Here is a 141,604-nt window from a genome sequence, read left to right as displayed (position 1 = left end):
ATAATGAGACTCTTCAAAGCCCATGCCCAAGAGAGTAAGGCCCAAGAAGAGGAAGGAGTTTTCTCCTACCCTGTTTCAGTCCTCCCTGGGGCATCCCTTTGTAGGGTCCAGAGCCTCCCTGATAACTGACATGAATACCCAAGGCCACATGCTTTCAATGACACCAGAAGGGTACGGTCTGAACATATGGCCCCTCAGGACAGGGCAAAAAAAGTGTGCACTGTGCAAAAAATGACCATTCACTGTAGAAGACAAGTATACACAGTAGAAGGGGGGTCATTTTGTTACCCTCTCAGATGTCTAACAGGAGAGATGACAGTATCATAACTACAGGAGGGAAAGGAGATTTAGAGGAGGAAGGAGTGAAAAGGGAGCCCTCTTACACTGTTGGTGGGAATGTAAATTGGTGCAGCCACTATGAAAAACTGTTTGGAGCTTCCTTAAAAAACTAAAAATAGAACTACCACATGATCCAGCAATCCTACTCTTGGGCACATACCCAGACAAAACTGTAACTCAAAAAGATACATGCACGTCTATGTTCATAGCATCACTGTTTACAATAGCCAAGACATGGAAACAAATGTCCCTCGGCAGATGAATGGATAAACTATATATACATATACACTCATGTGTTCACTCACTAAAGTCATGTCTGACCCTGTGACTCCCTGGACTGTAGCCCATCAGGCTCCTTTGTCCATGAGATTTCCCAAGCAGGAATACTGGAGTAGTTGCATTTCTTCCTCCGGGAGATCTTCCTGACCCAGGGATCAAACCCACATTTCCTGCATTGGCAGGCAGATTCTTTACCACTGAGCCACCTGGGAAGCCTTATATATAATATAGTAAATATATAAAGAATATATATAATGGAATATTACTCGGCCATCAAAAAGAATTAAATAATGCCCTTTACAGCAACATGAATAAACGTAGAGATTATCATACTAAATGAAGTAGGTCAGGAAGAGAAAGACAAATACGATATGATATCACTTACATGTGGAATCTAAAAGATGATACATATCAACACATCTACAAAACAAAAACAGTCTCACAGATATAGAGAACAGACTGTGGTTGCCAAGGGGGAGAGAGGACAGGAGAGGGAAGGGGTGGGAGTTTGGGATTCGCAGAGGCAAACTATTATATAGAGGGTGGATAAATGACAAGGTCTTACTGTATAGCACAGGGAACGGTAATCAATAGCCTGAGATAAATCAGAGTGGAAAAGAACATACATGTGTAACTGTCAGTTTGCTGTACAGAAGAAATTAATAAAACATTGTAAATCAACTATGGAAAATGGTAAGGAGCTTCTTTTAAAAACAAACAAACAAACCAAAAAGAACTACCATATGATCCAGCAATTCTACTCCTGGATGTATACCAGAGACAAAACTAAAATCAATAAAATTTTTTTAAAAATAGAGGAGGAAGGTGATTTCAGTTGGACACACTGAGTTTAAGCTGTCTGCAGGACAGCCGGGAGAGGAAACCAAAGGCCCTGGAAGCAGGATTCTGTGTATTCTCTTGCAGTGAACACACAATGAAATCGCCCCAGCCCTTCCAGAGGCACCGTTGTTCTTCCAGACCTTTCACACCCCCAGGGAGCCCCTGCAGACCCATCTCCTCCGCACCAGGATCTTCCCTCAGCTCTTCTGTCATATCAACCATTACTGTTAACAAATGCACAGCCCATGTTCTAGCTCTGGGATACTGACTGTGGTAACTTGATCATCCAAGAGCTGTCACTTGATAAATATTTGTTGAGTGGAATTGAATCAAACTGATGGGAAAGGCTAAAATTGTTTCAATTATTTTACCTGAAGCTGTTTCCAAATCAGATTGGAGGAGAAATCAGTCAGGGCCAGATTGAGCCAAAAGCAAGAAGAGACCATTTATATCTAGAGTCCTGGCCCCATACCCTTAAAATTCTTTTTGGTACTGCTACATCCAAATCCACCAGCTAACAAATGCTAATCCCCCAGCTGTGAAGAATCCAGGTGACACGAGGGCACTGTGGTCAACCAGAGTTGGCATTCTGGTTTAGAAGGAAGCAACTCACTTCTTCCCCTCCCCCTGCCACACCCTCTGGCCTGGCTGTGCTTTCCCCATGGCAGAGACAAAATGTGGTGAGTTACCTTGGCCCTCTACTTTCCTTTGAATCCGGCCAGAAGGCTATACCTGTGATGCTGGCCATATACACCCAACAGAGAAGATCCTGGCTAGTCCTTGTTTCCAATGAAGGAAGGCAAAGCTCTGAGACCTGAGCTAGACTGACCCTGGCTGGGCTGAGCTCCTCCTGGAGCTGGCCTGGCTTTTGGGGGTGCAGAAGCACTGACCATCTGGTCCCTGCCTCTTCTGGGGAGCTGAAACTCACAGGACAGAACTGAGCAGCACAGAACCTGAAAGCTGCAACTATATATTACGTTAAGGGTCCAACCCCACTCCATCACCAATTAGAGTGCTGTGTCTCAGTGGGTTCCTTAGAAATCAGAATTCAAGGCAAAGTTTAGAAGCTGTAACACTTTATCATGGGTCCAGACTTCAAAACGAAAGGACAAAGGGCAGTGAGTGGAGGAAGGAGGGCAAGCAGATTCAAAAAGGCCTGCCACAGAGCTGTCCACAGCCTCACCAGAAACACACCAGCTGCTCAGTCATGCACAGTGTCTGAGAGAGGCTTCAGAGAATCACAATGCCTCACAAGAACCTGGCAGGGACTGAAAGAGCAGGAACCTTCTCTGTTAGCTCCTTCCTCTCTCCTCTCACGCCGGTGGAGAGTGAGCTCTCCTATACTTCCTGCTTTGTTATCCCCTGCTGGGGAAGCCTCAGGTCTAACAAAGTTAGGCTGCTTTTCTAGAATCCTTGTGGCCAAAGAATATGGGAGAGAGAGCAACACAGACTTACTTCTCTTTATCTTTACCATATATATTTTTTAAACTGGCATCATCCAAAAAAAGGGTTTGTCCAGTTTGGGAGTTTAGTTGTGACGACTTAAGAGTCTTGGCCAGTGTCTAAAATCGCTGCAGTATTTCTCAAGAACTTCAAATCAGTTTTCAGAAACAAGAGAATATTAAAGAATTTATTACTTTTAAAACAGATATTTTAAAATAATATGCATTCAATTTTTTTTAGTGCACAAAAGAAGTCTAAATAAGACAACCACAAAGGCTAGTGAATTCGTCACTTTTTTCTCAGCTCCCTCCCCCACTTTTCAAAAACTTTTTATTTTGTATTGGTATATATTCGATAAACAATATTTGTGATAGTTTCAGGTGAATAGCCTGATATTAGCCCCATATATACATGTATCTATTCTCCCCCAAACTCCCCTCCCCTCCAGGCTGTCATATTCAGCTCCCCTACTCAACTGTGGAGTTGGAGAAGACTCTTGAGAGTCCCTTGGACTGCAAGGAGATCCAATCAGTCCATCCTAAAGGAGATCAGTCCTGGGTGTTCATTGGAAGGACTGATGCTGAAGCTGAAATTCTAATACTTTGGCTACCTGATGCGAAGAGCTGACTCATTTGAAAAGACTCTGATGCTGGGAGGGATTGGGGGGCAGGAGGAGAAGGGGACAATGGAGGATGAGATGGTTGGATGGCATCACCGACACAGTGGACATGGGTTTGGGTGGACTCTGGGAGTTGGTGATGGACAGGGAGGCCTGGTGTGCTGTAGTCCATGGGGTTGCAAAGAGTCGGACACAACTGAGCGACTGAACTGAACTGAACTCTACTCTTTCCATTGCTGCAGCTACAAACTTCACGCAGATATAAACTTCCTCAGTGCACTGTGTTTCTCTTGCTCTCTTCCCAGGGTGTCTGTAATGCAGGGCCATGGGACTCATGGGTGGTCTGAAAATGTAAGGGAGTTAACAAACCCTGGGGCAACCCCTGACCAATGTGGGAGGGAGTTGGTGGACAACTGATCCCCCTCCCAACCTTTGAGTGGAGAATCCAAGGTGCACTCTATAGGGCTTCTCAGAGGATGCCAATGGCTTGAGTCCCAGTCTCCAACAGTGGTGAAAAACTGGAAAACACACCTTTGCATTGGCTTTCCCTTCCTCTCTGGTTTACTTTCTCCACTACCTCCTTCCTTCTCCTGAGAGTATCCTCCAAAAATTGTCTACATGCAACCCTGTGTTGGGCTTTTACTTTTGGGGGGAATTGGAGCAGGTAGGCTAGAAGAGTTGGTACCAGAAATAATTGAAAGGAGACCCTAGGGTAGGATCCTAGATCTGAATCACTCTGTGCTCAAATGCAAGTCAGGAAGCTTCCTTGCCTGACAACATGAAGCAGGTATGACCCCTGTTGTGCCATAGAATCCCAAGATTCCGAAGATGGAGATGCAGTGCAGGGTAATCAAGTGTTGGGATACAAGGTTGCTAAGGCACTTGAACAATATGAGGGCAGTGATGATTTTAAGGACTGAGAGTTTGCTGGCTTATTAACTACTTTATAAGCCTTAAAGAAAGAAAGTAACAAGCCCAGCTTAGTCATAAGTAACAAAAGTCACTCTGTGAGTTCAAGAAAGATCCAGCCATTTTATTATTTAGATTAACTGCCTGAATTCTGTGAAATGTTGAGTTTGAAATCTCTGCCCTGGAGTCTCCCTGGGGGCCATGCTTCTCCCATCCAAGAGGCAAAGACTGCCTTTTTTTTTTTTTCCACTTACAGTCAGCATCATAGACTGAGGGAATGGGACAAAAAAAGGATATTAGTCATGACCTTTCACTTCATTTTGCAGATGAGGAAACTGATGAGTAGGAAGTCATAGAACATAGTCAAGGTTACACACGGGGTGGTAGCAAAACCAGGAGACAGTTTAACCCTTCGTTGTCTGAGTGCATAGCATTTTCCTTAGTGCACCCATCACATTTTGGAGGCCAGGGAAGGAGGGGAGGTAAGGAAAACTTCCTCACTTTTCCCTTTAGCAGTTATATTGACTTGACACCTGCTGTGCCCCAATACAAAACTATCTCTCTTGACAAATTTGGTGTCTATAAACTACCAATGTATGGCCCACTATTGGGTAATCAAGCAATTATTTTTTTAATGTAACCCAGGGATCACACTTCCCTTAGTATCCCTGAATCCCTATCCTGCTTACTCATAGAGAACTCCATTTTTTTTTTACCAAGATTTCTTGATGTTTCTGTTTATCCCCAAGATAAGCTTGCTGCTTAAAGATGCAACAATTCCATCCAAACTGTCCCTGCCTCTTCTGCCCCCTTGCCTTGGTCAGGACAGCTACTTATTTCTACCACAGGACAGTCTTTTCATCTCATCACTAGATCTCCACACATGCAGAAAAATTTCCCCTCAAACCACTTTCTTTCAAGTCTGGACACAGATATATTCCTATATTTCCCAGGCATAGAATTTCACAAAATTTTGCTTCAGCCTTATATAATAATAGGACCAAGTCACACTGCAGAAAAGAAAATGTGCAACAGGTAACTAGTTGCATTGGCTCCTAGAATGCCCAGATTATGCTCATCCATAGGAGATTACCCGTTAACCAGGGCTCTTTTTGCTCCCCCCCGCCAACTTGCAGCAAAGTTGCAGGGGCTAGAGATGGGCCATTGGCCATTTCTGTACCTGGGAACATATTTCCAGTGAAACAAAGAAAATCTAAGTTTAAGGCCAGCTTTCCACCAAGTATAATGATGTACAGAGATGCCAAATCTACGCACAATGAAGACAAATGGTTGCATTATTTCCACAGCAGTTTGTTTCTTTCCTATCCACTCCAGAGTGGCATCTTGGTTTGATTTGGCATAACCAAAGGGCCCTTGAAATATTTTCAGAATCAATAAAGCAACAGCCCTTCTCCCCAAAGATGAATTTGAACCTTCACCATTGATGAATCAAAACTTACTGGCATTGCAAATGAATGTGATTAAGAAGTCTTAGTCAATTTCCTACTGCTCAGGCTCCTGCACGGAGGTTGTGAACATTTGTCTTCTACTGCAAGGATGTTTGGAGTTGATGGCATGAACCATGTTCTTAACATCCCGTGCTTTCAGTATTTGGATGTATATTAGAGAAGGATTCTCTCTAGTTGCAAAATGTCCTAGAGTTAGTCTCAGGGCAAGGATGCTGATGTCAATGTCATTGCCTGTGCTCTGCAACAAGAGAAGCCCCACAACTAGAGAGTTGTCCCTGCTCGCTGCAACTAGAGAAGGCCGTCAAAAAGAAACGAAGACCCAGCACAGCCAAAAAATTAATAAATAGTAAAGATCCCCTGGAGGAGGAAATGGCAACCCACTCCAGTATTCTTGCCTGAAGAACCCACGGACAAGGGAGTCCATGGGGTCACAAAGAGTCAGGTACTACTGAGCCACTAAGCACACAGCATTTATTTTAAAAAGACTATCAAAAAAAGAAGAAACAGGCCTGCTTAACAACAAAACCATGCAACAGAAGCATGAGATATGCCCAGAACAATAAAATAATGGGAGAATGAGATCCGCATCCTGGCCAGTGATGTACATTAATGATTCCTAGGACATGTTCTTCTATGGCATTAAAAACAAAACTATAAGGATAAGGTGACCGTATACTGAAACCTGAGATGATTTACCATATCTTAGCATGTATTACCACACTTCTGCTAAATTGAATAGCACCATGACAGTCCTGGCTTGACCATGAGGGACAAGAAAACTCCCCCACTTGACACGAAGGAGGAGCTGATGATGGAAATTTGACATCTATTCAGGAATGAGGAAGAAGGCCTTCTTCCTCTCCTCACTTTTCCTTTGATTGGCAGTAGTTTAGTTGCTAAATTGTGTCCAAGTCTTGTGACCCCCAGGATTATAGCCCACTAGGATCCTCTGTCCATAGGCTTTCCCAGACACATATACTGGAGTGTGTTGCCATTTCCTTCTCCAGGGGATCTTTCTGACCCAGGAATTGAACCCAGGTCTCCTGCATTGCAGGCAGATTCTTCACCAACTGAGCTATGAGGGAATCCCATTTCCTTTGATTTTAAAAACATAACCCAGTAAGTTCTCATGGCGGCACTCCCTTGCCTGGCAACCTGCATCTCTCACAAGCGTCCTATATTAATAAACTCTTTCCTTACTTGTCACTGCCTCTCCCTGAATTTTTTCTGTGCTGGAACAGAAGAACCTATGCTCTGTGTATGTGCATACTCAGTCTCTTCAGTCGTGTCTGACTCTTTGCAACCCCATGGACTGCAGCCTGCCAGCTTCCTCTGTCTACGAGATTATCCAGGCAAGAATACTGGAGTGGGTTGCCATTTCCTCCTCCAGTGAATCTTCCCCACCCAACTCAGGTCTCCTGTATCTCCTGCTTTGGCAGGCAGGTTCTTTACCACTGAGCCATCAGGGAAGACAACTTAATTTCTAGGTTACGAAGTTCAAAAAAGAATTCTGTGGTTTTAGCACTACCTTAGGGAGGATGCTGATTAGGGAGAAGGAGAGATGGAGCTGGGAGACAGGGCACCTGGCGCTTCTGTGTGCTGATTGAACGCCAGTAGAGCTGTTGCGCATCAATTCTGGGAAATCCCTTCTATTTAACTTGTGGTAAAAAATTTATCATGGGACAAGATTCTGACACCTTACAAATTCTTTTTGCTTTCTTTTTAAGAGAAAAAAGATGTGGAGGGAAAAAGGCAGAGTGGGGAGTTGTTGTCTAATGGGCAGAGTTTCAGTCGGGGAAAATTAAAAAGTTCCATGGTGGTGATGGTTACACAAATATGTAAATGGACTTAATGTCAAAGAAGTGTGCACTTAAAAATGGTTACAGTGGTAAAGGTTATGTTATGTATATTTTACCACAATAAAAAAATTATTTTTTTAATTTTTATGGAAATATAGTGGATTTACAATATTGTATACATTTCAGGTATACAGTACAGTGATACAGCTATATATGCTTATTTACATGTATTATGTATTCTATTTTTACATTCTCTTCCATTATAGGTCATTACAAGATATTGATTATATTTCGCTGTGCTATACAGTAGGTCCTTGTTGGTTATCTATTTTATGTATTTGTTGTTGTTCAGTCGCTAAGCCGTGTTCAACTTTCTGCAGCCCCATGGACTGCAGCACGCCAGGCTTCCCTGTCCTTCACTACCTCCCAGAGTTTGCTCAAATTCTTGTCCGTTGTGTTGCTGCTGCCATCCAACCATCTCATCCTCTGTCACCCCTTCTCCTCTTGCCCTCAATCTTTCCCAGTGTCAGGGTCGTTTCCAATAATTGTCTTTTCCCATCAGGTGGCCAAAGTATTTGAGCTTCAACTTCAGCATCAGTCCTTTCAATGAATATTCAGGGTTGATTTCCTTTAGGATTAATTGGTTTGATATTTGTGCAGTTGAAAGCACTCTCAAGAGTCTTCTCCAGCACCACAGTTTAAAAGCATCAATTCTTTGGCACTTGGCACTTCAGCACTCTTCATGGTCCAACTCTCACATCCATACATGACTACTGGAAAAACCATAGTTTGACTGTACAGAACTTTGTCAGCAAAATGATGTCTCTGCTTTTTAATACACTGTCTAGGTTTGTCATAGCTTTCCTTCCAAGGAGCAAACATCTTCTAATTTCATGACTGCATTTTATGTATAGTGGTGTACTTTAATCCCAAACTCCTAATTTATCCTTCTCCCCTCCCCTAAAAAAATTCAAGGAAAGAAGATGCCATCACCGGAAAGGACTTTATCCCCAGAAGCCATGGACAAGCTTGTCAAGGGAGTTGCTACTTGGACCACTTGAAGCAGCGGAGAGATTAGGAGCTGCCACCACAGCTATCAGCTCCAGGAGGAGACACTTGGACCACAATCCATGCTTAGCTACCCCCACGAAGCTAGGGACTGGGTATTCATAATTCTTTAAAGCCAATAATGACAGTCTTCACATTATTAGGTATTTAGATCCCATTGTATACATTTAAGAGAGTGATATAAGTTTTATTTCAAAATGAATATTTAAGTTATGCCAGAAATTATTTTCTTTATAGTGATTTAAATGTAGATGTTAACTCAAGAATGAGTGAGCGCTGAATTCGTTTTTCAGAATTCTTTCCAGGGTTCATGGGCATGTGTGGGGACCACCACTTTCTCTGGCACTGTGATTACCTTCGCACGTGTGAGAGTGATGTAGACAAGAGAATGCTGGACTTCATGCCAACTGGGTTCAAGTACCAGTGCTCACAGGCTTGCTCTCCCACATGTGTCATTTGGGTCTCCACTCAGAAGTCACCTGGACCTCCCTGGTGGCGCAGTGGGTAAGAATCCACCTGCCAACGCAGGAGACACAGGTTTGATCCCTGATCTGGGAAGATCCCATATGCTGCGGAGCAACTAGGCTGGTGCTCTGCAACAAGAGGAGCCAGCAAATCAGAAGCCGGCGCACCACAGGGAAGAGTAGCCGCCACTCGCTAAACTAGAGAAAGCCCGTAAAGCAATGATGACCCAGCACATCCAAAAACAAATAAATAATTGATTTTTTAGAAAAGAAGTCACCTCCTCAAAAGCCTTCTCTGACCCCCTCAGAAAGCAGCAAGCCAGCACCTTCTGCCCTAGATTTTCCTGTCTTGACCTCCCAGCACTTACCTCTCAGCAACATGGTGTGTATTTCTTTGTTCACCATCTGTATCCCCACTAGAAGGTGAACTCCTTGAGGGCCGGACCTGAGTCTCTCTTGTTCTCTCTGGCATCTCCTGAGCTTAGGACCATGCCTGTCAGGGTGAGGTAGACTGGTTCACCCAACATTCCAGCCTCAGGACTCGCCTGATCCTTATTGCTTGGGTTCTATGGGACATGATGCCGCCCCCAAGCAGACCCCCAGGCAAGACATGGCAGAGAGAAGGGAGGCACAGTCACCACCGCAAGTAACAAGCAACTCACAGCCCTGCTTGATGAAGCTCAGGGACAGAGCCACACAGTCGCAGCCCCCACCTCACTTCTGCTTTCCTAGCTCTTAAAGAGTCTTCACAGACCAAACACAGTTTGAAAACTGTGAGACAGAGAATGTTTTAAGCACAAACAATAGGAATAGGCAATTTAAGAATGCAAAATAATTGTTAGTTGCTGAGATAACACAGATAGTGCCAGTGGTGTTCCAACCTCAGAGCTGGGGGCCTGGGGCGCAGAGCAGGGTCTTAAAGAACAGAATGCTCTTCAGGCATGATCTGGCAGAGAAACATGTGAGGCAGGTGCAGAAAGAGGTCATTGACATCAGCTGGCAGGGAGCAAAGTGGGAAGCTACATATTAGATCTGACATAACCTCCATCAGAGACCGCCCCAGTCCAAGTTCATCAAAAGGGTGACCCGAGAGAGGCCAGCATGTTTTAAGACAGCAGCCTAGGCCTCTACCCCTCGCAGTCTCTCTCCTGGAGGAGCACCAGCAGCAGAGCCAAGAGCAGAAGGACATCGGTCAATCAAGTTAATCAGCCAGGTTACTGTGATCACACGGTCCACAGTGGGTAAGAGCCCCTCTGAGGGGGTCCATGGGGTGACGAGTGACCCTGAGCTATTGGCTTCATGCCTTGACTCACCTCATCACTCCTAGCCCTCTCACCATCCACAGGTAGAGAGAGGGCTCATCGGCTCTGGACTGTGGAGGAATCCAAATGGCAGCGGCAGGGGACAAGGTCTCAGAGAAAGAATAGCCTGAAGAGAGGGGCTCAGCCCCAAGCTGATTTGTCATTTTCTCCACTTCTGCTCCCAGCTTTGGCTTCCCACCACCAGGCATCTGTCCCGGGATGGATGGGGCCCATGTGGTGATCAGCAGCAAGAAGCAACGGAATGTGGGCCCGGCGGCGGCAGCGCTGCAGGGGGAGGGCCTGAGCGTGAAAGGCACCATGTCCCATGTGAGGAAGGGCAAGCGCCCAGACAGTTGATGGCCACTCTGAGGTAGAGTGACTATCTTAAAACTATAACTTGGGGGAATATCCTCAGGGGCCCAGAGGCTAAGATTCTGCCTTCCAGTGTAGGGGGTGTGGGTTGGATCCTTGGTTGGGGAACTAAGGTACCAATGTGCTGCTAAAACAAAAAGAATTTAATGTCAAAAAAAAAAACCCCAAAACTATAAACTTGGGAACATGGAACTTCTGGGACTGAGATTCCAAAAGATCCACTGGGAAGAGCTTTTAGTATTGCTCCTAAACATGACTGGTAGAGAACATCCTCACGCCAAAAAAGATATTCAGTTCAGTTCAGTTCAGTTGCTCAGTCATGTTTGACTCTTTGTGACCCCAAGCACTGCAGCATGCCATGCTTCCCTGTCCATCATCAACTCCCAAAGCTTACTCAAACTCATGTGCATTACATCAGTGATGCCATCCAACCATCTCATTCTCTGTCATTCCTTTCTCCTCCCGCCTTCAATCTTTCCCAGCATCAGGGTCTTTTCCAATGAGTTGGTTCTTCACATCAGGAGGCCCAAGTATTGGAGTTTCAGCTTCAGCATCAGTCCTTCCAATGAATATTCAGGACTGATTTCCTTTAGGATGGACTGGTTAGATCTCCCTGCAGTCCAAGGGACTCTTAAGAGTTTTCTCCAACACCGCAGTTCAAAAGCATCAATTCTTGGGCGCTCAGCTCTCTTTATAGTCCAACTTTCACATCCATACATGACTACTAGAAAAACCATAGCTTTGACTAGATGGACCTTTGCTGGTAAAGTAATGTCTCTGCTTTTTAATATACCATCTAGGTTGCTCACAGCTTTTCTTCTAAGGAGCAAGTGTCTCTTAATTTCATGGCTGCAATCACCATCTGCAGTGATTTTGGAGCCCAAAAAAGTAAAGTCTCTCACTGTTTCCACTGTTTCCCCATCTATTTGCCAAGAAGTGATGGGGCCAGATGCCATGATATTAGTTTTCTGAATGTTGATTTTTAAGCCAGCTTTTCCACTCTTCTCTTTCACTTTCATCAAGAGACTCTTTAGTTCTTCTTCACTTTCTGCCATAAGGGTGGTGTCATCTATGTATCTGAGGTTATTGATATTTCTCCTGGCAATCTTGATTCCAGCTTGTGCTTGTAGTCTAGAATAAAGGCTGACTTTGGCTATATTTCACAAAAGTGTCCACACACGTGCTCCTTAGTGGATATTGAGCATTCGAGGGCAGCATGAAAACTGAAAGGTGGCCCTGACCCTCAGGATGCTCTTAGAAGACACAGGCTGGAGGAAGGCAGGAGAGGGCTCTAATCCTGACTTAAGCTCCTCTTGCTCTCCTTCACTGTCCTGTCTCCACTTCTGTTCATGCCCCAGCTGTCTGTACTTGCCCCATTCATATGTGGCTCATTCACATGTGGCTCCCTTCTTTCTCTTTCCAGGGGAAGCTCTGTGGTCCTGGTTTCCTCCACTGGGGTGTACGCTCAGAAGCTGTAAGTATGAAGTTCTGTGGCTTTAGACTCAGAGGCAGGACACCACTCCATGTGCCAAGAGAAGTGGAGAGGGCCAGGAAGATCCCAGGGCAGGCCATTGCTGGGTGGGGCACATCTCCATAAAATTTGGGTGGGTGTCTCAGATCTTCCTTCTCCAGAAAGGACACACATGGCAGCCTTTTATTTTTTTTTTAATGACATTATCAATGGTCTCTACAATTGCTGCTGGAGGGATATATTTCTAGACACAGCCTAGAAATTCAACTGAAACTCTTCTCCCAGTTACCGTGTATGTCATCTGCTTTCTTTTCTGTTCACAAAAACAAGGGTCCTACAGTGTCAGTAAAACAACCCTGCTGGGATACACCAAGAACTGGCACCAAACATCTGGGTGAACGGTCTGCTGCCAGGAGTTTTCAGCCAGGTGGTGAGAACCAAGAACAGCTCCTGCTCCTGCCTCTCTGAGCGCTAGGGTGCCTTCCCCTGCCAGGCCATGTCCCACAGGGACCTGGACTCTCAGGCCTGGACCTGTGGACTCTCTTCTGAGGCTCTCATCCACAGCCTGTGGGATCAACAGTAGAATCAGGACTTTAGTCCTTTGTGAAGGACCAGCTCGGAGTGTCCCTCATCAGCCCTTTCACAAAGACACAGGCCTGTATGATGTGGAGCCCATGTGACTCCATCTGTATAAGCAGCGGTGAACTTTTGACTTCTTCTTTAGCTATTTGAGGACTCAGCCTTCTGCCTCACATAAAGAAACTCCATGAAATACAGAGGCATGCTGTGAGTGAGGCAGTGTCCTTTGTAGATTTGGATTAACATGATCCCAGAAACTTCATGATGGACAAAAGACCATATACCATCTCTCTGCAGGCTGTTACCCGTTCCGCTTTCTGGGATCTGATGACTCACCAAGCCCTGGGATGAGTAGAAGTCCCTGCGGAGTCATGTCTCCATTTGCAGCCCTCCACTCATCCCCACGGGGGTCAACTTCACAGCATCCCAGAGGAGCCCAGGGCTCGTGGGGAGGTGTCATCACTCTCAGCCCCATCTCATCTTTTCATGCAGAGTTGGGTGGCCTGGGGACTGTGCAGAACCTGTGTCCTTCCTGTGATCTCCAGAGGCCAGCTGGATCACCAGCAAGAACATCATGGTAGCAGGCTTCTCCCCCAACCTCGGAGGGACGTGAGCTCAGAGCTCAGGCTTGCCTCTTGATGTGACAGCTCCATGTGATTCTGTGTTAGAATGCCTCTATTAATGATAAGCCTGTGCTCCAAATACACACTCTACTTCAAAACCTTCACTGCCAGAAATAATAAAGGACAACAGAAAAGAGGGCTTGGGGTATGAAACTACCATTAAAACCAGCTAAAATAATGTCAGCTTTGCCAGAAAATAAAATATGTGCTTGAGAGTCTAGGAAAGGGGAAGGAGCTAAAGATAGGAAGAGAGAGGGCTATAAGGAAGGGGGAAAATGCATTTTGAGCACACCGGAAAATGCTTCATGTACATTATCTCCTAAACATCTCTATGAGCCCGATGTTTGTGTCTCTAATTAATTCTATGGTTAAGGAAGCCAACATTTAGAGAGACTGAAGGAAAATGCTCTGAAAACACAGAGCTAGTCCATAAGCAATAATTGAACCCCAGGCCTTGGCACAACAGAAAAAGACGCAACAGAGCCGGAGGTGTCAAGGAGTGAGACCAGCTCTTAGGATCCTCATTCTTGCCCAGATGCCCATCCTAAGCTATCTGTATTCATACAACTCAGCATTCCACAGACATGTGCCAGAGCAGTAACTATGATCTTTCATACAATGAATTTAGATATTTGGTACCTGAAAGTCAGGGACAGCAGACCTTATGGGTATCCCACCCATATCCCCTCGGCCCACACTGAACTCGCAAGCATCTTCAATGGACAACTCCCATACATGCTGAACACTTCAAACTCAAACACCTGTGTCTCCCTCCCTAAGGGCTTTCTCTGGTCACAGTAGTGTGACTCTGCACAAGAAAGCAGTTTATGTCTGCAGAGCTGCCCACCCTAATAAGGGATGTGAGTTGGAAGATCATTACCCCAGCTGCTTGTCACTTGGTGGGACATTGCTGGAATGTGTTCTGGAATGTGTCTCAGAGTGTGCCCCGCAGTGGGCACTAGCCCACAGCTTAAGAGTAATTTGCTTTTCAGTGGACACAGACATAGAGAACAGACTTATGGACACAGGGGTTGGGGGGAGGAAGGAGAGGGTGGGATGGATGGAGAGAGTAACATGGAAACTTACATTACCATATGTAAAATAGATAGCCATGGGAATTTGTTGTATAACTCAGGGAACTCACCGGCTCCCTAACAACCTAGAGGGGTGGGATGGGGAGGGAGATGAGAGGGAGGTTCAAAGAGGGAGGGGACATATGTATACCTATGGCTGATTCATGCTGATGTTTGGCAGAAACCAACAAAATTCTGTAAAACAATTATCCTTCAATCAAAAAACCAGATCAGATCAGATCAGATCAGTTGCTCAGTCGTGTCCGACTCTTTGAGACCCCATGAATCGCAGCACACCAGGCCTCCCTGTCCATCACCATCTCCCAGAGTTCACTCAAACTCACGTCCATCGAGTCGGTGATAAATACATTTAAAATTAAAAAAAAAAAAAAAACGAATCTTCAGGAAAAGGAGTAACTTGCTCTTAAACACACACTTTCCTGGCTCTTCTCCCTTCCCTGTCTCATTCCTCCTTCTCTTACTATTCTCCTCTGATTTGTTTCCTGAAGAAACTACTTACACCCAAATTTTAGTCTGAGGATCTGCTTTTGATGGAATCCAAACTAAACTGGGGACAAAACCTTTCATCTCACATTTATAAACAAAAGGCTAAAAATGCAAAAGTCTCATTGAAGCAGCACCGCGGCTGAAAATCTTTACCCTAAAGAATAGTAAGTCAATTATTATTTATAATAAAGCACATATAGTTGGAATCAGATTACTTTTGATTGTTTGAAGAGTTAGATATCAGGACAGTTGTTGCTTAAAGTTGAAGAGAGATCATCAAGTTTGAAAAGAAGCAAAGAAAAGTAAGAATTTATGTAAATGACTAACATCAAACCCTTTCTAAGGTTATTAGGGAAGGAGATAATGAACAAGATGGTACCGAGTACTTAAAAGCTAAGGAGGAGGTAACCCTAGAGAGGTGATACACAGCAGGGACAGAGAATGAGATGCCAGAAGCCCTGAAGGTCAACAATGATGTCTTCACATCTTTTCTGAATCTCTATTTTCTGATTTTGTTCTTGGATTCACAGAAATTTCCTAGAGGTATCCGCAGCCTATAAAACTGTATAAACAGTGAGGAATCTGGAAGATGGCAGAATAGGAAGGACCAGGAATCTGTCTGCCCACCTAAATAACAACTGCACCAGCAGAATCTGTCTGATGTAACTATTTTGGAACTCTGGAGTTTATGGAAGGCTTGCAACTTCCAGGGGAAGACTTGGATAGTAATTCCAGTTAATTCAGTCAATTTCAGTTCTTAGCACAGAAGCAATTACCAATCTCCTACCCTAACCACCTGGTAGGTAGGTAGCTGTGCATTTGTTCCTAGAGGAGCTTGCCTACAGCTTCCAGGAGCCAGTGTGAGCAAAAAGGACGCTATCCTCCAAATATCAGGGACCAGTGATCTGATTGCTGCTTCTGATCACAGAAGCGCAGACCAAGAGGCAAACAGTCATTGTGATTGCACCTCCTCCCATTATCGCAAACCTCTCCCTTTCTGACTGAACAGGTTTCTGGGAGAATTTAAAAGGTGAGGGAGTGCTCTCCACCAGGAATTCTCTGGTGGCCTATTGGTTAGGATTCTGAGCTTTTACTGCCATAGCCTGGGTTCAGTCCCTGCTTGGGGAAATGAGATCCTACAAGCTATTTAGCACAACATATATATATATATATATATATATATATATATATATATATATATATATATATATATATGTAAAACACACGGCATATATATATATATTATATATATATATATATATATAACACATATAAGCATATATTTATATAAGCATATAAATACATGGCTTTTATAAATAAAAGGCTGACACTCTCCCCCACACACTTCGTTTTTTGCTTTTTTTCCCTTTTTTGGGAGCCAGACATTAAAGACTAGGACATTCAAAAACAACTGTATCTATAAGGAAATTTAGAAAGCAACTGTGCAAGCCAAAGGCTCAGAAAAGACCTAAGAAGACCTTTAAGTTTACATCTCAGGCTGATCCTCAGCACAGAGACAACTTACAATTAAAAAAATAAACTAGCAATCCTTGCGGAAAGGGGAGAATCTGACTTTCAGAGTTTCCACATTATTACATTCAAATATCCAGTATTCAGCTACCAAAAAAAAAAAAAAAGGCATACAAAGAAACAATAAAGTATGAGCCATTCAAAGGGAAAAAAATCAGCAGAAACTGACCTTGGAAAAGCCAAGATGGCAGATATACTAGACAAAGACCTTAAAATAACTGTCTTAAAGATGCTCAAAGAACTAAAGGAAAATGTGAAGAAAGTCAGGAAAACAATTGGTGAGTGAAATAAAAATATCAAGAGATAGAAAACTTTAAAAAATAATTCTTGAGCTGAAAATAACAATAACCTGAAAAATTCACTGGAGAGATTCAAAGGCAGATTTGAGCAGGCAGAAGTAAGACTCAGTGAGCTTGAAGATAGGACAATGGAAATTATCAAGTCTGAGGAACAGAAGAAAAATTGAAGAAAAGTGGACAGAGCCTGTGGGTCAACATCAAGTGGTCCAACTTATGGACCAGGGGGATCTTAGAAGAAGATGAGAGAGAAAGGAAGAGAGAGAATATTTTTTTAAATAATGATTAAAAATTTTTCCAAATTTGACAAAAGATATGAGCATGAACATCCAAGAAGCTCAATAAGCTCTAAGTTAGATGACCCAGAGACATATTAAGTTGCTCCACAAATCTGTGCGCAGTGTTCTTTATGACTTTTCTCTACCACACACCACCTCACTTCCAATTTGACTCCACCCTCCTCCCACCATTTCCCCCACTTCTTGGTGTTAGTCTAAAGATAAAGATAAGACAATGCACTCAATTCAGAGAAGTGCCACTTGGGCAGTTGAAGTTGACATAAACTTATACACCAGAGATGAAATCAGCTCTCCAGAGGAAAACTTCTTAAAGCTACTCATGCCTGCAGTCTGAATTGAAGATACTTAAGTTGGAGTTACGGAGAAGGCGATGGCACCCCACTCCAGTACTCTTGCCTGAAAAATCCCATGGACGGAGGAGCCTGGTAGGCGGCAGTCCACGGGGTCGCGAAGAGTTGGACATGATTGAGCGACTTCCCTTTCACTTTTCACTTTCATGCATTGGAGAAGGAAATGGCAACCCACTCCAGTTTTCTTGCCTGGAGAATCCCAGGGACAGGGGAGCCTGGTGGGCTGCCGTCTATGGGGTCGCACAGAGTCGGACAGGACTGAAGCGACTTACCAGCAGCAGCAGCAGCAAGTTGGAGTTACAGGAAGAACCACTCTCTCTATCACCAGAAAGCAGACAAATTAAGTGCAATCCATAAAACTCATCTACAAACTTGAGAAACTTCAATGTACAAGGAAGTTCTTTTTCTGGATGTTACAATAAAAAATGAAAACAGAAGTGCACCCCATTAAGTCTAGAAATAGGAGGGTTAAAATATAAAGATATGTCACTTTCTCTTGAGCAATCTGCAGGAGAAAGACAACAGGAAAATTTGGTCCAAGTTAAATATTCCTTAGCTGAGATAGATGACAAATTGTCCATGATTTTGAAGAATATGTTAACATCTACCCAATATCATTGCCCAAATGCATAATTTATATTCAAACTGGAATTTCAATTGGAAGGAAAGTTATGACCAACCTAGATAGCATATTCAAAAGCAGAGACATTACTTTGCCAACAAAGGTTCGTCTAGTTAAGGCTATGGTTTTTCCTATGGTCATGTATGGATGTGAGAGTTGGACTGTGAAGAAGGCTGAGCGCTGAAGAATTGATGCTTTTGAACTGTGGTGTTGGAGAAGACTCTTGAGAGTCCCTTGGACTGCAAGGAGATCCAACCAGTCCATTCTGAAGGAGATCAGTCCTGGGATTTCTTTGGAAGGAATGATGCTAAAGCTGAAACTCTAGTACTTTGGCCACCTCATGTGAAGAGTTGACTCATTGGAAAAGACTCTGATGCTGGGAGGGACTGGGGGCAAGAGGAGAAGGGGATGAGAGAGGATGAGATGGCTGGATGGCATCACTGACTCGATGGACGTGAGTCTGAGTGAACTCCAGGAGTTGGTGATGGACAGGGAGGCCTGGCATGCTGCAATTCATGGGGTTGCAAAGAGTCAGACACGACTGAGCAACTGATCTGATCTGATCTGATATTCAAACTGTATTTGAATATTTGAAATATTCATTCCAGTATTATTTTACCTATAGTCCAAATTCAGATGTAAATGGTCTAAATATTCCAATTAAGAGTTGAAGATCAATTAGATTGGATTTTTTTTTAAAAAAAAAAGCATTACACAACCGTCTGCTGCCTACAGGAAATGCATTCTAGATATAAAAACACAGAGAAGTTCTAAGAAAATGGGGAGAAGAAAGATACACCATGCTAGCAAATCAAAAGAAAGTTTGAGCTATATTGATATCAAAGCAGATTTCAAAGTAAAGCATATTACCAGGAATAAAGAACGTCATTTCATGACAATAAAAGTGTCAATTCATATAAACTCTTAACAACCCTAAATGTTTATGCATTTAATAACAGTGCTTCCAAATACATGAAGCAAAAACTGGTAGAAATATGAGAAGTAGACAAACCCACAGTTACAATCAGCAATTTAGTGTCTCTACAAAAGATGTGAAAGATCTGCCCATTGATAACTACAAACTGAAACTTCGTCGAAAAAATTTAAAAGACATAAATAAAATGAGAGATACACCTTGTTCATTGATTGGAAGACTCGATATTGTTAGATGTTATTCTCTCCAAATTAATTTATAAATTCAATACAATCTCAATCAAAATCCCAGCTGGCTTTTTCTGGGAATTGACAAACTGATTCTAAAATTCATATGGAAATGCAAATGACTGAGAATTAACAAAACAACTTTGAAAAAGAACAACGTTGGAGAACAAATGTTACTTAATTTCAAAACTATAGTAATCAAGAGTGTGATATTGTTCCCCAATCTTGGAAAGTTAAATATATACCTACTTCATGACCCAGCCACTTCTCCAAAAAATATTTATCCAAGAGACTCCTGCAGACACATGTGCAGAGTGAACTCAGAGCTAGGGCTTAGCTCTCTAAATAGGCACCATGTGTGGCCATGTAGATTACAGTAGTATATCCTTTTTTGACTTCTCAAATTTTCTAAATCTCTGTTTTATCTTCATGGGAACTCAAGATATGGAAAACATCTAGAGATGTCTCTGGCCTACACAACTGCACACAGATGTGGGGGGGTTGGTACACTATACAGTATCCTGTTAAGCTTTAAAAAGAACATCTCAGCATTGTAAATGATTTCCTTTCTACTTTTGCCACTTGATTCTAAGAACAATTTCTTCCCAGAAGACTCATTAAGTAAATTGTCACTGCACTTAAATTCAACTGAAGCACAGATTATTTGATTTCAGCAAAACTGTCATAAATAAGGCTCATTACAATTATAGTAGTTCATTTTCTTCTGATGACTTGGTTTAGAAGCAGTGATTAGTTTCATCCCATCACTAAGCATTTATTCATCTGACTTGTGCTCTGATCCTGGCTGTTGAGAGTTCTCTTGGTTTTCCAGCAAGTTCACCTTTATTTTCATCAAGGACAAGAATCATCATATTTCAGGATTGGGAATATTATCTAACTTTAATCCCTACTTGATGTTTGAATTCCCTCCACAATACCCTTGCAAAATGATCTTTCATCCTGTGTCTGAATAACTCTAATGTTAAAGAATTCATTATTTCTTATGGCAGTATATTTTATCTATGGGCTACTCTGGGCATTTGAAAATACTTTCTTAAACTGAGCTGAAAAATGTCTCCCTATAGCTCTTCCCCATTGGTCTTATAGCAATCCGAGAACCACCACTGATCAAGTCAATTCTCTTTTCCCCATGACACCTCCTCAAACGATAACACAGCTCTGTCATCCATCCCCATCACACTTTGGTCTGCTCTGTTCTCTGCTAAACATCTCTAGTTCCTTCTCTAAGCACCTTTGATCATCAGATAAATAACACTTACTAGCATCACTCATCCCACCAGGAAGATATTGATTCAACTATAACTAGAAGCACATGAGCATTATCAGAATCTTAATTCAGTCCACACATTTTTTTTCTGAGCTCCTAGCTCACACTTTATTTGTAGGATAAAACTGTTCTTGAAGCTACTAAATCTTTAAGTATTCTGAAAACCATTCAAGCATCACCAGCAAGCATCACTTAATTCAGATGAGTCAGAGGATTTTGAGAAGATTCTCAAGTTCTCTTGGCATCCTGCAGAGAAGCATCTTTGGACCCAGTTACAGCTGGACGTTCAGTGGGGCTGTTCTCAATTTGAGTACTTCAGAGAAGGAGAGAGGAGCGTCTTGATTTCCAAGTGAGCAGGTATCTTGCTAGTCTCTACCCTTCTCCTGAGGTTACCTTCAAATGCTAATGTCAAGTCCCCTACAGCACTGAGCCAACGAAGTTGCCCTCTGTGGGATATAACTTGATAAGGCACTCCTGTTTGGCCTCCACGTTGCGGTGATCCTACTTTCTATCTCCCCTGGTGTGTTCCTTTCATGGGAACGCTTCCTAACAAACCATTTTTACACAAATCCTTGCCTCAAGGTCAACTTTGGGGATCCACTTCACTCCCATGTCACCATCAAGCAGTCCCTGGATATCAGTGGTTATTCTAGAATCCCAAACTGAAGCTCTACTTGCTAGGTCACTCCTGAATCCAAGTTATCTTAATTTGTTCCCTTGAAAGAAGGCCCCGAGATAAAGACCTTGGTACCAATCGTTTATTTATTTATTCAGGCTATGCTGGGTCTTCGTTGCAGTGTGTGGGCTTCTCACTTTGGTGGCTTCTCTTGTTGCAGAGCGCAGGCTCTAAGGCATGCAGGCTTTAGTAGTTGTGGTGCATAGGCTTAGGTGCCCCATATCATGTGGGATCTTCTCGGACCAGGGATCAAACCCATGTCCCCTGCATTGGCATTGGCAGGCAGATTCTTAACCACTGAACCACCAAGGAAGTCCCCAGATAGTTTATTTGGTATGTGATCCTAGGAAGTAGGAGTAAAGGAGTGGGAAGTGTGACAAAGGTTTGGTGAAATCCTTTCAGGGTCCTTGGTAGAAACACTCAACTGTCACTAGCATATTCCTCCCTGCATTTGTATAACTAGTGTCTTCTAGGTCCTCCAGGGGACCACACTAGGTCAACAGATTCTTGGTCACATCCTTGAGGCCTCAGCTCAGATAACCAGGCTATCTCAGCTGTGGTCCTTCAATATGATGCTCTAGTTGGCCAGCCCAGGCTTGCCAACATGGAGGCAGAGGTCCTAATACATAGATCAGAAACACACAAGGACTCTGGAGACCAGAGCTCAGAACTAGCACATGGTCACTTTTGTACGAGGAAAGAACAAATCTGACTTCATGTTGGATCTGTCTCTTTTACTTTAACCTTTGTATTCTACTGCTTTTGCTACAAGTTAATCACTAAAAGGATGCTGCCCATAGCTTCTGTGTATAGGGAAGCTATAGGCAACACCCCTTTTAGCGATTAACTACTTAGTGCCCCCTCTCTGAGAACCCTGCCTCCCATGCCTGAGTGTTTAAGCTAAAACACCTTCGCTCAAGCTCGAAGGAAACATTCTGACCAGGATCACCTGTGAATGGCTGCAAGAAAGAGAAAATTAACACATCCCGTCTGGAAATGTTTGCAACAACCCATCCCCTTTTTTCTTTACCTCTTCACCTCCCTTCTTTGTTCTATAAAAGAGAGCCTGGGCAACATGCTTCTTTAGGACACTAGTCCATCATCTTCTCAGTCTCTGGCTTTCCAAAGAAAGTTACTATTCTTTGCCCAAACACCTCATCTCTTGACTGATTGGCCTGTGGAGCAGTGGGCAGTATGAGCCAGTAACACTTTCACTCATTCTATTGGCCAAAATAAGTCACAGTGCCAACCCAGATTCAAGGGAAGGGAAAACAGACTCCATCTTTTCATGAAAGGAGGTTTAAACTCACATTGCAAAAGGCATGGGTACAGGGAGTAGCGAAAAATTGTGGGTATTCCTTTAAACTACTACAAAAAGCTATGTAGAAACTAAAAGCAATAAATTACTGCCATACACAGCATGGATAACTCTCACAAGTAGTGCTGAATGAAATAAACCAGACATCAAATAATGTATACTGTACTATCCTATTAATGTAAATTCAGAAACAGGAAAAACTTAAGTATAGGGTTTATAGATACATGCTGAATAAAGTATTTTTTTAAGTTGTTTCAAAGTAGTTAATTTAGGGGTTCCATTTTCACTCCTCAATAGATTTTATGTATTTCTCATATGCTTCTTCACTCATTAGTTCATCTAGTTCTGAAGGGTTACTGAATGTCATCTTGATCAGCCAAACATCTTCATAATAAGACTTGTTGACAAGTCCTGGATTTTCTGCTAGAGCCTTATTAATTTCAGTTACTTCTCCTGATAAAGGAGAATAGAGTTCACTAGCAGCTTTCACACTTTCCAAAGCACCAAATTCCTCTTGTTTGTTCAACTTTGTCCCAACTTCAGGCAGACTACAGTAAACAACATCTCCCAAAGCTTCCCGTGCAAAATTGCTGATTCCCACTGTTCCAACACCATTTTCTGTTGTTACCCATTCGTGTTTTTCTGTGAATTTCCACACTGACAGCAGAGCAGGGCCGGTGCGCAGCGCCCAGACGGCATCCGCTCGCACTTCCCAGGGCCGGGGCGAGCAGGGCGCGCTGGGTGCAGAGATGGCGCGCAGGCTGCCGACCGCGGCCCGCACGCTCCGCACCGCGTGCAGCGCCATGTTTGCTGAATAAAGTATTTTTTTACTTTTTATTTTGTATTAAGGTATAGTTGCTTAACAATGTTGTGATGGTTTCAGGTGAACAGCAAAGGGACTCAGCCATACATAATACATATATCCATTCTCCCCCAAACTCGTCTGCCATTTAGGTTGCCACGTAACATTGAGAAGAGTTTCATATGCTATACAGTAGGTCCTTATTGGTTATCCATTTTAAATATAGCAGTTATGTACATGTTCATCACAAATTCCCCAAGTATCCCTTCCTCCCATCCTTCCTCCCAGCAACCATGAATTTGTTCTCTAAGACTATGAGTATCTTTCTGCTTTTAAGTAAGTTCATTTGTTTCATTTCTTTGCAGATTCCACGTATAAGGGATGTCATAATGATATTTCTCCTTTGACTTACTTTATTCAGTATGACAGTCTCTAGGTCCATCCTTATTGCTGCAAATAGCATTATTTCATTCTTTTTAATGGATGAATAATATTCCATTGTAGGTATGTCACACATCTTCTATATCCATTCCTTGTCAATGCACATTTTGGTTGCTTCCCCGTCTTGGCTATTACAAACAATGCAGTGAACATTGCGATGAACATTTGGGCGCATGTATCCTTTCAGATTATGTTTTTCTCTGGATATACGCTTGGGAGTGGGATTGCAGGCTCATACAGTAGCTCTATTTCTAGTTTTTTAAGAAGCCTCCATACTGTTCTCCACAGTGGCTGCACCAAAGATGGTGGAGTAGAAGGACAGGTGCTCATTTTCTCCTGCAAGAGCACCGTAATCACAACTCGCTGCTGAACGACCATCGACAGGAGGATGCGGGAACCCACCAAAGAAAGACACCCCACATTCAAAGAAAAAGGAGAAGCTGCAACAAAACGGTAGGAAGGGCACAATCACGATAAAATGAAATCCCATATCCACCAGATAAGTGACCCGCAAGCGAGAACAATAATACCAAAGAAGTTCTCCCAGTGGTGTGAAGGTTCTGAGCCCCACGTCAGGCTTCCCAACCTGGAGATCCAGCAAAGATACAGTCAGATTCAAACCCAGGGAATCTGACTTTGAAAGCCAGTGGGATGGAATAAAGTAGTTTTTAAAGAAGGGGAATGATTAGTGTTAGGATGGTAGTTACTTTGGGATTGGTAGTTACTTTAAGAATAGTGGAAAGACATCATGACTGACAAGCAACACGCAGCAGCTTCTGGGTTATTGGCAGTGGTCCATTTCTTAACCTGAGTAATAATTAGCTGGGTGTTCATTTAAAATCATTAAGTGGTAGATTTATGCCTTATTTGTCTTTGTGTTATATCTCATGATAAAAAAATTAAATACTGTATGATACGGGCATAAGAATAAAAAATGGACAGTGGAGCAAAGAACTGAGAAACAATTTACACCCACAGATGAGAATTAGATATACAGTAAATATTGCATCACAATTTAATGACAAAGAAAGGACATGTTGTTTAAAAGAAGATGCTGGAAAGACTGATTCACTACAGGGAGAAAAATAAAACTGAATTCCCTACTTTCTAACGTGTACAGAGAGCTCCAAAAAATTAATGACCTCAAGGCAAAAGGTTATAAGCTAATGGTAAATATTGTGGATTAATGTCTTTCTGACATACAAGGCAAGGAAGGACTTCTAAAGAAAAGTACAAGAAGAAATCATAAGGCCAAAGCTAATTAAGTTAATTGCATCAAATTAAGAAACTGTATTCACTGAAGCACATCATGATCAAAGTTGACAAACAGATGACAAACTAAACATTATTTGTTCTATCTAAAACTTATTTTTTTAAATGAATATCTAACATATACAAGGAACTCTTAAAAGATTAAAAAACAGGAACCCCAAAAGATAAATGGGCAAAGGAAATGAAAAGATGATTTACAGAAGGAGAAATAAAAAAAGCTGGCAAGCATGTGAAGAGAAGCTCACACTTACTACTTATCAGAATAATGCAAAGTTTTTAAAATAATAAGATATTACTTTACTAAGCTGGCAAAAATAATAAAGCTGAGAATACCAAGTATTGGCAACCAAGTATTGGCAGGGATGTGGGGATAGTAGAACCTCTTATACAGTTGGTGGGCGTGTGAACTGGTGCAAAAAGGCTAGAGAACAATCAGACAGTTCTTAGTTATATGTCATTGCATTTCGTGGCCAGCAAGCCCCACTTCTGGATGTATGTTTCAAAAAAAATTCCACTTAAATTCACAGGATGACATCACTAAGAAGGTTTATTCCACTGTTTGTGGTGGTAAGGAGCTAGAGGGACCCAATTGGAAAATAAGAAGGAGTACTGTACTACAGTTAGAAGCAACAATTACACATACCAGAGCAATATGCATCACGCCAAGTAAAAACAGGAAGGAAATAATGAGACTTAGAGCACATATCACTTATATAAATAAATATACCATACCCAACAGACAATAACATCTTACAAAAACACGTACAACTGAAAGAAAGCACATACATTGAACTGGATGGTTTTCTGTAAGGGGAAAGAGGCAAAGACCTATGGGACAACATTAAACTCACCAACATTCTCATTATAGGGGTCCCAGGAGGAGAAGAGAGAGAGAGAAAGGACCTGAGCAGTTATTTGAAGAGATAATAGCTGAAAGTTTCTCTATCGTAGAAAAGGAAATGGTCACCCAAGTCCAGGAAGCACGGAGAGTCCCAGGTAGGATAAACCCAAGGAAGAGCACACTGAGACATGTAGTAATCAAACTGACAAAAACTAAAAGCAACAAGGGGAAAATGACAAAGAACATTCAAGGAGACTTCCATAAGGTTATCAACTGATTTCTCAGTGGAAACTCTGCAGGCCAGAACAGAGTGGCATGATATGTTTAAAACGATAAAGGGAAAGAAGCTACAACCAAGAATACTCTACCCAGCAAGGCTCTCATTCAGATTTTTTTGAGAAATCAAAAGCTTTACAGACAAGCAAAAGCTAATAGAATTCAGCACCACCAAGCCAGCTTTTCAACAAATGCTAAAGGACTGCCACTAGGCACGGATGAGACTAGCAACTTAAAATAACCTTGCACACATATAGACTGCTATATCAAAACCTCATGGGAACAGCAAACCTCAAAACTACAATAGACACACACACAAAAGAGAAAGCAACCCAAACATGACATTAAAGATGGTCATCAAACCACAAGAGAAGAGAACAAAAGAGGAAGAGAAGGAAAAAAAGACCTACAAAATCAAAGCCAAGGGACTTCCCTGGTGGTCCAGCAGTTAAGAATCCACCTTCCAATGCAGGAAACACGTGTTCAATCCCTGGTCCAGGAGGATCACAAATGGCCCATGCATCACAACTACTGAGCCCATGAGTTGCAACTACAGAAGCCCAAGCACACTGGAGTCTGTGATTTGCAACAAGAGAAGCCACCACAACGAGAAGTCTGAGCACCTCAAGAAAGCCCTCATGCAGAAACAAATTATTTATATTTTAAAAATAAAATAAAATTAATTAATAATAAAAATAAATAAAGTGGATAACCAACAAGGACCTATTGTATAGCACAGTATTATGTAACAAGCTAAATGGGAAAAGAATTTGAAAAAGAATAGATACATGTATATGCATAACTGAATCACTTTGGTGTACATCTCAAACCATCACAACCTTGTCAATCAACTATACTCCAACATAAAATAAAAAGTTTTTTTAAAAAACAACAAAGTTCCCTCAAAACAAAGGGAAAACCTCAAAGAGAACAGGGAGGTTTGAAATGAAAAATAAAATCTTCCTTCCTCCATAGTTTTTCTCTTCATGGCATCTGCTGCTAATGTGAATGTGTGTATTGCACATTTTGTAGAAAAATACTGGATCACTTACTAGCACATTTTTTTTTAAATTTCTATCACATTATTCTCTACCTTTTTCTCTTTGCTTCAGAATCTATTTTGGACACATCCTTTTAAGCACCTACAAACCTATCTCCTTTATTAACAGCGATACTATATTGATATCCTTCAACTTAAGTGTCCTACTAATAGATATTTAAATTTGCTTTTTAAGTTGTTTGCTATTAAACAAGTTCACTCTTCAAATTGCTATTAAACAATATCTTGCAAACATTTTGCACATAAATTTCGGGGAAATTTTAGCAAGCATATTCACAATGTAAACCCCAAGTAGTGAAATTTCTCAATCCACACAGTCAAAATATACATACAATTAAATATTTGATAGATATCACCAAACTGCTTTCCCATAAGTTGCAACAAAATAAAGCCCCATCAAAAAACATCTAAAAGTACTTACTTCCCCATAATTTTGCCAGCTCTGGATATTATGAAGCTTTTCTTTTTCTCCAATCTAAAAGTTGAAAGATTATTGATGTTTTGATCTCCATGTTTTTAAATATGAATGAGATGAATATGTTTCCATAATTTTATAAACCATTTATACTTTTCCTGTGAACTGTCTGTTCTTATAACTTGCCTATATTCTTCTGAGTGGTTTTACTTTCTCTCATTCATTTGCATGAGGATTATTTTGCAAATTAAGGCAATTAGCCATTTTATCATATGTTCTGCAATTACACTTTCACAGTCTGTCTTGTCTTTTGCCAAACAGAAGTTCAAATTTTTACACAAATTTTTCAATCTGTTCCTTTATGGCTTCTGGGAACAGATATTAAATTTTATTTTGTCACTTGAAAGTTTAAGTGCTTTTCTGAGAGGGCTGATTGAAGTGTCTGAGGTAAAAGGGAGAAGGGGAATAATTGAGACAGTTGCCACTTTAAGGCAGAACAAGGAAGTTAAACCAAGAGGTGGCAGGGGTGTTGGTGGCAGTAGAAATAGTAGCCCAGCTGAGGTCCATTCCAAGGGGGAAGCACCCAGCAGAGCCTGCTGGGTCCTTTCGCTTAGTGGGAGCTCTTAGCTACACCAGTGAGCAGCCCAGACTGGTCATGAGATCTGACAAAACACACCTAGTTCTTTCTGGTCACATCAGGGAAGGGACTTCCCAGCTAACTGAAATTCATAATTTCAGTTAAAATTGATCATTATCTGGGTCTTTGGAGACATTTCAAAATAGGGTGTCATTGTTTATTAAGCTGGCAAAATTGAGCGTACTTATAAACCTCTCAGTTTGAGTTTCTCCATCAAGTGTCCAAGAGAGATGAAGACTGAAAAATAATCATAAACGTGTCTTAAACTTTGCAAATTGGGTGATGTTGAAACCGGCCAGTGAAGGCCAGTGACAGAGCAGCTCCATTAGCAATTTAATTAGAGTGCTTTTGAAACCTCCTATGGCAGTGAGGGTAGAACTGTGGTCATTTGGTCATGTGGTCATGTGGTCATTTGGTTGAACACATCTCAGTTTTGGATTTGTGATAGAGAAGGACATTGACAGGTGGTTAGCACTGTGTATCGCACAAACCGATGATGTCAGCCTCGCCCTCTGGATTTACCTCTCCAACCTTCCCCGACACACTGCTGAACATCTGGCAGGGGTGAAGGAGCTCTACAGGGCTAACAAAAAATCAGAAGGAAGTTTTCATGTCCCCCAGCTGCCCTACAAGAGGTTTGCTGTTACAAATGTCACAAAACTTGGATTACGTAGCCTGGAAGTGAATTGTACCTATATATATTAAAGAAAACTGGGGTTGAGGAGGCTTCTCTGGTGGTCCATTGGCTAAAACTTCACACTCCCAATGCAGGGGGCCTGGGTTCAATCGCTGGTGAGGGAACTAGATCCCGCATTCCACATCTAAAACTCAGTGCGGCCAAATAAACATTAAAAAAAAAAAAAAAAGAAGAAGAACTGAATTGTACTGTGGATTTTTCTGTCTCTTGCAATTCTCTCATTCTGTTTTATACTTTACTAGCATTTGTATGTTACTGGCAATTTTTGAAGTAAGGTGTGAGATGGAAGAGGAGAGTTCTAGGCTGAGCCCTATGGGCAATTCTGATAAATGATGAAGACTTACAATCTTCTGAGTCATTCCACTGCACCATTGCAAAAAAAATGGCCTAAGGGAAAAAAAAAAAAAAAAACTCCTCTTTACGATGAAAACTACCCCACAATGGATTTTACACATGTTGATAATCCAAGTCATCCTAGTGCACTATGCTTCGTTTGAGGCGAACAACTTACAAATGCAGCAACAGCTCCAGCTAAATGGAAAAACCACTTAACAATAAATTACAGCCATTTGACCCAGAAAAGGGCTGAATATTTCTAATGGCTACTGGAATCTCAAAGCAAACAGAAAATCTTTCATTTACAAAAAAAAAAAAATCAGTGAAACAGCTCAGGAAGAAAGTGATGGAGTAGGAAACTTACTGCCTGAAAAGGACAAGTTCCAGAGATATGGAAACCTCCTAATTACAGCGTGTAAAATTATAGTGAGTAAAATACATGGACAGACGCGACACAAGACACTGAAAACTGTCCGTAGCAGGATACATTGATGTATTTATGACTTCTCATATGATCCTAAAAAGGTTTTTATGTAATAAACTGAAAACAACCTCTTCTGTATCCAGGTTGGTAAGTTGACAGCTTTCACCAATGAATGTCATGCTACAACATTCATTAATGGGTAAATAACAGTAAAATTCAAGAAAAATTTTCTACTGCAAAGTGGTACCTGAGACCATCAAAAGCCAAGATAAATCTCCTATTTTGTTCAGTATCTGGAAATGAAAGGTGTATCTCGGAGGATATTGGCACTGGTACTGATGGTGCCCTGTGGACGGTTGGCTTTTATAAAACGCTTTGCCCCTTGTGTAAGACGAGAGAGTCCTGACAGAATCACAACACACTGCTTTCTTCCCAGAAAGGTGATGGTGTCAAAAAGTCTAGGAGATCAAATGAAAAAGTTCTGGATGGTGGTACAAAAATGGTCAACTTGGGACTTCCCTGGCAGTCCAGTGATTAGGGATCCATCCGCCTTCCAACTCAGGGGATGGAGGTTCAATCCTCGGTCAGGTACTAAGATCCCACAAGCTGCAGAGCAACCAAGCTGGCACGCCACAACTATTGAGCCTCCATGCCACTACTAAGACGTGATGCAGCCAAAAATAACATAAATTAAATTTTTTAAAAAATGGTAAAGAATCTGCCTGCAATGCAGGAGACCCAGGTTCAATCCCTGGGTCGGGAAGATCCCCTGGAGAAGAGAATGGCTGCCCACTCCTGTATTCTTGCCTGGAGAATTCTATGGACAGAGGAGCCTGGCAGATTACAGTCCATGAGATCACAGAGTTGGACACAACTGAGAGACTAACACTTTCACAACTTTATAAACAATGACCTGGTCACTCAAGAGTGTCTTTGAAGCTGGAGTTAAACCTGAACAAAGAACATACAAAAATCTCTGTTACATAGTGAAGCCTCTGGGCTCAGCAGAGGTAGACTTCTAACAGGGTGCTGTGCATGCTCAGTAGCTCAGGGGTGTCAGACCCTTTGCAACCCCAAGAACTACAGCCTGCCTGGCTCCTTTGTCCATGGGATTTTCCAGGCAAGAATACTGGAGTGGATGGTCAGGGTGTTTAAGCTCAAAGGTGAATGCCTGGAGTATGTTCCAGAAAGTCCTGGGCCAGATTTTGCTGAGTGCTTTAAAGATAATATGGAGAAGGAAATGGCAACCCACTCCAGTACTCTTGCCTGGAAAATCCCGTGGACAGAGAAGCCTGGTAAACTACAATCCATGGGATCGCAAAGAGTTGGACACGACTGAGCGACTTCACTTCACTTCACTTTAAAGATAATAATGACTGCAGAAACCCATCTACCTAGAAGACCCTTTTTATCACACGAGCCAGTTGAACAAGCCAATGAATGGCTGGGGAAAAATATTTTGGTTTCAATTGACAAGATTTAAAAGGAAATGAAATCTTTGGAAAAATCATGTTGTAAAAGGAGATCTTAAAGTGTTTCTGCTCCTGTTTGGACTTGAGAGTGAGGAAGAGAGTAGGTAAGTATGAAAGTCCCAGCTTACTGGGATCATTACATGGGGTAGGAAAAAAGAAAGTCGACGTGTAGAAAAGAGAAAAAAGTTGAGGTGATATGGGAAAAAATCATTGGATCATACTATTCTCCTCCCATAGGAAGCATTCTATAGGAAACTCTCTAGTGGGTGTCCTCCAAATCCACCCCGTTAGTCTGAGTACACACTTATGATGACATAAACCAGCCTTTCTTGCCTCTATCTCCTGCTTAGTTTAGGCAATCAGTGTTCAGGTGCCTGTTCCAATTCTCTATCAAGGGCTTGCCAGGTGGCTCAGTGGTAAAGAATCTGCCTGCCAGTGCAGGAGATGCAGGAGATGAGGGTTGGATTCCTGGATTGGGAAGATCCCCTGGAAGAGGAAATGGCAACCCACTCCAGTACTGTTGCCTGAAAAATCCTATGGACAGAGGAACCTGGTGGGCTATGATCCATGGGGTCACAAAGAGTCAGACACAACTGAGTGACTGAGTACATTCTCTATCAAACTATTACTCTGAGGATGAGTGTGTTCCTTGAGCTGAAGAAATGTGACTCAGTGGTACAAATTAATACAGTATCTTGTTAACTGAGGTAAATAACATGATCATCAGAAAACTAATCCACCAGGGTTTGCATACAAAGTATATCAGCCCCTTCATAGGTGAGCCCCACTAGGCATTTATAGGAAGAATAATCCCCCTTCTTCAGAGTAAACAAGTGTTATCACAGCTTTTATCCAGTCCATTGGTTTAGGAATAATCTCCCGTGCGAATGGTTCATACGTAGATATCTGTATTTGTTTAGTAGTGAGCTGTGGGTACTACATCAACAAAAATGTATTCTTCCATTTTGCAATATTCTAAGCCAAGGATGTTGTCCCTAAATCAGTGACTCTCACAATCTTTTATTTTAAATTTTTAGTTATTTATTTGCTTGTTTCATTTTTGACTGCAGAGTTTTCGTTGCTGTGCTCAAGCTTTCTCTAGTCGCAGCAGGTGGGAGATGACTACTTCACACTCTACGCTCTGGTTTCAGTGGATTCTTGGTCTTGCTGTCTTCCAACCTGGACAAACTTCTTAGTGACCAGAGGTTGTAGACATGCTGTCTGCTGTCCCAGCAAAAAATTTTCCCTTCAGAGGTGGCCCTAAGGCTAGCGACCACATCTCAGACTGGCTGGATCTGAACTTGGTTCATCATCAGATGCTACTCCATCACTCTTCTACTTCCGGTTTAGCTATTACAGATAAGCAGTCAGTTCGGTCAGTTCAGTCACTCAGTCATGTCCAAGTCTTTGCAACCCCATGAACCACAGCACACCAGGCCTCCCTGTCCATCACCAACTCCCGGAGTTCACCCAAACCCATGTCCATTGAGTCGGTGATGCCATCCTCTGTCATCCCCTTCTCTTCCTGCCCTCAATCTTTCCCAGCATCAGGGTCTTTTCAAATGAGTCAGTTCTTCACATCAGGTGGCCAAAGTATTGGAGTTTCAGCTTCAGCATTAGTCCTTCCAATGAACACCCAGGACTGATCTCTTTTAGGATGGACTGGTTGGATCTCCTTGCAGTCCAAGGGACTCTCAAGAGTCTTCTCCATTACAGATAATAATAACCACGAATTGTATATGTAACTTGCTTCTTGTTATTTTCCATTTCCTTATGTACCCAGTGAGCCAACTCCTCAGCATCTGAGTCTACCATTTCTAAATTCCAATAATAACTTTTACCTCTACCGACTGATCACAGTGCTGACTTAGTTCCATACTGTGGATAACTTGGTAGCCATCCAGGAATTGAAGGTTTGTCAATCCCTGCCCTCTCAGCCTTTTTCTTCCCAAACCATGTGTTTCAGTAAGTCAGGGTTGATCTAGCAAATCCCAATCCAGATTTCAACTGCAAAATTAGCCAAATGTGAAGCTGGGGGAATAGCTCATAAAACCACCCTCACTCCTGACACCAACTGCAATTTTGGAGAGCCTCAAATTTCAATACTTCACTGCTGCTGCTACTGCTGCTAAGTCACTTCAGTCGTGTCCGACTCTGTGTGAGCCTGTAGACAGCAGCCACCAGGCTCCCCCATCCCTGGGATTCTCCAGGCAAGAACACTGGAGTGGGTTGCCATTTCCTTCTCCAATGCAGGAAAGTGAAAAGTGAAAGTGAGGTCGCTCAGTCGTGTCTGACTCTTCTCGACCCCATGGACTGCAGCCTACCAGGCTCCTCGGTCCATGGGATTTTCCAGGCAAGAGTACTGGAGTGGGGTGCCATTGCCTTCTCCTAGAAGAATTCAAAGGGCTTGCTAGAAGCTGTTATACTCACAGTTTATTACAGGAAGGGGACACAGATTAAAATCAGCCAAGGGGAGAGACACATAGGGCAGAGTGCAGGAAAAGTGCCACATGGGGTTTCTTCTCCCCATGAAGGAAGACAGCATCACTTCCCTGGCATGGATGGATGACAGTACATGCAGAGTATTGCCAACCAGGGAATCTCAAATAAGCCTTGTTATGTAGAGTCTTCGTAACCCACTCCAGTACTCTTGCCTGGAAAATCCCATGGACGGAGGAGCCTGGTAGGCTGCAGTCCATGGGGTCGCTAAGCAGACACGACTGAGCGACTTCACTTTCACTTTTTACTTTCATGCATTGGAGAAGGAAATGGCAACCCACTCCAGTGTTCTTGCCTGGAGAATCCCAGAAATGGGGGAGCCTGGTGGGCTGCCATCTATGGGGTCGCACAGAGTCGGACATGACTGTAGCGACTTAGCAGCAGCAGCAGCATGGAGAGTCTTCACTGGGACCCCATCGTGTAGGCATGGTTGAGTGAAACATGTCTGATCTCAGTTTCCAGCCTCCATAGAAGGTCACAATGTTACCATTCCACTGGCCCAAGGCTCTCATGCAAACAAAGACACTCCATTGGGCATAACATTCCAGGGCTTAGAAATTACCTCCCAGAATCTGGGTGCAAAGACCAGACATCATTTTTGGACAATGGTTAAATTTAAACTCGTGGTTAAATTGCTCACCATCTAACAAGTCTCAAGTGTGTTAGTCACTCAGTTGTGTCCGACTCTTTGCAACCCCATGGACTGTAGCCCACCAGGCTCTTCTGTCCATGGAATTCTCCAGGCAAGAATACAGGAGTGGGTAGCCATTCTCTTCTCCAGGGGATCTTCCCAACCCAGGGATCAAATCTGTGTCTCCTGCATTCCAGGCAGATTCTTTACCATCTGAGCCATCAGGGAAGCCCAAACAAGTCTCAAATCTTACTGAAAATATCCAGGAAGAACAGTCTTCATAAGTACAAAATTTGCAGTATTTCTTTCCTTTCCAAATAAGCATATAGCTGGGTGAAGGATCGTGTGTCTGAATCTGGATTTTCTGCATATCTTGAGAACTTGACTTTGAGGAAAGAGGAAGAACTTTGTGAACTGAATGAAGTAAATCACATGAGATTCACTAGTCTGCCCTAGAAAGTTCTGGATTTATGTGAGAGAAGAGTATCCTACCACTCATTGAAAAGCAACGAACATTCTGCTTAATTTTCAACTTCTTAATGTGCAAGCAAGCTTTCTTCTGTTTAATGAGCATCAAGAACAAGGACAGGAAACATCTCAGAAACAGAAAACAAACAGAAAATGAAATCTCTGTACACGTATCACAAGTTTGACCCAGAATTGAGTATTTGTGCAGTGAAAAAGCAAGCACAGGTTTTAAATGAAAAACATAGACTGTATTCTTTCTTTTTAGCTTCAAAAATAATATTTAAATGCACATGCTGCTGCTGCTAAGTCACTACAGTCGTGTCCAACTCTGTGCGACCCCATAGACGGCAGCCCACCATGCTCCACCGTCCCTGGAATTCTCCAGGCATGAATACTGGAGTGGGTTGCCATTTCCTTCTCCAGTGCATGCATGTTAAGTCGCTTCAGTCGTGCCCGACTCTGTGCAACCCTATGGACAGCAGCCAACCAGGCTCCTCTGTCCACAGGATTCTCCAGGCAAGAATAGTGGAGTGGGTTGCATTTCCTTCTCCATTATATGCACATATAGGTGTACAAAAGAGATGAAGAAATTTATGTATGTGCATAATAAGTTCGTAATTGCTAAAATTTATTTGAGCCTGATCATGTCAGTAAGTGAGAACATTTTTCAGTCTTAATAAAATAGTGTCTTAGGGTATTTTTATTCATATTGCTTTGGCTTGTGATTAATTGTTTTACTATTTAAAATTGTAAAAATTTTTTATATTATAAATAATATTAATTGAAATAATTTTACTACCCTTGTTTAAGTTAAATCTATCAAATTGACCTTTTAAAATTTGAATCCCTACTTTGGTTTAAGTCAGGTATTAACAGAAATGTATTGTGCTTGCCTTAAGAGTTTTTAAAATTTATGAGAAGGAAAGAAAGAGATTAATTTCAAGTAAGGTTACTTAATCTTTAGCTCCCTGATTCTATTCAAGACAAATTGGCAAAAAAAAAAAAAAAAAAACAACCTTTCTGGCTTTAAATATAGATAATTACTCTTGCATATATTAAATACCATGTACCATATCTCATTAGTATTTCTTACAGTATGACTCTATGATAAAACTTTTAGACCTACTTGGCTAATGTCAGGGGACGTTCAACTTTAAGGGATCCAATATGTTTTCTTCCTTTGTGTGCCGTTTCTCAAGGACTCTCTTTTTCTTATCAGTTCCTGGAAAGCAGGAACAAGCAGAACTGCACGCTGTTCTCAGGACTGAGATCATGGGAAAGAGCACCTGCTTGGATTCCCTTCAGTGATTCTCTTCAGTGACCTTTTACTTAAAGGACTATCCATTTTGTTGCAACTGGTGGAATTTCATTCTTTTCAATGGCTGAGTAATCATTTTATTGAAGATATATAAGCATGCGTTTCTGCAGATAAAGTACCATTGTTTCACTCAAGACTTGGGTCCCCTGTGTCCTTCTTCTCATCGACTCCAGTGCCCAGGTCCCAGTCTACAAAGACCGTGACAGGCTAAGATTTTTTTTTTAATCAAGTAGGATTTTTTTTTTTAAAGGGGAAAACCAAAGTCTCCTTGTGTGTACTTGTTCAGTTGCTAAGTCGTGTCTGTCTCTTTTCGACCCCATGGGCTGCAGCCCGCCAGGCTTCCCTATCCTTCACCATCTCCTGCAGCTTGCTCAAACTCATGTCCATTGTGTCGATGATGTCATCCAGCCATCTCATCCTCTGTCAACCCCTTCTTCTCTTGCCCTCAATCTTTCCCAGCAGCAGGGTCTTTTCCAATGAAAATGTGTGCACTACTGACTTGTAATAGAGTAAATATCCTTTGTGGGGAGGGGAAATCACACAAAAAGAGTAGGGTAATAAATTGGCTATAGTAAACAGATCCACAAGAAGCATCATTCTCTACGCAAAAGAACATGACTATTAATATTGGATTATTATATCTGTAACTTACTATCATAGTAGTGAACCATCACTTCTGCTGTAACAGTGTTTATGCCGGAATTACTTGATACCTTCCCTTGAAAAATATTTCAAGCATTCCTTGCAGATAGAAAGATTGGGAATGGCCTCCCTGAGATCCTGCTACCAGTGTGTCAGTGTGACAGGTTCCCGTGCCCTCTGGCTTGCTCACTGTCTAAGCGCCAAGTGCTCTGAGGAGCAAAATTCCCCTGACAGCCAAGTGCAGGTCCCATTACAATCTGATTTTTGTTCAACCTGAGCACCAATACCCACTTGGACATCAGCTTTACTGCAAGATTGAAACACGGCTGCTCATCTCTGTATATTCTCATGAGTTCCTCAGTCAAAAAGTACAGAATTGCTATTAAATAAGGTAAATATACTAAATGCTGACACAAAAAATTTCCAGGACACCTTATAACATGAAAAAAGTGGTATATAGTGTGAAGCACATTTATATAAATATACCAAGTTATATAGTTACATGAGTTCCTAGCTGATTATATGTTCAGAGACATAGAGGTGAAGCTAAAGATAAATTTGGTGGCAGAGAGAGAACAGAAGGAAAAAATTGCCCCATCAAGAACCATGGAAAATAAAGCAATTATAGGAAAAATAAAATGTTAGATGTAGCAAATGGGATGAGAACTATTAAATAAAAAATTACAGTGTATGCATGTATATATACATATATATTATGTTTATCTGTGTAAGTATAGACATAATTATATATTTATACATAATTTTATATGATATTCCTAGGAGTCAATATCATATCATTGAATCTGATATTCCTATATCTGCCTGAAGATGGGGAAAAGTGGTTCTTTCTTGGGGCAGGAACACGGAGTTATACCTTCATGACCTGAATCATATTATTATTTGTTCTGAATAAAATAATCAAAAAGATAAACAAATACTTGCAAGAGTAGGTTCTAATGCCAATAACCTGTCAAAGACGTAAATCACTTTTCCTCTCCAAAGCATAGGTGGGGCTTCAGTGGTGTCCTGGCAGAGTAGACAGACCCCTCCTGTCGGAGTGGACAGGCCCTCCAGTTGGCGATATGTGTAACACACCAACTTACTGTGACCCAAGAAAGGCTGCCAAAGATGTCTTCAACAAAGCATATGGATTTGGCATGGTCAAAATAGACCTGAGAACCAAATCATGTAGTGGAATGAAATTCTTTACTTCTGGTCATGCTTACACTGATACGGGGAAAGCATCAGGCAACCTAGAGACCAAATACAAATCTGTAACTATGGACTGACCTTCATCCAGAAGTGGAACACAGACAATACTCTTGGGACAGAAATGTCTTGGGAGAATAAGTTGGCTGAAGGGTTGAAACTGACTCTTGATAACATATTTGTACCAAGCACAGGAAAGAAGGGTGGGAAATTGAAGGCCTCCTATAAACCGGATTGTTTCAGTCTTGGCAGTAATATTGATGTAGATTTTTCTGGACCAACCATCTATGGCTGGGCTGTGTTGGCCTTTGAAGGTTGGCTTGCTGGCTATCAGATGAGTTTTGACACAGACAAATGCAAACTGTCACAGAATAATTTCACCCTGGGTTACAAGGCCGCAGACTTCCAGCTGCACACTCATGTGAATGATGGTGCTGAGTTTGGAGGGTCGATCTACCAGAAGGTGAATGAGAAGATTGAAATGTCAATAAACCTCGCACGGACAGCCAGCAGTAACAACACCCGCTTCGGCATTGCTGCTAAGTACAAGCTGGACTGTAGAACTTCTCTCTGTGCTAAAGGAAACAATGCCAGCCTGATTGGACTGGGTTACACTCAGACCCTTTGACCAGGAGTGAAACTGATCCTGTCAACTCTAATCAATGGAAAGAAATTTAATGCAGGAGGGCACAAGTTTGGGCTGGGATTTGAACTAGAAGTTTAATGTGGCTTTGAATAAAGCATCAGCTTTGTCCCTGAAGGTGAAGAGAAATGAACCCTCTATGTTTTGGCCTTAAAATTCTTCTGTGAAATTCAAAAGTGTGAACTTTTTATTCTTCCAAAGAATTGTAATCCTTCCCACACTGAAGCTTAGGTACTGAGTCCATCCTAAGGGAGGTGATTGAAGGCATGCCCGGAAGCTATCACTTTCATGCCACGTCTCAGTTCAGCTCCTCAGGGTTATTATCAATGTGCTCCTCAGCGACGGTGTAGTGTCATGTTACAGAGGAGATGACCCGACCCTCCAGTTGTCCATCATGTTCTGCATGTCCCACACCACTTTTTCATGACCTTGTAATATATTGGTCCCTGTACGGTAGTACAATCTTTGGTTTTGCATCACAGTAAAATAAAAGAAACCATCACATTTGGAACATAAATTGAAAAAAAAAAAAGCATAGGTGGAGAATTCCCCAGAGGTCCAGTGGTTTGAGCTCCACGCTTCCACTGCAGGGGGCATGGGTTCAATCCCTGGTTGGGGGATTAAGATCCCACATTCTGGACAGCCAAAGAAACCCGAAAACAATGACAACAACAACAAGCATATGTGGACTCATAGCCAGAAAAGGCAAACTATACTAGGCATACTTTAGCAAGAAACTGCCTGATACAGAAGGATTGTCTCTGTATGTTTAAGTCTGACTCTAAAACTGGTTGCAGAATCTTTGCTAATAAGACTTAGACATGCAATATTTGAAAAAGAACAGAATTATTCCAGGTATAATTCCTATTCCAAGGAATTAGGAATGGACACCAGGAAAAGAATAAGAGCTTACGGAGGCCTAAATGAAAGCATGATGGGGAAAGAGGCTCCACAGTTTTCATCTTCAGTCCACACTTAGATACCCCCCTATGTCCATAAATGTGTTGGGTCAGAAATCAAAAGTATTTAAGCTCACACTTGATCTATTCCATTACTGAACCAATAACACACACACACACACACACACACACACACGCAGAGCTATACAAATATATTAATAGATACCTTAGAAGTTAAGAGCATGGGGCTTGGAGACAAATCCCATTACTAAGGGACAGTGATGATATGTGGTTTGGCAAGTGATTTAACTTCTCTATGACCCGGTTTCCCTATGTGTAAATGGGGATGGTATCACCTACCTCAATGGATTTTTATAAAGATGAAAATACTTAATGAATCTGAGTTTGATACACAGTAAGCACATTAAAAAAAAAAAGGCAATTGGACTCTCCTTGGAAGAAAAAGGCTGATTGTAATAGAAAACAACATCAGCTCGGCCACACATCTGATTCCTCCAGCTGAATCTTATGCTTTGACTCTTTGGGTCTCAACACACAAGACTCATGATGCCATAAGAGGCTCAAGGCATCGACAGAGAAATGTCATTTTTTAAAGAGAACTTTGAACTAAATATGCAAACTTGACCTTGGAGAGGTATAAAATATTGACTCTGCCCTTAAGATGCTATCAGCCTGAGTAGGGGTGGGAGAAAACACAGGGCTGAGACAGAGGGTTTGGTTGGAAACACCAAACAGGTGTATCTAAGAAGCCTTCCCTGCAGACAAATCACCTTCAGAGGAGATGATGCCTGTGCTGAGTCTGGAGCAAAGAGTAGGAGCAATCCAGAGGAGGAGAGTGTAAGTATAGAAATACAGGGATAGTGTTACGTTTCTTGTAAAAGGAGCTTGCGATGGCAAAGAGAAACAGGCCAGGGACAGATCAACAAAATTCCAGCCTTAGAAGCCAAGGAATTTAAACTATCATAAAAGTCAGTGGAGATGGAGAAGGAAATAGCAACCCACTCCAGTATTCTCACCAGGAGAACCCCATGGACAGATGAGCTGAGCAGGTTACAGTCCATGGGGTCTCAAGAGTTGGACACAACTTAGTGACTAAGCAACAACAACTGAATGGCACAGGGAAGTATATTCAATTTTCTGTGATAAACCATAATGGAAAAGAATACTGAAAAAGAATAATATGTATGTATGTGTCTGAATCACTTTGCTGTACAGCAGAAATTAACATGTTATAAATCAACTGTAGTTCAATAAAATTTGAAAAAAGAAAAAAGTTGTTGGAGAGCCATTGTTGAATTTTAGCAATGAGATGGACTTGATCAGATTTTCATCTTGGAAAGATCACCTCAGCTTAGTTTGGAAGCAACAGCAGAAAAGAAGCTACAACTCTACTCCAGGCAAGATACATGACCACCTCAAGTAAGATAAAGTAACAGTGGGATGAGGAGGAGGTCAGCTTACACAGAGCAGATATAATTTTGGCAGGACTTGGTGACAGTTGGATGTGGAAGAAGTGAGAGGAAGAATCATGGCTGATTCTGAGGTTTCTGACTTGGACGACTGAATGAACAGTGGTTAACACAAAATACAAGAAAAGGAACAGTGGTTTTGGAAGCAAATGAGTACAGTGCTGTAGAAATTCACAGAGGTCACTGTGCACTGTGATGGTAACAAAGGTGTTTAAGAGGCCTAGTCTGATGGACACAATATGATTTGGTGTCTTTAAATACCTGGTATGGGGCTTTGACGACTCAACAAAGTGATGGCTGGAAAGAGAGCATGGCGATCTGTTGGGTGTGTCCTGGGAGGAGGAGAAAGGCATGGCCTGAGCTAAAGCACAGAGAGGAGTGGCCAGCTGCCCAGACCCTGAGGTCCTGCACACCTGACAGCTGTCAGTGTCACTGAGATTCTCTCCAGGCATCAAGCAAAGCACCTGGGGCTCACCACCAAGGTAAGAAGAATATGTGTAAACAGAATGTTTTATACAGATATATATTCTTCCCCATGTTACCAAGTGTCCCACCCACTTGGCCAGAGAATGCTATAGAACAACCTGAGCAAAGACTTTCCAAGTAGGCATACATATTTTCAAGAAATTGATTTCCTCATTTATATGAAAGTTTAGAGCTTCCCTGGTGGCTCATCTGCCTGCAATGCAGGAGACCTGGATTCAATCCCTGGGTTGGGAAGATCCTCTGGAGAAGGAAATGGCTACCCACTCCAGTGTTCTGGCCTGGAGAATTCGATGTATTGTATAGTCCATGGGGTCACAAAGAGTCAGACACAACTGAGCAACTTTCACTTTCATGAAAGTTCAGAAAAGGGAAATATATATAAAATTAATAGAGGCAGAAGGTAGATCAGTGGTTGCCTGGGGCTGGGGGTGAAAATGGGGATTAACTATAAAGGACTGGAAGGTTCTTATTGGAGTGATGAAAATGTTCTAAGACTGTCTTAATGAGATTGTTGCAATGTCACTGTATACTTAATTTTTATAGGTAAAATATACTTCAGTAAATTTGCTTTTTAAAAGGGAAATCAATCTGCAGATCTTCAACTTCTATCTGTGGTCTTTTTGAAAAATGATCTTCCTGAGAATGCACCTGTGTTCAAAGTTATGCAAAATCTCCTTTTCTACCTCCCCTTCCCATTAGCCAAACTTTAAAAAGGAAGAAAGTCACATTATTCTGCTATGACTCAGAATGAAAAAAGTTCCCAGTTGCCAAGAAAAACATTCTGAATATCGGTTTCTGGGATGCTTCATTTAATATTTAAATGCCTTAGGGTTTCTTATCTTTCTCTAGTTTACATTTAATTTTGTTAAGAGTATAGCCTGGTATTAAAATTAAATGTTTCAGCTTGTGTTGGTCTGTTGTGAATTTAGATAGAATGGGGGTGGGCAGTGGGTGTGTGGATAATTTTCATTTAAGGACCTTTCCACACCTCAGCTCTCATCAAGGAACACATATGGGGGGTGGGATGGGGAGTTATACAGGAACAAAGCAAAGATAATATTGATACAAAAAAAAGTCGGTGTTGAAACTAATGTTTTCAAGAATTGGATTGGCTAGATATTGAAGAGGTTCAGAACAAGCTTCCTCAAAACATGCCACTTTGTCATTTGGATTATTTTGACTTGAAATCAATAAAAGCCTAAAAGACTCAGGAAGACCTTTTTATAATACCTCTACCTTCGATGCCTAAAACAACTTAGATAGAGGGCCTAGTCTAGGAAGAGAACTATCACCAAAGATAACCACAAAGAATATGGGCCAAAGATATGGGAAGCTGGCAGGGAGCTTCAAAGTCCTCTCTGTGTCCCCATTGTCTCTTCATGGCAGGGCAATAATTTATTTACCAAACATTTGCTCTTCCCATCTTCCTATGAATTACCTTCCTTCACTTTGAAGCCCAGACCCCTACCTTCTCTCCTTAGCTCAGAATGACATACAAGCCTCAATTACCTGACTGTCTGTGACCCTCTTATGTCTATGTGAGGTTCCCACAAGTATGAAGTTACATTTGTTTTTCTCCTGCTAATCTGTCTTATGTCAATAGAGAGGGCATATGTGTGTCTTTGGAGCCAGATGGCCTAGATTCAAATTCCAGGTCTGACTCTTACTAGCTGGGTCACCTTGGGAAAGTTCTTTAACCTCTCTTTGCCTCATTTTGCCCATGTGTAATATGGGGATACTAAGCCATGCCGTGTGGGGCCACCCAAGATGGATGGGTCATGGTGGAGAGGTCTGACAGAATGTGGTCCACTGGAGAAGGGAACGGCAAACCACTTCAGTATTCTTGCCTTGAGAACCCCATGAACAGTATGAAAAGGCAAAAAGATAGGATACTGAAAGGGGAAATCCCCAGGTTGGTAGGTGCCCAATATGCTACTGGAGATCAGTGGAGAAATAACTCTAGAAAGAATGAAGGGATGGAGCCAAAGCAAAAACAATACCCAGTTGTGGATGCAACTGGTGATAGAAGCAAGATCCAATGCTGTAAAGAGCAATATTGCATAGGAACCTGGAATGTCAGGTCCATGAATCAAGGTAAATTGGAAGTGGTCAAACAGGAGATGGCAAGAGTGAAGGTCGACATTCTAGGAATCACCGAACTAAAATGAACTGGAATGGGTGAATTTAACTCAGGTGACCATTATATCTACTACTGTGGGCAGGAATCCCTTAGAAGAAATGGAGTAGCCATCATAGTCAACAAGAGTCCGAAATGCAATACTTGGATGTAATCTCAAAAACAACAGAATGATCTCTGTTCGTTTCCAAGGCAAACCATTCAATATCATGGTGATCCAAGCCTATGCCCCAACCAGTAACACTGAAGAAGCTGAAGTTGAATGGTCTACTGCACAATTGCACTCATCTCACACACTAGTAAAGTAATGCTCAAAATTCTCCAAGCCAGGCTTCAGCAATATGTGAACTGTGAACTTCCTGATGTTCAAGCTGGTTTTAGAAAAGCAGAGGAACCAGAGATCAAATTGCCAACATCCACTGGATCATGGAAAAAGCAAGAGAGTTCCAGAAAAACATCTATTTCTGCTTTATTGACTATGCCAAAGCCTTTGACTGTGTGGATCACAATAAACTGTGGAAAATTCTGAAAGAAATAGGAATACCAGACCACCTGACCTGCCTCTTGAGAAACCTGTATGCAGGTCAGGAAGCAACAGTTAGAACTGGACATGGAACAACAGACTGGTTCCAAATAGGAAAAGGAGTACATCAGGGCTGTATATTGTCACCCTGTTTATTTAACCTATATGCAGAGTACATCATGAGAAACGCTGGACTGGAAGAAGCACAAGCTGGAATCAAGATTGCCAGGAGAAATGTCAATAACCTCAGATATGCAGATGACACCACCCTTATGGCAGAAAGTGAAGAGGAACTAAAAAGCCTCTTGATGAAAGTGAAAGAGGAGAGTGAAAAAGTTGGCTTAAAGCTCAACATTCAGAAAACGAAGATCATGGCATCTGGCCCCATCACTTCATGGGAAATAGATGGGGAAACAGTGGAAACAGTGTCAGACTTTATTTTTCTGGGCTCCAAAATCACTACAGATGGTGACAGCAGCCATGAAATTAAAAGACGCTTACTCCTTGGAAGGAAAGTTAAGACCAACCTAGATAGCATATTCAAAAGCAGAGACATTGCTTTGTCAACAAAGGTCCGTCTAGTCAAGGCTATGGTTTTTCCAGTGGTCATGTATGGATGTGAGAGTTGGACTGTGAAGAAGGCTGAGCGCCGAAGAATTGATGCTTTTGAACTGTGGTGTTGGAGAAGACTCTTGAGAGTCCCTTGGACTGCAAGGAGATCCAACCAGTCCATTCTGAAGGAGATCAGCCCTGGGATTTCTTTGGAAGGAATGATGCTAAAGCTGAAACTCCAGTACTTTGGCCACCTCATGCGAAGAGTTGACTCATTGGCAAAGACCCTGATGCTGGGAGGGATTGGGAGCAGGAGAAGAAGGGGATGACAGAGGATGAGATGGCTGGATGGCATCACTGACTTGATGGACGTGAGTCTGAGTGAATCCTGGGAGTTGGTGATGGACAGGGAGGCCTGGCGTGCTGCGATTCATGGGGTTGCAAAGAGTCGGACATGACTGAGCGACTGATCTGATCTGATCTGATCTGATGAAGACGTACAAGACCTTTTAGAACTAATACTCAAAAAAGATGTCCTTTTCATTATAGTGAAGTGAAAGTGACTGGAATGCAAAAGTAGGAAGTCAAGAAACACCTGGAGTAACAGGCAAATTTGGCCTTGGAGTACGGAATGAAGTAGGGCAAAGGCTAATAGAGTTTTTCCAAGAGAACGCACTGGTCATAGCAATCACCCTCTTCCAAGAACACAAGAGAAGACTCTACACATGGACATCACCAGATGGTCAACACCGAAATCAGATTGATCATATTCTTTACAGCCAAAGATGGAGAAGCTCTATACAGTCAGCAAAAACAAGACCAGGAGCTAACTGTGGCTCAGATCATGAACTCCTTATTGCTAAATTCAGACTTAAATTGAAGAAAGTAGGGAAAACCACTAGACCATTCAGATATGACCTAAATCAAATCCCTTATGCTTATACAGTGGAAGTGAGAAATAGATTTAAGGGACTAAATCTGATAGACAGAGTGCCTGATGAACTATGGACAGAGGTTCATGACATTGTACAGGAGACAGGGATCAAGACCATCCCCATGGAAAAGAAATGCAAAAAAGCAAAATGGCTGTCTGAGGAGGCCTTACAAATAGCTGTGAAAAGAAGAGAAGCAAAAAGCAAAGGAGAAAAGGAAAGATATAAGCATCTGAATGCAGAGTTCCAAAGAATAGCAAGGAGAGATAAGAAAGCCTTCCTCAGCGATCAATGCAAAGAAATAGAGGAAAACAACAGAATAGGAAAGACTAGAGATCTCTTCAAGAAAATTAGAGATACCAAGGGAATATTTCATGCAAAGATGGGCTCGATAAAGGACAGAAATGGTATGGACCTAACAGAAGCAGAATATATTAAGAACAGGTGGCAAAAAATACACAGAAGAACTATACAAAAAGAGCTTCATGACCCAGATAATCATGATGGTGTGATCACTTACCTAGAGCCAGGTATCCTGGCTCTAGGTGAAGTCAAGTGGGCCTTAGAAAGCATCACTATGAACAAAGCTAGTGGAGGTGATGGAATTCCAGTTGAGCTATTTCAAATCCTGAAAGATGATGCTGTGAAAGTGCTGCACTCAATATGGCAGCAAATTTGGAAATCTCAGCAGTGGCCACAGGACAGGAAAAGGTCAGTTTTCATGCCAATCCCAAAGAAAGGCAATACCAAAGAATGCTCAAACTACTGCACAATTGCACTCATCTCACACACTAGTAAAGTAATGCTCAAAGTTCTCCAAGCCAGGCTTCAGCAACATGTGAACTGAGAACTTCCAGATGTTCAAGTTGGTTTTAGAAAAGGCAGAGGAACCAGAGATCAAATTGCCAACATCTGCTGGATCATGGAAAAAGCAAGAGAGTTCCAGAAAAACATCTATTTCTGCTTTATTGACTATGCCAAAGCCTTTGACTGTGTGGATCACAATAAACTGTGGAAAATTCTGAAACAGATGGGAATACCAGACCACCTGACCTGCCTCTTGAGAAACCTGTATGCAGCTCAGGAAGCAGCAGTTAGAACTGGACATGGAACAACAGACTGGTTCCAAATAGGAAAAGGAGTACGTCAAGGCTGTATACTGTCACCCTGCTTATTTAACTTCTATGCAGAGTACATCATGAGAAACGCTGGGCTGGAAGAAGCACAAGCTGGAATCAAGATTTCCGGGAGAAATCTCAATAACCTCAGATATGTAGATGACACCACCCTTATGGCAGAAAGTGAAGAGGAACTCAAAAGCCTCTTGATGAAAGTGAAAGTGGAGAGTGAAAAAGTTGGCTTAAAGCTCAACATTCAGAAAACGAAGATCATGGCATCTGGTCCCACCACTTCATGGGAAATAGATGGGGAAACAGTGGAAACAGTGTCAGACTTTATTTTTCTGGGCTCCAAAATCACTGCAGATGGTGATTGCAGCCATGAAATTAAAAGACGCTTACTCCTTGGAAGGAAAGTTATGACCAACCTAGATAGCATATTGAAAAGCAGAGACATTACTTTGCCAACAAAGGTCAGTCTAGTCAAGGCTATGGTTTTTCCAGTGGTCATGTATGGATGTGAGAGTTGGACTGTGAAGATAGCTGAGCACCGGAGAATTGATGCTTTTGAACTGTGGTGTTGGAGAAGACTCTTAAAAGTCCCTTGGACTGCAAGGAGATCCAACCAATCCATCCTAAAGGAGATCAGTCCTGGGTGTTCTCTGGAAGGACTGATGCTAAAGCTGAAACTCCAGTACTTTGGCCACTTCATGCGAAGAGTTGACTCATTGGAAAAGACCCTGATGCTGGGAGGGATTGGGGGCAGGAGGAGAAGGGGAGGAGAGAGAATGAGATGGCTGGATGGCATCACCGACTCGATGGACGTGAGTTTGAGTGAACTCCGGGAGTTGGTGATGGACAGGGAAGCCTGGCGTGCTGCGGTTCATGGGGTCGCAAAGAGTCGGGCACGACTGAGTGACTGAACTGAACTGATCTGTGTATGGGGATAATAAAGCACCTATCTTCAGATTATTCTGTGGATTGACTTGACTCATATAATGTATTAGAATAATATTAGCCTTATAGTAAATATTTGATAAATGTTAGCTGTTGCTTTGTGTGGCTGAAGACATTATATAAATGGCCTTATACAAGTAAAAAAAAAATCTGTCTTATGTCAGTTTAATGAATACACCAGCCAATAGGTAGGAGAAATTTTTTTCCTCCCCAACACTATCTTGTACTTGCCCCTTCAGAATTATGCCTTCCTGGTCTCTACTCTGTTTTGTGTTCTTGGAGGCTGTCTATACCTGACCTATATAGATTACACCTGGCTTCCCAAAGGGTTCTGACAATGGAGGGCACCATAGATGGTAATAGTATTGATAATAGTAGGTCAGAGAAGGGAAAGGAATGAAGTTGTAGATTCAGAAAACGAAATCTTGAATCACTGTTTTGGCTCCCTCCTGCAGGGGTGCCTGAATCTTGCCAAAACACTTGACCTGAAGTCACAGCTCCTGATGTGCAGCCCTCTAGCTCTCTTTGTTGGGGTAACCCACTTAAAGATGCTTGCTCCTTGGAAGAAAAGCTATGACAAACCTAGACAGTGTATTAAGAAACAGAGACACAACTTTACCAACAAAGGTCTGTGTAGTCAAAGCTATGGTTTTTCCAGTAGTCACGTATGGATGTGAGATTTGGACCATAAAGAAGGCTGAGTGCCGAAGAACTGATGCTTTCAAAATGTGATCTTATCACTCATTATCAGAGAAATGCAAATCAAAATCACAGTGAGGTACCATTTCACACCAGTCAGAATGGCTGCCATCCAAGAGTCTACAAGCAATAAATGCTGGAGAGGGTGTGGAGAAAAGGGAACCCTCTTACACTGTTGGTAGGAATGCAAACTAGTATAGCCACTATGGAGAACACTGTGGAGATTCCTTAAAAAACTAGAAATAGAACTGCCTTATGATCCAGCAATCCCACTTCTGAGCATACACACTGAGGAAACCAGAATTGAAAGAGACATGTGTACCCCAATGTTCATCACAGCACTGTTTATAATAGCCAGGACATGGAAGCAACCTAGATGCTCATCAGAAGACGAATGGATAAGAAAGCTGTGGTATATATACACAATGGAATATTACTCAGCCATTAAAAAGAATACATTTGAATCAGTTCTGATGAGGTGGATGAAACTGGAGCCTATTATACAGAGTGAAGTAAGCCAGAAAGAAAAATACCAGTACAGTATACTAACATATATATATGGAATTTAGAAAGATGGTAATGATAACCCTATATGCGAGACAGCAAAAGAGACACTGATGTATAGAACAGTCTTTTGGACTCTGTGGGAGAGGGCGAGGGTGGGATGATTTGGGAGAATGGCATTGAAACATGCATATTATCATGTGTGAAATGAATCGCCAATCTAGGTTCGACGCACAAGACAGGGTGCTCGGGGCTGGTGCACTGGGATGACCCAGGGGATGAGATGGGGAGGGAGGTGGGAGGGGGGTTCAGGATGGGGAACACATGTATACCCGTGGCAGATTCATATCAATGTATGGCAAAACCACTACAGTATTGTAAAGTAATTAGCCTCCAATTAAAATAATAAATTCATATGAAAAAATTTAAAAATAAATGTGATGTTAGAGAAGACTCTTGAGAGGCCCTTGGGCTGCAAGGAGATCAAACCAGTCGATCCTAAAAGAAATCAGTCCTGAATATTCATTGGAAGGACTGATGCTGAAGTTGAAGTTCCAATACTTTGGTCACCTGGATCCGAAGAGCTGACTCATTAGAAAAGACCATGATGGTGAGAAAGATTGAAGGCAAGAAGAGAAGGGGATTATAGAGGATGAGATTATTGTATGGCATCACCAACGGAATGGACGTGAGTTTGAGCAAGCTCCAGGAGTTGGTGATGGAAAGGAAGCCTGGCATGCTGCAGTCCATGGGGTCGCAAAGTGTCAGACACAACTGACTGACTGAATAACTTCCTCTTCTTGTCCCTTCAGGCCTGGATGGTAGCTGTTGCTGACTCCCCTGTTGCTGACTCCAGGTACCACACAATCCCTGCACCTTTCCTACACCGTACCTCTGAAAATAGTCCCTTCATGAAAACTCTCTTTAATTTATCCAGTTTGATTCTGTCATCTATTTCCTGACAGTATTCAATTGATTTAGGACCTTCGTATCTCCTGCTACAGTAATCTCTTAGCTGCCAGATCAAACTGTGCATAAGCACGTACACACACACACACAAACAGAGAAATTGTCTCTAGAAGGCAAAAATCTAACCATGTCAATAGCCAACCCTTTCACCTTCCTTATTAAATTTCAATATCTCCCCTCTGTCCTCTAGATAAAGCCCAGGCTCTCTATCTCAGCATTCAGTAAGTGCCACCATCTGGCCCTTAACTAATTCCCTAGCCTCATCTCCAGCCCATCCCCACTTCACACTGGATGTTCCAGGAATACCGAACTCTCTGTAGTTTCTCCCACTATGCTTTTTCTCCTTGCCACCTTCCTTGCACTTGGTGTGCCCTCTCATATTCCTAAACTCCTTATTTCATTCATCCTTTAAGAATCAGCTAAGGAGGGACTTCCCTGGTAGTCCCGTGGTTAAGAATCTGCCTTCCAATGCAGGGTATACAGGTTCAAGCCCTGGCCAGGGAACTAAGATCCCACATGCCTCATGGCCAAAAAACTAAAATGTAAAGCAGAAGCAATATTGTTAGGGGAAGCACACTGATTGAAACTGCCCACCCTGGCCAGGCACCATAGTAACCATTTGCATGAGTTGTTTTATGACAGGAGATCCTGATAAGGAATACAGAACTAATAAGCCACCACCAACCGGAAGAGTTAGGGAAAGGTCGAAAGGAAACACCACGTGTCTGTCCACTTCCCAGAATCCCTCTCTCTAGCATCCATCTTGGCTGAGCAATGCGTGCACCACCAGGAAAGACTCTGAATTAGAATGATTGGCCAAAGACCACCCGGAAACTAATCCCATCACCATAAAACCCGAGACTTCAAGCCACGCGGCAGAGCAGTTCTCCTGGGTTCCCTTACCCTACTGCTCTCCACCTGGGTGCCCTTTCCCAATAAAATTTCTTGGTTTGTGAGCATGTGTCTCCTTGGACAATTCATTTCCGAGTGTTAGACAAGAGCCCAGTTTCAGGTCCTGGAAGGGGTCCCCCTTCCTGCAACAATATTGTAACAAACTCAATAAAGACTTAAAAAATGGTCCACATCAGGGCTTCCCTGGTAGCTCCATGGTCAAGAATCCACCTGCCAATGCAGGAGACATGGGTTTGATCACTGATCTGGGGAAATTCCACATGCCATGGAACAACTAAGCCCATGCACCACAACTGTTGAACCTGTGCTCTGGAGCCTGGGAGCCACAACTACTGAGCCCACATGCTGCAACTACTGAAAGCCTGAGTGCCCAGAGCCCGTGCTCCATGGCAAGAAGCCTCCACAAAAGAAGTATACACTTCTTACCAAAACTAGAGACTAGCCCTCGCTCTCCACAACTAGAGAAAAGCTGGTGCAACAACAAAAGACCGAGCACAGCCAAAAATAAGTGAATAATTTTTTAAAAAAGGCCCACATCACAAATAAGTAAATATAAGAAAGAGAGAGAGAGAGGAAGGAAGGAAGGAAAAAGAAGAAAGAAGGAAGGGAGGAAAGGAAAAACAAAAGAAGAGGGGAAAAGGTGGGAAGGATGGAGAAAGGGAAAAGCCATCTGTACTGTGATCCCTTTCTGCAAAATTGAATACATGGATTTTATATGAGAATGCATATGCAGAGAGGTAGCTAAGGGAATTGTTAAAAAAAAAACAACAATATTTAACTTGATATCAAATTTTTACTTTCTTCTGTTGAAGGATAATTTTTTATAAGGCAAAGTCATACTGTCATACAAATATAAAATAAACAAGTACCAAAATTTTTACTTAACTCAATAATTCATGAAGGGAACCACTAAGATATTATAACTGATTCAAAAGTGAATTCAAAGAACCACACATAGAGGGAGACCATAAGGAAAACTAAAATAAATTTGCTTAATAGATGCAAAGCTGATTTCTTCCACAGTGGAGGGAAGGAAACCAATTGAATCTCCTCCAGACAACATTTATTTGCATAGGATATAAATGATGGATAGGCATCATTTGCATTGCTATCAGTTGTAAATAACTCAAAGGCAATGAAAGGTGCAGTGACCCCAAAGATCTGATTACCTGAAGAGTGTGCTAGACAAAGCCTGGCTTACCATGGAAGACATCAGTCCATTTCAAAGTCAGATTCACTATGAAGCCTTTCACAACTTTTCCCTGAATTTTCTCATGAATTTTCTCAAATATATATTTTTTAATTTTACAGTGAACATTTACCCCTTTTTTAAAAAGCATGCATCTTTTAAAGTAAAAATCACAATAAGAAAAGCTCCTTTTCCTGAGTCCACTCTGGTATTACTTTTCCCAATATATTTTACCTAACCACTGCAACCTCAATGTTTGGAAACTGTGTTCATCATATTTACCTCCTAACACTATGGATAATAACCATTTTTTTGTCTGCAGACCCAGTTCAGAGTATGAGAACTTTTGAAGCAGGGGGGAAGAGGGCAGGGCATAAACTTTTAGGGGCTTCCTGCATAGCTCAGTTGGTAAAGCATCTGCCTGCAATATGGGAAACCTGCGGTTCAGTTCCTGAGTTGGGAAGTTCCCCTGGAGAAGGAAATGGCAACCCACTCCAGTATTATTGCCTGGAGAATCCTATGGACAGAGAATCCTATGGACAGAGGGGCCTGGCATGCTACAGTTCATGGATCGCAAGAGTCGGACACGACTTAGTGCTATCTTTCCTTCTTTCACAACCTTTAAAAGAGTGACATAGCCTGAGGACACAACATAAACTGATTAGAACCAAATAGGTCCAAGATGGCAGATGAGTCTACTTCTACTAGCCCTTGAGCCTCAGACTATGCTCACTTTAACACATCAGCTAAATGACACACTCACAGGCTCCATGGCAGTTCCAAGGCCAATCATAAAGGTCAGAAAGTGGGCCGCCATGGCCCAATTCCTGGAAATGCCCACCCCTTTCCCAAAATAGCTAGAATACTCCTCCCACTCATTAGCCTGTGAAATTATCCACTCCAGACTGTGGAGTTGCAAGCAGTTGGACACAGCTGCGCGACAAAACACGCACATAAAATCTGACAACCCCATACCACGGTGCTGCGCTTGCCTTCCGAGATGGCCCACGTTCTGTCCGTGGAGTATGTTTCTCTCTAAATAAATTCACTTCTTCATCATTTTGTTTCCTACTGAATTCTATGTCATGACATCAAGAATCTGAGCTTCACTGAGTCCTGAGACCAGGTGAGTGATCTCAATTAGAAGGCCACGGGTTCAAGCCCCAATCTGTGTTGCACAAGTTCACTTTGAGTACCAAAGGTAAAACTATGATAGAGGCGTCTTTGTATTCCACGCACTCAGTACATAGCAGGTTCCCATTAAATTTTTGTTGGAAAAAAATGAGGAAACTAGTACACTCCTAGATTCTGTATCTTTTTTTCCAAAATAAAGGAAGATGTGAAGGAAACAGGCAGAGGGGTGAGGAAGAAATGCTTAGCTTTTTGATTTCCCCAGGTAGATTCTTCCTTGTCAAAAAGACTGAGAAATGGTTTGGGGAACGGAAATCGAGGGATTCTGTTCTTGGACGAGATGAAGCCCCAGAGATTTAAGAATAAACTGCCTGGAGTGACACTGACAAAAAGTTAAGTAGGAGGATGAGGAAACCCTTCTATTTTGAATCCCTGGCTACAGGGGAGGTAAGGAACCATAATAAATGAATAGGAACCATAGGAGCTAAGTTTCTGAGATAAAAGATTATGAATTTTTGTGTATATAGTTTGCTTCAAAAGCACTACCTGCTTTGATATTTGCCTAAGATTTACTAAAGTTTAAGTGCTTAAATAAGGGAATTGGTTTTATGTAAATCAGTTCAGAACTATAGATTTGTGGAGATTTGAGCAGAGGGTCAGAATCCTAAACATCAGGAAAACACAAGTTCGCTGTGCACACAAGGCCTGATGCCATTCAAAGCCTGAGCACTTAAAAACCAAAAATGGCTTCTTGAAAGTAAATGTTTGCAGACACAGCCAGACAGCACAGGGGAAGAGTGTGACTAAGAAATTTAACCCAGGGGTCTAAAGGGGTCCCTACAACCTCACTAGCTCACTGCAGCCAAATCTCCATTCATTCATTTTTTTTTCATTCCTTTAACAAATATCTGTTAAGCAAGTACCAGGTGGTGGGCACCCTGTTAAATGTGATAAATGCAGCACAGTCCGTTAGAGTCAGTCCCATAAATGCTAGAAGGGGAGTAAGCACAGGACCACTAGGTCACATGGAGGAGATAATACATCAGAAGGGATCCCCTTGATGCACTGAAAACAGAGAAGAGGCCGGGGGAGGGAAAGCAGGCAGGCCAAAGCACTGCAAGCAGGGTGAGCTGCATCCAGAGGTTCAGGCCAGGGGTCTCTCAAGGATAGGATGATGAAACGCACATCAACCCTTATAAGAAGCTACAGAACTGCTTATATTTAGGCAGTTTACAAAGCCCTTTCACACCTCAATTTGTTTGGTCTTCAGGCAGCAAACCTGTATAGTACATGTTCATTATCCTAAGGGTCTCGATGAATAAATAATTTTTGAACCTGTGTGAGAATAGGTTAGGATTTGCTTCTAAACAGCAGAAACCACTCCAGTTAGTGTAAACAGAAAAGATTTCATATGGGAAAGTCTGTGTTCAGAAAACCATGAGAAGGACTAGAAGAACAGGCTCTAGGCTGAGCTTCCCAGGGTGATCCCCAGACCGCCCGGGATCTAGCCCAACCAGGGAGGTGTTGTATCAGCTCCTTAAGCAGAGGTGCTGCTGCCTGCAACTGATTAACTTTCTAGAAACCTCTCTAGACCAAGCTCACCAAGAGAAAGACCCAACAGAAACCAGTATGTTTAGGCCCCTGACCCGAGCTTGGAGAGGCCTCCTGCCCTCTAAGGCCTCGCTGTCCATGAGGAGCATCAGCAGGGGAGCCAGGGGTAACACCAACCCCATCAACAAAGTCGCTGTGGTCACAGGCTCTACAACTGCATGAGAGAACGTTTGGGGGACCTGGGAATTGTGGGCATCTCTAGATTTTGTCAACCTCGTTGTCTTAATTCATCCCCACAGAGCAGAGCCTACCAGGTAGAAGTGGCGTAGTTTATTTGGGAATGTGACCCTAAGGAGAAAGAGGAGGGGAGCAGGAAAGGAGAGAAAGCCAGCATGGGCCGGTCATGGAGTTGGCTGCCACTACAGGCCACCAGGTGCTAGATTCTACAGGTCCTCCAGGCAACTTAGGAACTACATCTCAGAGCATCCATCAGGGAAAGTCAGGGGGACAGTTCAGCCATTCGTACCCTTCCTCCACTGATCGAGAGACGCCCTGGATGGAGTTAGACCCCATGCTTCCAAGTTGCATGCTTGTAGGTGCCCAGTGGTTTCACAGACTGGAGGCAACAAACTCTCAGGTTGCAGTTGTTTGAATAGAAAGTGAAGCTAAAATCTGATATACACAGGCAGGCTGTCCAACACACCCATGAAGGAAAGTGCCCTCTTGAGTCTCTCCGGTCCTCTGATCATCCGTGAGCAGGGCACAAGGTTAGCTGCTCCAGGATAGTAGGAAATTCACTTGGGGCCTTAAGGCTAGAAATGCAGCAAGAAAGGAAGGGCTCAGCCCTGGGCTGACTGTCACATCTTCTCCATCTCTCCTGCAGGATCAACTTCACCATCGCCCAGGGTCTGGCCCAGGATGGGGCCCACGTGGTGGTCAGCGGCAGGAAGCAGCAGAAGGTGAACTGGGCAGTGGCAGCACTGCAGAGGGAGGGGCTGGGCATGACAGGTACCTTGTGCCACACGGGGAAGGGCGAGGACTGGGAGGGGCTGGTGGCCACAGTGAGAGGCAGTCAAGGAGGTGGAGATGGAGTCACAGGGATACTGCTGCTTATAACCATTCCTAGGGAAGGACATGACACGAATCAAGTCAATTCCGTTTCATTTGGCTCCTGCCCAAGAGGTCCGCAGTCTGCCCCACAGATCTAGGCAGGAAGAGGAGATGCTGGTGTGCAAGAGAAGGTGTGCATGCTTAATTCTAGCATCAATATTGGCAGTATATACAGAGTGTTGTCGACTAGGGAAGCTCACTCAACCCTTGGTGTCTAGAGGTTTTATTGGGAGTCGGTCACAAAACACTCACATGATTGATCTTAGCTGCTCACCAGAGATCAAACTAATGCGGTGTGTCACCATGAAGGGATTTAGTGCTTTTCTAGATATGAAGACTAGGAGAAGGCAATGGCACCCCGCTCCAGTACTCTTGCCTGGAAAATCCCATGGATGGAGGAGCCTGGAAGGCTGCAGTCCATGGGGTTGCTGAGAGTCGGACACGACTGAGCGACTTCACTTTCACTTTTCACTTTCATGCACTGGAGAAGGAAATGGCAACCCACTCCAGTGTTCTTGCCTGGAGAATCCCAGGGATGGGGGAGCCTGGTGGGCTGCCGTCTATGGGGTCGCACAGAGTCGGACACAACTGAAGCGACTTAGCAGCTGCAGTAGCAGATATAAAGAGATGCAAGGATTGGAATCATGAAATCGGTTCCTAAAAGCATTAACTTCCTAAAGACTTGTTCTACCAGTTTCCCTGGAGCACAGAGTGCCTCACTCTCCACCCTGCACTCCCCTCAGCGGGTGTTGAAGGTCAGCAGCTGCAGCAGCACAGGGTTCAGTCTCTGCAGAGGCAGATGGCAAATGCCCTTGTTGTTGCTGTTCAGTCGCTGGGAAACGCTCTTGGCAAGAGCCAATTTGTAGTTGACAGGCAGTTTGTAGTTGACACTTTAAATTTGATTCCGAGACGGCTTCTCCAGACATCCTTAGCCTTCTCCCTTCATTCAACTAAGCAAACATTGTCAAACAACTTTCTACATGGTGGTCATGGTACCACACAGCACCTTAAGTCTCAAATATTTATGCGCGATCAGTACACAGGTGACCATTAAAGTTTTAAAAAATCAAGAAAGCTTAAACTCTGTAATGGAGAGGGAGACCGGTCTGGAGGGACATCTGAAAACTAAGTAGTTGCGACAGCTGTGGGGGCTGAAGACTCTGCATGAATATAACAGACACAGGCGTGGTGCTGACCATCCCATTTCCTCTCCTGCAGACATGGAGAGACTAGAGCTTCAGCCTCCTTGACGGCTAAATTGAAGCTACGTCATAATTTCTGCCTGTGCCTGGCTTTCTTAAGATTCCCCCAAGGAAAAAAAAAAAAGATTCCCCCAAGAACCTTGGCTCACCCTCTCACCTGTTGGTATGATTGGAAGTAAAGAATTCTGAAATGATGGCGTTGCCAGGTAGAAGCAACCAGATTCCTTGAGTTTCTACTTGAAGAACAGCTGCCCAGGAGGGACACAGAGCCTGCACTCAACTGTGACGCAAGCAATAAATTCTTCCTGGGTTAACCCACGGAGATTTGGGGGTTGCTTATTACCTAACCTAACAGCCCGCCCGATTACCATAAGTGAGTAGGGAGGGGGAGGGTCAGGCAGTCACTTTTCCCCATCACTAGTAGTAATCTCAAGCATAGACTCCCTGAAGCCCAGAAAAAGGAAGGAACTGGACTCCCTATGCAAGTCTGAGTCAGGGGCAAGAGCCTCCTCATAGCCTCTCGCCTTCCTGGAGACTATCTCTAAGATAGCCATGACTTCTCCTTCTGGCTAACTCCCTCCTACTCACAAAGGCTATGGCCTCCCCAGTTGACTTCCCAGAGAGTACCACCTGCCACCAACTTCAGAAGGAAGAACAGCTTTAGGGGACAAGCACGTGCAGAGACTGAGATGCCAGAATATGACAATGGACAGGTACCCACTGGGGCACTGGAGCAGTGGAGCTGGGAGGCTATTTCCAGAAGTCACCCAGGATATGAGTTGAGCAGATTTCTTTATTCCTCCTATTTAGAACCTACCCCAGTCCTTCCCAAGTCCATCCTAGCTATCCTGTGGCTTCATGCCCTGAGGGCATTGAAGCTATAAACAGGTTCTTGGATGCCCTTCTCCACCCCTGGACACTTGCCTCATTTTTCTCACTGCAGTGATGTTGTTTAGCAATGGCATATAAACTTTCTAAGCTGAAGGCAGTGTGGGGTCATTCGGCCATCACGTAGCAGCTTCTTGATAAACTCTTGTTGAATCATTAGGATAATTAAGGGAGCTTGGATCAGAGGCACACCCTTAGCATCTCCAAATCAGATGTGAAGAGAAACCAGTAGCCACACTAATCCCCAAACAGAAAACAGCCAATCCCACAGCAGGACCAGTGTTCCACCGTCAAAGGCAGAGTCGTGAAGTTCTGGCTTAGAACTTAGAAGGAAGAACTCTTCCCTTCTCCAGCCCCACACACTGTCCAGTTACGTTTCCTGTGTCTGAACCAAAATGCTGAGATACAGAATCACTAACCTTCCCTCAGGGCCCCTGAGGAATTAATACTCCCTGGGAAGGCTAGACATTCCCTGGGAGACAAAGAGAGAGAGAACCTGAGGGCACTGACCAAACCTAACAATTTTATCTCGAATCTAACTGGTTACCAGAAATGTAACAGGAACAATGGAGCAATTCCTCCCTTTGTGAATTATTGTTATACCAATAAAGGATATTAAACTGAATGAGGGCCTGGATTCAGACTCTGTAGATAAATGGTGCCCCGCTAGCCCTCCCCTGATGTATTATCCACTAGGATATAGTACATGGTTCTTGGATGCTTGCAGGCATCCCAGCAGATCTCTCTTTGCTCCTACACATTTGCACAGAAGCAGAACTCCTAAGAGGAAGGAAGCTGAATCCCTTTGACAACCAAGGTTCCTACAGAATCTCTGAGGAGCTAGAGTGGCCCTGACCAAGACCAGCTGGCAGGTCCACTGATGTGGCCCCTGAAAGAGAATTGTGTAGGGAGAGAAGGAGGTAGACGCGGTGGAAAGAGGACTCAGCTGATGCCAGAAACTGCCCTGACCCTGTCAGCCCCAAATCAGGTTTTTGCCCCCCCACCAAGGGCTCAAGGCTGTTTTGAGCAGGTGTAACCCAGAGGAGAGGGCGTTATCTCTCCACACTACTCAACACACACACACACACACACATTTTACACCCACCCATAACCCACTAGGAGGTGGCTGCTCTTACTGGGAAGGCGGGGGTGGTGGGTGAGGGCTGGAGAAGCTGCCACGTGATGACACACAAATGGACTCCACCAGGCTCCTTTGTCTGAAGTTTTAGAATCTAACTGACAAATATTTGCAGCCCAAAGACAGGAACAAAGTAGTAACCCACTCCCCAGTTCTTTTCCTGATTTCTGGATATTCTTAAACCTCATGCAATCATTTTGTTTTTAAAACAAAAAAATGTAAAGAATAAAATTTAAATGGCTTATAATACCACATCTCAGACATTTTCTACTAACCATTTACAAATGAAAGCAATATGATACCTGGATGTAAGTCAAATATTACAGAAAGGTATAAATTGCTTTTTAAAAACCTGCCATTTCACAGCCTGGATGGGAGGGGAGTTTGAAGGAGAATGGACACATATATACGTATGGCTGAGTCCTTTCACTGCTCACCTAAAACTGTCACAACTTTGTTAATTGGCTATGGTGGTGGTTTAGTCACTGAGTCGTGTCTGACCCTTGGGACCCCATGGACTGTAGCCTGCCAGGCTCCTCTGTCCATGGGATTTCCCAGGCAAGAATACTGCAGTGGGTTGCCCTTTCCTCCTCCCCAGGAAGATCCTTCCTGACTCAGGGATTGAACCTGGGTCTCCTGCATTGCAGGCAGATTCTTTACCAACTGAGCCACTAGGGAAGTTGATGGCTATATGCCAATATAAAGTAAAAAGTATATTTGCTAGGTACCCCAATACAAAATAGTTTAAAAAAGTAAAATAAAAACCCTGCCATTTCATTCCCAAAAGGAGAATCACTCCAAACAGTGATGCCAGCTGGGTAGCCAGTAATCCAGTTCTAAAACCCTGTGCCATCATCTGCTTTTTTAGAACACCCTGGTGCCCACCATCCCTGCTTGAGTTTCCCAAGAAGCCAACTCTGAGACAGAGATTAACATGTAGGAGGTTTGCTGGGGAGTGCTTTTGATACCAACACCTGGGAAAGGGAAGAGAGGGGAGCAGGGTTGGGCAGAGGATAAGGTCTAGCTGAAGGCAGTCTCAGTGGAACATCTCAGTTGGTCCTGCAGGGAGCTGAGGATGGGATGACCCTTCAGAACTCCCCTGAGCTGGAGTGAGAGGCCTGGGCTCCATACCATTCATTCACCGACCACTGGACGTGGGTTGCCGGAATGGGGGGTTCTCTTTGGCTCTCTTCAGAAATCCCTGAAGGGTGTTGATTGCTGAGGACTTTCTGCCAGCTGCACTCCCAGAAGTTGAGATAATAAGTGTTCTTATCCTGAAGGGTAATTTTGGCAGCAAAGGTAAGCAACCACCACATAACCCAAGCTCTGGGACTAGTCTTACCTACTATATAAACTCTGAGGTACTCTTTGTCAATAGAAAAATGTCCCTGGGGATTATGTGCTCTGTCCTCTGCTCATTTCCAGGAACACAGAACCTTGACATCATGGAGCCTGTGCCCTCACCAGTCTCAGAATCTATTACAATAATTTCTTTATGGCTCAATCTTACGGCTGTTGGCAGGAGGCCTCAGTTACCCACAATATGGGCCTCTCCTTAGGTCTACCTCGCAACATGGTAGCTGGCTTTCCCCAGAGCAGGTGGTCCCAGAATGAGGGGGAAAACTCAATGTCATTCCAATCCCAATCTCAGACACCACAAATCACTACTTCTGCCACATTCTATACTTTAAAAAGCAAGTCACTAAGTACCTCCTACACTTAAGGTGAGGAGAATTAGGCTTCACCTTTTGAAGAAGTAGTATCAAATAACTGTGGACATATTTACAAACCACAACATATATAGAGAAGGATATTTCCCAAATCAACAATGATAGATACTTCTGAGAAAGGGAGTAGATCAGAGGAGTCAGGTAAAATGAAGCTTTTGTCTTCTCTGTGTTTTAATAATAAGATTGCATTCTTGTCACACTCTTGTAATTGAAAATTAAATATTTTTGACTACTACACATATGGCAAGCAATGAAACCGGTAGGAAACCAGAAGCTCACCTGAGGGACAGACTGGGACTTACCACCCACCTCTGTCATGGTTTCTCCTGCCTGAACCCACCCAGGAGACCCAAGGGAGCAAGGAAGAAAATGAGGATAGCTAAGAGCTTCTCAGAGGAGCCATCATTTTCCTAGCACACAAACGAGGAATCAGATGACTGCACTTTACTGAGAAATGAAAGGTTGGGAAAAAACATTAGAACCATTAGTCTGTTTCCTCCATCCCCATTCTTCATCCATAATTTCATTTAATGCGGAAATCATCCTATTAGTTTTGATGGCTTGATTACAGACTTTGGATGGGGTGCAGACAACCCAGGGAAAGTGTCCAAGAGGGCCGAGCTGGGGGATTCGACACCCTGTGGCCCTCCTCAATCTGGGCCCGCAGGTCCACTCCCATTCCTGTGTTCCACATAGACCTCTCATTCTTCAACAGCTAGGGCCAGCGCCAGCATCTCCGCGCAGTTAGGGGAGCCCTGTGGGAGAATCCGTCCCTGCCCCAGCAGAGAAAGCACAAAGCGGGTGGTTAGGGGCTATCCCCCGGGAACTGAGGGCCTCCTTGGCGTTTTCTCCCTCCTGGGAGGCAAGGTGTCGCCACCCTTCCTGGGCCTTTGCTGACCCCTTCAGGCGAGGGAGGGAACTTCAGCTATGTCTACACAAGCACAACACTCCCACCTCTTCAGGCCCCAGAGCCCCCAGGCTCTGTCCCACATGGATAAAATCTTGCCCATCAGGGCATCAAGGAGGAATAAATAGGACCTTCTCTCCTTCTCTTCCTATAAAGGAAAGTAAATGTGACTTATTCTACTCATTTTACAGATTAAGAACCCCTCTGTGGACCCCAAAGGCATTGCGAGAGACACCCAAGGTTCAACCACTAGCTATCTCTAATCTAGATTCACAGCTCGTTTTTGTCTTTTTTGTGTGTGACTTACTTTTGGAGGAGATCATCACTGGATAACTTCTGGTTTGGAAGACTTTGGGGATTTGAATTTGACATTTTTTAATTTTGCAGTATCCAACAGTGGATGAGTTGGACTGTGAAGAAGGCTGAGCGCTGAAGAATTGATGCTTTTGAACTGTGGTGCTGGAGAAGACTCTTGAGAGTCCCTTGGACTGCAAGGAGATCCAACCAGTCCATTCTGAAGGAGATCAGCCCTGGGATTTCTCTGGAAGGAATGATGCTAAAGCTGAAACTCCAGTACTTTGGCCACCTCATGTGAAGAGTTGACTCCTTGGAAAAGACTCTGATGCTGGGAGGGATTGGGGGCAGGAGGAGAAGGGGACGACAGAGAATGAGATGGCTGGATGGCATCACTGACTTGATGGACGTGAGTCTGAGTGAACCCTGGGAGTTGGTGATGGACAGGGAGGCCTGGCGTGCTGCGATTCATGGGGTTGCAAAGAGTCGGACACGACTGAGCGACTGAACTGAACTGAACTGAACAATGGATACTTCTGGCTTGAAGAGTCTCAGAAAGGGAGATTTGGAACACCCAGAGAGTAGCTACAAGGAAAGAGCCACCCATGGGCAGTGGAATGCAGGCATCCGTCTTGAGTTGGAAGGGAACATGTGGGTGTAATAAATATCTCCACCTCCCTCTGCGCCCTCCATCTCCATGATCTGCTGATGCCAACAGCAGCTGAACCCAACCAGAAGCCAGAACCCATCAAAGTATGTTCATGATGTCCATATGGGCTAGCCTCTCTGTCTGGGAGTGGATGGGTGGAAAGTGAGTCTGGAAGGGCAAAAAGAAGACACCCAGAGCAGGAGCCAACGGAGGAAAAGAGCTGAGCTGCTTTTTGCACCTGTCTCTATTAATGATGTGAACAAATTGAGAAAACAATCCATAGCGATTCAGGAGCACACCTGGGAAGGCAGTGGTTTGTGGGCCACGGGGCTGTGCACCAGAATTTTGATTACAGTTGGTCCACTTGGTTTTGAGATTTATTTTGAAGGAGTTATTAACTTGAGCTTTAAACACGAACAAGCGGAATGATTAATTCTAAAACTGCTGCTGTTGCAGATCTTATCCTGAGTGCATCCTCATTAAAAAGAGAAAAATTCTTCCAAGTCATGAAACACAGTACCAGTCGATTTGTCTGAATGTGGAATCAGGAAGCAAGTGTCTATGTCAGGAAGGCTTGAGTGAGGACACCGGAGAAGTCCAATGGAAAAGACAAACGTCTTTAGACCTTAGAGGAGATGCAAAAGATTTAGGACAGGTCTTCCTAGCAGATGGTGATTCTTCCTCTTGGCCAGACGACCTGCCTATTTTGGGGTTAATCATCTCCATTTTACTCTTTTCAACATGAGGACTGTTGGTGAAAGAACAAGATGACTGAGAACTCAGTCATCTCTTTGATCTACTAGGAAAGCTGGAAACTTTCTCTGTATGCTTTTTTTTTTAATTTCATACAACCCTAAACTTGATCTTCCATCTTCCCTAAATTCTATCTGTGCTTTATTCTTTTGTGGAATCTTTTGGGTGTCCACAAACAAGTCCTTCATAATAAGATAGTTTGAGAACACTTTCTTATTTTAGGTGGGTAAACCAAGGTCTTTTTCTCATTGATTTTAATAAAAACTGAGGGTATAAACACATCAGTGTCTAGTACAGATGACTTCAGCAGCCATTTTTCACAAAGAGGACATGGAAGGGAGAAATTTCAGGTGATTGTCAGCAATTTTAACATCTGGGTATACAGTCAAGTTTCCTTTAATTGGAGCCTTCGGGTGAGCTGGGTTTTTGTCTCTTTGCTCAGAACCTCTGAAGGGGAAAGTTAAGAAAAGTTGAGTGTATTGCTATTAATTGCTTCTTCCCATTCCTGCAGTCCAAGAATCTAATGAGGTAAAACTAATAGGAAAACGTTTGCTGTGCTTCCACATACTTTGATAGGTGGAAAGACAGTCAACACAAATTTTCTATTCATTTGCTCACAAATGTGAGCCAATTTGGAGGTAGACTAGAAAGGATCGTTAACTCTGAGGTCAGGAGTTTGGTGTTCTAATTCCACTGTTTTACTAACTAGCTGTGTGTGCTCAGGGAAATTTTACTTAATTTTCTATTTCTTACAGCTTTCCAGCAGAATGATCAGAACATAGCAATCAATCTACATTCAGGAAACTAAAATGTCAGGTCCTAGGAGCAAGGGAGGTGGGGTATGGTAGCTGAGGGTGGTCACAAGGACAGGGTCACACCACACAGGACCTCGAAGACCTGGTTAAGCATGTTACTCTTTATTCTAAGATCATCAAGAGGGCCCTGAAGGATTTCAAGCAGGGGCTGACATAACTACATACTGGCTTGAAAAGATCATCCTGGTTCCATTTTGAGAAACGTATCAGAATCCCCTATATAATAATTGAAGTTCGTTATGTCAAAACATGTTCACATTACATGTGTTCCTATGCTATGGTATAATAAAGAATGTGTCTGGTCTTTGTCCCTGATTCATGGCTCAGAGCTTTTAAAACTCTTGGAATTCCCCAAGTGATAGAAGTATATTTGTTATTCCTGAGCCCCTGGGCCATACTTAAGTTTATATTAATAAGATCTGTATCCCGATCTGCTCCCGACCTGTATCCTTTATAATAAAACTGTAATAAATAACTATAATAAAACTGTGCTTTCCTGACTCAGGGACTTCCTTGGTTGTCCAGTGGCTAGGACTCTGTGCTTCCAATGCAGGGGTCACAGGTTTGATCCCTGGTCAGGAAACTAAGATTCCATATGCTGTGTGATGAGGTCAAAAATAATAATAAGATGACTTGAAGTAAAGTGAAGTCGCTCAGTCGTGTCCAACTCTTTGCAACCCCATGGACTATAGCCTACCAGGGTCTGCCGTCCATGGGATTTTCCAGACAAGAATACTGGAGTGGGCTGCCATTTCCTTCTTCAGGGGATCTTCCCAACCCAGGGATCGAAGCCGGGTCTCCTGCATTGCAGACAGACGCTTTATCGTCTGAGCCACGCTTCAGGATGGGCTGGCCACCAGAAAGACCAACCACCTGATCAGAACTTTAAATGATGTGTGACCAGTCTAGTCCTACTCCCACCATGGGGAGACCGGGACTGGCAACTGCATTTAGTCACCTGGTCAACTATTTAATCAATCATATCCATGCAATGAAGCCCCAATAAAAACTGAACCCTGGAGCTCAGGGGAGCATCCTGGTTGGTGAACACATCAGTGTGCCAGAAGGGTGAGGCATCTGGTTCCCTGGACACAGCAGAGAAACTGTGTTCAGGACCCTCCCGAACCTCACCCCATGTATCTTGTCATCTGGCTGCTCCTGATCTGTACCCTTTATAATAAAACTGTAATCATATAGTGCTTTCCTGAGTTCCATGAGTCATTCTAGAGAATTACCAAAACTGAGGAGAGTGTGGGAACCTCCTGGATTCGTAGCCAACTGGTCAAAAGTGTGGGTGACTTAGGAACCCCCACAGTGTGCCTTGCAACTGAAGTGAGGGCAGTTTTCCAGAGAACTGAGTTCCCACTGAAGGGGGGGGGGGGGGTCTGCACGAACTCCAGGGGGTTAGTGCCAGAATTGGATTGCAGTTCACCAGGTGGCGTCAGACCAGTGTAGGTTGAAACAGAATCCCAGGTTCTTTTGTTTTGCATGCTTGTGTGCTAAGTCAATTCAGTCATGTCCAACTCTTTGTGACCCCACGGACTGTAGCCCGCCAGGCTCCTCTGTCCATGGGATTCTCCAGGCAAGAATACTGGAGTGGGTTGCCATAGCCTCCTCTAGGAGATCTTCCCAACCCAGGGATGGAACCTGCGTCTCTTATGTCTCCTGCATTGGCAGATGGGTTCTTTAGTCATTCTCAATAACTTTCAAGTCAAAAAACCTTTTGTCAAAAGGAGTTTTTTAAAAATTGTACCCAAACTAAGAAATGGACATACTAATGCTAATGCTAAGTCACTTCAGTCGTGTCCGACTCTGTGCAACCCGATAGATGGCAGCCCAACAGGCTCCCCCGTCCCTGGGATTCTCCAGGCAAGAACACTGGAGTGGGTTGCCATTTCCTTCTCCAATGCATGAAAGTGAAAAGTGAAAGTAAAGTTGCTCAGTGGTGTCCGACCCTCAGCGACCCCATGGACTGCAGCCCTCCAGGCTCCTCCATCCATGGGATTTTCCAGGCAAGAGTACTGGAGTGGGGTGCCATTGCCTTCTCCGAAGAAATGGACATATTTGTCTGCATTGGAGAAAAACCACTGGCTTTGGGTAGCTCAAAATTCAAACCTGGTTACCTGGTGGCCCCCCTGAAGCCTCAGTGCCATTCATGCCTCTGGTTATTAGCCCTGATGTAACTTGGGAGTGAAATCTTGCTTTTCCATTACTGGCTATACTGCAGCCCCTGATATTTGCTTCTGAGATGTGTTACTTTCACTGGGCCTGGGAATCTGCATGTCTGTCATCTCCAGCCATGCTGTGTGGACTTCCTTCCCAACAAACAATGTGGGCTGGATATTTCGGTGACCTTTGAAATGAAACTTCAACCTTTCATAGTTGTTTAAACTAGTTGCTTACATAAGCATTGTTTGCCAACTCTAAAACCCCTCCATTTTCATACCCTTTCTGAACCAGCACACTCCTTGATTTCCCTGCAAATTAATAAATATTGAACTATGCTTGCAATCAATCTAAAATTTTATTGAATATCTTCTAGAAATGACTATAGTAAAATTTCAGGTTAATAGTGGGCAGGACAAATAAGTGTCTTCCGGAATACTGTCTTAACACGGCCTATTTCAGTCCAGACAGATCACAGGTTACACATTCAATATGCCCAAGTTAGGCACTGAATTGGAAAGGTCCTTTTTTTTTTTTTTTTTTTTGGACTGTGCTGCATGGCATGTGGGTCTCAGTTCCCTGATCAGGGATCAAACCCATGTCCTCTGCATTGCAAGTGGAGAGCCAGGGAAGTCCAAGATACTGGTATTACATGATTTAACAAATTCTGCCATTAAAGTTCTTTAGACCTTTTATGGACTTCTCTGGTGGACCAGTGGCTAAGATTCTGTGCTCCCAATGCAGAGGGCCCAGGTGGGATCCCTCGTCCGGGAACTAGATCCCACCTGCCACAACCAAGTGTTCACGTGCCATAGCTAAAGTTCCTGCCGGCCACAACTGAGACCCAGGGCAGCCAAATAAATAATTTTTTTAAGTTTTTAGGCCCTTTTAATTATTTGTATTATAAATTTGGTTATCAAGTTTTCCATAACTAGAGATAAAAACCCATTACAAATGATTCGCAAGAACAGCTCTCTTCTAAGATACCCACAGCATCAATGCTTCTGATCCCAGTAGCATAATAATAATTGTCCAGGAGGAAAATCCTCAATTGTCCATCACCTTTATCATAGATCGAGCTGGAAGAACTCCACCTGGCCACAGAGGAATTATGTTTTTTTTCTGCCTCCCATTATATTAAACACCCTTTTACATTTTCCTCTTTGCCTTACCATCCTAGACATTCTAATCATTCCTCCCAGAAAAACACAGAAAAAATAAATTTTTTAATGTTTAGAAGTTGTTAAAAGGAAAGGGTTGACTGGCATTGTCCTTGTGCCACTGGACGCAGGGCTCTTGATAGTTCAGTCTCTGGGCCTCATTCTGATTCATCTCGAGGTTCAACATCGCTGTCACTGCAGTCATCAGCCTAAGGCTGGCTTTGCAAGAATCACATAGAACCACAGGGTAGAGAAGGAGCTGGTGGATCCTGCCCTCAGCTTCCTGTGTCACCTTCTTTATTTCATGCCACCAAGACAAAGCTTAATTACAGGTTCTTACCCTTTCCAGCTGAGCTATTTAAAATCCTAAAAGATGATGCCGTTAGAGTGCTGCATTCAACATGTCAGGAAATTTAGAAAACTCAGCAGTGGCCACAAGACTGGAAAAGGTCAGTTTTCATTCTAATCCCAAAGAAGGGAAATGCCAAAGAATGCTCAAACTACCATGCAATTGTGCTCATTTCATATGCTAGTAAGGTTATGCTCAAAATCCTTCAAGCTAGGCTTTCAGCTGGGAAAGACTGAAAGCAAATGGAGAAGGAGGCAGCAGAGGATGAGATGGTTAGAAAGCATCACCTGGACATGAACCTGAGCAAACTCTGGGATATAGTGAAGGACAGAGGAGCCTGGCCTTCTGCAGTACATAGGGTTGCAGAGTAGGACATGATTTAGCAACGGAACAACAAATCTTAGTCCACTTTATCAAGACTTCCAGGGAATCATTAGAAATATGTCATTACTAATTGTTCCTGAGTATATAAGACAAGGATAACATTCTCTATTTTGGAGGAGTAGAAGGAAGAAAGTATATGGCATATAATATATGTCAGTTCAGTCCAGTCACTCAGTCGTGTCCACCTCTTTGTGACCCCATGGACTGCAGCACGCCAGGCTTCCCTGTCCATCACCAACTCCTGGAGCTTGCTCAAATTCGTGTCCATATATATATACATATATATAGTTATATATGTGCGTATGAGAGGTGAAAGACCTCACATGGGCTCAGTGCGTGTGTGCTCAGTCGTGTCCGACTCTGTGTGGTCCCATGGACTGTAGCCTGCCAGGCTCCCTTGTCCATGGAATTTTCCAGGCAAGAATACTGGAGTAGGTTGCCATTTCCTACTCTAGGGGGTCTTCCCAACCCAGGAATGGAACCCACACCTCTATGTCTCCGGCATTGGCAGGTGGATTCTTTACCACTGGTGCCATCTGGGAAGCCCATTGCACAGAATAATACCAAGATCTTATGAAATGGCTTGAATATATTAGCATACCCATCACAATCAAGTCCTGTACTGGAGTAGGTAGCCATTTCCCTTCTCCAGGGGATCTTTCCAACCCAGGGATTGAACCAGGGTCTCCCTCATTGCAGGCAGATTCTTTACCATCTGAGCCACCAAGGAAGCCCCTATCTGTGTGCGTATTATCTATATATAGATACACAAATACACACACATACATATTTTGGCTCTTTTTGTTTGTACGTGATTTCTATACCTTCTCACATAATTTTTCCGAAATATTTTCCCTTAGAGTATTCAGAGGTATTTTCAGGTAATAGTTACCAGAAAAAAGAAAATCAGAGTGCTTTAATAAGCTTTTATGGTTTTCATCAAAAGTAAGTATCTTTTTAAATATAACTGGTCCTTGTAATTGTAGAAATGTAGTCATATTAAACCCAGTAATGTAATTGATGAGATGTTTTTGATCTCCAATAATTGGGCCAACTACAAAGCCAACTAAGATATTTAAGTGTTATTTTCATTCCCAAAGAAAAGAAAGGGGAATGAAAAAAAGATAAAACCTTCTTGGTCACAGCTAGAACCCAGAGGACTATTTCACCTGTCTCTTGGCATGAATTTTACCTCAAACGCACACATACAAAAATCTGCTTCAAACAAACATCTACCATTAGCTCAAACCTGATCAATAAAGTCAGCAGAAGCGGGGCCCTCTTCATGCCATTAGAAAGAAAATACCCGCATTATTCAGGAGATCTGAAGAGAAAGAGATCCAAAAAAAACCTTCCCCTTGAAAATAGTAAGAAAAGTAAATAGTCATCTTTTAGATTCTGTGAATGGGGTGATATGGCTGAAACTTATTATACAGGTCTTCAAAAGATCCTTGTGCTGCTTTAGTTTTTAACCATTTTTTAATTTATCTATAGTTAATTTACAATGCGTTAGTTTTGGGTATACAGAAAATGACTCAGATATATATATACAGCTTCTTTTCCACTATTGGTTATTACTACATATTGAGTATACTTCCTGTGCTGTACACTAGGTCCTTGTTTTTATCTAGCTTATATATAGTAGTGTATCTGTGTCAATCCCAAACTCCTAATTTGCCTCTTCCCTGCCTGCTATCCCCTTTGGTAACCATGTTTGTTTTCTATGTCTGTGAGTCTATTTCTGTTTTGTTAACAAGTCCATTTACATCATTTTTTAAATTCCACATATAAGTGATATCATATATTTGTCTTTGTCTGATTAACTTCACTTAATATTTCATTTCACTTATTATACAGGGTCTTCAGAATATCCTTGTTCTGCTTTAGATTTAACTCCAGGGCTTTGTTCATTCTGATAGTGGGATAACACATGTGTTATGAGATGAAACAGAAAATTCTCTTCTGCTAGCTGAAATGGACTTACTCTCTTCAAGTCATAGGACAGGGTTTGTCCTCTTAGCTACAGAAATCGTTTATTTCTTCAGGATCTGAACTAAGACAGCACAGCTGTTCTGTGAAGGGCTCAGGATACACACCAGCTGGTGTCCCTTGGTGTGAGTGGGACTCACAGGAGCAGGGTCAGTGGGGCCCGGGGTCCCTCCCATGTCCTGTAGAGAGATGTGCTGGGGCCCAGTGAAAGATATGTGCTGAGAAGAGCCCCAGAGGGCTTGACCCACCCCTGGTATCCCTCTGTTTTATGAGATGTGTATAAAAGCATCCTCACATGAGGGATTAAACATTTTATTTATGCACACCAAACATTTTCTTTATGCACACCAAGGCCTTCCCTCCCTGGTGGCTCAGATGGTAAAGAATCTGCCTATAATGCAGGAGATCCGGGGTTTGATCCCTGGGTTGGGAAGATCCCCTGGAGAAGGGAATGGCTACCCACTCCAATATTCTTGCCTGGGGAATTCCATGGACAGAGGAGCCTGGCGGGCCACAGTCCATGGGGTTGAAAAGAGTCAGACACGAATGAGCGACTTTCACATGCACACCAAGCAGTTCTCATCGTAGGCGCCCACTGTCTAGGAGGATTCTCTGATGCCTCGGTTTCCAGATCCTGGAAACTTCAAGTCCCCGGGGGGACATTGAGTCTGAGAGCTGGCTCACTGCCAGGCAACTTAGACAGGAGCCCAGTGTCAGAGTCACGCACCAGACAGTGCTGCTTGTCTCCACAACACACAGCAGTACATAGCTGCACATACACACCTCCACAACATACACAAGTCTACTGTTGCTGGGGAGAGGTGGGAGTAATTAGTAGACTTTATTTTTTTAAGCAGGTTTTTAGTTTCAGGCAATGATGGTGTGTCAATGTACAACAGGTGCATCGGTTGCAACTATATCAGGTCTCTGTGTTTAAGGCAAACTTACATTAGAAGCAGTCCCAGGCTAGTTGGAATAAGGTGACTGGTTGGATTTCTAAGACCTTATAGAGCTTATGAGTCTGTTGCATCCCACATGAAGGGCAGTTTGGCAAGGTCAAGAACGAACTGTCTCTGTCTCTCTCTCATTCTTGATGTTAGAGTTCCACATCCACCAAGCTCTTTTTTTGTTACTAGAAAAGACAATAATCTTTCTAATTTTCATTCTTTTAAAAGTACCTTCTCTTTCTGCTTGTTATCAAACATGTATTTTCCTTATTGTTTAAATGTGTGTAAGAGGGGACTAGGAGAGGCGTTGGGACGCTATTACCGGGTTGGGCGGGCTGGGCTGGGGAGGGGTTTGAGGGTGAGTCCTGGGTCCCCCGCCCGCTGAGGAGACGGATGAGGATGGGCTTCCTCTCATGGGCTCAGGCATAGGCCTGACTAAGGTGCCAGCTATTCAACAGAAAAGAACGGTGGCATTTCTAAGCGAGTTTGCGATGCACACTGTACAGTTCCTCAACCACTTTTCTAGTTTGTGAGAAGAAACTAGCAGACCTTTCTCTTCGTATCCAGCAGACTGAAACAACTCTCAATATTTTAGATGCAAAGTTATCATCTATCCCAGGCCTAGATGATGTCACACTTGAAGCATCTCCTGTAAATGTCACTAGGATCACAAATGGAACACATTCTGAAGCCACTTGAGAGCAATCACAGCAGAACAGTTTGCAGGACTCTGGACCACAGCAAAGTGAAGTAACACCAGAAAATCTCTTAAGTGTAGCCAAGGATCCAGGATATGCCAGATATCTCAAAATGCTTCAAGTGGGTGTTCCAGTGATGGCGATAAGAAACAAAATGGTATCCGAAGGACTAGACCCAGATTTTCCTGAGAGGCCAGATGATCCAGTGCCTGATGGTGAAGGTGAAAAAAACACAGAAGAAAGTTCAGATGGCGAGTCTTCTTTTAGTGACTAAGCTTAATTTTCCTAACAATTACATATATGTGTGTTAGTGCACCTTTACATTCTACAGCAGAGAGAGCCTGAACTATAATTCTTAGTTATAAAAACATCAAGTGGCTACAGATCTGCCACCAAGCTTCCTCTATGTTAAAAAAAATAATAATAAAGCATTTATTTAAAAAAATATGTGTAAGACCCTCCCACTTTGGCCAGCAAGACCTGGACTTAAGCTTGGACTCTTCACTCACTAGTTCTAACTTACGAGGGATAGAACTAGTTTATCCCTAGTAAGTTACTTAGACTCTCAGAGGTTATTTTCTATCAGTAAAATGAGAGATTGATGATATCTGTCCACCTCATATAGTTATTGGGAAGATCAAAAGGAAAGATGCATGAACATAATTAACAAAATGAGGAATAAAAACCGTCTGGTCATTGCACAGAACTGTTTTATAAACAGAAGTCACTCTTCAAATGTTCATACATGTTCTACTAGCCCATATGACTCCTCTCTATTTCAAATCTAATCTCTTATTGGTTCTGGAAAAATGTGTTATTGCTTCTTTAATTATTGATTTCTTGCCTTTGATTTTGATTGCTTATTCAGGAGACCTAAGTATTCAGAAATTGCAATACGGAACTCTATTCCCCAGATCTGCCTTCTTGAAATGTTTCATTTCTCAGTTTCTTAAAATTCTGGATATATTGCTCAGGTTGTCTTCTTATTTAAGTGCCATTTCTGCTGTGTGCAGCTGAAACAATATTTTTAGTCTGTCTTTCACAATGATTGTTACTTTCATTCTTTTTCATTCTGACCTTCACTCACTTGAGAGGAAGAACAGTCCATTTCATTTCTTTGAAAAGAGGCTCCAACCAGTTTCTGAATTCTCTGTGTGGTTCCCCACGGTTGCTCTTTTTCAGGATTAATTAAAATAAAGTTTTCTGTACACTCTTTGGTCTTTTTGGAGTGATAAAATCTTTTTCAGGGAGCCCACATTAATTTTTCCTGTTTAATACATGCTCCCTTAAGTTATCTTAGTGACTGATCTCTGCTCTACTGCTGAAAATTCTTTAGTAAAATTTCTGATTGATTTTGATAGAATCTGTGATTAAGAGTTTGATTGGACTTCTGCTTACTCAACCATCTTCCTGGATGATTTTCCTACCATGTCAGATCTTTCTTCCTTCTGGTTCAACAGTCTGGAAAACTTCAACAACAAAGGATGGGATTAAAACCAGAGAGCCAAGCATTTTCAATAGAAAACTGGAAAATGCTTTTTGGTTCTGCTGTCAAGACTCAGGCGAACCTAGGAAGGGGAGTGTAAGGGTAGAATGTTGAAATAAAATCTTGCCACAAACCCCTTAATAACGCTACTAATTAACCTCATTCCTTAAGTTTCCGAGCCTTCCAGGCATCTTGCAAGTAGCAAAGTTTGCATTGATTTCCTTAGCTATAAATGAAGGAGTACTAAATTGTTTCCAAGGTCTTTTTCCAGCTCTGAATTTCTACATTAAATAATACTTAAGCTACAGGTTCATACGAATTGGTGACCAGAATTATCCCCACTTCCTGATACCCCACCTTCAAAATGTACACGTGTCTGTGCACATGTGCTCACACACACACACACCGGCCTATTTTGATTTCCCCATTTGTAAATTTTTAAAATCAACTCTTATTAAATGTAACATGAAGCAGTGAAAGGGGGAAATAAGAGAACTGAATAGGAAATTCCTCCCTCTGGAATCAGGGCAGCCTCTGCACCCCCAGATCTACCTCAACACCGGAGGTACCCTAGAATAGACCCCACAGGCAGCCAAGGCCTGGATGGGACACCAAGTCTCAGCCCAGTCTGGACTCTGCAAGGGGAGGCCCTGCAGCCCTCTGGTGGACACACTGTGGAACTGCAGCCTTCTCTGTATTTTTAAAAAAGCTCCAGTGACCTGAAACCCTAACCAAGGGCCTCCTAAGGGACAGGCTAGGTCTTTGCTTCGAAAATGGTGCCTTGTGTCATTTTGAGGCACATTATCCCCGCAGCTGTTAGATATGAGGCTTAAGAAAACTCAAGGATGGATTTCAAACGGTACTGTTAAATGACCTACATCTTTACTAGTATTTTGGGTTCTCCCAGCTGAAGAAACAAATTTTAATTCAAGTGTTTCAGGCAAAGCCTCCAGCCTCAGAGCTCTTGTCTCTCCTCTGAATTTCAAGTACTCTTAATTTGCATTGTCCAAACCCACGTCTCAAGAAGATATCTGTGGTAACTAGTAGCAGAAAACTGAGGGCTGAAATTGTTTTGACAGGCTCTGAATGGGAGAGTTGTGACAACTTTAAATTATTGTTCAGCCAGTGCTTAATGCATATCTATTTGCGTATTCATTCATGTAAGCTACAAATATTCATTAGCTCATGCTGCATCAGTCATTGCCTGTTTGCTCTCAGGCTTCTTTCTCATCCTTCTCTTAAAAACTGTTTCCTGCTTATCTTTGCCAACTATCTTCCAGTAAGAAGGGCCAATGGGAGGCAGTAGCAAGAGACTGGAGACTGAGAAGTAAGGAGAAGCCAGATTCTTTTTGTTGACCATCTCTCTCTGTTTTGAGCATCATTTTCCCATAGTGGTTCCCGTTCCCCATCAGCCAGCCCTTCCCCCCAGGGTCCTTGCCAGTCCCAACCATGGGACAGCCTCAGCCTCTGATTCTGGTGACACCATCCCTCTCCTGTGTGCTTCAAGCCCTCGTGGTGGTAGCATTCAGCTTCTCATCTCTGTGCACTTCCTGTGTAATCAGTTCCCTGTTTCAAATTCCCTCTTTGAAATTCCCTCTTTGAAATGCCTGGGATGATTCTGCTGTACTTGGTAATAAGGATATTGCAGTGGGCAAGACCGGCTCCATTCCAGATAGCATGGACCACACAGTCTATTGGGGAAAACCAACATGAAACAATCAGTAGCATGATAAACATTTCAAAAGAGAAGTATATAAGAACATACATCAGAGGGACCTAACCTAGAATAAGAATAAATTTTGTAGTTCCATAGGCAACACTAGAAACCCTAAGTCAATGGGTCCTTACCCAATGACACAGTCCCACGAGAGATGGTTGCAGCACAGCAAGTTTTAATGCTACCTCTCTCCCTTCCTGGATCCAGCAGGGAAGAAAAGGGTCCCTCACCAAAGAGGGACGTCAAAGGTTTCAAGGAGGATTCAGTGCATAGTAGTGGCAAAGAAGCAGAGATGGAGTAATTCTGACACTCTGCAGGGGTCCAAGAAAATTAGGTTCTGCCTGGTCCAGGCAAGGGAGAAACTAGAATCGTGGAGGAATGTATCCTCCCCCTGGCAACCACCAAAACACCAAAGTCAGGCAATGTCCAGGCCAAGCCCGACTTAGAGAAAATGCCTTCCCAAAGATTTAAACGCTAACATTTCAGTATTTCCTGAGCCTCCTCCCACCCCATCACTGCCCCCAGCAGTCCAGTCGATTGCTGTGCTCTTTTGTCCTAACAGGTTTCTACCTGTGCCTTGATGGGCTCGGGGCATTCTTATCCTCTCTATATACTCCTCCATCCTGAAGAATTCCAGAATTACTCAACACTTTGACTTTTGACTTCTCTTGCCAAATCATAAGAGGTCTAGATTAATGCATCAGACGTGGGAGGCAAACTCTCTTCATTTGTGCCACTTAAATCACTGTTGACCAGATCTAAAGTGTGTTTTTAAATGGAGGTTTCTAATTCCACACTGTAGAGGAAAATCATCACTGAAATGCACGGCCATTCAGGGCCACTGTGCCTTGCAAGGGCTCCCCATATGGAAGGAGGGAGAGAGCAAAGTAGGAGGATCTGTGTCCTCCTCCAGATCACTGCCTACCCTAGGTCAATACTGGAACTTGCACTCATGCTAAGTCGCTTTAGTCGTGTCCAGCTCTTTGTGACCCCATGGACTGTAGCCCGCCAGGCTCCTCTCTCCATGGGATTCTCCAGGCAAGAATACTGGAGTGGGTTGCTGTGCTCGCCTCCAGGGGTTCCTCTCAACCCGGGGATTGAACCCATGTCTCTTATGTCTTCTCCACTGGCAGGCAGGTTCTTTACCATTTAAGCCACCTGGGAAGCCCAACTAGAAAGCATATCTAAAAATGTTATGACTCAGCATACTACACCCGCCTGTCTCTCCTTAAACTTCAATTATACTTAGGCTACACCACCAAAATTCATGACTCTGGGAGCCATTGTGGGTCGGTTATGGCATCTGAGGCAGCCAAGAAAAGGAGGGAGCTCAGGTGTTGCTTGAGTCACTGGGACATAGGCCTGGAGCAGCCCTTCTCAATCTGGGTTCCATGAGAGAACTAAGCCCTAAGGCATCTATTATATGCAATGAATTATCTTGTATCTGTTATGCTTCCAGAATGGAACTAGCTATGTGCCATCCTTGGGAGACCAGAGAAAATAATCACTCTAATAATGTTCTATAGACTTTTATTCTCTCTAGGAACTCCTGTTGAGAAAGGCTGATAACCAATAACAAAAGCTGGTCCCAGTAATGCTTTTGTCTCTCTCTTGGATTCGTCTGGTTCACAGGGTTACATGTGAATGATCCCATCCAGGGGAATTCCCTGGCCATCCAGTGGTTAAGACTCAGCACTCACTGCTGGGTTCCTGGGTTCAATCCCTGGCATAGAACTAAGATTCCACAAGCCACAGGGCGCAGCCAAAATACAATGATTCCACCACAAACATTACTGTGAGTTGCGGAGGGATGTGTTTAAGAATATGGTTACAGGGGACTTCCAGTAGTTAAGGATTTGCCTTGCAATGCAGGGGACATGGGTTTGATCCCTGGTCAGGGCACTGAGATCCCACATGCCCCAGGTCAGTTGAGCCCCTGCACTCTGGAGCCCACATGCCACAACGAGAGATGCTACAATGAAGACCCAGTGCAGTCAAATAAATAAAGAAATATTTTAAAATGTAAACGTCATGAAGCCTATACCTAAATTAAAAAAAAAAAAAAGAATAAAAAGCACAGTGAGAGAACACGACAAAGCAACCAGAGGAGCTCCCAAGAAGTCCACACCCGGGTCTCCTAATGGCCTTTTATCTTCCCTCTGACCATTCAACCAGCCAAACCCATCCAATTTCAACAGAAGATGAGCGAAGAATTAAATCTATTTTCACCTCTGAGCAGGATCCCCTTTGCCTGATCCATTTTCTGGAATTATCTCCACACAAACCCCTATCCTCAGCACTGAGCCCAGTGAGAAGATGGGGACTAAGTCCCATGATGTAAGAAGGGAGTGGGGCACGGAGGGAAGATGCCTATCACCTGCCTTGGGTCTCCAAGTTTCCACCACCTGGAATGGGGAGAGCCTCCCTCTGAGGGAGATGCAATGGGAAGGGTGGGAAGGAGGTACAGATAAATAACACTTAGCTGAGCACTTTTTTAAACTGTTGTTTTCTAACTGTTTCATTGACATGTCCAATCTCTGCAGCTAGGCTGTAAATTCCTTGAGTGCAAGGACTAAGTTTACGCTGTAAATCTTTAATCTCCTACAGAGTTCAGCCCAGTGCTTCTCCTGCAGATGCTTCATCAGCATACTGTTGATTAATTAGCATCTGCTTTGGGGGGAAAAAAATGGTGCATCCTTGAAACAATTACAGTGTAAGGTTTATTCAAAAGTATTGGATGAATATGATAATGTTTAAAACATTGAATACTTGTGCGCCATGAGCCAAGGATCTCCCCACATCACCCCACACTGGGTCTCATAGGAGCCACCCACCCCACCCTGGACATCAGACAGAGAAGCCTGCATAGGGAGAAGCTCATCACAGCTGAAATTGAGCAGAGCTTCCCTTGCAGACAGAGCCCAAGACTTCTTTCTCATGTAACTTTCTAGGATTAGCCGGCCACAAAGAAACAGAGGACAAAACTGACCCCATCCCACCCCATCTTCCTTCCACTTCTGCTCTGCTACTGAGAGTCGAAGGTTGCTCTCACCCACCCCGATGTGGACACCCCTTTGTTTCTGGACTTCAAAGTCTCACCAACAGTTCAAGCTTGCTACTCTCAGGAATCAGTGTGTACCGCCTGCACCCCCTACCGCACCCCCACCGACCCCCCTCAACACACACACACCCTGGGACTCAGCTCAGCCTCTGAATGAGGCAGGGGAGTGGCACTCCTAAGTCTGTGAGATCTGACTGCCCACTTCAGGCTGAGTCCCAGTGGGCCCTGAGCCCCATGTGACTGTCAAATTGATCAGCCAGAAGCTTGGACAGTCAACACTTCACAGTGGGAGGGGGAATCAGGTAATGACTCTCAGACCCCAAATTCACATGAAGTTGATTTAGTCTCAAGCCAGTGGACTCAGTTTGGGTGGGGAACAGGCAAATGATGAGAAAACAAGCCAGTGTGAGAAAAGGTTGTCTGCGATCTTACCTCCTTCCTGGAGTAACAGTCAGAAGGCAGTGGAGTGACTGGAATCAGGAGAGATCGGAGGACCCTCCAGCCAGACCTTGACCATGCTGGTGAGCACCCACTCCCCACCCTGAAGCACACCTCTGGGTGACCAGAATGTCACGTCTGCCAGAAAGCATGGCTCTTCCCTGGAACAACACTAGAGACCCTATGAATTCTTAACTCACTATGTCTCTATCCTAATGAGCTACCCTTGATGAGCCAAGGTCACCTTCCTTTTTCCTTAATCATTCCACTAGATTATCCACATATCCTCATTATTTTCTAAACATGGAACCAATCTTAAATCATTTGTACTGGCAAATAGAATCTTCAGCTGGTACCATCAGGCAGGGCTCCCAAGATTTTCCTGGGAAGATGGGTATTTTGCTCTCACCTCTGCATTGCCTTCCAGAATTCATCACCACCGTATTTTGGGGACTGGGGCTCTCTGCCTTCCACTCATGGCCTCCAGTGAATTCTGGCAGCCAGGCTTGCCCCAGGTTCCTGCAGATTTGACCAACAGCCTTGCCTGACCACTTGGCTAGGTCTCATTTGTTGTTTCTGAGCGTGTGATGTGTTCTCTGCCCTTCCTTTAGCTGCACTGAGTTTGTGGGTAAATGTAGAGCATTTCTGAACACCCCGCTTTTCCCCATCCAAGCCAAGCCTAGAACCAGAGCTCTGGGGTGGCCACCCTGCCATGTACGTCGTCAGGCACACCATCTGGCTCTGCTACAAGACAAACTTGTTCTTCCTGCTTCTGCCAGTTGGCAAAAAATTAATAATCAATCATCATGACCTTTATATCACATTTATCAACCTTAGCAAAGGGAAATCTGGACTTTGAAAGCTGTTTGGCAAGCTTGACTTCCCAGAGAAGTTCAAAGAACAGCCTAGCCAATTGTTTCATAGTTCATGGCATTCTCTAGACCCATGACTAAAGCATTTTTTATTCAGTACATTTTAAGTCGTTGTACTCAAACAGGCATTAAGATCTGGAATCTAATGTGCAGTTCCGATCCTGGGGTGTCCAGGAAAATTTCCAGCTCAGTGAGCCCCACAGAAATAGAGAGATAGTATAATGTGGTAAAGGACATTGGCTTTCACACTTTCTAGCTCCATGGTAGTTGATGCATGTTAAATGGCAACACAGATAGATAGACAGACCAACAGATACACACACACACACACACTTCCACATAAGTGAAACAAAAGTTTCTTGAGGGACTTCCTTGGTAATTCAGTAAAGAGTTCAACTCTCAACACCTAAGAATTAGCATGAAAAAGTGTTAGTCACTCAGTCATGTCCGACTCTATGCGACCCCATGGATATAGGTTGGCAGGCTCCTCTATCCAAGAAGTTCTCCAGTTAGGAATATTGGGGTTGGTTGCCATTCCCCTCTCCAGGGGATCTTCCCTACCCAGGGATTGAACCTGGGTGTCCTGCATTTCAGGCAGATTCTTTACCATCTGAGCCACCCAGAAGATTAAGAATTAGCATGCCACAACTGAAAAAAAAAAAAGTTCCTTCATGCCACAACTAAGACCCGGCGCAGCCAAATAAATACATGGTTTTTTTCTAAGTTTCTTGAAACAATACTGCCTTAGAGGAAGATGCATGTGAAAGTAATTTACTAGGAAATGTTTCCAGGGGAAAGAGTTAGACGAATGAGGAAGCTGGACCAGGAAGGGGCCAAGTAAAGGGTGCTACATCAAGCCAAGTCACACAGAGGGTAATTTTGACTCATTCCCCAGGGGACTTCAGGGAGCACTGTGGGTCACACCTCAAAATCATTCCAATGATAGGGCAATAGAGCTGCGTACATCCCAGTGCCAGCATTATCACTAGCCAAGGGCCACTCACATTGGAATTCAGTTGGTGCACACAGAGAGGGTAAGGGGACTGACACTAACATGATATTGTAAGTCAGCTACACTTCCACAAAATTCTTTTTAAAGATTCTCTCTGGGAATTCCCTGGTGGTCCAGTGGTTAGGACTCTGTGCTTCCACTGCAGGGGGCCTGGGTTCAGTCCCTGGTGGGGGAACGAAGATCTTGCAAGCCTCTCACTTTGGCCAGGAAAAAAAAAGGATTTTCTCCTAGATCAAACTCTAAAAAAGTTTAAAGAAAAAAATCAGTAAGAATGATCCCAGGTGGGATGGGCAGAGAAGGGACAGGATGTGCTCCAAACACCCTAACCTCTAACCATGAGTGATCCTCTGTGATGTTTTCTATTCCGGTTCTGTTTTGTCTAGTTCTTTAACTTTTTGGCTATGGATTTAAATCTCAGTGCAGCCACTTATGAGCCGCCGTTTAACCTGTTTGAGGTTTTTCCTCATTCCTAAAATGCGAATAACAATATCAACTTTTGCTCACTGTGATGAAAATAGGAATCAATATAGATATCCCTAGCAAATAATAGGTGCTCCATTTGGAGCTACTGTGATTCATAAATGTATCCTGAAGGGGACTTCCCTTGTCCCTGGTGGTACAGTGATTAGGACTCTGACCTTCCACTTCAGGAGACACGAGTTCAATCCCTGGTCAGGGAAATAAGATCCTGAAAGTCACACGGCATGACCGAAAATTTTTTAAAAATAAATAAATATATCCTCAAAATTCCTGTAGAAAGTAATACCAAAACATCTGTGTGTGCTTGACTGTATGTAAGACAGGCATGCATAAAAACACAAGTGCGCTCCTTGGCAGAGATACAACAGACACCTACACAAATCTTCACCCTCTCCTGCCTCCACGCCTTAGCACTTTATTCCCTTTGACTATTGCTGCTCATCATTCAAGTTATGTCTTACAAGTTCCTCTTTCACGAAGCTTTTCCAGACCACTGCAACTGAAAACTCTCCTTCCTCTGAATTGCCATGCTGTTCTATTTGAAATTATTTTTTTATTGGAGTATAATTGGTTGACAATATTGTATTGGTTTCTGGTGTACAATGACATGTATCAGCCATATGTATACATGTATCCCCTCCCTCTTGAGCCTCCCTTCCAGCCACCATCCCACCCCTCCAGGTCACACAGACCACCAAGCTGAGCTCCCTGTGCTATACAGAGCTTCCCCCTGGCTGTCTATTTCACACATGGTGGTATATATATATATCAATGCTACTCTCATTTTATGCCTCTCCTCTTTCCCTCCTGTGTCTGCAAGTCCATTCTCTATGTCTATGCTTCTATTGCTGCTCTGCAAACAGGTTCACAGTACCATCTTTCTAGATTCCATATATATACATTAATATACAATAATTGTTTTCTCTTTCTGACTTACTTCACTCTATATGACAGACTCTAGGCTCATCCACATCTCTTCAACTGACTCAATTCTGGTCTTTTTTATGGCTGAGCAATATGCCATTGGGCTTCCCTGCTGGCTCAGTGGTAAAGAATCCTCCTGCCAATGCAGGAGACGTGGATTTCACCCCTGGATTGGGAAGATCCTCTGGAGAAGCAAATGGCAACCCACACCAGTATTCTTGCCTGGGAAATCCCATGGACAGAGGAGCCTGGCAGGCTATAGCCCATGGGGTCACAAGAGAGTCAGACACAACTTAATGACTAACCAACAACAACAAATGCTCCACTGTATATATGTAATAAATCTTTTTTTTATCAATTTCTCTGTTGATGGACATTAGGTTGCTTCCATGTCCTGGCTATCGTCATAATCACTGGAGTGCATGTATCTCTTTGAGTTATGGTTTTCTCAGGGTGTATGCCCAGGAGTGGGATTGCTGGCTCATACGGTAGTTCCGTGTTTAGTTTTCTAAGGGACCTCCACACTGTTCTCCACTGTAGCTGTACCAATTAAATTGCCACCAACAGTGTAGGCGGGTCCCTTTTTTCCACATCCTCTCCAGTATTTATTGTTTGTAGGGTTTTTTTACGTGATGACCATTCTGTTGAAATTAACTTATGAAACTTTTTCCACTTTCCTTTTACCTCTTTGCAGCATCTATTAAAATCCTGGTATGGGAACAGATAGAGAAATCAATGGAATGAAACAGAATCATTCAAATAAGGCATGATGGGCAGCAGAGAAAGGGTTTACTGATAATGTTGCTGTTTGGTGTTAAGTGATGGGGCTTTTTCTTCTCTTTTTATTGAGGGCGTGGGGGTTGGGTATGTAATTTGTAAGTACTTTTGTGCATGATCTGTCTCTCCCTTTTCACACCCCTACAACTCTCTAAAGAGGCAAACAGCCTTCCCTCTGCCTTGGATTCTGAAGTGTTCCTGTTTGTCTCATCCCAGCCCTGGCCAGATTTTTTTTTTTTATTAAAAGATATCCAATATGAGATGAAACCTTTCAGGAATTTGTCCCATGATGTGCTGTTCAGTCCAGTAGGTTGGTCACTTTCACTGCAGGGTGCATTTATCTACACATTATATGCTGGACATATAATATGTAAATAAATGACTTTTAGAAGAGGCAAAAAAAAAAAAGAAACAGAATCCAGAAGTAGACTCCAATACATATGGGAATAATAAAAGTAATAAAGGCATAGAGGGATAATGCAAACAGTGCTGAGATAACTGATTGACCATTTGGGGAAAAAATTAAAATGGATCTCTATGTCACTTCCTATATAAGAGCAACTATCAGATGGCCCAAAGAGTTTAACAGACACACACACACACACAAAACCACATTCAAGAGCTACACAAAAACATGAGTAAATTATTTATGTTTTTGGAGTAAGCAAGGTTTTTCTAAACATGATCTAAAACTCAGAAGCCATAAAATAAAAGGTGAATAAATTTGATTCCATAAAAATTTAAAGCAGCTACCTCAAATTAAAAAAACATGAACTCAAAAGTCAAACTGGGAAAAATATTTGCCCCACATAGCAGTCAAATGGTTAAATTCCTTTCATGAAGCATTTATAAGAAAAAATGAAGCAACAAATCAGTTCAGTTGCTCAGTTGTGTCCAATTCCTGGCAACCCCATGGACTGCAGCACTCTAGGCTTCCCTGTCCGTCACCAACTCCCAGAGCTTGCTCAAACTCATGTCCATCGAGCTGGTGATGCCATCCAACCATCTCATCCTCTGTCATCCCCTTCTCCTCCTACTTTCAGTCTTGCCAAGCATCAGGGTCTTTTCCAAGAAGTCGGTTCTTCGCATCAGGTGGCCAAAGTATTAGAGTTTCAGCTTCAGTATCAGTCTTTCCAATGAATATTCAGGACTGATTTCCTTTAGGAGGGACTGGTTGGATCTCCTTGCAGTCCAAGGGACTCTCAAGAGCCTTCTCCAACACCACAGTTCAAAAGCATCAATTCTTCAGTGCTCAGCTGCTTTATAGTCCAACTCTCACATCCATACATAACTACTGGAAAAACCATAGCTTTGACTAGACAGACCTTTGGCGGCAAAGTAATGTCTCTGCTTTTTAATATGCTGTCTAGGTTGATCATCAGAGAAGACCCACTCCAGTACTCTTGCCTGGAAAATACCATGGATGGAGGAGCCTGGTGGGCTGCAGTCCATGGGGTCGCCAAGAGTCGGACATGACTGAGAGACTTCACTTTCACTTTTCACTTTCATGCATTGGAGAAGGAAATGGCAACCCACTCCAGTGTTCTTGCCTGGAGAATCCCAGGGACAGGGGAGCCTGGTGGGCTGCCGTCTATGGGGTCGCACAGAGTCAGACACGACTGAAGCGACTTAGCAGCAGCAGCAGCAGATTGATCATATCTTTTCTTCCAAAGAGCAAGCATCTTTTAATTTCATAGCTGCAGTCACCATCTGCAGTGATTTTGGAATCCAAGAAAATAAAGTCTGTTACTTTTCCATTGTTTCCCCATCTATTTGCCATGAAGTGATGGGGCTGGATGCCATGATCTTAGTTTGTTGAGTGTTGAATTTTAAGCCAGCTTTTTCACTCTCCTCTTTGGCTTTCATCAAGAGGCTCTTTAGTTCCTCTTCACTTTCTGCCCTAAGGGTGGTGTCATCTGCATATCTGAGGTTATTTATATTTCTCCTGGCAATCTTGATTCCAGCTTGTGCTTCATCCAGCCCAGCATTTCGAGTGATGTACTCTGCTGCGGCTGCTGCTAAGTCGCTTCAGTCTTGTCCGACTCTGTGCGACCCCACAGATGGAAGTCCACCAGGCTCCCCCGTCCCTGGGATTCTCCAGACAAGAACACTGGAGTGGGTTGCCATTTCCTTCTCTAATGCATGAAAGTGAAGTCACTCAGTCATGTCCGACTCTTAGCGAGCCCATGGACTGCAGCCTACCAGGATCCTCCATCCATGGGATTTTCCAGGCAAGAGTACTGGAGTGGGTTGCCATTGCCTTCTCCGGATATACTCTGATATAAGTTAAATAAGCGGGATGACAATATACAGACTTGACGTACTCCTTTCCCAATTTGGAACCAGTCTGTTGTTTCATGTCTGGTTCTAACTGTTGCTTCTTGACCTGCGTACAGATTTCTCAGTAGGCAGGTGAGGTGGTCTGGTATTCTCATCTCTTTAAGAATTTTCCACAGTTTGTTGTGATCCACACAGTGAAAGGCTTTGGCATAATCAATAAAGCAGAAGTAGATGTTTTTCTGGAATTCTCTTGCTTTTTCTATGATCCAATGGATGTTGGCAATTTGGTCTCTGGTTCCTCTGTCTTTTCTAAATCAAGCTTGAACATCTGGAAGTTCACGGTTCATGTACTCTTGAAGCCTGGCTTGGAGAAGTTTGAGCATTACTTTGCTAGCATGTGAGATGAGTGCAATTGTGTGGTAGTTTGAACATTTTTTGGCATTGCCCTTCTTTGGGACTGGAATAAAAACTGACCTTTTCCAGACCTGTGGCCACTGCTGAGGTTTTCAAATTTGCTGGCATATTGAGTGCAGCATTTTCACAGCATCATCTTTTAGGATTTGAAATAGCTTAACTGGAATTCCATCACCTCCACTAGCTTTGTTTATAGTGATGCTTCCTAATGTTGTAGCCACGCATTCTGGGAAACAAACTCACTCAGAAGGACGATGCAGATAGTGGACTGCAGTTTATTACACCGGCGGGCCCAAGGCAGAGTCTCCTTTTAACCAAGGACCCCGACCAGTTTTTGTGAAAACCTTATATACCCTAAGTGTACATGCCCAAAACCACCTTCCCAAATTCCCTGAAACTAGTCTGAACAAAGGAAATGAAAGATACAATTAAAGTTAACCCATGATTCATATGCCTTAAGCCTAGGTAGTTAACAGTGGACAATTATCAATAGGCCTGTGGTCATACCCCAATAAGCATAATAGAATTTATGATTCTATTTGGTTACACAGATATTTAGGGTATTCTTTTAGGCAACAGGGAGTCTAGGTATGAGCACTGGGGCTCTTCCATCCGGGGAGACTGGTTTTCCAGTTGGTATGTCATTTCCATAGATACCGGGCATTTAGCTCAAAGTCCACGGTCCAGCCCAAGATGGACTCCTGCTTTCAAGATGGAGCCTGTTCTGTCTGTTTCTTCCTTCCTTCTGCTCTCTTGATGCTCTTAACTCATAGTATGAGCATCACTCATAGGGATTTATTGCACCCTGGATTTCTGACTGCCGATTTGGGAGAACAACACCAACCTTTGGGTTACAAAGTTCATAATACTTTGTAAAATGCAGGGTCCACAAAGCAGAACTATCAAGGCAACTATAACAATGGTAAAAAAAGTTTTCCACCAATCACCCTTCACCCAAGACCAAAGTCCAGAAAAGAATGTTTTCATTTGACATTGCTTTTACCTGGTTTGTCATGTCATCTAAAGCAGCTGATACATTGCCAGATAAATCAGGAATATGTACACAACATTCAACCTTAATAATAGCACAGGTCCCTCCTTGAGCAGCTGTGAGCAAGTCCAAAGCCATTCTATTTTGAATTACCGCTTTTCTCATTTGGATTTGTTCTTCATTTAAGGTTTGGATGGCTTTAGCATATGGCACCCCACTCCAGTACTCTTGCCTGGAATATCCCATGGATGGAGGAGCCTGGTGGGCCACAGTCCATGGGGTCACTAAGAGTTGGACACGACTGAGTGTCTTCACTTTCACTTTTCACTTTCATGCATTAGAGAAGGAAATGGAAACCCACTCCAGTGTTCTTGCCTGGAGAATCCCAGGGACAGGGGAGCCTGGTGGGCTGCCGTCTATGGGGTCGCACAGAGTCAGACACGACTGAAGCGACTTAGCAGCAGCAGCAGCATATATGCAGTTCAGGAAACAACAGTTAGAACTGGACATGGAACAACAGACTGGTTCCAAATAGGAAAAAGAGTACATCAAGGCTGTATATTGTCACCCTGCTTATTTAACTTCTATGCAGAGTACATCATGAGAAACGCTGGGCTGGAAGAAGCACAAGCTGGAATCAAGATTGCCGGGAGAAATATCGATAACCTCAGATATGCAGATGACACCACCCTTATGGCAGAAAGTGAAGAGGAACCAAAAAGCCTCCTGATGAAAGTGAAAGAGGAGAGTGAAAAAGTTGGCTTAAAGCTCAACATTGAGAAAACAAAGATCATGGCATCTGGTCCTATCACTTCATGGGAAATAGATGGGGAAACAGTGGAAACAGTGTCAGACTTTATTTTTTGGGGCTCTAAAATCACTGCAGATGGTGACTGCAGCCATGAAATTAAAAGACGCTTACTCCTTGGAAGGAAAGTTATGACCAACCTAGATAGCATATTCAAAAGCAGAGACATTACTTTGCCAACAAAGGTCTGTCTAGTCAAGGCTATGGTTTTTCCAGTGGTCATGTATGGATGTGAGAGTTGGACTGTGAAGAAGGCTGAGTGCCGAAGAATTGATGCTTTTGAACTGTGTGGTGTTGGAGAAGACTCTTGAGAGTCCCTTGGACTGCAAGGAGATCCAACCAGTCCATTCTAAAGGAGATCAGTCCTGGGGGTTCATTGGAAGGACTGATGCTAAAGCTGAAACTCCAGTACTTTGGCCACCTCATGCGAAGAGTTGACTCATTGGAAAAGACTCTGATGCTGGGAGGGATTGGGGGCAGGAGGAAGAAGGGACGACAGAGGATGAGATGGCTGGATGGCATCACTGACTCAATGGACGTGAGTCTGAGTGAACTCCGGGAGTTGGTGATGGACAGGGAGGCCTGGCGTGCTGCGATTCACAGGGTCACAAAGAGTCAGACACGACTGAGCGACTGAACTGAACTGAGGAGGGCCTGTTTTGTGAAATTAGTCAAGGTTTCTACTTTAATCATAATATCTGTTGTCCCTATAAAAGGTACTAATAAGGCAACAATACACTCATACCACTGAAACACAGACCTTGTCCACCTAGCATGTAAATAAGGTATTTACCGGAACTTGTTGTAGGTTAGGCTTTTTGCTGCCATGGGCAAAAGTGAATCCCAGTGTGCAGTAGCCTACCCAGCCGATTGGTAACCAAGGCCAAAGGTTAGACCCACAAAACCACTGGGTTCCGTTAGGCACCACCCAGCGGATTCCAGGGTTATATTTCCAATCAGAGCCTGGCCAATGGATAGACCGGTTGGGGTGGTATGTACCTCGAATGTTCGTTTACATTGTTTGGGGGATAGATACCCCATATATTTTAGTTCTTTTTGGTCTAATGGATGGTCACCAAACCCTACCCTTTGTTCTTTTTGTTCCCAGCATATAGCAGGGGGAGTCATTAATTGACCCTTTTCTGAGGTCATCCAGAAATACTCATTCCAGACTTGGTAGAATTGTTCAACATACCTAGTGGCCTGCCCTCCCTTGCTGGACAGGGAGCTTTTTCCCTTTTTGTTCTTTAAATATGAGGTATAGGCTTTTGTTACTTCTATGAAGCTGGTGTTTACATCAAATGTAACACCATGACCCGAGTCTACTGACTGTAGGTCTGGCTTACACCTAGAGAGCAGGGAGAGGTTATGATTGACAAGAGAAAGGAAAGTCTCTTTTTGTCATCCCAGAAAAGAGAAGAGTGGTTTAAAATCTCCTTGGTGGAGCAGTAACACCCACCAAGGAAGTCCATCCATCACAGACAGAGGCACAGCCCCACATACATAGCAGTTGGAGGTGTTGTGGAAATCCGTGTAGGAATGTGTCCATGAGATGAAAACATTGTCCTGAGTTGAAACGGAAGTTAAATTCAAAATCACGTTGATGAGGCCAAGTGGCAGGAGTTGATTATGCGGCTTCATCCTGAAGGGGCTCGTCAGGGATCTTCTTTTCCTTCTTCTTAAGGATGATCTTAGTCTCTTGAGAGTAAGTGGGGTCCCTTTGTGTAGTCCACTCAGCGTTTTCTGGGTCTGCATCGTATGCTCTCTTCACCCTCATGTGGTGGATTCAAGGAGTGATACCTGCAACTTTAACTGCAGTAGGGCTGGTTAGAACAACAGTATATGGACCCTTCCCATGTGGGGCCAAGGAGTGGCATTTCCAGTCCTTGATGCACACCTGATCCCCGGGCACAAATTCGTGATCTGTTCCCCAAGGGGAAACAGCACGCTTTCTTGTACAAACTTAGTTACCTGATTTATTACCTTACCCAGCTGTTTCATCTGCTATGAAATCTCCTCTCCTCTTACCTGAGGCAAATTTGTTGACACCTGTTTTATTATGGGAGGGGCCTCCCATACACAATTTCATGAAGAAAGTAGCCATGGGACTGTGGGGTCATCCTGAGTCTGAGCAGAGCTGTCGGAAACAAATCCACCCAAGAGCGCTCAGTCTCTATGATCCACTTGGAGAGTGTAACTTTAAGTGTCTCTTTAAGTGTCTGGTTGGTTCCTGCCACCATCCCAGAACTCTGGGGCCTATATGCTGTGTGTAATTTCCACTTGATGTTTAAAGTTTTGCTTACTTGTACTAAATCAGCTACGAAAGCCAGGCCATTGTCCAATCCAATGCTAATAGGAAATCCAAATCTGGGAACTATCTCCCTAAGCAGGCACCGGGCTACTTCTGATGCTCTTTCAGCTCAGGTAGGAAAAGCTTCCACCCATCCTGAGAACATACATACCATGACCAGCAGGTAATGGTAGTGTCGGTGAGGCTTCATTTCAGTGAAGTCCACTTCCAGGTATTCAAAGGGCAGCGTGCCTTTTAGCTGATTCATATGCCTTAAGCCTAGGTAGTTAACATGGACAATTATCAATAGGCCTGTGGTCATACCCCAATAAGCATAATAGAATTTGTTATTCTATTTGGTTACACAGATAATTAGGGTATTCTTTTAGGTGATGGAGAGTCTAGGTACCCTGGGGCTCTTCCATCCGGGGTGTCTGGTTTTCCAGTTGGTATGTCGTTTCCATAGATACTGGGCATATAGCTCAAAGTCCATGGTCCCACCCAAAATGGAGTTCTGCTTTCAAAATGGAGCCTGTTCTTTGTTTCCTCCTTCACTAAGGCCCACTTGACTTTGCATTTCAGGATGTCTGGTTTTAGGTCATCGTGGTTATCTGGGTCATGAAGATATTTTTTGTATAGTTCTTCTGTGTATTTTTTGCCACCTGTTCTTAATATCTTCTGCTTCTGTTAGGTCCATACCATTTCTGTCCTTTATTGTGCCCATCTTTGCATGAAATGTTCCCTTGGTATCTCTAATTTTCTTGAAGAGATCTCTAATCTTTCTTATTCTATTGTTTTTCTCTATTTCTTTGCATTGATCAGTTAGGAAGGTTTTCTTATTTTTCATTGCTATTCTTTGGAACTCTGCATTCAGATGGGCATATCTTGCCTTTTCTCCTTTGCCTTTCTTTTATTTTCTCAGCTATTTGTAAGGCCTCTTCAGACAACCATTTTGCCTTTTTGCTTTTCTTTTTCTTGGGGATGGTCTTGATCACTGCCTCCTGTACAATGCCATGAACCTCCGTCCATAGTTCTTCAGGCACTCTATCAGATAGATCTAATCTCTTGAATCTATTTCTCACTTCCACTGTATAATCATAAGGGATTTGATTTAGGTCATACCTGAAAGGTCTAGTGGTTTTCCCTACTTTCTTCAATTGAAGTCTGAATTTGGCAATAAGGAGTTCATGATCTGAGCCACAGTCAGCTCCCACTCTTGTTTTTGCTGACTGTATAGAGTTTCTCCATCTTTGGCTGCAAAGAATATAATCAATCTGATTTCGGTATCGACCATCTGGTGATGTCCATGTATAGAGTCTTCTTTTGCATTGTTGGAAAAGGGTATTTGCTATGACCAGTGCATTCACTTGGCAAAACTCTGTTAGCCTTTGCCCTGCTTCATTTTGTACTCCAAGGCCAAATTTGCCTGTTACTCCAGGTATATTTTGACTTCCTACTTTTGCATTCCAGTCCCCTATGATGAAAAGGACATCTCTTTTGGGTGTTAGTTCTAGAAGGTCTTATAGGTCTTCATAGAACCGTTCAGTTTCAGCTTCTTCAGCATTACTGGTTGGGGCATAGACTTGGATTACTGTGATAATGAATGGTTTGCCTTGGAAATGAACAGAGATCATTCTGTCATTTCTGAGACTGCAACCAAGTACTGCGTTTCGGATTCTTGTTGACTATGAGGGCTACTCCATTATTTCTAAGGGATTCTTGCCCACAGTAGTAGATATAATGGTCATCCGAATTAAATTCGCCCATTCCGGGCCGTTTTAGCTCACCGATTCCTAAAATGCCGATATCCACTCTTGCCACCTCCTGTTCCTGTGCGAACAGGAAAGACCTGCGGCATGTGAACAGGAGATGGCAAGAGTGAACATCGACATTTTAAGAAAAACAAACAAGCCGATAAAAGTGGACAAAGGACATGAACAAGCAGTTTACGAAACAAGAAACACCAATATCTATAAACATATGAAAAAATTACCTTTAATAAAGAAATATAAATCAAAAAGAGTTTTTTCACCTCGATTGGCAAAAATTTAAATGTTTGGTGAAACTGAGTGCTATGAGGATGTGATGAAAGGGACGCTATCACACAGAATTGCCTTCTCAGGAAGGGACCCAGAGGCTGGAAAAGGGCACAGCTTTTCTGGAGGGCAATTGGCAATTTCTCTCAAAAAGTCAAAGAAACATAATCTTTGCACTGTGGCTTCAACTATTTATTTGGGCCCAGTATAAAGAAGTTCTCCTAGCCAAGTGAACAAACATGCTATTGCAACATTATATATATTAAAGCCATAGTCAACTGAAGCGGACTTCAATAGGTAACTGATAAATCATCCAGATAATGAAACAAGGAATAAGGATGAAGTATGACCTACTGGTCAAAGATCTGCAACATATGTCAAACAAGCATGCATTGACACACACAAATAAGGACACATAAAAAAAGATGGACACAAAATAAGGTCTATCGTCTAGTTAACAGTGTTGAACCAATGCCAGTGTCCTGGTGTTGACATTGTATGACTGATGTCAAGAAGTCACCCTGGGGGAAGTTGGGCAAAGGGTACATGGGAACCCTATGTATTACTTTTGAGTTTATAATTACCATGAAACTGTAATTACTTCAAAATCAAAAGTTAAAAAAAAAAAAACACAAGGTGGGGAAAGTGTGTAGCATGTGATTATACAAAGTTTCAAAAGGTAAGAACAATCCCTTTGTCATTAAATTCAAGATGAGTGAGGAAAGCTTATGTAAACAGAGGACAATCCCACCCACCCCTTCACTCCTGAGGGTTTGCTTTCAACAGAATAATAAATTAATCTTAAAGTTCCCCTACTTCCTCTGCAGAGATTAAAGAGTGCATGCTGCTCAAGAATTTGATCTGGCCCAACAAAGAGAAAGCCCTCAGAAGTAGACTGCTCTGTCATTTTGGCAAGGTTTGTGATGGGCCTTATTCATTTCATACTAGAGGCCTCTTTCAATGCTCTAAAAGCAGGACAGGGTAACTGAAACTGCTTTGCATAATAAAGGCAAATGTTATCTCCAGAGAGGGCAGGCTGGAACCTCTAGGGAAATGTTTCCCTTTCTTTTGTGGATTCAGCTGCATTGTCCCTAGGAACTTCTGTCGGTTCTTGGAAGATGTGTGTGTGTGTGTGTGTGTGTGTGTGTGTGTTCAGTTGATCCAGAAATTTACAGGAACATGAAATATTTCAGGGAACATTTCTTCATCTCACACCAGCAGAGAGATCTCAGGGAAATACATGGAGCTCCAGGGCTGGCCTTGCACTATTGTGCTGGCCTGATATAGCCAAAGCCCACCCTGCTGTTTTCTCCTCAGTCCCTCATAGAAAAATTCAGACTGGCAGGAACCACAGTTACAGAGGATTCTTGCTTCAGAGTGCCCTGCTGCTCAGACAGTGGGGGAAGGACAGATTCTCTGGGAGAACACCCGCTGTGTGTTGGGAGTGGGGTCTTGCACTGCAAAGATTATGAAGGAAAGAAACTGTGAGTACCCAACAAAGCAGATACCCGATGGAATTAGGAGTCCAGAGGATTTAGTCAGAGTAACATTCGTGAAAGAAAGGGGAGGAAGCAGGATCAAGAAGGAGGAGCTGTGAGACACTGAGATGCAGATCTGACAAACGCCAGACCTACAGGAAGCTCCAAAGCAAAGAGCCCCTTAGAGGAACCCCGTGTTAGGCACAGAAGTGGCAAGGTCGTTGCGTCACCGTCCTGTCCAGGCACTGGCTGAGGCCATGCTCGGAAGGGGTGACTGCCAGCTGGTGACTGCTAATCATACTCCCCGCAGCAAAAGTGAGTCCTTTCTAGAAGAAGGATCTGAACAGTATCTGCATCTCCACGCCTGCCACAGGGACTGTCTCTGAAAGAGGAAAGGGGGAAATCACAGTTTTGAGAACAGGGCTAAGAATTTGGTTGTGCTCATAAAACACTCAATGTGAAGTCATATTAGGTATCCTATTTGGGGGGTTGTCCCCTATATTGTATCCCAGGTGGCACTAGTGATAAAGAACCAGCCTGCCAATGCAGGAGACATAAGCAAGGATACCCCCACCCCTCCCCAAACGCAGCAGAAGAAAGCAATCCTGGGCGTGAGGGAAAAGAGAAGCCAAGGCCTGTCTTTCATATATATATAAGATCCTCTGGAGGAGGCCACAGCAACCCACTCAAGTATTCTTGCCCGGAGAATCCCCATGGACAGAGGAGCCTGGCAGGCTACATAGTCCATGGGGTCGAAAAGCGTCAGACATGACTGAGAAGACTTAGCATACAAGCATACTTGCACATATTTATTTATTTTGCATATATTTATTTACTTATCTGGATGCTCCAGGTCTTAGTTGCAGCCCGCAGGATCTTTAGTTGTGGCATTCAAACTCTTCGCAGCCTGAGGTATCTAGTTCCCCTGACCAGGATCAAACCCAGGCACCCTGCATTGGGAGCAGAGTATTAGTTGCTGGATCACCAAGGAAAGTCCCCAGTGTCTGTCTGTAAAAACCTCTGCATGCTGCTGTGCAGAGTTCCTGAAAAGAACCTGAACGAACACTGGGTGGATGACTTCCATACGGTGTCTACAAATAACTGCCTAAATATAGGGCAATAGGTGGAAAATTTTGAAAAACAAGAAGTTGAATGAACTATGCATTAGAGTCATGAGATTCTAGATGGTGCGATATCTCACAAAATTAATAATCCATTACCTGTGAATAGGCAAAGACTGTGTCAGTCTCTGGCACCTACAATAGATTCACTGTTTTTGTTTTGTTCTGTTGTCTTGGTTGGTTGATTAATTGATTGGTTTGGGGTTGTTGTTTTTTAGTAAATTTATTGCCAACATTTAAAAATCAAACATTTCAGGATTTCCCTGGTGATCCAGTGGCTAAAACTCTGTGCTCCCAGTACAAGGGTCCCGGTTCAGTTCCTGGTCAGGAAACTCACTCCACATGCCACAACTGAACATTGAAGATCCCCTGTGCTGCAGCTAAGACCTGCTGCAGCCAAATAAACAAATACATATTTTTTAATCAAATATTTCGTATTAAAACCCAGATTCCTACCTTCTGTTTTCAGTTCCTAAAATCTGGCAATCCTGGGTTGGCCTTGTCAATTACAAACATGAGGGAAACCAGGTGCACCCCAGGTCTGCAAGCAGCAGGTTGGGGGAGTCACCCATCCCATGGGTTCCCAGGCACTGAGACCAAGGTATGCTGCCCCTTATCGCCCTAAGCTTACACCATCAACCACAGTTTAAACCATTCTACACAGAATATATAAAAGGACAGAGCAGCAGGTAAATTCAGTTTAGAAAAAGTTTCATCAGAACTGATTAAATCTCTTTTAAGGTCATTTGACCATAGTCATCAATTGAAAACATTTGACCCAGGATGAAATATACATATTTGTACCAAATACAATATATATATATATATATATATATATATATATATATATACATCCAAGGTTGTTCATTGTAGCAGTGTTTGAAACGGCAAAACACTGGAAGCTATTTAAATGTTCATCGGTGGGAGACTGGCTAAATAAATTATGGAATATCCACACAATGGAATATCTTACAGTTATTTTTAAAAGGGAGAGACAGAATAAAGGGGACTATTGTGAACTACTCAGAACAATCACCAAGAATGTATTTTAAGAAATGAAAGACAGAAGTGGGGGAAAAGAAGAAAGAAGAGAAACAAGCAATTTGAAGGACATTATGTGTAGTGCCATTCCATTCATGGGAAACGTTTAAGGGGAAAATATGCATGTAAATGCCTAGGAAATTTTTAGAAGGATACACAAGACTAAGAGCTATAGGGGAGCAGGTAAAAGAAGCATAGGGAAGAATTTCTTTTTTACTTTTCACTCTATAACCTTGTGTCTCTTTTAAAAATTGTGAACATGTGTTATTTTTGTAACTTAAAAAATAGATATTTCAATGATTAGAACAAAAATGCATTGATGCAGAAAATAAAATTCCAATTTAGAGAAAATTAATTTCCAAGAAAACTCATTCTCTAATGTCAAAAAAATTAAGAGTAGCTATTCAACACTGACAGCAGATCAGGTTGTCATGACTCATTTTGATTTCACATATGGAAATAAAACTGCCTACTTCACTGGATTAGACATATTCAATAAAAATTATAAAAAGCACCCAACAGTTGCCAGCACTTAGTAAGTGTTCAATAAAAGTCACTGTTATCACACAGTCCTCCCACACCACACAAGCCTGACTCGTGTCAGGGATGATGAATCAATGACCGAAATGGAATAGCTATAGCAAGATGCAGGACTTGAATTCCACCCCAGGTGAACTTCCTTCCGGACTACAGTCAGCCTTTGAGGAAGATGAGAGTGCAGTCCTCAATCACAGAGGCATCTCCTCAAGATCTGCAGATGGTCCCACCTCTATATAAGAACAACCCCATTACCTATTAAAATCCCCACTTAAAAGAGACTCCTACACATATATGTATTTCCCCCCCAAATTTCCTACCCTCTTCTCCAACAAACCATCTTGATGAATAGTAGAAGCTGAAGACTCTCACCCTTTTTTATTTCCTTCTACATTTTTCTGTTCACAGATTCCCCCCCTAATATCTCTGGCATTCTCTGGAGGCTAAATATACCTCCCGCCCAGACAAGGAGGCTATGTGCTGTTCATGAGCTCCCAGGCCAGAATTCTTTCCCCATACCCTTTGCTCTTTGAGAGGGCTTCTCTTGTTGCAGAGCGTAGGCTCTAGAGCATGTACACTCGGTGGTTGTGGCACAAGGGCTTAGTCACCCCAAGGCTTGTGGTATCTTAAGGCAGATTCTTAACCACTGGACCACCAGAGAAGGCCCTCAAACCTTTTGCTCTTTGGGGTGTGACCTCCCTCAGCCTCCACACACCCCCTACCCCCTGCTAACCTCAACTCCTGGATTTGGCTGCTCACCTCTGGACAGGAAGTGGAGAGAGATCAAATATGACTTATAGGCCTGTCCCTTTGAGCCAAAGCCCTGAGAGGCTCTGCATCAGTCCTAAATCCCCTCCCCCAGCCCCACAGGCAGGTGGCAAGCCCTGGGAAGGGTTCCCACAGTGCATTAGCTCTGAACATGTCAGGAGGAAGAGGAGTGTCATGCTATCCAGCCTCTGTTGTCAATAATTCATGAGGTTCAGACTGAGGGGCACCAGTCAGTCAGTTTTCCCCGCACATGGGGAAAATTAGACTCAAGCTCTCTTATCTCATCGGGATATGCTGAATATCGCAGCTGTATAACATCTCGACTGAGGAATAAACTATAAATCCAGTGCATGCTTGTTATATCATTCACTACTCATACACTTTTAGATGCTGAAATCTTTTTGGCTGCTCAGCTGACTTACACATATACTACCTGAACCTTTAGCAAGTATGAATTCTGTTAAACAGCAATCCCCGGAACTGAATTTCACAGACCGGGATTCTCTCTCCTCTAATTGTAGGGATTGACATCAGGTTGCCAGACTGGTGATTTCACCAACTAACAACCCTTTTCTTAACCTACCCCATCTGCTTTCATCACCTTCTCTTAACAGAAAGACTAACACCAAAAAAAAAAAAGAGCAAAAGCATATCCCAGAATAAAGGACTATCTGTTAAATTAAATAAGCTTAGCTTTATGAAACACTGTATTTTCTTTTTATTTTTTGCCTTGAACTAGTGAAAACTTTGCCTTGGATCTACACAGCTTCTCAGTCTGGCATTTGGAGGCCACAGGGTTAAACCAATTCAGACGCTGACACTGGGTCTGTCGGGGCCTTTCTTCAGTGTATCATAAGCCATCCAGATTTATTAATTCTCCCAGAAACTCAGGAGGGAGATCATTTCAGCCCACTTGGCAGAAGTAGGGGCTGAAGTCTTGGACACAGAATTTATAGCTGGAGAGGACCTTTATCTATCATCTACCCCAGCACCCTCAGCTTACAGATGGAAAGCCTGGCTTGTGGCAGCAATAATAATTACTCTATGGTGGCAATAATTACTATGTGTTTAGTAGTTCAAAGTTTATAAAATGCTTTTACATTCAACAAATATTTATTGAACTAGGATGGAGGCTAAGACCTGGGGACACAGTGATTATGGAGAACTTGAGTGCTCCTGAGTGCTCTGAATTTCCACCACCGGTTCGGGGACACTCTAGCCTCCTTGCTACCACTTAGGCCTAGAGAAGTCCTCTAGAGTGGAGGATATAAGAGATCCTGTCAGGTCAGGATCTTTAATTCTGCACACTGGTTACCCCTGGTGATGAGAGTCTGCCCTCGAGGCCTACGGGGATGGAGGAGAACTTGAGCCAGAGTGAAGGGCAGTGCGGGCCTAGCCCTGCTCCTCTCCCATCAGGTGTCTCTCCTAGGCTCCTCCAGGCTCCCCTGAGACCCTCAGGAGGTGAGCTCCCTGGGGACCACGGGCCTCACCCCCATGAGCAATCTCAAAACACCTGCCCTCCTGTGGGCTGTCACAAACGTGGACCCAGGGTTTCTCGGAAAACAAAATCCACCTTGAAGTTTTAGGAAGCAAAAGCAAACAGTTAAAGTCCCCTCTGCCCCAAAAATTGACGTGGGCAAGCAGATGTGGGAGGAGAAGCGGGAGGACAAGAAAGTCTACGAGCTCCCCGAGGTGGGGAGGGCCCTACAGGGAACCGGAACCGACAGTACCATCCCAAGCCGGGGCCGGCCCGGGCAAGCAGGGGATCTAGGGGCGCGGCGGCCACAAACGGCAGGGGGCGCTCTCGGCCACAAACGGCTCCCCTGGCCAAGGGCCCGCGCGGAGCGGGACGAGCTGTCCTGATCTAGGGCTTACGGGGAGTGGGGAGACGGGAGCCGGCAGCCGGGAGGGGAGCGGGCCGCCGAGCAGGAGGTGATTCACCCTTCGCCCTGCCCCTCGCCCTGCCCCACTATCACCTCCCCTGGGCGGTGCAGAACCCTGAACCGCCAGGCGCCATGATGCAGGTGGGGCTGCCTTTGGGTGCCTGTGCGCGGTCGTGGAAGTCGGTCCGGATGGCCAGCTGCGGGATGGCGCGCCGGAACCCGCTGGAGAATAAGGTGGCCCTAGTAACGGCCTCCACTGATGGGTGAGTGCCCGAGCCCGAGTCTCGGAGTCCCCCGTTGTCTGCAAACAGGCACTACCCCTTGTCCTTGGCCTCCCGCGCCCTCTCTTCAGTCCTCCCGTGTGGCCAGAGTTGACCCTGGAAGGAAGGCAGCACGTGGTTGGCCTGCAGCCCCCTTCGGATTCCGCTCCCCCACCTTTGCAGTTATCAGCTCTCTTGCCGCCTCTGGCCCGAGTCTACCGCCTTGGTGCTGCCCCTCACCCCACCCCGTCTATCCTGTCTCCTGGGGTTCTGGGCCGCCCCAATCAACTGGCTCCACCTAGAGTCTGGGAAGACCAGAGGCCAGAAGTCCAAGACAGTCCAGATTCCAAACACCCTATCCACTGCCTACACCGACTGTGGAAATGTTCCAGACACCCCACTGTGGCACCCCCAGGAGCCTCACAGAACTTTGCCCCTTCCCTAGAGGGCATACAAGTCATGTGTCCAGATTCTTGTTTAGTCCCGTGTATTGTGGCCTCCCTTGCCCAGCCTGTTTCTTACCAACCACTGTTAACTACCCTGTTTCTCATTCCCACAGACCCCTGCTAGATGCCAGCTCTTCACAAAGCTAGAATACATATAAATAGGGAAACCTAATGGCTAACAAGGAGAAGGCGATGGCACCCCACTCCAGTACTTTTGCCTGGAAAATTCCATGGATGGAGGAGCCTGGTGGGCTGCAGTCCATGGGGTAGCGAAGAGTGGAAGAGTCGGACACGGCTGAGCGACTTCACTTTCACTTCCCACTTTCATGCACTGGAGAAGGAAATGGCAACCCACTCCAGTGTTCTTGCCTGGAGAATCCCAGGGGCGGGGGAGCCTGGTGGGCTGCTGTCTATGGGGTCGCACAGAGTCAGACACGATGAAGCGACTTAGCAGCAGCAGCAATGGCTAACAAGTGCAAAATGTGTGACCTTGGGGGCTTCCCTGGAGGTCCAGTGGCTAAGACTCCATGCTCTCAATGCAGGAGGCCCAGGTTCAATCCCTGGTCAGGGAACTAGATCCCACATGGACCAACCAAAACCCATATAGCCAGATAGATCTTTTTTTTTTTTTTTTAATGTGTAACCCTTTCTCCTATGAATGTAAAAAATTTATGTTTGTAACCAGAGACCTCCAGTTTCATATGTACCCCAAAACATAACTCAGTCTGTTTAGTTCTGATGCTGGGAAAGACTGAAGGCAGGAGAAGGGGATGACAGAGGATGAGGTGGTTGGATGGCATCACTGACTCAAGGGACATGAGTTTGAGTAAACTCCGGGGGTTGGTGATGGACAGGAAAGCCTGGGTGCTGCAGTCCATGGGATCACAAAGAGTCGGACATGACTGAGTGACTGAACTGAACTGACTGAACCAGAGACCCCGTTTCATATGTACCCCAAAACATAACTAACAATAGAATATTGAGATGATGTAGACTACTGTCCTAAGGAAACTATTTACGGGTAGAGGCTTTTCTGAGAGAGACTCTCCAATCATGGAAATCACTGCTGCTTGTTATACCCCTAAGTCATTTCTCTCTCCCCTCAGTCCCTGTAGGGTATGGAGCCTATGACCCATGGTGGATAACATCTGTGGAAAGTGTTATCACTTCCTGGGAACCTAGACTGAGGGCCAAAACCATAATAAAAAGAGTAAACCAGTACCAAAAAGATGCTAAGCATGTCCATCTGTATGGTGATGGCTCTGCCATTAACCCTAACACGTGGAGGCCCTACAGAAAGAGCTGGAATTCAAAGCCCAGGCAGCCTGACTTAAGAGCCCATACTCTCACCCTCTTCCTGTACTGGGCTTAAAAGTCCTTATCTCTCTCTGCCCACAGGATCGGTTTTGCCATCGCCCGGCGTCTGGCCCAGGACGGGGCCCACGTGGTGGTCAGCAGCCGGAAGCAGCAGAATGTAGACCGGGCAGTGGCAACGCTGAAAGGGGAGGGGCTGAGCGTCACGGGCACCGTGTGCCACGTAGGGAAGGCTGAGGACCGGGAGCGGCTGGTGGCCACGGTAAGCAGCAAGCATACGGGTCCAGAGCCATGAGATAGCGGAAGGGAGGCAGCCTGAGCTGGCCTTCCTGGACAACATGGGTGTGATCGAAACCAGCACTGTTCACTAAAATAAAATAGTGTATTCTGCATACCCACACCAGTCCACCAGCACATTTTCACGTGTGCCTTTCGGTTCTGTCTCCGAGAATCATCCCATCTCAGTCAGAGAACCAAAAAACACTCTACTATTTCTACCCTGCATTGTGCCTTGGGGCACCCAGAAAACTCCAGCTGGTCCTGGTTCTCCAGTAGCTTCCAGTCTAATTGGGCAGATGAGAAGGGTAAATAGGCATTCCCACTATGAGCTAAGAAACAACCAATCCCCTGTTTTTCAGTTTATAAAGCTGAGTGCCCAGGAACGTATAGGAAGCAGCCCATTATGTTTCAACCACCTACTGTGTGCCATTCACTTTGTCTCAAGCCTTTCACAGGTTATCTCCAAACAACAACCCAAGCAAGGGCAGGACTATGCTCCCTGTTTAAAGAATGGTTCAGAAAGCTGGAGCAACACCCCAAGGTCCCACAACTAGTAAGGGAAGAGGTGTGAGCCAACCCAGACTTACCAGCTACCTCTGTGTTTGTGCTAGTCACTGAGTCATGTCCAACTTTTGTGATCCCATGGCCTGTAGCCCACCAGACTCCTCCATCTATGGAATTCCCCAGGCAAGAATACTGGAGTGCCTAGCCATTCCCTTCTCCAGGGGATTTTCCAGACCCAGATATCTAACCCGGGTCTCCTGCATTGCAGGCAGATTCTTTACCATCTCAGCCACCAGGGAAGCCAAGCTACCTGCAAACTACCAAGCATTTCCCTTCCAGGTCAGGCCTTAGGTGCCCTCTTGGACTTTAGTCTCAAAGAAAGTGGCTAAGCCACTGTTGAGAGTTGGTTGGCACCAGTCTTGCAGGTAAACGTCTTACAAAGGAGGCCACTCTTTCCTAGGCTCAGGGCACACCCTTTATTTCTTGGAGTGGCAGGAAGAATCTACCCAAGGATGGGAAGCAAAAGATTGTGCTGACAGAATGAAAAGCGGTGGAAATAATTTGGGTAATCTTAGACAAGGAGGGCATGAAACGATTGTAGACAGTGGCATAGTAGACAGCATAAGTTATTCCATTTGTCAGGAGTCATTTGGCAGATGCTCAAATGTGCATTGGAGAGAATCAGTTGTGGGTCCAAGAAGGCCACCATGCCTGGCCACCTCTGCCATCTCTGCTGGACGGGAGCCTGAGACCTTGATCCTTAGGGTGGGAGCCACCTGGGATCCTGGGCCAACTAGTGGCCATGTGAAATGTACGTGGCTACCTATTGTCAAAATCCTGCTGGGAAGGTGGCTTTGGATCCTCACTAGGTCCCCTTTGCCCATCCTGCAGCTCTGACCCAGAAGTGGGGTTTGAGCTAGACTTTAAGGAGTGGGTAGGACTAGGCAGATGGCATAGGGCCAGGATCCCAAATGATCCTGCAAAATGAGCAGATAGTCAAGGAAGGGAAGGTGGGGTGCTCTGTGAACCCACAGTGTGAGAGCAGAGACTCAGGAGCCCTGGTAGGAAATGGGTCACGTGGGAAGGATGGGGGACATGGACCTCCATGGCCTCCCAAAGGAGTTTAGACATTCTTGGAGGAGATAAGAATCCATGCGAGATTTTGAGCAAGGTGGAAATAATTACTAAAGAACAATAATCTGGCACTGGCAGGAAGGATATATTGGAGAAACGAAGACTCTGGGCAAGGACATTGGTGAGGAAGCTGACGCTGCCACTTGGGTCTAGAGCAGTGGCAGGAAGACCAGAACAGGTGTTCCTAAGAGGTGTTTAGTGGGAACCAACCAAATTTTTCCCCCCTGGCTGGTGTCAAGAAATTGGACGAGGAGGGATGAATCAAAATTGACTCTCAAGTAGTTGAAAAGACCAGTGTCGAGTGGAGAATGATAGGATACTTGTTGGCAGTTTGAGATGAGTCCTGCCTATGGCCAGCCACTAGCCTGTGATGAGGGAAGCTGCTGCCCTGAGCATGGTTATTCCCCAGTGGCCTCCTAAGCTGCACCTTGAAGCCTCTCAAAGGCAGCATGAGCTGAAACCAGATCAGCCACTTCTCCACTTGATTCTACTTAAAAAAAAAAAAAATAGACCTGTCAGAACACAGAGCAAGCAACGCTTAACCACTTTAGGGTAGCAATCACACAATTTAGAGCAAGCCTTAGAAGACACCTGGGTGGTCATAGCAAATATGCCATTAATCTTCCACGGTTCTCTGTCTCTGTTCAGTCAAAAGCCAGCCTGCTCTCCTCTCCATGCTCATAGGCCTAGAAGGAGACTGGGACGGGATGCACAGACCAACCGGAAGAGCGCTCCAGGCGATTCTGCGGCAGTCCGCTGGCTCCCCACCCCTAACACATTGGCCCAGCACGCATCACTTTCTGATGCATCCTGCGTTTTCCTTGAGACTTACACAGAGCCGAGGCAGGTGGCCTGGACATCAAAATTTAGACACTGCAGGAGAGTACTAATACAGGTTTTGCAAAGATTATGTGATCTTAAAATGTGTTAAATTTACGTGTTGACAGTCCAGGCATCCCCCTCAGCAGTGTGGAAGCAACTGAGCTTAGCACCTAGTTAGCAAGAATAATTAGTTAAAAACGGGAGTTAGCAGATGGTACACATTGTTAATAACACCCCTCTGTGTGCCAAATCGGGAAGCACAAAGTTGATTGAGGGCCCATTTAGTGCCGTTTGCCCAAGGCATCAAAATTGCCAAGTCTGGGCAAATGTGAAGTCTGTTTGCCCGGTGGCAGAATGCTGGCAGAAAGACTGTTTGGCTATTCGTTACTCCAGCACATGCCTTCACCACCTACTTACAGTTTATTAAGGAGGTTAGCTGTTGGCTCTCTTGGTTTTCCCAGTTTAAATCTCAGTTTCTGCCTTGAATCTTCCATGCCTCCAGGCCAAAAAAATAAAAGCAGGAAGTGGGGGAGGGGATAAAAAGGCATCATAACTGAGCGTGGAACTGCTTTAAGCCTAGACTGGCGTCTCCTCCATCATGGCCCTCCTGGATAGCCAGTTTCATAGTGACCCCCAACTCACTTTCGGAGGACTCTTATGAATTAGCTCTGGGTTAGAGAGTCAATTCTGCCACCACTAACTAGCCCTGTGCCCTGAGCATATCACCTCTCCAAAGACTCAATGAGCAGAACTCCTCTTCTTAGCTGGTCCTGATACGTCATTACTAAGCTGTATGACCTTGAGAAATGAACTTCCCTGAACCTCAGTTTTATCACCTTCACCGTGAGGACATTGGGTAAGATGACCTCAAAGGCCCCTCCCAGTGGCAACTTTCTGTGGGTCTATTTAAACTCACTTTTCCATTCAGGTACATGTGGACAGGCTGAGTTTGAGTAATGGTAACTCATTCAAGGGAAACTGGTCAGTAAGCACTTGGAGAAATGGGGCTAGGATAAAAGAGGAAGGGTCTAGAAATGGATTTTGAGGTGAAAGCTGAGGCCATGAGAATAAAGGAGTTCCGAAAGGGGAAGTCAAAAGAGAAAGGATCAGTGACAGCCTTAGAAGAAGTGGGAGCAGGAAGAAGAGATTGCAAAAGAAATAAGACAACCTTAAATGTTTTACCAGTAGAGCTTGGGGCTTCCCTGGTGACTCAGTGGTAGAGAATCTGTCTGCCAATGCAAGAGATGCAGGTTCGATCCCCTGGAGAAGGAAATGGCAACCCATTCCAGAATTCTTACATGGGAAACCCCACGGACGGAGGAGCCTGGCAGGTTACAGTCGTCAGGACTGTAAGAGCTGGACAGTTTAGGGACTGAACAACAGCAGAGCTTGGGGTGCTTTTGAAGAGAAAATGCTTTAAGGAAAAGAGTTCATTTTGACAACTGTCCTTAAGAAGGAACCCTTTACCAATATTGATAAATGCACCTCCCTTACTGTCCTGTATGAAAAGGCAAAAAGATAGGACACTGAAAGACGAACTCCCCAGGTCAGTAGGTGCCCAATATGCTACCGGAGATCAGTGGAGAAATAACTCCAGAAAGAATGAAGGGATGGAGCCAAAGCAAAAACAACACCCAGTTGTGGATGTGACTGGTGATAGAAGCAAGGTCCGATGCTATAAAGAGCAATATTGCATAGGAACCTGGAGTTGGGAAAGATTGAAGGCAGGAGGAGAAGGGGACAACAGAGGATGAGATGGTTAGATGGCATCACCGACTCAATGGACATGAGTTTTGGTGGACTCTGGGAGTTGGTGATGGACAGGGAGGCCTGGTGTGCTGAGGTTCATGGGGTTACAAAGAGTCGGACACGAATGAGCGACTGAACTGAACTCAACTGAACTTACTGTGCTGTAGCCCTAATTCAGATCTTCCTCCTCTCTAGGCTGTGAAGCTTCATGGCGGCGTGGACATCCTGATCTCCAATGCTGCCGTCAACCCTTTCTTTGGAAGCTTGATGGATGTCCCCGAGGAGGTGTGGGACAAGGTAAGAAGGGATGAGAGCAGCAGGGGGTGGGCCTCAGAAGATGGCACACACTCAGTCTGCTTTTAGAATGCACTTGTCAAGTGCAGTGTAAATGTGAGGAATCCTTGCAATTTGCCACACACCTGCAGCGCACCTGGTAAAGGGCGAATGGAGGTAGGGGGCTTCCTTTGTCCCTGTCTTTCTCTTTCATTTCTGCTTCTCCGCAATCTCGTTTTCATTGACTCCTTGCTGTCTTCTGCTTCCCTCCCCCAGCTCTCTCCCCTCTACCACCGTGGGCTTATCCAAGCTCTTCTTCCTGGTTTATTTCCAGCAGGCATGGCAGCTAATATGCCAATAACTAATACACTCAGACTTACACACCACCCTTCCCCCTCTCAGCTCCCAAAACAAATGATTTTTCATTAGTTGGAAAACTTTAATAGCCGCTAGTTAAGTGAAATATCAATTCTAGTGAAATGAACTAAGTTGCCGCTTTATGACATACAGCCTTTGAAAAAGACTTGCACTCTTTCTTAACTCCAATGTCAAGAACATCTGAGATCCAGATGTCTAAATTCAAGGAACAGAATATTGGTTTTCATGTGAGGGTGTATAATTACATTATATTTATAAGGTATATCACACACCTACATTCTTTAATTATAAAGCCTTAATTGAAAGATTTGTCTTTGTTTACTAAGGTTAATACTCCCACATGATTTGGAAATGCTAAATTTTTTATGATCTCCCATGGTTTTGCCTTTTACCCTGATGTCATCAATAATTTCTCAACACTGAAATTTAAAGATACTAAAATATTCTAGTTTGTTTATCAGTGTTCCACAGACATAGAGACCAAAGTGCCAAAATGGTCTTCAGTGAGTCAGTTCCTGATTGATATTCTTTAAAGCAGAGAAACATCTTTCATGAGCAGTCTGAATAGGGACCACATGAAAATCAGTTATAAACTGAGTAATTTTTCTTTCTAGTTGGCTTTTTTTTTTAATATCATAATATATCAAATCTAAATGCAATGGTTGATCCTTGATTGAGCCCTGGACTTTTAAAATAAGGCCATTTGGGGGACAATTGGGGAAGATTTTTTATGGACAGTATATTAAGTAAAATCATGATTATCAATGTTAAATTTCTTGGGTGTGATAGTGAATGGTGGTGTGTAAGAACATCCTTATTATTTGGAAATAATGCTAAAGCGTTAGGGCTACAGTATTATAATGTCTGCAACTTACCTTCCAAGGGTAAGGAAAAAGCTGCATAAGCACACAGTTAGGGCAAATGGCTGGAGAAGGCAATGGCACCCCACTCCAGCACTCTTGCCTGGAAAATCCCATGAACGGAGGAGCCTGGTGGGCTGCAGTCCATGGGGTCGCCAAGAGTCGGACATGACTGAACGTCTTCACTTTCACTTTTCACTTTCATGCATTGGAGAAGGAAATGGCAACCCACTCCAGTGTTCTTGCCTGGAGAATCCCAGGGACAGGGGAGCCTGGTGGGCTGCCGTCTATGGGGTCGCACAGAGTCAGACACGACTGAAGCGACTTAGCAGCAGCAGCAGCAGCAACAGGGCAAATGGCACAAAATGTAAACAACTGGTGAATGTAGTTAAAGGATATCCAGATAGTCATTGTCCCTCTATTTCAACTTATCTGTAAGAGTGAAAATTTTCAAAATAAATAGTTACATGGGGGGAATGGGAGGGGATTATCCCAGCAGTGCCTGGAACAATGTAAACAAGGCTCACGCATTGGTTTTAAATTACAGATGTACAGTTTTGATTTTAGACTATGTCCCAGCTCCCCCAGTAGTGCCTCCTCATGATCCCATGTGCCAATAATTATCCAGCCAGCCAGTCAATCCTGGAGGGCCAAGAGCATCTCCCTCGCTAACTCAGAAGCCAAAAAAGTGCTGGAACAACCCCAAGTGCCTGAGGTCAGGCCACATTTTCCCTGAGAATCACGGCTCACTCTGGGGCAGGTCCAGGAAGCCAGCCCAAATCCCAGGCTCTCGCTAGTTGGAAGACAGTTCAGCTCAAGTCCAAGAGAGTCTTGAAAGTTCAGATCCATTCTGGGTCAGATCAGACTTAGGAAACAAGATGAAGCAGGCTCCATTCTTTCTCACCCAAACCCCAAAATGGGTCATTCTCTAGCTGTCATTCTCAAAGCTCCCTCTCTCTGGGCCGTGGTGTCTTCACTTGTAAGCTCTGGGTAAATCATCTCTAGGACCTCTGCCAACCCTAACAAACAGATCCTGGGGACCCCACTTAACTCTCCATCACCCTGCCTTCTGAAGCCTTCTGAAGACCCTCATGCTGTTCCCCCTCTTCTTTCTGTTGCAGATTCTGGACGTTAACGTGAAGGCCACGGCCCTGCTGACAAAGGCAGTGGTGCCAGAGATGGCGAAACGAGGGTACAGGGAAGGAGGGGCCAGGGCGTGCTGGGCCCCTCGCAGGCCGCGGGCGGGGGTCCGTGACAGCAGAGCCGTTCTGCTCTTTTTTCAGAGGCGGCTCGATAGTGATCGTGTCCTCCATAGCAGCCTACAGCCCCTTTCTTGTAAGAACCCCCTTCTCTGCTACATTTATCCTTTCCTCCATCCTGTACCTTCCATTCCTCCAGTCACCCTAGGAAGTGTGTGTCCCCTTTTGGAATCACACCACCTTCCAGCGAAATAGAGGCCTTGCCTCCACAAATGTTAACCTAGGGGCGGTTTTGCCATAACAGTTTTCTAACTGGGACCCTCTTTAACAAGAGATGCCCTATTACCAGTTGCCCGTTCTATCTTATGTTAAGAACCAAGAATGAGGTGGAGTTGGAGAGACTAACCCAATCCTCTCCTTTCCCCAGAGCCTGGGTCCTTACAACGTTTCTAAGACAGCCTTGCTGGGCCTCACTAAGAACCTGGCCCTCGAACTGGCAGAGTCGAATGTTCGGGTGAACTGCCTGGCGCCTGGACTCATCAGGACTAGCTTCAGCCGTGTGGTGAGGAAGGGGAGTCCTGCATCCCACTGGGAATTCTAAAGGGCATCTTCTCAATGGAGGAGCCCAGCTCCTGGGTCCTGAGCTCCCAACCACTCCCACCCCCTGCCCTGGGCTTTTCCACCCTCCCCCTCCATACCAGCCATGTGTCCAGACCAGATCCCCACACTATCCTTTCCTAAGGTGCACACTGAGACTGAGGAATTCAGATGCCACTCAGGCCATTTCATATTTCCTTAAGTGGATGAGACCTGGGGCAACCCACCAAAATGCCTCCTTAGGACCTGAAGAGAATGGAGCAGAAGAGGGCAGTGGGTAGTGACTGGGAGCTGGGAAGGACTGGGAAATGAAGGGGGCACCTCTCCATCCTTCCTCTCAATAGATGTGAGGGCGGGCAATTTGTCCTTTCACTGTCCCTCAGAGGAAGTGATTTTCCTTTTTCCTGCAGTTGTGGGAGGATCCGGCAAGACAGGAGAGCATAAAAGCTACCTTTCAGATCAAAAGGTAAGGCTGTCACAGGGGAGGCTGAGGAGGGATAAAGATGGAAAGGTCTGGTCCCTCGAAGCCCATAGCTTGCCGTCTCTCAGTCCCGCAGACAACACAGCCATCCTTTCCTTGCTTCAAATACACAGACTTCACAAGTTTGTGAACAGAGCGTCACTACAGTGGTGTGTGCAGGGAGTCTGCCTCCTTGCAAAAACCAAACACAGAGGCATCCAGGTTTAGCAGAGCAGAGCCCTGGGGGAGGCCCTGACTCCTCTCTCCACCTGGGTGTTTGCCTCCACCTCTGGGTGTCCCTAAGGATCAGGGACCAAAACCAAAATCAAAGCGTGCTTTTTTAGTTTCCCTGGAATCAAAAGAGTCATGTTTCCAAAGTTCAGGTTGATGATCCTACCATTCAAATGAAAGGATCCTACCATTCAAATAAAAGTCTCCAAACTTCCCTTGCCTAAGAAAACTAGCCTCTTCCCCCAAAAGGTCAGGCACCTTCATCTGGCTCCCTGTCCTCTAAGTTCTCTGCCTCTTTCCAGTCTCTGGCTTCCGGGAGCTCTCTTGTCTTTAGCTCCTCCACCTTGTCCCCTCAAGGACATGTACCAGCAATGCCTACTTGAGGAGGGAGATGCTCTCAAGTGCTCCTAAAGCCATTCTCATGTCAGGCATGAGCTGCAGGCCTAGTCCATTAATCAGTCAGGGCATTGTCATCCTTGAGCCACAGTGAATGATCTGGCCCCGAGCTTTTCAGTCTTGGATGCGCATTAGAATCAGCTGAGTAGTTGTGAAACCACAGATGCTCAAGCGTCACTCCCAGAGATTCTTTGTTAATTGGTCCAAGGCAGGACCTAGGCATCTTTAGTGAGGGAAGGGGAGGGAAGGAGAAGTTGAGCCTCTCAGATGACGACAGTGTGTAGCTAGGATGGAGAACCACTAATCCAGTCCTTCTAGGTTTGAAGTACCCACTCCACCCACCTCTAGAGCATTCTGTGGCAGTTAGATTAAAGTGTTCCCTAACTATGCAATCACTGATACAAACACTGAGAATTAGCACAGTCTCACAAAATGACTTTGAGACAAAAATAGATTCCTGAAAAAGTTGTCTGTGAATTGAAGCTGTACAAATGGAATCATTTTAAACAAATCATTTACTATCTCACAGACTCTCTCATATTTAAATAGTATGCACACATGTGAAACAAATTATTGGAAGAATGAAATAGCCAGGTTATCTATATAACTTTGGATTTTGGTGTCCTGAGTTCTCTAAAAAACAAAGTATCCCCATATTATATGAATATAATGTGTGGTGGTTTTTGCAGAGTACAGTATTAATGCTTCTATTGAATTATAACAGCTTATAATAATGGTAGCCCTATTTTATGGACAATTCACTGATCCTGAAAAATTGCCTGATACTTTAGCAAATTCCATTCCCTGTTTGATTTTTACTCCTTTCCTTTTTCCCTGCTTCCCAGGATAGGCGAGCCAGAGGAGTGTGCCGGCATCGTGTCTTTCCTGTGCTCTGAAGACGCCAGCTACATCACTGGGGAGACAGTGGTGGTAGCTGGAGGGAGCCTATCCCACCTCTAAGGACGTGGAGAGCATCTACCAGGGCAGAGATTGGGCTCCAACTCCAGAGTCCTGTTCCCGAATCAATCAACTGGCCTTTCCCACCTCTGCCTAGCATACTGCTACCCTTAAACCATAACACCCCCCTGCCACACACACACACACACACACACACACACACACACACACACACACACACACACACATACACACACAAATCAATTATGCCCTGTGAAAAGCTCCAGCATTCTCTGCTATCAAGGTGTGGTCTTAGGAGGATTCACGCTATTGCTGTAGCCTTGGACAAAGACATCCCTTGAGAGAACAGGGCAGGCCTGCTGAGAGGGCTTAGTCTACTGTGGTAAAGAGCAACTAGTATTATTTTCTAGGCATCAGGGAAATTTGAGGGAGATGGGACAGAAGGAACTTGGAGTGGAAGGAACTGAGTTGGAAATTAACAACTTGCAAATGAGGTGCAAATAAAAAGGAGATGATCACGATGCTTTGAGTCAATGTGCTCATTTTTCAGTGTAGGGTGCATAGGTGTGATAGCCGAGCACAGCGTTAAGTCTGAGTGGACTGGATTCCCCTAGTATGTTCCCAGATGCTAAGTCTGGATCCTCCTAACCCTCCTCCTTGTCTCCAGGACCTGAGCGTAATGCTGAGGGTGGAGGTGTTTGCAGAGCTGCCAGCTGGGAGGAGGTGGCACGGGAATTCCCAGGTGCTACTCTCGGCTCACACCCGCGGGGATGGTGCCAAGAACATCGCAGGGATCACCGAGGCTGGGAAAGCGGGAAAGGAAGGTCGAACTTCCCCAGATGTGGCCAGGTCCTCTCCTAGCATCGCCCTTGGCCGCAAGTTCCTTCCTTCGAGGGTCAGCGAGGACGAGCCAGACGCGTCCCGAGCAAGCAGTGAAAAGGGAGGAGCCTGGCAAGGATGACCCCGCGAGGGGTACCCAGGCCCACAAACAAAAGAAACAGGTTCTGCTGACGGTGCCCGAGGAGTGGATGACACGGAAAGTGAAGGCGCTGTGCCCCCGCCCGGGAGATAGCCCGGGCTCCAAGGCGACACGCACAGGGCGTCGCACGCGGGAGCCGGCGGGAGGGGTGGGCGCGAGCGCGCGCAGGGTCTCACGCGGCCCGGAGGCGCGGCGCGCATGCTCAATCAGGCACCTCTCCGGGCGGGGCGGGAGACCCGGCGCTCCGAGGCGGGGGGAGGAGCGCTCGCGCAGCCGCCCCTGACAGGAGCGGGCTCCGCGGCTGCTGCATCGCTCAGCGCCCGGGCCCTGCCGGAGCCGGGTCTAGCATGTGCCGCGGCTCCCCGGCGGCGGTGACGGCGGCTCCTCTGCAGCAACAGCGGCAGCAGCGGCCGCCATGGCCAAGTCCAGCGCGGAGCTCACCCGCGAGCTGCAAGGTACGAGGCTGCGGTGGTCTCTGGGACGCTCCGTCCGGGAGCCTCCCAGCCCTAGTGCGTTACTCTCCGCGGTACACCCCGGTCCCTCCGCCCCTCATGCATCCCGGTTCCAGGGCAGCCCCCTGCCCCTGCATCCCAGCTCGGGGCATCGCTGTCCCCAGAGCATCCTCCGCTGCCCCCTCGCCTCACCCTTCAGGACCTACCTGTCCCAGAGCCTCCCGTCCCGATCTTCAGTGACAGGTGCAGTCCCTTCACGCTCCCTGGGGCTGACTCTCAGCTATCCTGGCCCATCCCTAGGCGAAGCATCCAGTCTCGCCGCCGGAGAGTCCCCTTTCCCCCGCCGGGCGGGGCCAGGCCCGCCCCGCCGGGTGATGGGAGCTGCCCCAGGTCCTGACCGCCTCTGGGCTCAACACCCTCCCTCCTCCCGGCCCCGCCCCGGAACTGGCTCCAAAGAGCCCCTCAAGAAGCCGGGCTGTGCCCAGGCAGTGGGGGCAAAGACGGGAGTCAGGGAAGAGGGCTTGGACTGGAGCTAAAACCGGGAGCAGGGTCTCTGCAGCTCACCTACAACAACCCTCATACCAGCCTGCCCCCTGCTCTCTACCCCACACCCACACCTCAAGGCCTCTCCTGTTTGCCTGGTCCTCAGACTGTTCCAAACCAAGACCGACCCCCCAGCACAGCCACAACCCTGACCCCAAGAGGTGGGAGCACAGGCTAGCGCACGCAGAGACCAGGACTCTCAAGGATACTCAGAGGCATGCTACACTGTGCCCATCTCCCACACCTCCAGAGGCACACAAGCACAGTTGTGAGATGTGTGTACCCACATCTTTACAGAAACTGCACACACACACACACACAGGCACGCACGCACGCACACTGGGATATCTGGATGATTCTCCAGCAGATGGATATGGGACTCATTTAAACACTAACTCCTTCCTACCTCCCTACCCCCCACCCACAGGAGAACTGGCTGGCTCTGTGCCCCTTTCACAACTGCAAGTACTGCATACTCATTCACACTTACCCATCCTCAACACAAGCTCCCTGGCATCTTCTTTACACACATAGTAAAAGGCAGACACCACACCAGACCATCAAGCATGTAGTGGGACACCCCCACGCCCCTACACACTGACTCACTCTGTATGGGTTGACAGCTGCTGGAGTGCACGGGTTGGGAAAATCCTTCACACTCTCCCAGAGTGCCACGCAACTACTGTCCCTCAACTCAGGGACAGCAGAAGCCAGAGTTTTTTCCGTAGCACCCCTGCCTTTCTAATAGAAAAAGTTACCCAAGAAGGAAAGATCTCAATTCCTGTTCTTCATCTCTCTCTGATTCTCTCTCCTCCTCTCTGCCCCTGCCCCTGGAGGGCCTTGGGTATGTGGGGGTAGCTAGGGTAAGGGGGGCCCTGAGCAGCCTACTACCCACCTGCAGACAGCATCCGGAGGTGCCTGAGCCAAGGGGCTGTGCTCCAACAACATCGCGTGAAGCTGGAGACAAAGCCCAAGAAGTTCGAGGACCGAGTACTGGTAAGGGACTGGACTGGGGGAAGGAAGGGGGAATCAAGGGCACCTGGGCTGGTAAGGGCAAGGAACCTGGGGGGCAAAGAAGACAGGTGGAGGAGTGCTGAAAAGACATAGCCTGTGGGAGGGGGAGGCTGGACTGGCTGGATGTCCAGGAACCTGGGGCAGGGCATAAGAGAGAAGCAGGGACTTTCAGAGCAGAAGGCCAGTTGGCAGGGAGTGCACACGGACTGAGGGCGCTGACAGAGCGCAGGGGGACTAGAGCCCAGGAAACTACCGTTTGCTGCTGATGCTCTATTTTTCCCCTCTCTGAAGGCCCTGACCTCCTGGCGTCTCCACCTCTTCCCCCTTAAAGTCCCAGCCAAGGTGAGTTGGGCTGATGAGTGGGAGAACACCCAGGGTGCCCTCCTCTGAGCCCAGCAGCCAGGCCCTGACCAGGAGCTGCACATTCCCATGCCCCCACCCCTCAGGTGGAGAGCTCCTTCAATGTCCTAGAGATCCGTGCCTTCAACACGCTCAGTCAGAACCAGGTGAGCACTGGAGCGTGGGCTCCGCTCCTGGGCCAGCAGGAGGAGGGAACCTGTGTCTGAGTCCCTGCCGCTCCCTCTCCCCCAGATCCTAGTGGAGACGGAGCGTGGCATGGTGAGCATGCGGCTGCCATCAGCTGAGAGTGTGGACCAGGTGACACGACATGTGAGCTCTGCCCTCTCCAAGGTCTGCCCTGGCCCTGGGTGAGTGGCAAAGGAGGAGTCTCTCAGGGGTCAGACAATAAAGAAGCCCCCTCCCCCCTCCCTCCTTCCCCTGGTCCTGGGACCCCGTGACACCAAGGAGAAGAGCTCTCATGTCCCCAGTCCTGCTTTTCCTAGGGATCCAGAATCTGTAACAGAGGAAGAATTGAGAGCCGCTTTCCACCCATCTTGGGATGGATTTGTTGTTTTTCCAGGAGTCTAATCCGGCGTGGAAATGCAGACACCCCGGACGGGCCCCGAGACACGTCCCCCAACTCTGAGACTTCCACATCCACCACCCACAGTGTCTGCGGTGAGCAGGGGCAGGCTCGAGGGAAAGGGGGCCTACACCACCCTGCCCCTTGCTCAGAGTCCTCTGTGTATAGGGCTTGAGGCTCCACAGCTCCCAGACCTCGGAGGTTCATGATGCTGCAGGAACCCAAGACACTGGCACATAAAATGACCTTGACCTTTCCTTGAATGCTCCAAGTCTCCTCCCCACCCCCTTAGCCTTTAAGGAGCCAGCCCATCTCCTGCCCCACAGGTGGCTTCTCTGAGACCTACGCTGCCCTGTGCGACTACAACGGGCTGCACTGCCGTGAAGAGGTGCAATGGGTGCGTTTGGGTAGGGACCTGGCAGGCGGGCAGGTGGGACCTGGAGGGAGGGGCCACGGAGGAGGGGAGCAGATGCGAGCCAGTTCCACCTCTCCAAGGATGTGGACACCATCTATCATGCCGAGGATAACCGAGAGTTCAATCTTTTGGATTTCAGCCACTTGGAGAGCCGGTAAGTAGACGGGATAGAGACTTAACCCCACATTCCAGCCTCAGCCCAGCCCTGGCCCTTCTAGCCTCTCCCTTCTGGCCCAACCAAGCCTGGGCTCTGTCTCCCAGCCCCCACACCCACTGCCCTCCACCCATCTAGGCTTCCAACCACCCCATCCTTAGTCTCTTCTTTCCTGCCCCGGTCACCTGCTCACCACTTTCCTGCCCCCATCAATCTTCCCACAGAGACTTGGCCCTAATGGTGGCAGCCCTGGCCTACAACCAATGGTTCACCAAACTCTACTGCAAAGACCTGCGGCTGGTAGGGTCTAGGAGGAATGGGGGACGGGAGAGTAGTGCCCTCTCTGGCTCCTGACCACACGACCCCCTCTGTCCCCAGGGCTCTGAAGTGCTAGAACAGGTGCTACACACCCTGAGCAAGTCGGGGAGCCTTGAAGAGCTGGTGCTGGACAACGCTGGGCTTAAGACGTGAGGCCAGCCTCCTCCTTGGGTAGTGGTGCTCCTTGATGTAGTCTTAGGGTCCCAGAACCTCAGGGCATGATGTAGGCCTCGTGATGTAGAACCATCTCATCCAGCTCCTCACTTTACAGAAGAGGAGACTGAGGCCCAAAGAGGGCACACAGCAAGTCCCACCTAAGCCTCCCGACCCCCAGCTCCACGGCCTTCCCCAGTATCTCCGAGCCCCATCCCCTCCTGCCGTCAGCCGCAGAGCAGACTACTCTGCTCCTGTCTCAAGGACCCGCAGCCGGGCTTTGTCTCAGCACCACTTCCCAGGTACTCCTGAGTGACAGCAGGCTCCCTGCAGGCCCCGAGCTGCTCCTCACCTGTGGGGACCTCTGACCATTGCAGCCCCAGCCAGGCAGGCAGATGGAGGAGGAGGGGAAGCCCAGAGCCTGGGACAAACACATCCTTCCTCCCCTTCCCTGAAGGGACTTTGTCCAGAAGCTGGCCGGGGTGTTTGGGGAGAACGGGAGCTGTGTGCTGCATGCCCTCACTCTGTCCCACAACCCCATCGAGGACAAGGGTGAGCCCCAGCCCTGAATCCTGCCCCCCACCACAATGCAGACCCCCCCAGCCCAGCCCAGAGCCCAACCCAGGGCTGAACAGGGGCTCTCCAACCTGATGCCAGCCCCTATCCCAGTACCTCCATCCTAGACCCCAGGCCCACATTCCACTCAAGCCCCCTGTCTGACTCTGCACTGCCTGCCCCCACTGCCTATCTCTCAGGGAGGCCCTTTTCTCTCTCCACTCCCCAGGTTTCCTCAGTCTGAGCCAGCAGCTCCTCTGCTTCCCCACTGGCCTCACCAAACTGTGCCTGGCCAAGACTGCCATCTCCCCTAGAGGTACTTGCCCCGGGACCCCTGACCTCTGGCCCCTGACCCCTCCCCCCCCCCTCGCCGTACTACCTGGGTATCAAGTCCCAGAGGCCCCACCCATGCACATGGTATCCCAAGGATCGCAGAAGGGGCAGGAGCACAGCTGGGGAGTGGGGAAGAATTGCATGCAAGGGGGAGAGGTGGGGATGGGGGCCAACCCAGCCCAGTGCCCGCTGTGCTCAGGGCTCCAGGCGCTGGGCCAGACCTTTGGGGCCAACCCGGCCTTTGCCAGCTCTCTCCGGTACCTGGACCTGAGCAAGAACCCTGGGCTGCTCGCCACCGACGAGGCCAACGTGAGTCCACGAACAGCGCCTCAAGTCCCTGCAGAAATACACTCAGGGCCTGGAGTCTCTGCCCTTTAGCCCTGGGGAGGGGAGGGGCTCTGTCACCCCTCCCCCTGTAGCCCCCTCTGTCCTTCCTTCCCAGGCCCTCTACAGTTTCCTGGCCCAGCCCAATGCCCTGGTACACCTGGACCTGGCGGGGACCGACTGCACCATCGACTCGGTGAGGGGTTGGTGATGGGGGAGCCAGCCTGCAGGGACTTGGGGAGGCCAGGGTGGGTCTCTGCCTCACCTTGTACTCTCTGGTCTCTGTACTCTCTTTGAGTACAGAGGTGGGTCAAGCTGGTAGGACGGCTTCAGGTTCAGCAAAATTCCAAAGCGACCCCAAAGCTCACCCCTGTGTGGCACTTTGTGCGCTGCCCAAGGTTGTGCTATAGCTGTGCCTGAAAGCCAGCCTGGATCCATCCCCTGGCTGTGCACCCCAGCGCAGGGCTGAGTCCCCCTGGGGGAAAGGACTCCTTCCCTAACTTGAACCAGCCACCTTATAAGCCTGTGGTGGCCCTGGCTTTAACACATCCACTGCCTATGAGCCTCTCAAACCCCTGGGGCCGGACAGGTGGGAGGACACCCACTTTCCACAGAGGGGAAACTGAGGCTTGAAGAGGCTAAGTGAGGCAGGCACAGCGGGCCTTGCACAGACTGACCACAGAGGGTGAAGCGCCAGGACCTCGGTGGGGTTAGAGGAGGGAGTCTTCGCTGCCCCTTGAGATGCGCCCTGTCTCCCCCACAGCTTCTGGGTGCCCTACTTCACGGCTGCTGCTCCCACCTCACCTACCTCAACCTGGCGCGAAACAGCTGCTCCCACAGGTGGGAGCGCAGGGGTGTGGGGAGTGGAGGGGCAAGCCATGGGCACCCCCTCCCTTGCTGACCCCAGACATCTCCACAGGAAGGGCCGGGAGGCGCCCCCGGCCTTCAAGCAGTTCTTCAGCAGCGCCTACACTCTGAGCCACGTCAACCTGTCGGCCACGAGGCTGCCCCTGGAGGCCCTCAGGTCGGGTGGGTGCAGGGTTGGGGGCGTCCGAGGGGGAGCCCTGAGAGAAGGGGCGAAGGGTAAAGGTGGGCCCGCTGACCTTGTTCCCACAGGGCACTGCTCCAGGGCCTGTCCCTCAACAGTCACCTCAGCGATCTGCACCTGGACCTCAGCAGCTGTGAGGTGAGCCCTCCTTCCTCTGCCATTCATCTCTCTGACCTAAGTCAAGCTCTGACTCCATGTTGCCTCTGCACTACCCCTCTGCAGCCCCACAACCTGACCACACCTCCACTCTTTCTAGAGGTCATTTCCAGTCTCCGGTATCCCCTCCCTGACCGCTTGGGGATGGGAAATACCAGGCTTTCCCAGCAGATGGCAGGAACAGGCTGTCTCCAGAGCAGCGGCCCAGAGATTTTTCTGGCAGAAGGAAGGGAAGAGAGCCCTGGGGAAGGATCTGGTGTGGAGAAGGGGCCTCCTGATTTCACACTCGAGACCCGATTTGACCTTGAATCCTGGTGTGACTCCTCTTATCTCTGAGCATTAGAGGGGCCCTATCTTCCACCCCAACCCCTGCCTCCTGCCTCACCCCCACTGTGTCCCTACAGCTCCGCTCAGCTGGAGCCCAGGCTTTGCAGGAGCAGCTGGGGGCTGTCACCTGTGTGGGCAGCCTGGATCTGTCAGACAATGGTGAGTGGGGGCCCCTCCCTTCCTGGGGGCCAGGTGGGGACAGGGGCCTGGAGCCTGGGGGAGAAACCCTCAGATGACTCTTGTGAGACTCAGGCCTCAAGTCCAGGCTTCTCCATCTGCCGGCCAGGGTTCGACTCAGACCTCCTGACACTGGTGCCTGCACTTGGGAAGAACAAGTCTCTCAAGCACCTGTTCCTGGGAAAGAACTTCAACGTCAAGGCCAAGTGAGGCCCCCCTCCCTATACCCACAGACCCCCACTCCATCATCAGCTTATCCTTTTGGCTCACTGTATCACCCCTGACCACCTTTCTGCTGCTCCAGTAGCATGACCCCAGCCCCCTCTCCTCCTACTCTGAGTCCCAACTCCCTGCAGGACCCTGGAGGAGATCCTCCACAAGCTGGTACAGCTGATCCAGGAAGAGGACTGTGTGAGTGCCGGGGCCTGGGAGGGGACCTGCAGTGATGGGGGCTGCAGGGACTGGGTCCAACCCCCCACTTGCCAACACAGTCCCTGCAGTCACTGTCGGTGGCAGACTCCCGGCTGAAGCTTCGCACCAGCATCCTCATCAATGCCCTGGGCAGCAACACCTGCCTGGCAAAGGTGGATTTGAGCGGCAATGGCATGGAGGACATCGGGGCCAAGATGCTGTCTAAGGCCCTGCAGATAAACTCCTCCCTCAGGTGGGGCCCACGCCTCGACCCTCTCACCTGGAGCCCCAGCCCTCCCCCAAACACACATACCTGCCCTCCCTGCTGCCTCACTGCTTATACCCCAGTTTCCAGGAGACCCTTAGTCCCAGGACTATCTCTGAGTCAGCCTCATTAACTAGGAAAGGTGGGAGGGCTCCCGGTGGGGCTGTCCCTGCTCCCTAAGAGAGGCCCAGTAGGAGGGGTAACAAGCTGATGCCCACCCTTTCCCCAGAACTATCCTCTGGGATCGGAACAATACATCCGCCCTGGGCTTTCTGGACATTGCGAGGGCCCTGGAGAGGTGAGTAGGCTAGGGCCCTGCCCTAACCAAGCCCCCAGCCTCCCTGTACCTGGATCCAGCCTGAACTTCACAAGCCCCAATCCAGTGCATCTGACCTAATAGCATAGAAACGTTAAGGAGGACCGTGGAGGGACGTGGTCAGCAAGAGGTGGGTGTGGGCAGCAGGAGCCTGCCCTGCCACCTCCTCCCCACCCAGCTGTGCCGCTCTGTCCCACAGCAACCACACACTGCGCTTCATGTCCTTCCCAGTGAGCGACATCTCCCAAGCCTACCGCAGCGCCCCCGAGCGCACCGAGGACGTCTGGCAGAAGGTGGTGGCCTGAGCGGGGTGGATCCCCGGGGGCAGGGGCCAGCCCGCCCGCCCCGGTCCTGACCCCACCCACCCATCATCTCTAGATCCAGTGGTGCCTGGTGAGGAACAATCACTCCCAGACATGCCCCCAGGAGCAGGCCTTCAGGCTGCAGCAGGGCCTGGTGACCAGCAGCGCCGAGCAAGTAAACGTTTCCCTCCGGGACATGGGGGCGCACGTGGGCATGCGGGGAGCACAGGGGCGATGTGTTGGAGTGCAGGGCGGGGTGGGGAGGGGTCGGGAGAGAGGCATCCTGAGGTGCCTACAGCTGGACTGAGCGTGTGAGAGAGCAAACAGAATGGACATGCAGAACGTGGGCCCCAAACATGAGAGAACATGTGGGCAAACAGCAGGGGTCTCGGACAAGGGGTCCCAGGACTGTGGGAGCTCTGCTGAGCGTTCAAGAATGGCCTCCCAAGAGGGAGGGTATGGGGAGGGAGGAGGGAGGAGGGTTCAGGATGGGGAACACAGGTATACCTGTGTCGATATTTGGCAAAACTAATACAATATTGTAAAGTTTAAAAATAAAATAAAATTAAAAAAAAAAAAAGAATGGCCTCCCAAGAAGAGGAAGGGACAGGCCATCGGTAGACGTCACCCTTGCCCTGTCAGTGGCAGCACCAGCGACATGGTCCAAGGGAGCCCAGAAATGGGGCACCCAGGGCCCATCTGGGAAGGTGAAGAGGCGGGGGTCCCCCCTGACACTCCTGCCACTGTGCTGCAGATGCTGCAGCGACTGTGCGGACGGGTGCAGGAGGAGGTCCGGGCCCTGAGGCTGTGCCCCCTGGAGCCTGTGCAAGACGAGCTGCTCTACGCCCGGGATCTCATCAAGGATGCCAAGAACTCCCGGGCGGTGAGCATTCTGCAGCCCCGCCCTCCCCCGACAGTCTAGAGAGCACAGGAAGGCCACGTGCCAACCCAGGAGCATCCACCCCCTGCCCCGTGCATCTACCTTCCTAGCCCAGGGCCCCCCAGGGACCCAGTGAGGCCCAATTCTGGCTTTCTGATCAGACCCTGTTCCTTCTCCAGCTGTTTCCCAGCCTCTACGAGCTGGGCCACATGCTGGCCAACGACGGGCCTGTGCGGCAGAGGCTGGAGTCAGTGGCCAGTGAGGTGTCCAAGGCTGTGGACAAGGAGCTTCAGGCAAGTCCCGGGGGGAGGAGCCCAGTGCTGACCAAGGCCCTTAGCCGAGGGCAGAGGTCAGCACAGGGGGATTACTGTGGGCAAGAAGGAAGTGCAGAAGACCACCTACATGCCCGCTGCCCCAAGGCATTGTCAGAAAACTGGGCTTGGATGTTTGTTGCTCCTTTCAGCCTTAGCCCCTGAACTCTGACTTCTCCCTCTGGACTCTGATCCTTAGACTGACTCTCCCTTGTCCATGTGTCCATGTGGTAGGATGGCAGGAACACTGACCAGGATGTGGGGAGGCCTGAGTGTCCAAGGCTCTGCTGCTAACCTGCCCTGTGACCTTGATGAGCTAGACATGCTGCAGTCTCTTCCATTGTGGGGCCAGCCCTGACCTCCTTGGGGCTCTGGCCTCCTTTCGTCCCACACTAGGTGATCCTGGAGTCCATGGTCAGCCTGACGCAGGAATTATGCCCCGTGGCCATGCGGGTGGCCGAAGGGCACAACAAGATGCTGAGCAATGTGGCCGAGCGTGTCACCGTGCCCCGGAACTTCATCCGCGGGGCGCTACTGGAGCAGGCGGGACAGGATATTCAGAACAAGCTGGAGTGAGAGGCAGGGGCGGGGCTGGGACGGGCTGGACTTGGCCTTGAGCACTTAGGGACTCCGGGGCCCAGCTATCAGCAATGAATAATGAATGACAATCTCCATTATAAGAGATGAATCTTTAACCAACTGCAACCTTGCTATTTAGGGTCTGACTGGTCTTTGCCCTAGAAGTGTAAATGCTGAGCTGGGGTTTAGGAGTCCAGACAGTGCATACAGGTGTACACATACACACAGCCGCACACAGACCCCAGGAAGTGACCTCTAGAAACAGAGCACAGCCTCCTCAGAGGTAGGGACAAAGAATACGGGTACATGGACTGCACTGCTTATCCCCCCACATTTTCGTGGCCCCTAGAGCACTCTTTCATTCCAGTCTGGGTACCACCTCTCAAGACAAGGAAACAAAGGAAAATTATAACACAAACCCATGAAATAGGCAAGCTCAAGAAATACTGGTTCCTGCTTTTACAGCAGTTGTTGATGCTGTTCAGTCACTCAGTTGTGTCCAACTCTTTGCAACCCCATGGACTGCAGCACTCCGAGCATCCCTGTCCTTCACTATCTCCTGGAGTTTGCTCAAACTCGTGTCCATTGAGTCAGTGATGCCAGCTAAGGCCAGCAGAATTCACTCAGCAACTCAACTTACCTCTGTCTGTTGCCCTGGAGCTCCAGGGACCTGACCCAGAGCCCCTGTGCTCCTCTTTCCCCTCGGTTCCTTCTCGTCCACCCTCCTCATCCACACACCCCTAGGCTGGAAGGGCTGTGGGTGGAGCTGAGTGGTAGACCCAGGGTACCTTGTACAGCAGCTGTGTTTTCCATGGGCAGCCAGGGCAGCTGGCCCACTCTCTCAGGCATCTGGGAAAGGCTGGGGCAGAGACGCCAAGGTGGGGAAGGGGGAGCTGAGTACCTCTCCCTGTGCCCACAGTGAAGTGAAGCTCTCAGTAGTCACCTACTTGACCAACTCCATAGTAGACGAGATCCTGCAGGAGCTATACCACTCCCACAAGAGCCTGGTAAGACTTCTGAGCCTCCACCAGGTCCAGGGAGGCCCTCTACCCCATCTCACATCAACCCACCTGCCCCCCCAACCCTCCCCATCAAGATCCTGGGAGGCGGGCAACCTCCTTGGGATCTTGATCTTCCTTGTTCACACCTGTCCTTCCCTAGGCCCGACACCTGGCCCAGCTAAGAACATTGTCAGATCCACCAGGGGGGCCAGGCCAAGGGCAGGATCTGTCCTCCCGAGGCCGAGGCCGGAACCACGACCACGAGGAGACCACAGATGATGAGCTTGGAACCAACATCGTGAGCACCCCCACTCCCCTCCTTAACCTTGGTCCTGCCTCCGAACCTGCAAACCACCGTCCCTTTCTACGTCCCTGGACTCCACCCTCTGCCCCACACTGGGTCTCATCCCCTCACCCGGATCCCACCCAGCCTCTTCCCTTGTCCCATTGCCTCGGCTGCCTGAGGACGGGGAGGCACGATGGACCCTAAAGAGAAGACTTCATGAGGAATGGGAGGCTCCAGGTGAGTCTCCTGGGACTTGCCACCTGGCCCCATCATTCGCCTCCCTCTCTGCAGGACACCATGGCCATCAAAAAGCAGAAACGCTGCCGCAAGATCCGGCCAGTGTCTGCCTTCATTAGTGAGTCTTCCAGCCTCCGAGCTGATGGCACTGATTCTGTTTCTTTTATCTCTGCCTCTCCAACCTGCTCTCTCCCCATCCCTCCTGCTAGTCCCTCTAATGCTGCTGTCCCCACAGGTGGGAGCCCTCAGGACATGGAAAGTCAGCTGGGGAGCCTGGGAATCCCCCCTGGCTGGTTCTCAGGACTCGGGAGCAGCCAGCCGGCAGCTAGTGGTTCCTGGGAGGGTCTATCCGAGCTGCCCACTCATGGCTATAAACTAAGGCATCAAACACAAGGGCGGCCCCGGCCCCCCAGGACCACCCCTCCAGGACCTGGTCGGCCCAGTGTGAGTCCCTAAGGCCTCACCAGAGGACCAGCTTCACTTAGCAATGCCAGAGCCAGGGACTCTAGCTCTAGGACACCAATGCCAGAGGTCCTAGCCTTGTGGGATCGGGTGGGGGCCCAGGCAGGCCATGGAACAGAAGAGGGAGCATCCAGATTGGATGGAGCTAGACCTGGTCACAGATAGGAAATCTGCCTGCTGGACAGTGGCAGTTCTCATTTTGGTGAGAGTCAAGAGCTGCCAAGCTTGAGATACCCATGTAGCCTGAAGTCTGTGTTTGCATGGGGTCAGGAGGAGGCAAGGTCAAGTCCCAGGGGGCTGGCCTTGAATAGAGGGGAGGAGGGCTTCCTCACCCAGATAATATATCCTACAGGACTTTCCTCCCAGCAGGCGCCAGTACCTGGGACCCGTCAGGAGAACGGAATGGCCACCCGCCTGGATGAGGGGCTGGAGGACTTCTTCAGCAGAAGAGTCATGGATGAAAGCTCCAGGTGGGGCATCCAGGCACACCCCCAGTTTCAGCAGGCCCCGAGGCCCTAGGAAAGCTCCTGTGTCCACCCACCTCCCAGGGAGGTTTCTCCAGTGGCAGTCTCTCTGGGACATTTCCCCCCACATTCTTTCTTCCCCTCCCAGCCCTTAGTTCCCATATTGTCTGAATCTCCTCAGGACAGCTGGAAGGAATGGGGCTGGAATGAACCACCAGAGTGGGATTGCAGGAGTTGGGGGTTGGGTAGCAGGCCCTGGGATGGGATGACAGTGGCACCAGGCCTGGAGGGGACATGCTGTCACTGTCCTGCACAGATGCCGCAGCCTCTCTCCAGAAGGAACTGGGTCACTTGGAGAGGCTGAGAGGAGGAGGGGAAGGCGTCCCTGGGAGGGAAGAGACTGCTGGAGGGTTACAACAGGAAAGTTGAGGACACCATCCCCTGGGAATATGTAGACAGAGTTACGGAGCAGCAGGGAACACTAGATGAGAGAGAGTGGGGGATTCTGAGAACCACGAACGGCCTCAGCATCTGGCACTGGGCTCTCCCCACGACTTAGTCACTAACTCTCCCCGACCTTGCCCAGCTACCCCCGGACTCTGAGGACCCTGCGTCCAGGCCTGTCCGAACCGCCACTGCCTCCACTGCAGAAGAAAAGGCGCCGAGGCCTGTTTCACTTTCGCCGGCCCCGGAGCTTCAAGGGGGACAGGGGGCCAGGCTCCCCCACCACCGGGCTCCTCCTCCCTCCTCCCCCACCCCCACCCCCAACTCAGGAGAGCCCCCCGAGCCCGGATCCCCCCAGCCTTGGCAATAACTCCTCCCCCTGCTGGAGCCCTGAGGAGGAAAGCAGCCTCCTCCCCACCTTTGGCGGGAGCCGGGGGCCTTCCTTCCGCAGGAAGACGGTAAGTGAGGCAGGGGCTCTGAGTCCTGGTTCCCACACAACCCATCACCCCAGGCAATTAGTGGCAGGATGCTAGAACTCAGGAATCAGGAGAACTTTGTCATCCTAGGTCTCCAGTCCTTGGCTCCTTGGGCTAAGCCTAGTGACCCAGACTCCCAGCATGCAAATGAGGGCAGTGGAAGGACTCCTCAGAGGGCCTGGGTAGGGCTTCCAGACAGGGGACTTGGAGAGGTATGGAGCCCCTTCTCCGTAAGAAACTGCTTCTAAATCTGTAACCTTGTTCCAGGGCACTGAGGGGGCAGAGCCTGGGGAGGGAGGCCAGGCCCCCGGGGCAGCACAGCAGCCGAGGGTCCACGGCGTCGCCCTTCCTGGGTTGGGAAGAGCCAAGGGTTGGAGCTTCGATGGGAAACGAGAGGTGAGGGGAGCCCAGAGTGGCAAACTGGGGGTCCTGCAGGTTCCTGCTTACCACCCTCCCCTCCCCATGGGCCTACCCCCTCTCGTCCCCATGGGCCTGTGGTTCATAGGTCAGTGGAGAGCAGTGCTTTGGAGAGGAAGGTGTGTGCTGTGGCTCTGCCCCTACACTTGGTGCAGAACCCTGGACAAGTCACTTAACCTTCCAGAGCCTCTGTTTCCTTGTAGAGTGTGTGGCCCCCAAAATACTTAACCTCTAGAGCGGCTTCCCAAATTTTAGTGACTTGATCACCAGCTTTATGACTGCTTTAACCTTATACCACATACCATTTACATAATATTTTTATTGAAATCAACTCACCTTTTTAAACTCAGTCTGGACCTAAGCATTATCATCTTTTAAAATCACAGGCTTGTACTAGTCATGTTTTTTCTACGACACATAAAATAAACACATATTAAAATAACAGTATATTCATTCACGTAAACCATTTGTTATGTCCCCGAGGGGTGGTATGGGTATCATTCTTTGAGGAAAAGAGTCTGAGTGTCTAGAGACCAATAACATGAGATGCTAGAGCAGAAGCCCCTTGCTAACCGCAGTCCCCACACAGAAGAGACTTTTTTATGGCCTGACTCAGCTGTCCTTTCAGGGCACAGGCCCAGACCTGGAGGGCAGCGTCCAGGCTTGGCAGAAACGGCGTTCTTCAGATGACGCAGGTAAGAATGGGCGCCCTCACTTCCTTCCTTTGACCCCTCTCTCAGCCCAACCCAACATGCATTTCCCCCCTCTCCCTTTCCCACCCTCTCCTTCCACTCCAGGGCCTGGAGCCTGGAAGCCCCCGCCACCCGCCCAAAGCACCAAGCCGAGCTTCAGTGCCATGCGCCGAGCAGAGGCCACGTGGCACATAGGTATGGAAAGCCTCTTTCCTGGCAGCAGCTCTGAAGGCCCGAGTGTGTCCAGACAGACAAGCCAGTCAAGGCGGGGCAGTGCAATATCAACATTGTGAAGATGCTTCAGGGTATTTACAAAACTACATCCAAAAGAAAGGCCCCACGGAACAAAAGTGCTTTGCCAGGCTGAGCCAACAGGAACAAAACTGTGTGGATGGTCGTGGGGAATTCTCTAGAGCAGGGGCCATCAGCAGAATGGTACTCTCCATAAAGAAGGCCTCTCTGTGTACCTCAGCTGGGGAAATGGTGGGCAGTACCAACCAGGTCCACCTCAAACATTCCAGTCTCCCCCACAAAGAGCTCACCAGACCATCCTCTGCCCACACAGAAAGGTGCCAACCAGAAGGGGCAAGAGCCCCCCGCCTTGGGGGTCAGACACCCTGGGCGTTCGATTGGGCTCAGCCACCACCTGTAGTGTTGACCTCAAACAAGTTACTTACCTTCCAGAATAAAGAGTGGGGGATCATAGTATGACACCTCCCTTCTGCTGGGTTCAGAGCACCTTTCATTTAGGGAGCCGCTAACAGAAAACCAGTCAGCTTGGCATCATTCTGAGTTCCCACAGGCCTGGAATGCGACCCTCCAACAATACTGACAGGGACAAATCTCCCTGGAGAGGTTGACACTCCCTTCCCTCCTCCACTCCCACCCCAGGGCTAGGGCGTGAGGGTGCCCTGCAGAGCTAGGCTGGCCTGAGGCTTGGCAATGCCTGGGCACCTGCCCCATCCTCCAAGGCCAATACATCATGTGGAACATCTTCCCTGATGATCCTGTCCCATAAGCAGGCTAGTTAAGACACCCGAAGACGGGTTCCAGCTTTCATTTAGGAGACCACGGTTGTGGGGGCCGGGGGGAGCACCCTGTCCCCCCCACACACACCTACTGCCAGCACCCTCCAGGTCTTCCTTACCTGCACCTCACAGATACACACACAGACAATCCCATCCATGTAACGTATCCTTGGGTCTGGAGTGCATAAAGCCACAAGGCAGGGCTAGGGTGCAATGAGAATGCCAGGCACCTCTCCTTCAGATTCACCACCTAAATCAGACTGGCAGAGAGTCCTAGGAAGGCCAGGCTGCAGCCTTGGCAGGGCCCCGGGGCACTGCAGCCCTGGATGGGCAACCATGCCTGTGAACCCAGCAGGCCCCAGACCCTGGCTCTGTCCCTGCTCTTCAAGAGGGTCAGCCCGAGCTCCCTGCAGAGGTGACAGGCTCAGGAGGATCCTGGGGACCAAGGGCTAAGGAAACTGGAGAGCAGAAGGAGACATCCAAGGCAGAGATGTAGGAGCAGAGGGGCTTGGAGGGGAAAGTCCTGGCGTCCAGGGCTTTACAGGGGCAGGGGACTGGGAGGGCTATGCAAGAATGTCTTTTCCTGCAGTTTCTCCTCTCTTCCCATCCCCCAGCTGAGGAGAGCGCCCCCAACCATGGCTGCCAGAGCCCCAGCCCAGCCTCCCAAGATGGAGAGGAGGAAAAGGAGGGGGCTGTCTTCCCAGAGAGGACGGTTTCTACCAGGAATGCTAAGGTGAGAGCCAGCAAGGCTGTGGGGAGGGACCTTTGATGAAGCAAAAGGACAATCTAACTGACCCAGCTTCCTTCTTTGCCAGCTGCAGGACCCTCCATTAACTCTGAAGCCCCCAAAGCCCGTGGCTGTGCCCAGGGGCCGCCGGCCCCCACAGGAGCCAGGGGGCCGGGAGGAGGTCGAGACTGGGGGTGCAGCCCCAGGAATGAACAAACCCCGGCTGCAGCTGGGCTCACAGCAAGACCAAGAGGAGCCTGAGATCCAAGGTGCGCCACCTGCTAGAGGGGCTGGGGCACCTCTGGGGCCTCGCTGCCCCTCCCCTCGGGTCTCTTCCTGGGCACAGGATGAGTGGCAGACAACCAGGAGCCACGGCCTGGTTGAGCGCCCAGCCCGGGAGCCCCACTCACATGCTAGGCCTGCCTTGACTGTCATTGCAGGGCCCCCAGATCCAGGTCGCCGGACTGCCCCCCTGAAGCCTAAGCGGACACGGCGGGCGCAATCCTGTGACAAGCTGGAACCTGACAGAAGACAGCCCCCTGACCCCACAGGTGCCAGAGGGGCGGTGAGAGGGTGGTCCCCCTGCCCACCCATCCATCTGATGCAGTGCCCCCGCACGGGGCGGCTGGCTCTCCTTGCTGGGGAGACAGGGTTCCCTGGATTTTCCCAGCAGGAACCAGCGAGCCGGGAACAGACTGACAGTCGCTACGGCACCCTCCCCAGCCCTCCTCTCGACATGTGCCTCACAAGGACTCCGACCCCCACCCGCCCCCACACCCCCAAGCCCCTCTGCCAGCCCCTGTCCCAGGGGTGCAGGATGAGGCATGGGGGACCAGAAGTCAGGGAGCAGCCTGGAGAGAGGGAGGCTCTGCTTGCTTTGCAGATCTCCTCTCCTGGGAGGGCAGATCTGTCTCTCTATCCCCAGGGGCTCTCTCTCCACTTGTATAGAATAAAAAAACAAAATCACTGCCTGCCTGAGTCTCTGTTGCCTTCCTCATTCTCTGCTCCCATTCCCCACCAGCTGCTCCCCTTCCCTCAAGCCCCCACAGTGGAAAAGTGGGGACCATCCCCCCAGAGATGGGGCTAGAGCTCTAAGGGAAGAGGCAGGAAAGACTGCTGAGAGCTGCTGGGTGGGAGGGGACGCAGAAGCCCCCAGGCAGAGGGGTGTCATTTGCAGGGTCTGGGCTGAAAGCTGGCTGCAGAAGAGGCCAAGGTGGCAGAAAGCAGCATCAATGTGTGTTGGGCTTTGCGGAGGTACAGTGGGACTGGGGAGGTCCTGGTGTCCCAGGAGGAGATTGGGAGCAGTATGCTATGTGTGTGTGCGCGTGTGTGCTTATGTACAGGCAGGCTCACTAATGGTGGAATTAAATGGTGATATGTCATCCCGGGGGCACCATCAGTAGTCTGAAATCTCAATAGTAGAGTGGCCTGCAGGTGAGCAGAAGTGCCTGTAGCGAGAGAAGATCAATGATTAAAATTAATTGTTTCCCATCAGTGTACTGACAAATGCTAGCTTGGCATCCAAGATGCTGCTCAAGAGCCTCTTCCTCTGTGAAGCCCTTCCTGATGCCTTCCCCTGACTCATCCAAATTGAGCCCTTCCTCCTGTGGCCCATTGCCTCCTCAATAGATCCATACTTTTTGCCTGTCATATCTCAATGCATTTGTTCTGATCATCTCTGTGGGATTTTTGTTCTATATGCACACACCTCCCTGAGGGGCAGGAGCTGTGTCTTAGTCCCCAGTGTAGCCCCAACCCCTGGCACAGTGCCTGGCACCCAAGAGATGCTCAATAAATTATTGCCACCTTAATACATGAGCAGCTTTGGGGATGGAAAGTGAAGTGCCCTGGTGACCCTTCTGTTGTACTCATCCAGACCACCATGTTCCCAAATGTCTTCATGTGCGGCATCCAGACAATTGCTCCTTTCCCCTGGCCTCACCAGGGAATGACTAATGTCTTGTTTGCTCAAGATCAGCGCATGGCACGGCCCCTCCCACAGGATGTGGCCATATGGGCTGAATCTCGGGGTTGGGGGTAGTTACGGGCACCAGGAAGATGCCTTCGGAATCAGTCCAGCATATCTCCACACTGGGAAGCCCCTATCTTCAGGAGGCTTCGTGACCGGGATGTGACACTGTGTGCTATTAAGCAATTGTGTCCGTTTCCTTGTCTCCCTGTTAAAAGGTGGAACTTTGATTTCTAAAACCTACAAGGCTCAGCATGATATGTAATGGTCTTTAAGGGACACGTGAAGATCTCCATTCTGTTGTATTCAGGTTGGTGGGCGTGGATGAGGGTATGTGTGTGTGTGTGTGTGTGACAAGTATAGCCCCGTGTTCTTCCGTATGTGACTGCAAATGTCCTTAACAAATGTGATGTGGAGAGCGACGTGAGACCGGGTGTGTCTCCCTGTGTGCATCCCCAAGGCTGAAACTGTCATGGTGTCATGGTGAGTTTATGTGCTGGCACCTGTTCGTGTCAAGACTGTGTGTGAGCCTGCGAGTCGTGGGTGCGTATGTCTCCATCGCCTCCCGGCGTGAATGTGTGTGTGTGCATGCACCACCGCAGTGTGTGCCTCTCTGTGATGCTGGGTGTGGGTGTGGCAGGAGGGGAAGATGTATGTCACTGTGTCTGCGGGGGTCCTGCCTCTGAGCCACCCTCAGCCCGCCCTCCTCCCCTGGCTCCGTGGCTCCTTCCCAACCAGTGGCCCTGCCCCCCTTCTCCCTCCCAACCGGTCTGTGCAAGTGGGGGGAGCTGGTGCTTCGGCCCCCCCACCCCTCCCCATCCAGGCCCCATAAATAGCACCAGAGCCGGAGCCGGAGCCAGCGCCAGCGGCTGGAGCAGCAAGGGAGTCAGGGCCAGGGCCAGAGAGCCGGAGAGAGGAGCCCCCGACTAGAGCCCAGGTGAGCCCACCCTTCATCCCTCGCCCAGCCCCAGCCCAGCCCAAGCCTGGCCCAGTCTCCATAACAACATTGCCCCCGGCCCCCAGAGAGGTCTCCAGTCCTGCCCAATACCCTCACCATCACATGCTCCTGCCCGACTCAGGGGATCTGTGAGAACTGGGAGACTTGTGGCTAGAAGGCAGAGCCCACCCCCGCTAACCCAGACCCTCCCTCACATACCCAGAAGGGCACACACTGTGGGGAGGGGGTACTCAGCCAGGGAAGGGTCCCAGTTCTGAGGGACGTACAGGAACTGTCACAGCCTCCTGAAGACAGACACCCGACTAGGGGATAGACACGGGGTCGGGGCATCCAGACACACCAACGCACACTTGCCGGGGAAGCACAACATGAGATCAGACAGCCTCACCCTGAGAAGTGGACAGACACAGAGAGACGGATGGACCGGCCGTGAACTCGGGCCAGTGTACCCCTGCATGCTGCTGCCCGAAGCTCAGTACCACTGTTGGGGGAGGGTGGCGTGCGTGCATCCCACGGGCAGCATGGAGGGGGCCGAGGCTCCCCAAAAATCCTGTCGCTAAGAGACAGCGCCAGTGCTGCCAAGAAGTGTGAGAACAAGGGAGGTGGGGAGGAAAGCCAGTGTTGTCATAGTGGGAGCCACTGCCAGGAACCTAGAGAAGCTTTCAGCAGGGGCCGAGCTCTGCTGCTCATTCTGCAAGCCCACCACCCCTCCCTTTCCATCAGCCAACCAGAAGGTGAGTCGGGGGAGGTGGATGGGGACAGCCCTGCAGGGCACCTTCCAACCTGTCTCCTCCTGCCCACTGCAGCCTCCGTTCCTGACCCTCCTCTTCAGACTTGCCGGGGCCCCTCCACTCCCCTCCCCACCCCCTTGCCCCAGTTCAGCTTCCTCAAGCCAAGACTGAGTGCAGCGCTGGCTTAAACATCAGTCAGGAAATAGCAGAAGGTGCTGATATAGCAGAAAGTGTGGATCAATCGATTGCCTAGGAACCAAGGCTGCCAGGAACCTCCAAGCCCTCTCCAGCCCCATCCACGCATACAAGGCCAGCAGGGGTGACAAGAGCACTCACTGGAGTGAGAGGCTCAGAGCTCAGGGGAAGCCGAGTGAGGTCAGGGGGAAGAAGATCCATGAGATGCCAGGGCCTTGGGAAGCAGGGTAAGGGGGTGGGGCCCAGGCTCCCAGAGACAGACCCCTCCTCTGGCAGGTGTCCCCCTTCCAGTGGCCAGTGTCTGCTCTGTCCCCACAGAGACATGTCCGACCCAGAGATGGCCTGGGTGCCCGAGCCCCCAGCCATGACACTGGGGGCCTCGAGAGTGGAGCTGCGGGTGTCCTGCCACGGCCTCCTCGACCGAGACACACTCACCAAGCCCCACCCCTGTGTGCTGCTCAAGCTCCACTCCGATGAGCAGTGGGTGGAGGTGAGAGTGGCTGGCCTCTGCTTCACGGACCTCCGGGACGCAAAGGAAGGAGGCTGGGTGGGGGCAGCCACGAGGGATGGTCAGGACTCTCAGGGGCCTCTTCCAGTCTGTGTGGGTAACCATAGAGATGCGGGTGCCATCGTTACACACACAAAGCATTTCACAGGGACCAAAGCTCACAGGGTCCTATGGGGTCCTGAGATGGCCCCCAAAGGCAGTGGCACTGCTTCCAACTATGAGAGCCCCTGATGGCTGATGGTCCTAGGGGCAGGCAGCACCCTAAGCTCGGGGTTCAGCCCAGGGAGGGAGGAGCCAGTCTCTGGGGCATGGGAACCTGAGGAAAGCTGGCAAGACCGGGGGCGGTCCGGGACAGAGCAAAGCAGCCCGGGTTCCCAGAGGTGGGCTCCCCTCCTGCCGCAGGTGGAGCGCACAGAGGTGCTGCGCTCCTGCTCCAGCCCCGTCTTCTCCCGCGTACTGGCCCTGGAGTACTTCTTCGAGGAGAAGCAGCCCCTGCAGTTCCATGTGTTTGACGCCGAGGACGGATCCACCAGTCCCCGCAACGACACCTTCCTCGGCTCCACCGAGTGCACCCTGGGGCAGGTCTGCATTCTCACCCCCACCCCTACCCCCACCCCCATGGTTCTTCCTCCAGAGGCCAGAAGAAGACAGAATAAGCTGTGGAGTTAGTTCAGTGGGGGGGTTGGACCCCATCTCCACCATTCACCCGCTGTGCAGCCTTGGGCTAGATATCTAACCTCTCTGAGTCTTAGTGTCCTCATCTAAACAATGGGGGGTCACAGTGCAGATCTCTTAAGGTTGCTATGGAAATTAAGTCCAGTTCTAGCCCAAGTGCAGCCCCTGTGAGCGATCAAAGGGCGCTTATTGCCCTGTCCCTTGTACCCTGGCCAAAGCAGGTGGGGATGTCACAGCTGGGTCTCCCTCCACCTCCATCCCCAGATCGTGTCACAAACCAAGGTCACTAAGCCTCTGCTACTGAAGAATGGGAAGAACGCGGGCAAGTCCACCATCACGGTAGGCCAGGTCACCGGTACTCACCCTTGGGCAGGGCATTCAACACCCCTGCAGGGACAACCATGGTGACATCCTGCCCCCAGGGCTGGCCCCCACCCAAGGGATGGGGCCTTTGTGGGGGTGGCGTGGGGGAATCCTGCCACTTGTGTCCCCCTTGCAGATTGTGGCCGAAGAGGTGTCTGGCACCAATGACTACGTGCAGCTCACCTTCAGAGCCCACAAGCTGGACAACAAGGTTGGAACCCCAGAGTTTAGGACCCCATCTCCACTGTTAGGTAGCCTAGGCCTCGGGGTTAGGCGCCTCCCTTTCAGACCTCACCAGGCTCAGGGGCCCTTTCCCCCATGTCTCCAGGACCTGTTCAGCAAGTCTGACCCTTTCATGGAGATCTATAAGACCAACGGGGACCAGAGCGACCAGCTGGTCTGGAGAACGGAGGTGGGTGCCCGAGGCCGTGGGGAAGGCAGGAGGAAGGGCAGAATGGGTGAATCTAGACCGGGGGTGACCAGCTCTCTGTGCCACTCCAAGGTGGTGAAGAACAATCTGAACCCCAGCTGGGAGCCGTTCCGTCTGTCCCTGCACTCCCTGTGCAGCTGTGATGTCCACCGGCCTCTCAAGGTGAGGCCCCACGAGTAAGGGCAGCCTGGTAGAGCAGCCAGCCTCTGCCCGAGACCGTCCACCTGAGGGTGCAGGCCCCTCCCTCTCCCTCTTTCCCACTGTGGGATAAAGAACCAGTCACAGCTCAATGTTCCTATATCAATGGTCCTTCTATCAGAGGCCAAGTCCCAACTAGACCGAGCCAAAGGATTAAGTTCAGCAAGTGGCTTCTCTGGACAGGTTGAGGACATCTGTTTGGGCCTAGTGACTGTTAGGGCTCTACTTCCCTGAGTCCCTCCTCCTGCCCCCACTGAACCACTGCAAAGCCTCTCTGATCCTGACCACCCATCCCCCTTTCCCCTTGTCTTTTCAGTTCCTGGTATATGACTATGACTCCAGTGGGAAGCATGACTTCATTGGCGAGTTCACCAGCACCTTCCAGGAGATGCAGGAAGGAACAGCAAACCCTGGGCAGGAGGTACTGCAAAGACCGCCCCCTCTCCCCAAGAATCCCACCAAGATCCCTGGGAAAATCCTGAAGGAGATGCTGAAGAGCCCCTCACACGCAATAGGAGGTGGAGAGGGTGGGAAACTCAGGGCTCAGCCTAAGGACTGAGCCATGAGGGTTCTGCTCTGGGAGGCTCCACTGCAAGGGGGAGGAAAGGTCATATGATGAGACCCTGGGCTTGTGGGGTATGTGGGGTCTAGATGCAGTGGGACTGTATCAACCCCAAATACCGGGACAAGAAGAAGCATTACAAGAGCTCGGGGACCGTAGTGCTGGCCCAGTGCACGGTAAGTTCCAGTGCCCATCTCAAGCCCTTTCCCACCCCCTACAACCCCCATGGCAACCTCAGATTCAGCCTTGCCCTCATTACAAAGAGCATTTCCCTGCTTCTGGAAACTGAGAACCCTTGTCCTATCCACCACCAACTTCAACCTCAAAAACTCTGGCCCCTCCATTTCCCCTGCAGAAGCCCCACCCAGCTCCCTCCTCAAGGGACCAGCATTCCACCTTATCTGCCCTCTCCCCACCAGGTGGAGAAGGTGCACACCTTCCTGGACTACATCATGGGGGGCTGCCAGATCAGCTTCACGGTAAAGGCCTGGGGGAGGGGACGCAGCCAAGGGGGAGGGGCCAGGCCCTAGTGGACAGAGGAGCCCAGAATCCACACTGCCCTTACTTGGACCTCTAATGAGCCTTAGCGTGGTCAGCTTGCTCCCCTCACCCGACTCCAAGATGAGGCTACCTGGGGGCTTGCTCAGATTCACCTTAGTCCTCCCTACAGAACCCAGCTCTGGCCTAGCCTCCCTGGTGGTCTCATGGATGCAGCATATCCTCTCCCTATCTCCACCAGGTGGCAATCGACTTCACGGCCTCCAATGGGGACCCAAGGAGCAGCCAGTCCCTGCACTGCCTGAGCCCCCGCCAGCCCAACCACTACCTGCAGGCCCTGCGTGCAGTGGGAGGCATCTGCCAGGACTACGACAGGTAGCAGGAGATGGGGTGGGGGATGGGCAGGGATGCCTTGCCCGATGGGCCCCCATAGCCTTTTCTCCTCCCCAGTGACAAGCGGTTCCCAGCGTTTGGCTTTGGAGCTCGAATTCCACCCAACTTCGAGGTAGGCTGGGCAAGGATAGGAGAGGAGATGCTGGGAGACTCAGACAGGAAGGAAAAACATCCTCTGGCTGGCCTCGCCTTCCCCTCACAGGTGTCCCATGACTTTGCTATCAACTTTGACCCGGAAAATCCTGAATGTGAAGGTAAGAGAGGAGATTCCCACCAGCCCTGCCTCCCTTCATACAGCTTGCTGCCCACTCCTGTGCACCCCATGCAGGAGCACAGACTCCATTCCCACGGGCCCAGCTCCCTGCCCCTTCATGCTTCCAGTGTCTGCCTGCATTTGGTAAGACTTTCAGCCCCTGACCAGATATCTGCCCACCCAACTCTATCAGCACCTGAACCATCCAACTCTCCGGCTTAGTGAGGATCATGGTAGCAGGGCAGTCCTGAGACAAGGAAATGCTTCCTTACTTTAGGGAGTCTGGAAGAGCTCCCTGCTAATCTCTGCCCTCTCACCTCTTTGCCCACAGAGATCTCGGGGGTCATTGCCTCCTACCGCCGTTGCCTGCCCCAGATCCAGCTCTATGGCCCCACCAACGTGGCCCCCATCATCAACCGCGTGGCGGGGCCAGCTCAGCGGGAGCAGAGCACTGGCCAAGCCACGGTTAGGTGTCCTGGGGGTGGAGCTGGGGGTGGGGGCGGGGGCGGGGGCGCCAAGGCCGCAGAGCTGACCCTTCCCCCACTCTGTCTGTCCTCAGAAGTACTCGGTGCTGTTGGTGCTCACGGACGGTGTGGTGAGCGACATGGCTGAGACCCGCACTGCCATCGTGCGCGCCTCCCGCCTGCCCATGTCCATCATCATTGTGGGCGTGGGCAATGCCGATTTTTCTGACATGAGGCTGCTGGACGGCGACGATGGTACCTTGCGTTGCCCCCGAGGGGTGCCCGCGGCTCGCGACATCGTCCAGTTCGTGCCGTTCCGGGACTTTAAGGATGTGAGTGCCCGGAGCCCCCTCCCGGCTGAAGGGCTCCTCAGCTCCTCCTGCCCTCCAGATCTGACCCATCTCTCCCACCTGATTGAAGTCCCAAGAAAGAGCCGGAATCCAGCTGGCCACCCGAAGCCCCGCCCCCCACCTGAGCCCCGCCTTCTCTCACTCTACCTCCCCTAACCACTTCCTCACCCTAACCCCGACCCAGGCCTCACCCTCTGCGCTAGCAAAGTGTGTCCTGGCCGAGGTGCCCCGGCAGGTGGTGGAGTACTACGCCAGCCAGGGCATCAGCCCTGGGGCTCCCAGGCCCTGCACGCCAGCCATGACCCCCAGCCCTAGCCCATGACCGCCGACAACCTGACGGACACTCCCTCAGTCTTTCAGTGAGTCCTGGGACACTAGAGGTTGGGGCTTGGTGGAGTCCATCTGGGCTGGGTGTGTGGTGTAGAAGAGGGTGCTTATGACTATCCCACTCTCCCCCAGGTGCCTGTTCTGATCCTTGTGACTCAAGAGACCATGCCTCTCCCTCTTGGACCAGGTGTGCCCTCTGGGTCCTGGAAGTGAGTGGTGAGCCCCACCCCATCTCTTCAAGCCCCAGACCCCTCAGCCTCATGTCCCCTCAGTGATTTTCTTCAGTGATCCTGACTTTCTGGCCATTAATAAAGGAAAGCACTCCTAGCACCTCAGCTGTACCTATCGTGTGTCAGATGCCCACTGGGCCGTCCATAGCACCCTACACACACTACTAAGAAATGGGGACCAGCACCTTTTGAACTCTGAGCCAGAGATCCCAGGCGGTCTGGTATCTGCAGTTTCACCCCATCTATGTGTCAATGAGATCTGAGGAGTCCCTACCCTCACCTCCCAACCTTGGGGTGGGTTGGCGGTGGGGAGGCATGGGGGGGTAACCCAGGCTCCCTGGTGGTTAATTACCAGACATGGAAGGGTAATAAGGGGCTGTCAAGGGGGCAAGTTGATGCCCTCTTAAGCTGTCTCCAGAGAATCCTAGCTGAGTCCCCCAGGGGCTGAACTCCAGCCTCCACACAGCTGTGGGGCGGGCTGAGAAGAGGGGAGTAGAGGACTGAAGTAGGGAAGCAGGTCTGCTAGTGAGTTAGGAATACAGAGTGGGTATCTAAGGTCTGTGCAGCCTGATTTTCCTGGTGCATGAATGTGTGTGTGTGTGTTCATGAACTGCATAGGCCTTTAGTGGTTCAGAAGTCCAGCTGTGTACATTTTTTGTTGTTGTTGTGCCTCGAGGTTTGTGGGATCTTAGTTCCAGAGATTGAACCCAGACCCCCACAGTGAAAGCTCTGAGTCCTAACCACTGAACCGCCAGGGAATTCCCTGTGTACTCTTTATAATATGGACAACAAACATTGCCATTTAGCACATGTGAAGCTTTGTGTTTAGTGCTTTAAATGTGTTCACTCTCACTAGGTAGTTACCACTATCTTTCCCATTTTCCTGACAAAGCAAATGAGGCTTGACTGAAGCTTACCTAAGGTCAAAGAAGATTAATAGGCCTAGAACTTGCGTCTGGGCCCATATGAATAAGGGGCCCACACTTAATCATAAATGTGCAACTTCCATTTGCGGTGTATCCATGTGACCCGCTTGTGACCCCAGGGTGTGTAAACATGGCCCAGTTATGTGTATGGGAGTAGATGCCTTGGATGGGCGTCTCTGCCCTTCTGTGTGTCATGCAGAGCCTCAGCCAGTTAAAGAAGGCAGGCAAGAATGGTGGTGGGTCTAGATCACAGCTGTAGAAAACACATGAGGATCCAGGGGACAGCCAGAGTGACGGGAGAAGAGCTGGGCTCCTAGAAGGACCTTCCCTGCCCCAGCCTCTCCCTTCAAGGATGCCAGTGGAAGGGGATGGAGGAGGAGGTGCTCAAGGTGCCATGAGCCACTCATAGAGAAGACAGAGCCCAAGAAGGTGACCAGTGGTCAGTGGTGGGAAATGAGAAGAGAAAGAAAATTCTGATGGAGATGGAGGAAAGGACTCTCATCGCAGGCTCCTGAGTGGAGGAGGGATGAGCTGGGCTAGAACTAGAGGATGGGAGGAGGGAACAAGAACAGGGATGGGAAGAGACAGCTGGGGAGGGGGCGAGTAGAGGGGGCAGAAAGGAAGAGAGACATATGGGAGCTTCTTCCCCCACACCCAACTGCTTCTCTCCATTTATTATGTCCCTTAGAGGACCTACCACTGCTGCTAAGGTAACTGCTCCCAGCCCAATGCCTCTGCTCTGCCCAGAGCCCCGCCCACTCTCTGTAGGCTGCTGAACTCAAGGGCTGGGTTACCATGGCAACTGTGAGCCATCAGGATAGCCACAGGCAGGCCTGGCTGGGTCACTACTGTTCTTGGGCTTCTATGCAGTGGAGGTGGGAGCGCGAGGTTCCCTCTGGCCCAATCCCCGCCCCCCACCCCCATTTCCATTGGGCCTTAGAACTGTGATGCTCCACTCAGCCCAGGTGGGGGCTATCCAGTCTCTTCCCCCACACCACACTTTGTATCTCTCTCTCTCATTCTCTCTCTCTCTCACACACACATATGCACACACACACTTACATAGGCCTGGAGCAAGGATATAGAATAAACACTTCTTAAATCGCAAGAACATCTAGCCAATAGCATACGGTTGTGCCTAGACTTCAAGTTTAATTCACAAAAGCTGCATTCTCTCAGCTCCTTGTCAGGCTGGGGAAAGTCTCACCTCAGCCCTCAGAGAGGCAGAAGGGAGCAGGGGCAACCTATGCAGGTCTGGAGGTCAAGGCAGCATGGAGGGAGCAACCCAGAACCAGTGCATGGTCTCATCCAGGGCCCAGGCTGCAGTCAGGAAGCTGGAACAGGGCAGGAAGTCCCTTTAATGAGGCTGAGTTGAGGGATTCTCAGGGAGACCCCTAGGTCTCTAGGGGTTCCACACTATGGAGAGGCCAGAACTGGAAAGGTGTTAGAAGTCATCCAATCAAGTGAGCATTAGATGAGATCGTCAAAACCCAGGGAGCCAGTGATTTGCTCAAGATGCCAGAGGTATCCTGTGGCAGAGCTGAGACTAGCACCCAGGTTTTCAGACTCCTGCTCAGGGTCCTCTCCCAGACCACACCTACCACCCCTGGAGCTCCTCTGGCCTTTGCTGCTCTAGACCTTGGAGGCCATGGGATTAGCTAGGACAAAAGCCTCTTGAATCAAGTTTCTGGTCTGTCTTGAGAATTGAAATCTTGAAAATGCAGTTGTCCTAAAATGGGGAGGTTACAAGCCCTGGAATGAAAACACAGCCTCATTGCTAATTACCACCTTACTGCACTACAGGTTGAAAGCCTTGTATTAAAATCTAAACTGATCTGGGAGCAGCAGGACTCCCTCACCTCCCATTCACTGTACGTCATCCACACCTCCTTGCGGCCCGCCCCCTACACAATGCCTGGCACTGACCCCCGCAGATTTCAGTGACCCGGTCCTATAGAGTGGGGCAGAAAGTGAAGGGTTTCTGTGCACGTCCTGCATGAGGGAAGGGGACCCCTCTCCCAGGAAACAACCAGCATCTAATCTCAGAGCATGCCTTGAGGGTCCAGGAAGTTTGGGGATACTTGTGTGGTTATCCAAAGGAGTGTCTGGCACCAGAAGGCGTTCAGTAACCATCTAGTGAATGGTGCAGGCGCCTCCGGGGTGGTGTGCACCGCCCGCCCACCTACTCCACCACTCGGTGGCCAGGGGCTCAGAGGAAGAAGTGGGCGTGGCCTCTGGCCCCAGGCCGCTCGGGGCCAGCAGTTCACAGCGAGCCTTGTAGAGGTCGCGTTCCCTAGCCAGGCGGGCCACTTCGGCCCGCAGCGCGTCCAGCTGGGTGGCCAGGCGGGCGCGCTCCGCCTCCAGCCCCCGCCGCTGTTGCAGTCGCTTGGAGCGACAGGCCTGCGCGTACCCGCGGTTCTTCAGCGTGCGGCGCCTCTGCTTCAGCCGCAGCGCCTCGTCGCGCCCGCAGCCCCGCAGCTGTCGGTTTAGCTCCCGCACAGACATCGACACCAGCGCCGCGTCGGAAAACCGCTCCGCCAGCTGCAGAGAGAAACGGCGGGGCGCCGGTGAGCGCCGGCTCCCGCCTGGCTCCACGCTCCGGTGGCCTCGCCCTCGGCTCCCACCTTTACCTAAACATGCGCCTTCCCCTGAATCTATCCTGCAGCCTAGATCCTGTTCCAGGTCCCAACACGCCCTCCACCATCACCAAGGGTCTTCGACCCCTTTGGGTGGTCCCCGCGTTTCCCACCCACCTTCGGGCAAGCCAATCGCGCACCCGAACCCCACACTGCCTTTGCGGGGTCTTGAGCGGGGCTCCTGGCCTATGTGTGTCCCAGGGCAGACAAACCCTGCCCCTCCAACACACCTCGCTCCCCTGTCCTCCAACACACCTCGCTCCTCAACCCTGTGACCCTCAAAGGATTTGGATTATATCTTAATGCCCTCAACGCCCCCATCTGTCTATGATTAATAGGATGAGTCCCAATCCTTCCTGAGAAGGTTGGGTGCCGGGGAAGCACCGAGTCTTAAAAAGGCCAACTTCATTCTGGTTCCTACAGTCTCAACTCCACTCCATTCCATGCACAACCCTTTCCTGGTTTCCACAAACTCAGTATCTATATACCTGCCCATAATCAATCATTCCTGATGCCCTTTAACTCTCAACTCTCCGCTTTCAGTTGGTCCTCTTCTAACCTTGTCTTCTCCCTTTTCCTCCTGGTTGAGCCTACTCATTTCTCTCTATTTAGGGGTGGGGGGTGCAGAACAATGGTTTTCTTTATCTGATATCTTCTAAAGGTACTTCCCTTCCTCTGTCCTTTGTTCCTTTCCCAAACTGGTAAGCCTCTCCAGGGACTCTCCTTCCTCTCTGGGTTGGCCTCCCCTCTCACCCTGCCCCCTCCTCTGACCCTCTCACTGACCACTCACCTGGGCATGCTGGGCTCCTGTCTCCTCTGGGCTCCCTGGGTAGTAGGCATGGGACCCTTCAACGGGGACTGGGCTCTGACCCTGCAGCAGCTCCACAGCCTCCTCAGGACTTAGCCCCAGCACCTCCCCAGCCCCCAGCTGCTGTTGCAGGGTGGCCAGCCAGTACAGCTCCTCCAGGCCTGGCCGGGTGCCCTCGGTAGCCCCCACCATGCCTGGCTCACTGAAGGTGGGTGAAGGAGGCACTGAGCTGTAGGGTGTGGAGCCCAGAGAGGCTGTCGGGGGGCCAGATCGCCCCTCTGAGGGTTCTCGCTTTACCTCAAACTTCATCAGGTCAAAGTCATTGACATATTCCATGGCCAGGGGACTGGGAGGCAGTGCCATTCTGGGGCTGGATTCGGAGGGGTGCACCTGCAAAGAAGAAGACAGGTTCAGAGCACCTGGAGACTTCCTGCCAGTCTCCTCCCCCAAAGCCCAAGTGCCATGGAGACAGAATTCTGGAAAGCTGGGGTGATGGCACAGTCTGTTCCCTGCATAGTCGCCTCCAGGCTAAGAAACAACTTCTTAGGTGGAGGGGCTCCTGACAGGGGCCAAGCCACTTAAAGCCTGAATGAGAAAGGGGATAGCACAGCCTCCAGCCTGCTGGTGCCTCTGGGATCTATGAAAAACAAGAAGAATATGGCAGCACTCCCAACTTTAGTGCTGGGACATGCTGAATGTCTCTGTCATCTCAAGAGGCATCA

The 141,604-nt window shown here is 47.1% G+C and overlaps 4 protein-coding genes, 1 long non-coding RNA gene and 3 pseudogenes across 16 annotated transcripts; 5 read left to right on the top strand and 3 right to left on the bottom strand.

Annotated features, from left to right (window-relative positions):
- Positions 1 to 22,923: 22,923 nt before the first annotated feature.
- On the bottom strand, positions 22,924 to 23,500 carry LOC113899890 (annotated as a pseudogene).
- A 14,508-nt stretch (positions 23,501 to 38,008) lies between these two features.
- Positions 38,009 to 38,939, top strand: LOC113899888 (annotated as a pseudogene).
- A 16,593-nt stretch (positions 38,940 to 55,532) lies between these two features.
- LOC113899307 lies at positions 55,533 to 73,319 on the top strand (annotated as a pseudogene).
- An 18,838-nt stretch (positions 73,320 to 92,157) lies between these two features.
- On the bottom strand, positions 92,158 to 99,381 carry LOC113899892. Its single transcript, XR_003513026.1, has 3 exons — positions 98,856 to 99,381; positions 93,907 to 94,020; positions 92,158 to 93,452 (listed from the first exon to the last, which is right to left on the bottom strand). It is a non-coding gene; the product is annotated as an uncharacterized LOC113899892 (long non-coding RNA).
- LOC113899889 (dehydrogenase/reductase SDR family member 4) lies at positions 98,363 to 110,473 on the top strand. Its single transcript, XM_027553256.1, has 8 exons — positions 98,363 to 98,683; positions 100,525 to 100,702; positions 105,124 to 105,225; positions 107,561 to 107,631; positions 107,723 to 107,774; positions 108,066 to 108,200; positions 108,646 to 108,701; positions 110,168 to 110,473. The coding sequence occupies exons 1-8, from the start codon at positions 98,553 to 98,555 to the stop codon at positions 110,280 to 110,282; spliced, it is 840 nt and encodes a 279-aa protein (XP_027409057.1). The 5' UTR covers positions 98,363 to 98,552; the 3' UTR covers positions 110,283 to 110,473.
- Positions 110,474 to 111,466: 993 nt separating this feature from the next.
- On the top strand, positions 111,467 to 128,379 carry CARMIL3 (capping protein regulator and myosin 1 linker 3). Of its 10 annotated transcripts, none has more exons than XM_027553251.1 (40): positions 111,467 to 111,674; positions 113,116 to 113,210; positions 113,520 to 113,570; positions 113,675 to 113,734; positions 113,820 to 113,935; positions 114,148 to 114,245; positions 114,477 to 114,547; positions 114,646 to 114,719; positions 114,944 to 115,019; positions 115,098 to 115,186; positions 115,648 to 115,742; positions 115,975 to 116,061; positions 116,278 to 116,387; positions 116,521 to 116,598; positions 117,166 to 117,242; positions 117,322 to 117,426; positions 117,519 to 117,588; positions 118,011 to 118,092; positions 118,220 to 118,316; positions 118,467 to 118,521; positions 118,602 to 118,774; positions 119,016 to 119,084; positions 119,302 to 119,395; positions 119,481 to 119,579; positions 120,159 to 120,287; positions 120,464 to 120,577; positions 120,992 to 121,167; positions 122,094 to 122,181; positions 122,336 to 122,473; positions 122,753 to 122,816; positions 122,934 to 123,142; positions 123,527 to 123,630; positions 124,211 to 124,526; positions 124,812 to 124,940; positions 125,590 to 125,656; positions 125,759 to 125,848; positions 127,296 to 127,414; positions 127,497 to 127,677; positions 127,849 to 127,959; positions 128,082 to 128,379. In XM_027553251.1, the coding sequence occupies exons 1-40, from the start codon at positions 111,635 to 111,637 to the stop codon at positions 128,105 to 128,107; spliced, it is 4,122 nt and encodes a 1,373-aa protein (XP_027409052.1). In that variant the 5' UTR covers positions 111,467 to 111,634; the 3' UTR covers positions 128,108 to 128,379. The 10 variants fall into 10 exon arrangements, with proteins under 10 accessions (XP_027409052.1, XP_027409055.1, XP_027409054.1 ...); XM_027553254.1 differs by having other exon boundaries at positions 111,509 to 111,674; positions 123,530 to 123,630; positions 127,503 to 127,677; positions 128,079 to 128,379; XM_027553253.1 differs by having other exon boundaries at positions 111,509 to 111,674; positions 123,530 to 123,630.
- A 1,119-nt stretch (positions 128,380 to 129,498) lies between these two features.
- On the top strand, positions 129,499 to 136,617 carry CPNE6 (copine 6). 2 transcript variants are annotated; one of them, XM_027553244.1, is made up of 18 exons: positions 129,499 to 129,860; positions 130,214 to 130,314; positions 131,580 to 131,751; positions 132,172 to 132,351; positions 132,709 to 132,783; positions 132,944 to 133,018; positions 133,136 to 133,219; positions 133,310 to 133,399; positions 133,752 to 133,856; positions 134,087 to 134,173; positions 134,417 to 134,476; positions 134,737 to 134,870; positions 134,946 to 135,000; positions 135,091 to 135,142; positions 135,473 to 135,606; positions 135,701 to 135,937; positions 136,140 to 136,314; positions 136,415 to 136,617. In XM_027553244.1, the coding sequence occupies exons 1-17, from the start codon at positions 129,858 to 129,860 to the stop codon at positions 136,275 to 136,277; spliced, it is 1,782 nt and encodes a 593-aa protein (XP_027409045.1). In that variant the 5' UTR covers positions 129,499 to 129,857; the 3' UTR covers positions 136,278 to 136,314; positions 136,415 to 136,617. The 2 variants fall into 2 exon arrangements, with proteins under 2 accessions (XP_027409045.1, XP_027409046.1); XM_027553245.1 differs by lacking the exons at positions 129,499 to 129,860; positions 130,214 to 130,314 and adding an exon at positions 130,357 to 131,069.
- A 1,965-nt stretch (positions 136,618 to 138,582) lies between these two features.
- Positions 138,583 to 141,267, bottom strand: NRL (neural retina leucine zipper). Of its 2 annotated transcripts, none has more exons than XM_027552759.1 (2): positions 140,865 to 141,267; positions 138,583 to 139,979 (listed from the first exon to the last, which is right to left on the bottom strand). In XM_027552759.1, exons 1-2 carry the CDS (start codon positions 141,243 to 141,245, stop codon positions 139,572 to 139,574), a joined length of 789 nt encoding a protein of 262 aa, XP_027408560.1. In that variant the 5' UTR covers positions 141,246 to 141,267; the 3' UTR covers positions 138,583 to 139,571. The 2 variants fall into 2 exon arrangements, with proteins under 2 accessions (XP_027408560.1, XP_027408561.1); XM_027552760.1 differs by having other exon boundaries at positions 141,180 to 141,245.
- Positions 141,268 to 141,604: the final 337 nt, after the last annotated feature.

The sequence above is a fragment of the Bos indicus x Bos taurus genome, chromosome 10 (genome assembly GCF_003369695.1).
Source record: "Bos indicus x Bos taurus breed Angus x Brahman F1 hybrid chromosome 10, Bos_hybrid_MaternalHap_v2.0, whole genome shotgun sequence".
Taxonomy (NCBI): Eukaryota; Metazoa; Chordata; class Mammalia; order Artiodactyla; family Bovidae; genus Bos; species Bos indicus x Bos taurus.
The sequence above is the reverse complement of the archived record's forward strand: the minus strand, read 5'-3'. Positions and strand labels throughout refer to the sequence as shown.

What these genes read in the sequence shown, in the direction of transcription:
- CPNE6 (XM_027553244.1), top strand. An exon ending in CGGGCAAGTCCACCATCACG is followed by an intron (nt 132,784 to 132,943) that starts GTAGGCCAGGTC and finishes TCCCCCTTGCAG; the next exon opens with ATTGTGGCCGAAGAGGTGTC. An exon ending in ATGTCCACCGGCCTCTCAAG is followed by an intron (nt 133,400 to 133,751) that starts GTGAGGCCCCAC and finishes TTGTCTTTTCAG; the next exon opens with TTCCTGGTATATGACTATGA.
- CARMIL3 (XM_027553246.1), top strand. Translation starts at nt 111,635, where the DNA reads ATGGCCAAGTCCAGCGCGGAGCTCACCCGCGAGCTGCAAG. An exon ending in TCGCCACCGACGAGGCCAAC is followed by an intron (nt 116,388 to 116,520) that starts GTGAGTCCACGA and finishes CTTCCTTCCCAG; the next exon opens with GCCCTCTACAGTTTCCTGGC. An exon ending in CGAAACAGCTGCTCCCACAG is followed by an intron (nt 117,243 to 117,321) that starts GTGGGAGCGCAG and finishes ACATCTCCACAG; the next exon opens with GAAGGGCCGGGAGGCGCCCC.
- LOC113899889 (XM_027553256.1), top strand. Translation starts at nt 98,553, where the DNA reads ATGATGCAGGTGGGGCTGCCTTTGGGTGCCTGTGCGCGGTCGTGGAAG. An exon ending in CCAGAGATGGCGAAACGAGG is followed by an intron (nt 107,632 to 107,722) that starts GTACAGGGAAGG and finishes CTCTTTTTTCAG; the next exon opens with AGGCGGCTCGATAGTGATCG. An exon ending in GGACTAGCTTCAGCCGTGTG is followed by an intron (nt 108,201 to 108,645) that starts GTGAGGAAGGGG and finishes TTTTTCCTGCAG; the next exon opens with TTGTGGGAGGATCCGGCAAG.
- NRL (XM_027552759.1), bottom strand. Translation starts at nt 141,245, where the DNA reads ATGGCACTGCCTCCCAGTCCCCTGGCCATGGAATATGTCAATGACTTT. An exon ending in CAGGAGCCCAGCATGCCCAG is followed by an intron (nt 139,980 to 140,864) that starts GTGAGTGGTCAG and finishes TTCTCTCTGCAG; the next exon opens with CTGGCGGAGCGGTTTTCCGA.